At 46.6% G+C, this 144,179-nt stretch overlaps 2 protein-coding genes across 3 annotated transcripts; one reads left to right on the top strand and one right to left on the bottom strand.

Moving 5' to 3' along the window:
* Window positions 1–67,094: 67,094 nt before the first annotated feature.
* On the bottom strand, window positions 67,095–82,587 carry ACYP1 (acylphosphatase 1). The gene is made up of 3 exons (XM_088447455.1): window positions 82,436–82,587; window positions 70,704–70,815; window positions 67,095–69,742 (listed from the first exon to the last, which is right to left on the bottom strand). Exons 2-3 carry the CDS (start codon window positions 70,785–70,787, stop codon window positions 69,527–69,529), a joined length of 300 nt encoding a protein of 99 aa, XP_088303581.1. The 5' UTR covers window positions 70,788–70,815; window positions 82,436–82,587; the 3' UTR covers window positions 67,095–69,526.
* Window positions 82,464–142,043, top strand: ZC2HC1C (zinc finger C2HC-type containing 1C). 2 transcript variants are annotated; one of them, XM_088447453.1, is made up of 3 exons: window positions 82,464–82,617; window positions 85,383–86,618; window positions 141,680–142,043. In XM_088447453.1, the coding sequence occupies exons 2-3, from the start codon at window positions 85,392–85,394 to the stop codon at window positions 141,932–141,934; spliced, it is 1,482 nt and encodes a 493-aa protein (XP_088303579.1). In that variant the 5' UTR covers window positions 82,464–82,617; window positions 85,383–85,391; the 3' UTR covers window positions 141,935–142,043. The 2 variants fall into 2 exon arrangements, with proteins under 2 accessions (XP_088303579.1, XP_088303580.1); XM_088447454.1 differs by lacking the exon at window positions 82,464–82,617 and adding an exon at window positions 82,629–82,740.
* Window positions 142,044–144,179: the final 2,136 nt, after the last annotated feature.

Raw genomic sequence — 144,179 nt, 5'->3', positions numbered from 1 at the left:
CCCCCTTCCCTGTGTCACACTGTATCAGTACATCCCCCTTCCCTGTGTCACACTTTATCAGTACATCCCCCTTCCCTGTGTCACACTGTATCAGTATATCCCCCTTCCCTGTATCAGTATATCCCCTTCCCTGTATCACACTGTATCAGTACATCCCCCTTCCCTGTGTCACACTGTATCAGTATATCCCCTTCCCTGTATCACACTGTATCAGTATATCCCCTTCCCTGTGTCACACTGTATCAGTATATCCCCTTCCCTGTGTCACACTGTATCAGTATATCCCCTTCCCTGTGTCACACTGTATCAGTATATCCCCTTCCCTGTATCACACTGTATCAGTATATCCCCTTCCCTGTATCACACTGTATCAGTATATCCCCCTTCTCTGTATCACACTGTATCAGTATATCCCCTTCCCTGTATCACACTGTATCAATATACTCCCCTTCCCTGTATCACACTGTATCAGTATATCCCCTTCCCTGTATCACACTGTATCAGTATATCCCCTTCCCTGTATCACACTGTATCAGTACATCCCCCTTCCCTGTATCACACTGTATCAGTACATCCCCCTTCTCTGTATCACACTGTATCAGTACATCCCCCTTCTCTGTATCACACTGTATCAGTACATCCCCCTTCCCTGTATCACACTGTATCAGTATATCCCCCTTCCCTGTATCACACTGTATCAATATATCCCCCTTCCCTGTATCACACTGTATCAATATATTCCCCTTCCCTCTATCACACTGTACCAGTACATCCCCCTTCCCTGTATCACACTGCATCAGTACATCCCCCTTCTCTGTATCACACTGTATCAGTACATCCCCCTTCTCTGTATCACACTGTATCAGTATATCCCCCTTCTCTATATCACACTGTATCAGTACATCCCCCTTCCCTGTATCACACTGTATCAGTACACCCCCCTTCTCTGTATCAGTACATCCCCCTTCCCTGTATCACACTGTATCAGTATATCCCCCTTCCCTATAGCACACTGTATCAGTATATCCCCCTTCCCTATAGCACACTGTATCAGTATATCCCCCATCTCTATATCACACTGTATCAGTATATCCCCCTTCCCTGTATCACACTGTATCAATATATTCCCCTTCCCTGTATCACACTGTATCAGTACATCCCCCTTCCCTGTATCACACTGTATCGGTACATCTCCCTTCTCTATATCACACTGTATCGGTACATCCCCCTTCTCTGTATCACACTGTATCGGTACATCCCCCTTCCCTGTATCACACTGTATCGGTACATCCCCCTTCTCTGTATCACACTGTATCGGTACATCCCCCTTCTCTGTATCACACTGTATCGGTACATCCCCCTTCCCTGTATCACACTGTATCGGTACATCCCCCTTCCCTGTGTCACACTGTATCAGTACATCCCCCTTCCCTGTGTCACACTGTATCAGTACATCCCCCTTCCCTGTATCACACTGTATCAGTACACCCCCCTGCTCTGTATCAGTACATCCCCCTTCCCTGTATCACACTGTATCAATATATTCCCCTTCACTATATCACACTGTATCAGTATATCCCCCTTCCCTGTATCACACTGTATCAGTACACCCCCCTGCTCTGTATCAGTACATCCCCCTTCCCTGTATCACACTGTATCAATATATTCCCCTTCCCTGTATCACACTGTATCAATATATTCCCCTTCACTATATCACACTGTATCAGTACATCCCCCTTCCCTGTATCACACTGTATCAGTACACCCCCCTGCTCTGTATAAGTATATCCCCCTTCCATATATCACACTGTATCAATATATTCCCCTTCACTATATCACACTGTATCAGTATATCCCCCTTCCCTGTATCACACTGTATCAGTACACCCCCCTGCTCTGTATCAGTACATCCCCCTTCCCTGTATCACACTGTATCAATATATTCCCCTTCCCTGTATCACACTGTATCAATATATTCCCCTTCACTATATCACACTGTATCAGTACATCCCCCTTCCCTGTATCACACTGTATCAATATATTCCCCTTCCCTGTATCACACTGTATCAATATATTCCCCTTCACTATATCACACTGTATCAGTATATCCCCCTTCCCTGTATCACACTGTATCAGTACATCCCCCTTCTCTATATCACACTGTGGGCCTGATTCAGAGCCGGACGCTATTTGCGAATGGTCGTTCAGAAAAAAGGGCTGGATATTTAAATGAAGTGCTCGCTCTTTGCGGTCTGTTGACGCCTCTAAGTCTGAATGAGTGAACAAAACCTGCGGCCGCTATTTTGATAAAAACGCCCCCTTGCCGCTCGCATCCTACATCATCTCCGCTATTTATTTGATTAATCGAGTACATCGAAAGGCGTCTGAACTGCTCGCAGTGCTTGTGGTTGGATTTTCCTACCGCAATCATGCGAGCAGTTCAGGCTAAGAAACAACCAAGTGACGTGGGCGATGACGCTGCTTTGTTAATTATGCACACCCTTAAAACGCCCGTTTTGACCTTTTGGCACGCCTGCGTTCAGATCTCCATTCCCTGTTTTCAAGCACCTTCCCGTTACCACCCACAAACGCCTCATTCTGTCACTCAAATTATCAGGCATTCGCTATTTTGCGAGCACATGAATTTCGACCGCACTGATTGGTTCGCGCATGCTTATTACGAGCCGTACGCATGCGCAGTTGTGCGAACATCGCTCGGAACGAACGAGCGGCCGCTTATGAGCGGCTCTGAATCAGGCCCTGTATCAGTACATCCCCCTTCTCTATATCACACTGTATCAGTATATCCCCTTCCCTATATCACACTGTATCAGTATATCCTCCTTCCCTGTATCACACTGTATCGGTATTCCCCCTTCCCTGTATCACACTGTATCAGTACATCCCCCTTCCCTGTATCACACTGTATCAGTACATCCCCCTTCTCTATATTACACTGTATCAGTACATCCCCCTTCCCTGTATCACACTGTATCAGTACATCCCCCTTCCCTGTATCACACTGTATCAGTACATCCCTTCCCTGTATCACACTGTATCAGTACATCCCCCTTCTCTGTATCACACTGTATCAGTACATCCCCCTTCCCTGTATCACACTGTATCAATATATTCCCCTTCCCTCTATCACACTGTACCAGTACATCCCCCTTCCCTGTATCACACTGCATCAGTACATCCCCCTTCTATGTATCACACTGTATCAGTATATCCCCCTTCTCTGTATCACACTGTATCAGTACATCCCCCTTCTCTGTATCACACTGTATCAGTACATCCCCCTTCCCTGTATCACACTGTATCAGTACACCCCCCTTCTCTGTATCAGTACATCCCCCTTCCCTGTATCACACTGTATCAGTATATCCCCCTTCCCTATAGCACACTGTATCAGTATATCCCCCTTCCCTATAGCACACTGTATCAGTATATCCCCCATCTCTATATCACACTGTATCAGTATATCCCCCTTCCCTGTATCACACTGTATCAGTACACCCCCCTGCTCTGTATCAGTACATCCCCCTTCCCTGTATCACACTGTATCAATATATTCCCCTTCCCTGTATCACACTGTATCAATATATTCCCCTTCACTATATCACACTGTATCAGTACATCCCCCTTCCCTGTATCACACTGTATCAATATATTCCCCTTCCCTGTATCACACTGTATCAATATATTCCCCTTCACTATATCACACTGTATCAGTATATCCCCCTTCCCTGTATCACACTGTATCAGTACATCCCCCTTCTCTATATCACACTGTGGGCCTGATTCAGAGCCGGACGCTATTTGCGAATGGTCGTTCAGAAAAAAGGGCTGGATATTTAAATGAAGTGCTCGCTCTTTGCGGTCTGTTGACGCCTCTAAGTCTGAATGAGTGAACAAAACCTGCGGCCGCTATTTTGATAAAAACGCCCCCTTGCCGCTCGCATCCTACATCATCTCCGCTATTTATTTGATTAATCGAGTACATCGAAAGGCGTCTGAACTGCTCGCAGTGCTTGTGGTTGGATTTTCCTACCGCAATCATGCGAGCAGTTCAGGCTAAGAAACAACCAAGTGACGTGGGCGATGACGCTGCTTTGTTAATTATGCACACCCTTAAAACGCCCGTTTTGACCTTTTGGCACGCCTGCGTTCAGATCTCCATTCCCTGTTTTCAAGCACCTTCCCGTTACCACCCACAAACGCCTCATTCTGTCACTCAAATTATCAGGCATTCGCTATTTTGCGAGCACATGAATTTCGACCGCACTGATTGGTTCGCGCATGCTTATTACGAGCCGTACGCATGCGCAGTTGTGCGAACATCGCTCGGAACGAACGAGCGGCCGCTTATGAGCGGCTCTGAATCAGGCCCTGTATCAGTACATCCCCCTTCTCTATATCACACTGTATCAGTATATCCCCTTCCCTATATCACACTGTATCAGTATATCCTCCTTCCCTGTATCACACTGTATCGGTATTCCCCCTTCCCTGTATCACACTGTATCAGTACATCCCCCTTCCCTGTATCACACTGTATCAGTACATCTCCCTTCTCTATATTACACTGTATCAGTACATCCCCCTTCCCTGTATCACACTGTATCAGTACATCCCCCTTCCCTGTATCACACTGTATCAGTACATCCCCCCTTCCCTGTATCACACCGTATCAGTACATCCCCTTCCCTGTATCACACCGTATCAGTACATCCCCTTCCCTGTATCACACCGTATCAGTATATCCCCCTTCCCTGTATCACACCGTATCAGTATATTCCCCTTCCCTGTATCACACCGTATCAGTACATCCCCCTTCCCTGTATCACACTGTATCAGTACATCCCTTCCCTTTATCACACTGTATCAGTACATCCCCCTTCTCTGTATCACACTGTATCAGTACATCCCCCTTCCCTGTATCACACTGTATCAGTACATCCCCCTTCCCTGTATCACACTGTATCAGTACATCCCCCTTCTCTGTATCAACTGTATCAGTACATCCCCCTTCCCTGTATCACACTGTATCAGTATATCCCCCTTCCCTCTATCACACTGTATCAATATATTCCCCTTCCCTCTATCACACTGTACCAGTACATCCCCCTTCCCTCTATCACACTGCATCAGTACATCCCCCTTCTCTATATCACACTGTATCAGTATATCCCCCTTCTCTATATCACACTCTATCAGTATATCCCCCTTCCCTGTATCACACTGTATCAGTACACCCCCCTTCTCTGTATCAGTACATCCCCCTTCCCTGTATCACACTGTATCAGTATATCCCCCTTCCCTATAGCACACTGTATCAGTATATCCCCCATCTCTATATCACACTGTATCAGTATATCCCCCTTCCCTGTATCACACTGTATCAATATATTCCCCTTCCCTGTATCACACTGTATCAGTACATCCCCCTTCCCTGTATCACACTGTATCAGTACATCTCCCTTCTCTATATCACACTGTATCAGTACATCCCCCTTCCCTGTATCACACTGTATCAGTACATCCCCCTTCCCTGTATCACACTGTATCAGTACATCCCTTCCCTGTATCACACTGTATCAGTAAATCCCCCTTCTCTGTATCACACTGTATCAGTACATCCCCCTTCTCTGTATCACACTGTATCAGTACATCCCCCTTCTCTGTATCACACTGTATCAGTACATCCCCTTCCCTGTATCACACTGTATCAGTACATCCCCTTCCCTGTATCACACTGTATCAGTACATCCCCCTTCCCTGTGTCACACTGTATCAGTACATCCCCCTTCCCTGTGTCACACTGTATCAGTACATCCCCCTTCCCTGTGTCACACTTTATCAGTACATCCCCCTTCCCTGTGTCACACTGTATCAGTACATCCCCCTTCCCTGTGTCACACTGTATCAGTATATCCCCCTTCCCTGTGTCACACTGTATCAGTGCATCCCCTTCCCTGTGTCACACTGTATCAGTACATCCCCTTCCCTGTATCACACTGTATCAGTACATCCCCCTTCTCTGTATCACACTGTATCAGTACATCCCCCTTCCCTGTATCACACTGTATCAGTATATCCCCCTTCCCTGTATCACACTGTATCAGTATATCCCCCTTCCCTGTATCACACTGTACCAGTACATCCCCCTTCCCTGTATCACACTGCATCAGTACATCCCCCTTCTCTGTATCACACTGTATCAGTATATCCCCTTCCCTGTGTCACACTGTATCAGTATATCCCCTTCCCTGTGTCACACTGTATCAGTATATCCCCTTCCCTGTATCACACTGTATCAGTACACCCCCCTTCTCTGTATCAGTACATCCCCCTTCCCTGTATCACACTGTATCAGTATATCCCCCTTCCCTATAGCACACTGTATCAGTATATCCCCCATCTCTATATCACACTGTATCAGTATATCCCCCTTCCCTGTATCACACTGTATCAATACATTCCCCTTCCCTGTATCACACTGTATCAGTACATCCCCCTTCCCTGTATCACACTGTATCGGTACATCTCCCTTCTCTGTATCACACTGTATCGGTACATCCCCCTTCCCTGTATCACACTGTATCGGTACATCCCCCTTCCCTGTATCACACTGTATCGGTACATCCCCCTTCTCTGTATCACACTGTATCGGTACATCCCCCTTCCCTGTATCACACTGTATCGGTACATCCCCCTTCCCTGTATCACACTGTATCGGTACATCCCCCTTCCCTGTATCACACTTTATCGGTACATCCCCCTTCCCTGTATCACACTGTATCGGTACATCCCCCTTCCCTGTATCACACTGTATCGGTACATCCCCCTTCCCTGTGTCACACTGTATCGGTACATCCCCCTTCCCTGTGTCACACTGTATCGGTACATCCCCCTTCCCTGTGTCACACTTTATCGGTACATCCCCCTTCCCTCTGTCACACTGTATCGGTATATCCCCTTCCCTGTGTCACACTGTATCAGTACATCCCCCTTCCCTGTGTCACACTGTATCAGTATATCCCCTTCCCTGTGTCACACTGTATCAGTATATCCCCTTCCCTGTGTCACACTGTATCAGTATATCCCCTTCCCTGTGTCACACTGTATCAGTATATCCCCTTCCCTGTGTCACACTGTATCAGTATATCCCCTTCCCTGTGTCACACTGTATCAGTATATCCCCCTTCCCTGTATCACACTGTATCAGTATTTCTACTTCAGGGTCCATAGGGTATCCACAGGATACCTTGGGGTATAGGTGTGACGTCAGTCGCAGGGCACCAAAGAGTTAAGCTTTCAGCCTCCCAGGATGCACTAGGTCCCCCTCCTATACCCCGCCCCCAGGCCAAGGCACCTCAGTTTAGTTTGGTGCCCGGCCGGAGTCGGGTGCACCTGTTGGAGTGGGGGCTAGAAGAGCCCCTGAAGCTTATTCTTCATGCAGCTGTGGCTGCACAACTGGATGAACAGCATGGACAGTCAGTCCTGACGTCCATGCTGTCTTCCCTACACCCCGCCGGTACCAGAACGCCGGTACTGATCCGGAGATGCTGGTGGGCGTCTGGGGTCACAGCTAGCGGTGACCCCAGATGCTCCGGACCATGGCCGGATTCAAGGGGGACAGAGGTAAGCAGCGGGGTCCCGCGGTGGGTCCCCGCTGATCACATGGTCCTAAGTCCCCAGGCAGGGGGCTCCCTGGGGACTGGCTGCAGCGTGGAGCCAGGCGACCAACCTGCGCTTCCACTACCCCCTGGGACAGCGGACCGCAGCAGAGCGGTAGCGCTGCGGCGTCCCAGGGGTTAAATGCATGCCAGGGGAGCGCGCCTTCCCTGTCTCACAGCCGGCGCCTCCCCCGCTGCACACAGCCCTCTCTGCACTGTGCTGACTGGTCCTGTGTCAGCGCTCCTCCCCCAGGCCAGCTTCTCTCTGCTCCTCGGCGGCCATCTTCTCTGCAACGCATGGTGAACGCTGCTGGAAGTCTGGAAGGAAGCATCGTGGTCTGGGTCCCCCCGCATACCTCTCCTCCGCTGTGGCTCAGGTCTGTGTATGCAGCGCTGTGTCCTACCAGGCCCTGTGTCTGTGTAGTTGAGTGATCAGCGCTGTTAGTGCAGGAATTGTTATTTCTCTGCATTGTATGTGACTGTGCTAGCGCTGCCTGTAACTATTCTTCACTAAACTGTCAGCTTTATTACTGTCCCTGTTCTTTCTGCTAAAGCCCTTGCGGTGCGGTGCTGCAGGGTGGTCTCTCGCCTATTTAATACTTAATTGGTGAGAGAGGTCACATACGTGGTGCCATCATGTCTGAAAGTGATTTTCCCCTCCGGCTACAGTGTACCACGTGCAAAGTACCGTTAGCGGAGGGGGAGGGTAGCGCGGAGGGCCTTTGCCGGCAGTGTTGTCCATGGCGCGGCCTATTACGGTTACAGCACCGGTACAGGAGCCGCCCTGGGCTTGTTTCGCTCAGGCGTTAACAGCTTTAGTGGGCCAGTTAGCTCCGCAGCCCACGTTTACTCCGATGGGTTTGTCCCAGCAGTCTGTGGTGTCGTCACCCATGCAGGGGTTCCCACGACAATTGGTGGTACCCCACAGTCTCCCTATTTCCCCGCTCCCGGGTTCTCAGGAGCCAGCGTGGGTTAACTCCCTGACGAGTTCTGTACAGCACTTGTCGGATGTGTTGCAAGGGGAGTCTGTGATGCGGTCTCATAAAAGGCCGGTGGCGTCTCTGTCCGCTCCTTATGAGGATGACGAAGGGACGTCTGATGATGGGGAGATTCTAGATCCTTACGATCAGGAACCTCTCCATACTAAGGACGCTGATGCTAAGTCCAAAGTATATATTCCTGGACTTATTCGGGCGGTCCGCACAGCCTTGGTGATTGAGGACGAAGTTCCCCCAGCGGCTAAATCTAAGTATGCCTTTTTCAAAGATGTGAAGGGCGATGCCACAGTCTTTCCTCTTTCGGGTCAGTTGGTGGACCATTTAGAGGAGGCGTGGAAACAACCTGGCAAAAGATACCAGCCGCAGAGACGCCTGGCGGTGGCTTATCCGTTCGCGGATAATTATTTTGCTAAGTGTGAATCCCCTCCACAGGTGGATTCTCACGTGACCCGTCTTGTCCGTAGTGCCACATTGCCGATGCCATCCATGTCCTCCCTTAAGGATGCTACGGACCGCAAGGTAGAAATCTGCCTGAAGTCCGCTTATTCCCTTGCAGGGGGGGCAGCACGGCCGGCTATGGCCATTTGCTGGGTTGCCAGAGCGATGGAGCGCTGGGCGGATTCATTAGAGGCTTCTTTTGAATCCGACTGTCCGGCCGAACAAGCGGAGTTGATTGGCAATCTCCGTGATTCGGCCACCTACATCAACGAGGCGGCTCTAGACATTAGTACTCTGGTGTCTAGAATTTCTTCAGCAGCGGTAGCTGCTCGTCGCACCTTGTGGCTGCGATCCTGGAAGGCGGACGCAGATCCAAGAAAGGTCTGGAAGCGTTGCCGTTTACCGGAGAAGTTCTCTTCGGTCCGGATCTGGATAAGATTGTGGCCACGCTGGCGGCAGCCAAATCTGCTTGTCTCCCGTCGGCCGCTGCTCCTTCTGGTTCTGGACCATCGTCCTTTCGGTCATCTAGGGCCCAGGGCAGGCCCAAACCACAGTCATTTCCTCGACAGGCTGGCCCTAAGAAATCGGGCAAGCCCCGGAAACAGGCATGGAGTACCAGACGTCCGGCCCCCAAGCCAGATGACAAGCCTGCGGCCTGACGGTCCGGGTCTCCCCTTGGGGGATCCCAGGGTGGGAGGCCGCCTGCTGCAGTTCTCCCGGTGTTGGTCGTTCACTACGACAGACACTTGGGTTCTGGAGGTGGTCTCTCACGGGTACGCCCTCTCCTTCCGGCACAGACCCCCGGCTCGATTCTTCACCACGGGTCTACCATCAGACCGGAACAAGGCTACGGAGCTGCGGAAGGTATTGCACACTATGCTCCAGGCTGGAGTTATAGTGCCTGTTCCATTCTCCCAGAGGGGCCAGGGTTTCTATTCAAATCTATTTTTGGTACAGAAACCCAATGGGTCATATCGTCCGATTCTCAACCTCAAAGCACTCAACAAGTCTTTGCGGGTCCCGAAGTTTCGGATGGAGACCCTACGGTCCATCATTCTGGCGCTGGAACCTGGGGACTACATGGTGTCATTGGACATACAGGACGCTATGGCGGTCATGGCGGCTTCTCTGCGGCTGCAAGGAGTCCGCATGTTGCCGTACTTGGACGACCTGTTATTGGTGGCAGGATCTCCAGAGCTCCTGTTACACCACTTGGACCTGACCATTGCACTGCTGCAACGGCACGGCTGGCTAATTAACTGGCAGAAGTCCACTCTAATCCCGTCTCGGAGGATTCTGCATCTTGGAGCCTTATTGGACTCGGGACAGCAAAGGATCTTCGTGACGGAGGACAAGATCTCTGCTTTACAGTCAAGGGTGCGCAGTTGTCTGCACAGCCGCCGGGTGTCCTTACACTCGGCGATGAGGTTACTGGGCTCCATGGTGTCGGTGTTCGACATGGTGGAATACGCCCAGTTTCACTCTAGACCTCTGCAGCACCTGATCCTGTCCAAGTGGAACGGGCTGCCTCAGTCTCTGAAGTTCCAGACGATTGTGCTCACCCCGGAGGTTCGCCTGTCCCTTGCGTGGTGGTTAAAGATGACCCACCTCAACAAGGGACGTCCGTTCTGGGTTCCAAATTGGGTCCTGTTGACAACGGACGCCAGTCTTCGGGGCTGGGGAGCAGTTTCGGGTCCACACTTGTTCCAGGGCAGGTGGACACCGACAGAAGCGGAGCTTCCAATAAATATCTTGGAACTCCGTGCGGTCTTCAATGCTCTCCTGCAGGCACAGCGGTTTCTCCAGGGTCACCCGGTGCAGGTCCAGTCGGACAATGCTACCACCGTGGCCTACATAAACAGGCAAGGAGGAACTCGCAGTCGGGCGGCTCTCGTAGAGGTCTCTCGGATCCTGGTTTGGGCGGAGCGCAATCTTCCGGCCATATCAGCGGTCTTCATCCCGGGAGTGCTAAATTGGGAGGCGGACTTTCTAAGTCGCCAGGACGTTCATCCAGGGGAATGGTCCCTGCACCCGGACGTTTTTCAACTACTGGTGGACAGGTGGGGTCTTCCAGAAATCGACCTCATGGCGTCCCGGCACAACAACAAGTTGCCGGTGTACGGGTCTCGCACAAGAGACGAAGGGGCGTCTCTGGTGGATGCTCTGTCCGTCCGGTGGACGTTCAGGTTCGCATACCTGTTCCCTCCGGTCTCCCTTCTTCCACGGGTAATCCGGAAATTCAAACAGGAAGGAGGGACGCTCCTGTTGATAGCTCCCGCGTGGCCCAGACGGCACTGGTTCTCAGACCTTCAGGGTCTGTCCGTGGACAGTCCTCTGCGGTTGCCGCTACGACCGGACCTTCTGTCTCAGGGTCCTTGTCTTCACCCGGACCTGACTCGGCTGTCTTTGGCGGCGTGGCTGTTGAGACGGCCATGCTGAGGTCCTGGGGGTTTGCCAGCTCTATGCTGTGTACCATGTTACGAGCTCGGAAACCGTCTTCCGCGAGGATATACCATCGCGTGTGGCATACGTTCTTCCAGTGGTGTCGACCGAGAGGATATGCACCGCGGGAGTTTCGTCTGTCTCGGATTCTCGCCTTCCTGCAAGCGGGACTAGATCATGGGCTTCGCCTTGCTTCTTTGAAGGTACAGGTTTCGGCCCTATCTGTCTGGTTTCACCGTAGGATTGCTACAATCCCGGATGTGCGCACCTTTATGCAAGGTGTTCTCCGTATTCAGCCGCCCTTTGTTCCACCTGTGGCGCCTTGGGATTTGGCTGTGGTCCTGAGGACTCTCCAAGGACCGCCGTTTGAACCACTGGGCTCAGTGGATATTAAATGGCTAACAGCTAAGACTGTTTTCCTTCTGGCCGTTGCTTCAGCCAGACGTGTTTCTGAGTTAGGGGCTCTTTCTTGTAGACCCCCTTTCTTGTTTTTTTTCATGGGAACAGGGCAGTGCTCCGCACTCGGCCCGAGTTTCTCCCCAAAGTTGTTTCCCAGTTTCAGGTTAACGAGGAAATAGTTGTTCCGGCCTTTAACTCACCGGGTCTTTCCGTGGGTGAGGCCTCTTTGGATGTTGTGCGGGCCTTAAGGACTTATGTGGACCGCACTTCTTTGTTTAGGAAGTCGGACGCTTTGTTGTCCTCTATGGCTTCTGTAAAAAGGGTTGGCCTGCTTCAAAGCAAACTTTGGCAGCCTGGATCCGTATGGCTATTTCTGAAGCTTATCTTCATGAAGGCCTACCGGTCCCTCCTTCTCTGAAGGCTCATTCCACTAGGTCTGTGGGTCCTTCGTGGGCAGCTTGACGTGGTGCCTCGGCAGTTCAGATCTGCAAGGCTGCTACGTGGTCTTCTGTCCATACCTTCGTGAGGTATTACAGGTTTGACACCTTCGCCTCTCAGGATGCTTCCTTCGGGCGGCGGATTCTCCTTTCTGCACAGGAGCGTCCCCACCCTTAAAGGATACTGCTTTGGGACATCCCCAAGGTATCCTGTGGATACCCTATGGACCCTGAAGTAGAAAATATGAGATATGGTAAGAACTTACCCTTGTTATCTCTATTTCTACGAAGTCCATAGGGTTCCACAGGACTCCCGCCCTGTCGCACCTGTGCTGCAGATGGGCTTTGCTCTGGTCACCGGTTTTCCGTCTCCCTCTGGTGAGAATGTGATTCTTGTATGTGTCCAGATCTTTGTTCTCTCTCTTCCTTCTCCTCCTCCGGCCTATGGCTTGGTAACTAACTGAGGTGCCTTGGCCTGGGGGCGGGGTATAGGAGGGGGACCTAGTGCATCCTGGGAGGCTGAAAGCTTAACTCTTTGGTGCCCTGCGACTGACGTCACACCTATACCCCAAGGTATCCTGTGGAACCCTATGGACTTCGTAGAAATAGAGATAACAAGGGTAAGTTCTTACCATATCTCATATTATCCCCCTTCTCTGTATCACACTGTATCAGTATATCCCCTTCCCTGTATCACACTGTATCAATATACTCCCCTTCCCTGTATCACACTGTATCAGTACATCCCCTTCCCTGTATCACACTGTATCAGTACATCCCCTTCCCTGTATCACACTGTATCAGTACATCCCCCTTCCCTGTATCACACTGTATCAGTACATCCCCCTTCTCTGTATCACTGTATCAGTACATCCCCCTTCCCTGTATCACACTGTATCAGTATATCCCCCTTCCCTGTATCACACTGTATCAGTATATCCCCCTTCCCTGTATCACACTGTATCAGTATATTCCCCTTCCCTCTATCACACTGTACCAGTACATCCCCCTTCCCTGTATCACACTGCATCAGTACATCCCCCTTCTCTGTATCACACTGTATCAGTATATCCCCCTTCTCTGTATCACACTGTATCAGTATATTCCCCTTCTCTATATCACACTGTATCAGTACACCCCCCTTCCCTGTATCACACTGTATCAGTACACCCCCCTTCTCTGTATCAGTACATCCCCCTTCCCTGTATCACACTGTATCAGTATATCCCCCTTCCCTATAGCACACTGTATCAGTATATCCCCCTTCCCTATAGCACACTGTATCAGTATATCCCCCATCTCTATATCACACTGTATCAGTATATCCCCCTTCCCTGTATCACACTGTATCAATATATTCCCCTTCCCTGTATCAGTACATCCCCATTCCCTGTATCACACTGTATCGGTACATCTCCCTTCCCTATATCACACTGTATCGGTACATCCCCCTTCCCTGTATCACACTGTATCGGTACATCCCTTCCCTGTATCACACTGTATCGGTACATCCCCCTTCTCTGTATCACACTGTATCGGTACATCCCCCTTCTCTGTATCACACTGTATCGGTACATCCCCCTTCTCTGTATCACACTGTATCGGTACATCCCCCTTCTCTGTATCACACTGTATCAGTACATCCCTTCTCTGTATCACACTGTATCAGTACATCCCCCTTCCCTGTATCACACTGTATCAGTACATCCCCCTTCCCTGTGTCACACTGTATCAGTACATCCCCCTTCCCTGTGTCACACTGCATCAGTACATCCCCCTTCTCTGTATCACACTGTATCAGTATATACCCCTTCTCTGTATCACACTGTATCAGTATATCCCCCTTCTCTGTATCACACTGTATCAGTACATCCCCCTTCCCTGTATCACACTGTATCAGTACACCCCCCTTCTCTGTATCAGTACATCCCCCTTCCCTGTATCACACTGTATCAGTATATCCCCCTTCCCTATAGCACACTGTATCAGTATATCCCCCTTCCCTATAGCACACTGTATCAGTATATCCCCCATCTCTATATCACACTGTATCAGTATATCCCCCTTCCCTGTATCACACTGTATCAATATATTCCCCTTCCCTGTATCACACTGTATCGGTACATCCCCCTTCCCTGTATCACACTGTATCGGTACATCTCCCTTCCCTGTATCACACTGTATCGGTACATCCCCCTTCCCTGTATCACACTGTATCGGTACATCCCTTCCCTGTATCACACTGTATCGGTACATCCCCCTTCTCTGTATCACACTGTATCGGTACATCCCCCTTCTCTGTATCACACTGTATCGGTACATCCCCCTTCTCTGTATCACACTGTATCGGTACATCCCCTTCCCTGTATCACACTGTATCAGTACATCCCCTTCCCTGTATCACACTGTATCAGTACATCCCCCTTCCCTGTGTCACACTGTATCAGTACATCCCCCTTCCCTGTGTCACACTGTATCAGTACATCCCCCTTTCCTGTGTCACACTTTATCAGTACATCCCCCTTCCCTGTGTCACACTGTATCAGTACATCCCCCTTCCCTGTGTCACACTGTATCAGTACATCCCACTTCCCTGTGTCACACTGTATCAGTACATCCCCTTCCCTGTGTCACACTGTATCAGTACATCCCCTTCCCTGTGTCACACTGTATCAGTACATCCCCTTCCCTTTATCACACTGTATCAGTACATCCCCCTTCTCTGTATCACACTGTATCAGTACATCCCCCTTCCCTGTATCACACTGTATCAGTATATCCCCCTTCCCTGTATCACACTGTATCAGTATATCCCCCTTCCCTGTATCACACTGTATCAGTATATCCCCCTTCCCTATAGCACACTGTATCAGTATATCCCCCATCTCTATATCACACTGTATCAGTATATCCCCCTTCCCTGTATCACACTGTATCAATATATTCCCTTTCCCTGTATCACACTGTATCAGTACATCCCCCTTCCCTGTATCACACTGTATCGGTACATCTCCCTTCTCTATATCACACTGTATCGGTACATCCCTTCCCTGTATCACACTGTATCGGTACATCCCCCTTCCCTGTATCACACTGTATCGGTACATCCCTTCCCTGTATCACACTGTATCGGTACATCCCCCTTCTCTGTATCACACTGTATCGGTACATCCCCCTTCCCTGTATCACACTGTATCGGTACATCCCCCTTCCCTTTATCACACTGTATCGGTACATCCCCCTTCCCTGTATCACACTGTATCGGTACATCCCCCTTCCCTGTGTCACACTGTATCGGTACATCCCCCTTCCCTGTGTCACACTGTATCGGTACATCCCCCTTCCCTGTGTCACACTGTATCGGTACATCCCCCTTCCCTGTGTCACACTTTATCGGTACATCCCCCTTCCCTGTGTCACACTGTTTCGGTACATCCCCCTTCCCTGTGTCACACTGTATCGGTACATCCCCTTCCCTGTGTCACACTGTATCGGTACATCCCCCTTCCCTGTGTCACACTGTATCGGTATATCCCCTTCCCTGTGTCACACTGTATCAGTATATCCCCTTCCCTGTATCACACTGTATCAGTATATCCCCCTTCCCTGTATCACACTGTATCAGTATATCCCCCTTCCCTGTATCACACTGTATCAGTATATCCCCCTTCTCTGTATCACACTGTATCAGTATATCCCCTTCCCTGTATCACACTGTATCAATATACTCCCCTTCCCTGTATCACACTGTATCAGTACATCCCCTTCCCTGTATCACACTGTATCAGTACATCCCCTTCCCTGTATCACACTGTATCAGTACATCCCCCTTCCCTGTATCACACTGTATCAGTACATCCCCCTTCTCTGTATCACTGTATCAGTACATCCCCCTTCCCTGTATCACACTGTATCAGTATATCCCCCTTCCCTGTATCACACTGTATCAGTATATCCCCCTTCCCTGTATCACACTGTATCAATATATTCCCCTTCCCTCTATCACACTGTACCAGTACATCCCCCTTCCCTGTATCACACTGCATCAGTACATCCCCCTTCTCTGTATCACACTGTATCAGTATATCCCCCTTCTCTGTATCACACTGTATCAGTATATCCCCCTTCTCTATATCACACTGTATCAGTACACCCCCCTTCCCTGTATCACACTGTATCAGTACACCCCCCTTCTCTGTATCAGTACATCCCCCTTCCCTGTATCACACTGTATCAGTATATCCCCCTTCCCTATAGCACACTGTATCAGTATATCCCCCTTCCCTATAGCACACTGTATCAGTATATCCCCCATCTCTATATCACACTGTATCAGTATATCCCCCTTCCCTGTATCACACTGTATCAGTATATTCCCCTTCCCTGTATCACACTGTATCAGTACATCCCCCTTCCCTGTATCACACTGTATCGGTACATCTCCCTTCCCTATATCACACTGTATCGGTACATCCCCCTTCCCTGTATCACACTGTATCGGTACATCCCTTCCCTGTATCACACTGTATCGGTACATCCCCCTTCTCTGTATCACACTGTATCGGTACATCCCCCTTCTCTGTATCACACTGTATCGGTACATCCCCCTTCTCTGTATCACACTGTATCGGTACATCCCCCTTCTCTGTATCACACTGTATCGGTACATCCCTTCTCTGTATCACACTGTATCGGTACATCCCCCTTCCCTGTATCACACTGTATCGGTACATCCCCCTTCCCTGTGTCACACTGTATCGGTACATCCCCCTTCCCTGTGTCACACTGTATCGGTACATCCCCCTTCCCTGTGTCACACTGCATCAGTACATCCCCCTTCTCTGTATCACACTGTATCAGTATATCCCCCTTCTCTGTATCACACTGTATCAGTATATCCCCCTTCTCTATATCACACTGTATCAGTACATCCCCCTTCCCTGTATCACACTGTATCAGTACACCCCCCTTCTCTGTATCAGTACATCCCCCTTCCCTGTATCACACTGTATCAGTATATCCCCCTTCCCTATAGCACACTGTATCAGTATATCCCCCTTCCCTATAGCACACTGTATCAGTATATCCCCCATCTCTATATCACACTGTATCAGTATATCCCCCTTCCCTGTATCACACTGTATCAGTATATTCCCCTTCCCTGTATCACACTGTATCAGTACATCCCCCTTCCCTGTATCACACTGTATCGGTACATCTCCCTTCTCTGTATCACACTGTATCGGTACATCTCCCTTCCCTGTATCACACTGTATCGGTACATCCCCCTTCCCTGTATCACACTGTATCGGTACATCCCCCTTCCCTGTATCACACTGTATCGGTACACCCCCCTTCTCTGTATCAGTACATCCCCCTTCCCCTTATCACACTGTATCAGTATATCCCCCTTCCCTATAGCACACTGTATCAGTATATCCCCCTTCCCTATAGCACACTGTATCAGTATATCCCCCATCTCTATAGCACACTGTATCAGTATATCCCCCTTCCCTGTATCACACTGTATCAATATATTCCCCTTCCCTGTATCACACTGTATCAGTACATCCCCCTTCCCTGTATCACACTGTATCGGTACATCTCCCTTCCCTGTATCACACTGTATCGGTACATCCCCCTTCCCTGTATCACACTGTATCGGTACATCCCTTCCCTGTATCACACTGTATCGGTACATCCCCCTTCTCTGTATCACACTGTATCGGTACATCCCCCTTCTCTGTATCACACTGTATCGGTACATCCCCCTTCTCTGTATCACACTGTATCGGTACATCCCCTTCCCTGTATCACACTGTATCAGTACATCCCCTTCCCTGTATCACACTGTATCAGTACATCCCCCTTCCCTGTGTCACACTGTATCAGTACATCCCCCTTCCCTGTGTCACACTGTATCAGTACATCACCCTTTCCTGTGTCACACTTTATCAGTACATCCCCCTTCCCTGTGTCACACTGTATCAGTACATCCCCCTTCCCTGTGTCACACTGTATCAGTACATCCCCCTTCCCTGTGTCACACTGTATCAGTACATCCCCTTCCCTGTGTCACACTGTATCAGTACATCCCCTTCCCTGTATCACACTGTATCAGTACATCCCCCTTCTCTGTATCACACTGTATCAGTACATCCCCCTTCCCTGTATCACACTGTATCAGTATATCCCCCTTCCCTGTATCACACTGTATCAGTATATCCCCCTTCCCTGTATCACACTGTATCAGTATATCCCCCTTCCCTATAGCACACTGTATCAGTATATCCCCCATCTCTATATCACACTGTATCAGTATATCCCCCATCTCTATATCACACTGTATCAGTATATCCCCCTTCCCTGTATCACACTGTATCAATATATTCCCTTTCCCTGTATCACACTGTATCAGTACATCCCCCTTCCCTGTATCACACTGTATCGGTACATCTCCCTTCTCTATATCACACTGTATCGGTACATCCCCCTTCCCTGTCTCACACTGTATCGGTACATCCCTTCCCTGTATCACACTGTATCGGTACATCCCCCTTCTCTGTATCACACTGTATCGGTACATCCCCCTTCTCTGTATCACACTGTATCGGTACATCCCCCTTCTCTGTATCACACTGTATCGGTACATCACCCTTCTCTGTATCACACTGTATCGGTACATCCCTTCTCTGTATCACACTGTATCGGTACATCCCCCTTCCCTGTATCACACTGTATCGGTACATCCCCCTTCCCTGTGTCACACTGCATCGGTACATCCCCCTTCCCTGTATCACACTGCATCAGTACATCCCCCTTCCCTGTATCACACTGCATCAGTACATCCCCCTTCTCTGTATCACACTGTATCAGTATATCCCCCTTCTCTGTATCACACTGTATCAGTATATCCCCCTTCTCTATATCACACTGTATCAGTACATCCCCCTTCCCTGTATCACACTGTATCAGTACACCCCCCTTCTCTGTATCAGTACATCCCCCTTCCCTGTATCACACTGTATCAGTATATCCCCCTTCCCTATAGCACACTGTATCAGTATATCCCCCTTCCCTATAGCACACTGTATCAGTATATCCCCCATCTCTATAGCACACTGTATCAGTATATCCCCCTTCCCTGTATCACACTGTATCAATATATTCCCCTTCCCTGTATCACACTGTATCAGTACATCCCCCTTCCTTGTATCACACTGTATCGGTACATCTCCCTTCTCTGTATCACACTGTATCGGTACATCCCCCTTCCCTGTATCACACTGTATCGGTACATCCCCCTTCCCTGTATCACACTGTATCGGTACATCCCTTCCCTGTATCACACTGTATCGGTACATCCCCCTTCTCTGTATCACACTGTATCGGTACATCCCCCTTCCCTGTATCACACTGTATCGGTACATCCCCCTTCCCTTTATCACACTGTATCGGTACATCCCCCTTCCCTGTATCACACTGTATCGGTACATCCCCCTTCCCTGTGTCACACTGTATCGGTACATCCCCCTTCCCTGTGTCACACTGTATCGGTACATCCCCCTTCCCTGTGTCACACTGTATCGGTACATCCCCCTTCCCTGTGTCACACTGTATTGGTACATCCCCCTTCCCTGTGTCACACTTTATCGGTACATCCCCCTTCCCTGTGTCACACTGTTTCGGTACATCCCCCTTCCCTGTGTCACACTGTATCGGTACATCCCCTTCCCTGTGTCACACTGTATCGGTACATCCCCCTTCCCTGTGTCACACTGTATCGGTATATCCCCTTCCCTGTGTCACACTGTATCGGTATATCCCCTTCCCTGTGTCACACTGTATCAGTATATCCCCCTTCCCTGTATCACACTGTATCAGTATATCCCCCTTCCCTGTATCACACTGTATCAGTATATCCCCCTTCTCTGTATCACACTGTATCAGTATATCCCCTTCCCTGTATCACACTGTATCAATATACTCCCCTTCCCTGTATCACACTGTATCAGTACATCCCCTTCCCTGTATCACACTGTATCAGTACATCCCCTTCCCTGTATCACACTGTATCAGTACATCCCCCTTCCCTGTATCACACTGTATCAGTACATCCCCCTTCTCTGTATCACTGTATCAGTACATCCCCCTTCCCTGTATCACACTGTATCAGTATATCCCCCTTCCCTGTATCACACTGTATCAGTATATCCCCCTTCCCTGTATCACACTGTATCAATATATTCCCCTTCCCTCTATCACACTGTACCAGTACATCCCCCTTCCCTGTATCACACTGCATCAGTACATCCCCCTTCTCTGTATCACACTGTATCAGTATATCCCCCTTCTCTGTATCACACTGTATCAGTATATCCCCCTTCTCTATATCACACTGTATCAGTACACCCCCCTTCCCTGTATCACACTGTATCAGTACACCCCCCTTCTCTGTATCAGTACATCCCCCTTCCCTGTATCACACTGTATCAGTATATCCCCCTTCCCTATAGCACACTGTATCAGTATATCCCCCTTCCCTATAGCACACTGTATCAGTATATCCCCCATCTCTATATCACACTGTATCAGTATATCCCCCTTCCCTGTATCACACTGTATCAGTATATTCCCCTTCCCTGTATCACACTGTATCAGTACATCCCCCTTCCCTGTATCACACTGTATCGGTACATCTCCCTTCCCTATATCACACTGTATCGGTACATCCCCCTTCCCTGTATCACACTGTATCGGTACATCCCTTCCCTGTATCACACTGTATCGGTACATCCCCCTTCTCTGTATCACACTGTATCGGTACATCCCCCTTCTCTGTATCACACTGTATCGGTACATCCCCCTTCTCTGTATCACACTGTATCGGTACATCCCCCTTCTCTGTATCACACTGTATCGGTACATCCCTTCTCTGTATCACACTGTATCGGTACATCCCCCTTCCCTGTATCACACTGTATCGGTACATCCCCCTTCCCTGTGTCACACTGTATCGGTACATCCCCCTTCCCTGTGTCACACTGTATCGGTACATCCCCCTTCCCTGTGTCACACTGCATCAGTACATCCCCCTTCTCTGTATCACACTGTATCAGTATATCCCCCTTCTCTGTATCACACTGTATCAGTATATCCCCCTTCTCTATATCACACTGTATCAGTACATCCCCCTTCCCTGTATCACACTGTATCAGTACACCCCCCTTCTCTGTATCAGTACATCCCCCTTCCCTGTATCACACTGTATCAGTATATCCCCCTTCCCTATAGCACACTGTATCAGTATATCCCCCATCTCTATATCACACTGTATCAGTATATCCCCCTTCCCTGTATCACACTGTATCAGTATATTCCCCTTCCCTGTATCACACTGTATCAGTACATCCCCCTTCCCTGTATCACACTGTATCGGTACATCTCCCTTCTCTGTATCACACTGTATCGGTACATCCCCCTTCCCTGTATCACACTGTATCGGTACATCCCCCTTCCCTGTATCACACTTTATCGGTACATCCCCCTTCCCTGTATCACACTGTATCGGTACATCCCTCTTCCCTGTATCACACTGTATCGGTACATCCCCCTTCCCTGTGTCACACTGTATCGGTACATCCCCCTTCCCTGTGTCACACTGTATCGGTACATCCCCCTTCCCTGTGTCACACTTTATCGGTACATCCCCCTTCCCTCTGTCACACTGTATCGGTATATCCCCTTCCCTGTGTCACACTGTATCAGTACATCCCCCTTCCCTGTGTCACACTGTATCAGTATATCCCCTTCCCTGTGTCACACTGTATCAGTATATCCCCTTCCCTGTGTCACACTGTATCAGTATATCCCCTTCCCTGTGTCACACTGTATCAGTATATCCCCTTCCCTGTGTCACACTGTATCAGTATATCCCCTTCCCTGTGTCACACTGTATCAGTATATCCCCCTTCCCTGTATCACACTGTATCAGTATTTCTACTTCAGGGTCCATAGGGTATCCACAGGATACCTTGGGGTATAGGTGTGACGTCAGGCGCAGGGCACCAAAGAGTTAAGCTTTCAGCCTCCCAGGATGCACTAGGTCCCCCTCCTATACCCCGCCCCCAGGCCAAGGCACCTCAGTTTAGTTTGGTGCCCGGCCGGAGTCGGGTGCACCTGTTGGAGTGGGGGCTAGAAGAGCCCCTGAAGCTTATTCTTCATGCAGCTGTGGCTGCACAACTGGATGAACAGCATGGACAGTCAGTCCTGACGTCCATGCTGTCTTCCCTACACCCCGCCGGTACCAGAACGCCGGTACTGATCCGGGGATGCTGGTGGGCGTCTGGGGTCACAGCTAGCGGTGACCCCAGATGCTCCGGACCATGGCCGGATTCAAGGGGGACAGAGGTAAGCAGCGGGGTCCCGCGGTGGGTCCCCGCTGATCACATGGTCCTAAGTCCCCAGGCAGGGGGCTCCCTGGGGACTGGCTGCAGCGTGGAGCCAGGCGACCAACCTGCGCTTCCACTACCCCCTGGGACAGCGGACCGCAGCAGAGCGGTAGCGCTGCGGCGTCCCAGGGGTTAAATGCATGCCAGGGGAGCGCGCCTTCCCTGTCTCACAGCCGGCGCCTCCCCCGCTGCACACAGCCCTCTCTGCACTGTGCTGACTGGTCCTGTGTCAGCGCTCCTCCCCCAGGCCAGCTTCTCTCTGCTCCTCGGCGGCCATCTTCTCTGCAACGCATGGTGAACGCTGCTGGAAGTCTGGAAGGAAGCATCGTGGTCTGGGTCCCCCCGCATACCTCTCCTCCGCTGTGGCTCAGGTCTGTGTATGCAGCGCTGTGTCCTACCAGGCCCTGTGTCTGTGTAGTTGAGTGATCAGCGCTGTTAGTGCAGGAATTGTTATTTCTCTGCATTGTATGTGACTGTGCTAGCGCTGCCTGTAACTATTCTTCACTAAACTGTCAGCTTTATTACTGTCCCTGTTCTTTCTGCTAAAGCCCTTGCGGTGCGGTGCTGCAGGGTGGTCTCTCGCCTATTTAATACTTAATTGGTGAGAGAGGTCACATACGTGGTGCCATCATGTCTGAAAGTGATTTTCCCCTCCGGCTACAGTGTACCACGTGCAAAGTACCGTTAGCGGAGGGGGAGGGTAGCGCGGAGGGCCTTTGCCGGCAGTGTTGTCCATGGCGCGGCCTATTACGGTTACAGCACCGGTACAGGAGCCGCCCTGGGCTTGTTTCGCTCAGGCGTTAACAGCTTTAGTGGGCCAGTTAGCTCCGCAGCCCACGTTTACTCCGATGGGTTTGTCCCAGCAGTCTGTGGTGTCGTCACCCATGCAGGGGTTCCCACGACAATTGGTGGTACCCCACAGTCTCCCTATTTCCCCGCTCCCGGGTTCTCAGGAGCCAGCGTGGGTTAACTCCCTGACGAGTTCTGTACAGCACTTGTCGGATGTGTTGCAAGGGGAGTCTGTGATGCGGTCTCATAAAAGGCCGGTGGCGTCTCTGTCCGCTCCTTATGAGGATGACGAAGGGACGTCTGATGATGGGGAGATTCTAGATCCTTACGATCAGGAACCTCTCCATACTAAGGACGCTGATGCTAAGTCCAAAGTATATATTCCTGGACTTATTCGGGCAGTCCGCACAGCCTTGGTGATTGAGGACGAAGTTCCCCCAGCGGCTAAATCTAAGTATGCCTTTTTCAAAGATGTGAAGGGCGATGCCACAGTCTTTCCTCTTTCGGGTCAGTTGGTGGACCATTTAGAGGAGGCGTGGAAACAACCTGGCAAAAGATACCAGCCGCAGAGACGCCTGGCGGTGGCTTATCCGTTCGCGGATAATTATTTTGCTAAGTGTGAATCCCCTCCACAGGTGGATTCTCACGTGACCCGTCTTGTCCGTAGTGCCACATTGCCGATGCCATCCATGTCCTCCCTTAAGGATGCTACGGACCGCAAGGTAGAAATCTGCCTGAAGTCCGCTTATTCCCTTGCAGGGGGGGCAGCACGGCCGGCTATGGCCATTTGCTGGGTTGCCAGAGCGATGGAGCGCTGGGCGGATTCATTAGAGGCTTCTTTTGAATCCGACTGTCCGGCCGAACAAGCGGAGTTGATTGGCAATCTCCGTGATTCGGCCACCTACATCAACGAGGCGGCTCTAGACATTAGTACTCTGGTGTCTAGAATTTCTTCAGCAGCGGTAGCTGCTCGTCGCACCTTGTGGCTGCGATCCTGGAAGGCGGACGCAGATCCAAGAAAGGTCTGGAAGCGTTGCCGTTTACCGGAGAAGTTCTCTTCGGTCCGGATCTGGATAAGATTGTGGCCACGCTGGCGGCAGCCAAATCTGCTTGTCTCCCGTCGGCCGCTGCTCCTTCTGGTTCTGGACCATCGTCCTTTCGGTCATCTAGGGCCCAGGGCAGGCCCAAACCACAGTCATTTCCTCGACAGGCTGGCCCTAAGAAATCGGGCAAGCCCCGGAAACAGGCATGGAGTACCAGACGTCCGGCCCCCAAGCCAGATGACAAGCCTGCGGCCTGACGGTCCGGGTCTCCCCTTGGGGGATCCCAGGGTGGGAGGCCGCCTGCTGCAGTTCTCCCGGTGTTGGTCGTTCACTACGACAGACACTTGGGTTCTGGAGGTGGTCTCTCACGGGTACGCCCTCTCCTTCCGGCACAGACCCCCGGCTCGATTCTTCACCACGGGTCTACCATCAGACCGGAACAAGGCTACGGAGCTGCGGAAGGTATTGCACACTATGCTCCAGGCTGGAGTTATAGTGCCTGTTCCATTCTCCCAGAGGGGCCAGGGTTTCTATTCAAATCTATTTTTGGTACAGAAACCCAATGGGTCATATCGTCCGATTCTCAACCTCAAAGCACTCAACAAGTCTTTGCGGGTCCCGAAGTTTCGGATGGAGACCCTACGGTCCATCATTCTGGCGCTGGAACCTGGGGACTACATGGTGTCATTGGACATACAGGACGCTATGGCGGTCATGGCGGCTTCTCTGCGGCTGCAAGGAGTCCGCATGTTGCCGTACTTGGACGACCTGTTATTGGTGGCAGGATCTCCAGAGCTCCTGTTACACCACTTGGACCTGACCATTGCACTGCTGCAACGGCACGGCTGGCTAATTAACTGGCAGAAGTCCACTCTAATCCCGTCTCGGAGGATTCTGCATCTTGGAGCCTTATTGGACTCGGGACAGCAAAGGATCTTCGTGACGGAGGACAAGATCTCTGCTTTACAGTCAAGGGTGCGCAGTTGTCTGCACAGCCGCCGGGTGTCCTTACACTCGGCGATGAGGTTACTGGGCTCCATGGTGTCGGTGTTCGACATGGTGGAATACGCCCAGTTTCACTCTAGACCTCTGCAGCACCTGATCCTGTCCAAGTGGAACGGGCTGCCTCAGTCTCTGAAGTTCCAGACGATTGTGCTCACCCCGGAGGTTCGCCTGTCCCTTGCGTGGTGGTTAAAGATGACCCACCTCAACAAGGGACGTCCGTTCTGGGTTCCAAATTGGGTCCTGTTGACAACGGACGCCAGTCTTCGGGGCTGGGGAGCAGTTTCGGGTCCACACTTGTTCCAGGGCAGGTGGACACCGACAGAAGCGGAGCTTCCAATAAATATCTTGGAACTCCGTGCGGTCTTCAATGCTCTCCTGCAGGCACAGCGGTTTCTCCAGGGTCACCCGGTGCAGGTCCAGTCGGACAATGCTACCACCGTGGCCTACATAAACAGGCAAGGAGGAACTCGCAGTCGGGCGGCTCTCGTAGAGGTCTCTCGGATCCTGGTTTGGGCGGAGCGCAATCTTCCGGCCATATCAGCGGTCTTCATCCCGGGAGTGCTAAATTGGGAGGCGGACTTTCTAAGTCGCCAGGACGTTCATCCAGGGGAATGGTCCCTGCACCCGGACGTTTTTCAACTACTGGTGGACAGGTGGGGTCTTCCAGAAATCGACCTCATGGCGTCCCGGCACAACAACAAGTTGCCGGTGTACGGGTCTCGCACAAGAGACGAAGGGGCGTCTCTGGTGGATGCTCTGTCCGTCCGGTGGACGTTCAGGTTCGCATACCTGTTCCCTCCGGTCTCCCTTCTTCCACGGGTAATCCGGAAATTCAAACAGGAAGGAGGGACGCTCCTGTTGATAGCTCCCGCGTGGCCCAGACGGCACTGGTTCTCAGACCTTCAGGGTCTGTCCGTGGACAGTCCTCTGCGGTTGCCGCTACGACCGGACCTTCTGTCTCAGGGTCCTTGTCTTCACCCGGACCTGACTCGGCTGTCTTTGGCGGCGTGGCTGTTGAGACGGCCATGCTGAGGTCCTGGGGGTTTGCCAGCTCTATGCTGTGTACCATGTTACGAGCTCGGAAACCGTCTTCCGCGAGGATATACCATCGCGTGTGGCATACGTTCTTCCAGTGGTGTCGACCGAGAGGATATGCACCGCGGGAGTTTCGTCTGTCTCGGATTCTCGCCTTCCTGCAAGCGGGACTAGATCATGGGCTTCGCCTTGCTTCTTTGAAGGTACAGGTTTCGGCCCTATCTGTCTGGTTTCACCGTAGGATTGCTACAATCCCGGATGTGCGCACCTTTATGCAAGGTGTTCTCCGTATTCAGCCGCCCTTTGTTCCACCTGTGGCGCCTTGGGATTTGGCTGTGGTCCTGAGGACTCTCCAAGGACCGCCGTTTGAACCACTGGGCTCAGTGGATATTAAATGGCTAACAGCTAAGACTGTTTTCCTTCTGGCCGTTGCTTCAGCCAGACGTGTTTCTGAGTTAGGGGCTCTTTCTTGTAGACCCCCTTTCTTGGTTTTTTTTCATGGGAACAGGGCAGTGCTCCGCACTCGGCCCGAGTTTCTCCCCAAAGTTGTTTCCCAGTTTCAGGTTAACGAGGAAATAGTTGTTCCGGCCTTTAACTCACCGGGTCTTTCCGTGGGTGAGGCCTCTTTGGATGTTGTGCGGGCCTTAAGGACTTATGTGGACCGCACTTCTTTGTTTAGGAAGTCGGATGCTTTGTTGTCCTCTATGGCTTCTGTAAAAAGGGTTGGCCTGCTTCAAAGCAAACTTTGGCAGCCTGGATCCGTATGGCTATTTCTGAAGCTTATCTTCATGAAGGCCTACCGGTCCCTCCTTCTCTGAAGGCTCATTCCACTAGGTCTGTGGGTCCTTCGTGGGCAGCTTGACGTGGTGCCTCGGCAGTTCAGATCTGCAAGGCTGCTACGTGGTCTTCTGTCCATACCTTCGTGAGGTATTACAGGTTTGACACCTTCGCCTCTCAGGATGCTTCCTTCGGGCGGCGGATTCTCCTTTCTGCACAGGAGCGTCCCCACCCTTAAAGGATACTGCTTTGGGACATCCCCAAGGTATCCTGTGGATACCCTATGGACCCTGAAGTAGAAAATATGAGATATGGTAAGAACTTACCCTTGTTATCTCTATTTCTACGAAGTCCATAGGGTTCCACAGGACTCCCGCCCTGTCGCACCTGTGCTGCAGATGGGCTTTGCTCTGGTCACCGGTTTTCCGTCTCCCTCTGGTGAGAATGTGATTCTTGTATGTGTCCAGATCTTTGTTCTCTCTCTTCCTTCTCCTCCTCCGGCCTATGGCTTGGTAACTAACTGAGGTGCCTTGGCCTGGGGGCGGGGTATAGGAGGGGGACCTAGTGCATCCTGGGAGGCTGAAAGCTTAACTCTTTGGTGCCCTGCGACTGACGTCACACCTATACCCCAAGGTATCCTGTGGAACCCTATGGACTTCGTAGAAATAGAGATAACAAGGGTAAGTTCTTACCATATCTCATATTATCCCCCTTCTCTGTATCACACTGTATCAGTATATCCCCTTCCCTGTATCACACTGTATCAATATACTCCCCTTCCCTGTATCACACTGTATCAGTACATCCCCTTCCCTGTATCACACTGTATCAGTACATCCCCTTCCCTGTATCACACTGTATCAGTACATCCCCCTTCCCTGTATCACACTGTATCAGTACATCCCCCTTCTCTGTATCACTGTATCAGTACATCCCCCTTCCCTGTATCACACTGTATCAGTATATCCCCCTTCCCTGTATCACACTGTATCAGTATATCCCCCTTCCCTGTATCACACTGTATCAGTATATTCCCCTTCCCTCTATCACACTGTACCAGTACATCCCCCTTCCCTGTATCACACTGCATCAGTACATCCCCCTTCTCTGTATCACACTGTATCAGTATATCCCCCTTCTCTGTATCACACTGTATCAGTATATCCCCCTTCTCTATATCACACTGTATCAGTACACCCCCCTTCCCTGTATCACACTGTATCAGTACACCCCCCTTCTCTGTATCAGTACATCCCCCTTCCCTGTATCACACTGTATCAGTATATCCCCCTTCCCTATAGCACACTGTATCAGTATATCCCCCTTCCCTATAGCACACTGTATCAGTATATCCCCCATCTCTATATCACACTGTATCAGTATATCCCCCTTCCCTGTATCACACTGTATCAATATATTCCCCTTCCCTGTATCAGTACATCCCCATTCCCTGTATCACACTGTATCGGTACATCTCCCTTCCCTATATCACACTGTATCGGTACATCCCCCTTCCCTGTATCACACTGTATCGGTACATCCCTTCCCTGTATCACACTGTATCGGTACATCCCCCTTCTCTGTATCACACTGTATCGGTACATCCCCCTTCTCTGTATCACACTGTATCGGTACATCCCCCTTCTCTGTATCACACTGTATCGGTACATCCCCCTTCTCTGTATCACACTGTATCAGTACATCCCTTCTCTGTATCACACTGTATCAGTACATCCCCCTTCCCTGTATCACACTGTATCAGTACATCCCCCTTCCCTGTGTCACACTGTATCAGTACATCCCCCTTCCCTGTGTCACACTGCATCAGTACATCCCCCTTCTCTGTATCACACTGTATCAGTATATACCCCTTCTCTGTATCACACTGTATCAGTATATCCCCCTTCTCTGTATCACACTGTATCAGTACATCCCCCTTCCCTGTATCACACTGTATCAGTACACCCCCCTTCTCTGTATCAGTACATCCCCCTTCCCTGTATCACACTGTATCAGTATATCCCCCTTCCCTATAGCACACTGTATCAGTATATCCCCCTTCCCTATAGCACACTGTATCAGTATATCCCCCATCTCTATATCACACTGTATCAGTATATCCCCCTTCCCTGTATCACACTGCATCAATATATTCCCCTTCCCTGTATCACACTGTATCAGTACATCCCCCTTCCCTGTATCACACTGTATCGGTACATCTCCCTTCCCTGTATCACACTGTATCGGTACATCCCCCTTCCCTGTATCACACTGTATCGGTACATCCCTTCCCTGTATCAAACTGTATCGGTACATCCCCCTTCTCTGTATCACACTGTATCGGTACATCCCCCTTCTCTGTATCACACTGTATCGGTACATCCCCCTTCTCTGTATCACACTGTATCAGTACATCCCCTTCCCTGTATCACACTGTATCAGTACATCCCCTTCCCTGTATCACACTGTATCAGTACATCCCCCTTCCCTGTGTCACACTGTATCAGTACATCCCCCTTCCCTGTGTCACACTGTATCAGTACATCCCCCTTTCCTGTGTCACACTTTATCAGTACATCCCCCTTCCCTGTGTCACACTGTATCAGTACATCCCCCTTCCCTGTGTCACACTGTATCAGTACATCCCCCTTCCCTGTGTCACACTGTATCAGTACATCCCCTTCCCTGTGTCACACTGTATCAGTACATCCCCTTCCCTGTATCACACTGTATCAGTACATCCCCCTTCTCTGTATCACACTGTATCAGTACATCCCCCTTCCCTGTATCACACTGTATCAGTATATCCCCCTTCCCTGTATCACACTGTATCAGTATATCCCCCTTCCCTGTATCACACTGTATCAGTATATCCCCCTTCCCTATAGCACACTGTATCAGTATATCCCCCATCTCTATATCACACTGTATCAGTATATCCCCCTTCCCTGTATCACACTGTATCAATATATTCCCTTTCCCTGTATCACACTGTATCAGTACATCCCCCTTCCCTGTATCACACTGTATCGGTACATCTCCCTTCTCTATATCACACTGTATCGGTACATCCCCCTTCCCTGTCTCACACTGTATCGGTACATCCCTTCCCTGTATCACACTGTATCGGTACATCCCCCTTCTCTGTATCACACTGTATCGGTACATCCCCCTTCTCTGTATCACACTGTATCGGTACATCCCCCTTCTCTGTATCACACTGTATCTGTACATCCCCCTTCTCTGTATCACACTGTATCGGTACATCCCTTCTCTGTATCACACTGTATCGGTACATCCCCCTTCCCTGTATCACACTGTATCGGTACATCCCCCTTCCCTGTGTCACACTGCATCGGTACATCCCCCTTCCCTGTATCACACTGCATCGGTACATCCCCCTTCCCTGTATCACACTGCATCAGTACATCCCCCTTCTCTGTATCACACTGTATCAGTATATCCCCCTTCTCTGTATCACACTGTATCAGTACATCCCCCTTCTCTATATCACACTGTATCAGTACATCCCCCTTCCCTGTATCACACTGTATCAGTACACCCCCCTTCTCTGTATCAGTACATCCCCCTTCCCTGTATCACACTGTATCAGTATATCCCCCTTCCCTATAGCACACTGTATCAGTATATCCCCCTTCCCTATAGCACACTGTATCAGTATATCCCCCATCTCTATATCACACTGTATCAGTATATCCCCCTTCCCTGTATCACACTGTATCAATATATTCCCCTTCCCTGTATCACACTGTATCAGTACATCCCCCTTCCTTGTATCACACTGTATCGGTACATCTCCCTTCTCTGTATCACACTGTATCGGTACATCCCCCTTCCCTGTATCACACTGTATCGGTACATCCCCCTTCCCTGTATCACACTGTATCGGTACATCCCTTCCCTGTATCACACTGTATCGGTACATCCCCCTTCTCTGTATCACACTGTATCGGTACATCCCCCTTCCCTGTATCACACTGTATCGGTACATCCCCCTTCCCTTTATCACACTGTATCGGTACATCCCCCTTCCCTGTATCACACTGTATCGGTACATCCCCCTTCCCTGTGTCACACTGTATCGGTACATCCCCCTTCCCTGTGTCACACTGTATCGGTACATCCCCCTTCCCTGTGTCACACTGTATCGGTACATCCCCCTTCCCTGTGTCACACTTTATCGGTACATCCCCCTTCCCTGTGTCACACTGTTTCGGTACATCCCCCTTCCCTGTGTCACACTGTATCGGTACATCCCCTTCCCTGTGTCACACTGTATCGGTACATCCCCCTTCCCTGTGTCACACTGTATCAGTATATCCCCTTCCCTGTGTCACACTGTATCAGTATATCCCCTTCCCTGTATCACACTGTATCAGTATATCCCCCTTCCCTGTATCACACTGTATCAGTATATCCCCCTTCCCTGTATCACACTGTATCAGTATATCCCCCTTCTCTGTATCACACTGTATCAGTATATCCCCTTCCCTGTATCACACTGTATCAATATACTCCCCTTCCCTGTATCACACTGTATCAGTACATCCCCTTCCCTGTATCACACTGTATCAGTACATCCCCTTCCCTGTATCACACTGTATCAGTACATCCCCCTTCCCTGTATCACACTGTATCAGTACATCCCCCTTCTCTGTATCACTGTATCAGTACATCCCCCTTCCCTGTATCACACTGTATCAGTATATCCCCCTTCCCTGTATCACACTGTATCAGTATATCCCCCTTCCCTGTATCACACTGTATCAATATATTCCCCTTCCCTCTATCACACTGTACCAGTACATCCCCCTTCCCTGTATCACACTGCATCAGTACATCCCCCTTCTCTGTATCACACTGTATCAGTATATCCCCCTTCTCTGTATCACACTGTATCAGTATATCCCCCTTCTCTATATCACACTGTATCAGTACACCCCCCTTCCCTGTATCACACTGTATCAGTACACCCCCCTTCTCTGTATCAGTACATCCCCCTTCCCTGTATCACACTGTATCAGTATATCCCCCTTCCCTATAGCACACTGTATCAGTATATCCCCCTTCCCTATAGCACACTGTATCAGTATATCCCCCATCTCTATATCACACTGTATCAGTATATCCCCCTTCCCTGTATCACACTGTATCAGTATATTCCCCTTCCCTGTATCACACTGTATCAGTACATCCCCCTTCCCTGTATCACACTGTATCGGTACATCTCCCTTCCCTATATCACACTGTATCGGTACATCCCCCTTCCCTGTATCACACTGTATCGGTACATCCCTTCCCTGTATCACACTGTATCGGTACATCCCCCTTCTCTGTATCACACTGTATCGGTACATCCCCCTTCTCTGTATCACACTGTATCGGTACATCCCCCTTCTCTGTATCACACTGTATCGGTACATCCCCCTTCCCTGTATCACACTGTATCGGTACATCCCCCTTCCCTGTATCACACTGTATCGGTACATCCCCCTTCCCTGTATCACACTGTATCGGTACATCCCTTCCCTGTATCACACTGTATCGGTACATCCCCCTTCTCTGTATCACACTGTATCGGTACATCCCCCTTCCCTGTATCACACTGTATCGGTACATCCCCCTTCCCTTTATCACACTGTATCGGTACATCCCCCTTCCCTGTATCACACTGTATCGGTACATCCCCCTTCCCTGTGTCACACTGTATCGGTACATCCCCCTTCCCTGTGTCACACTGTATCGGTACATCCCCCTTCCCTGTGTCACACTGTATCGGTACATCCCCCTTCCCTGTGTCACACTTTATCGGTACATCCCCCTTCCCTGTGTCACACTGTTTCGGTACATCCCCCTTCCCTGTGTCACACTGTATCGGTACATCCCCTTCCCTGTGTCACACTGTATCGGTACATCCCCCTTCCCTGTGTCACACTGTATCAGTATATCCCCTTCCCTGTGTCACACTGTATCAGTATATCCCCTTCCCTGTGTCACACTGTATCAGTATATCCCCCTTCCCTGTATCACACTGTATCAGTATATCCCCCTTCCCTGTATCACACTGTATCAGTATATCCCCCTTCTCTGTATCACACTGTATCAGTATATCCCCTTCCCTGTATCACACTGTATCAATATACTCCCCTTCCCTGTATCACACTGTATCAGTACATCCCCTTCCCTGTATCACACTGTATCAGTACATCCCCTTCCCTGTATCACACTGTATCAGTACATCCCCCTTCCCTGTATCACACTGTATCAGTACATCCCCCTTCTCTGTATCACTGTATCAGTACATCCCCCTTCCCTGTATCACACTGTATCAGTATATCCCCCTTCCCTGTATCACACTGTATCAGTATATCCCCCTTCCCTGTATCACACTGTATCAATATATTCCCCTTCCCTCTATCACACTGTACCAGTACATCCCCCTTCCCTGTATCACACTGCATCAGTACATCCCCCTTCTCTGTATCACACTGTATCAGTATATCCCCCTTCTCTGTATCACACTGTATCAGTATATCCCCCTTCTCTATATCACACTGTATCAGTACACCCCCCTTCCCTGTATCACACTGTATCAGTACAACCCCCTTCTCTGTATCAGTACATCCCCCTTCCCTGTATCACACTGTATCAGTATATCCCCCTTCCCTATAGCACACTGTATCAGTATATCCCCCTTCCCTATAGCACACTGTATCAGTATATCCCCCATCTCTATATCACACTGTATCAGTATATCCCCCTTCCCTGTATCACACTGTATCAGTATATTCCCCTTCCCTGTATCACACTGTATCAGTACATCCCCCTTCCCTGTATCACACTGTATCGGTACATCTCCCTTCCCTATATCACACTGTATCGGTACATCCCCCTTCCCTGTATCACACTGTATCGGTACATCCCTTCCCTGTATCACACTGTATCGGTACATCCCCCTTCTCTGTATCACACTGTATCGGTACATCCCCCTTCTCTGTATCACACTGTATCGGTACATCCCCCTTCTCTGTATCACACTGTATCGGTACATCCCCCTTCTCTGTATCACACTGTATCGGTACATCCCTTCTCTGTATCACACTGTATCGGTACATCCCCCTTCCCTGTATCACACTGTATCGGTACATCCCCCTTCCCTGTGTCACACTGTATCGGTACATCCCCCTTCCCTGTGTCACACTGTATCGGTACATCCCCCTTCCCTGTGTCACACTGCATCAGTACATCCCCCTTCTCTGTATCACACTGTATCAGTATATCCCCCTTCTCTGTATCACACTGTATCAGTATATCCCCCTTCTCTATATCACACTGTATCAGTACATCCCCCTTCCCTGTATCACACTGTATCAGTACACCCCCCTTCTCTGTATCAGTACATCCCCCTTCCCTGTATCACACTGTATCAGTATATCCCCCTTCCCTATAGCACACTGTATCAGTATATCCCCCTTCCCTATAGCACACTGTATCAGTATATCCCCCATCTCTATATCACACTGTATCAGTATATCCCCCTTCCCTGTATCACACTGTATCAGTATATTCCCCTTCCCTGTATCACACTGTATCAGTACATCCCCCTTCCCTGTATCACACTGTATCGGTACATCTCCCTTCTCTGTATCACACTGTATCGGTACATCCCCCTTCCCTGTATCACACTGTATCGGTACATCCCCCTTCCCTGTATCACACTGTATCGGTACATCCCCCTTCCCTGTATCACACTGTATCGGTACACCCCCCTTCTCTGTATCAGTACATCCCCCTTCCCCTTATCACACTGTATCAGTATATCCCCCTTCCCTATAGCACACTGTATCAGTATATCCCCCTTCCCTATAGCACACTGTATCAGTATATCCCCCATCTCTATAGCACACTGTATCAGTATATCCCCCTTCCCTGTATCACACTGTATCAATATATTCCCCTTCCCTGTATCACACTGTATCAGTACATCCCCCTTCCCTGTATCACACTGTATCGGTACATCTCCCTTCCCTGTATCACACTGTATCGGTACATCCCCCTTCCCTGTATCACACTGTATCGGTACATCCCTTCCCTGTATCACACTGTATCGGTACATCCCCCTTCTCTGTATCACACTGTATCGGTACATCCCCCTTCTCTGTATCACACTGTATCAGTACATCCCCCTTCTCTGTATCACACTGTATCAGTACATCCCCTTCCCTGTATCACACTGTATCAGTACATCCCCTTCCCTGTATCACACTGTATCAGTACATCCCCCTTCCCTGTGTCACACTGTATCAGTACATCCCCCTTCCCTGTGTCACACTGTATCAGTACATCACCCTTTCCTGTGTCACACTTTATCAGTACATCCCCCTTCCCTGTGTCACACTGTATCAGTACATCCCCCTTCCCTGTGTCACACTGTATCAGTACATCCCCCTTCCCTGTGTCACACTGTATCAGTACATCCCCTTCCCTGTGTCACACTGTATCAGTACATCCCCTTCCCTGTATCACACTGTATCAGTACATCCCCCTTCTCTGTATCACACTGTATCAGTACATCCCCCTTCCCTGTATCACACTGTATCAGTATATCCCCCTTCCCTGTATCACACTGTATCAGTATATCCCCCTTCCCTGTATCACACTGTATCAGTATATCCCCCTTCCCTATAGCACACTGTATCAGTATATCCCCCATCTCTATATCACACTGTATCAGTATATCCCCCTTCCCTGTATCACACTGTATCAATATATTCCCTTTCCCTGTATCACACTGTATCAGTACATCCCCCTTCCCTGTATCACACTGTATCGGTACATCTCCCTTCTCTATATCACACTGTATCGGTACATCCCCCTTCCCTGTCTCACACTGTATCGGTACATCCCTTCCCTGTATCACACTGTATCGGTACATCCCCCTTCTCTGTATCACACTGTATCGGTACATCCCCCTTCTCTGTATCACACTGTATCGGTACATCCCCCTTCTCTGTATCACACTGTATCTGTACATCCCCCTTCTCTGTATCACACTGTATCGGTACATCCCTTCTCTGTATCACACTGTATCGGTACATCCCCCTTCCCTGTATCACACTGTATCGGTACATCCCCCTTCCCTGTGTCACACTGCATCGGTACATCCCCCTTCCCTGTATCACACTGCATCAGTACATCCCCCTTCCCTGTATCACACTGCATCAGTACATCCCCCTTCTCTGTATCACACTGTATCAGTATATCCCCCTTCTCTGTATCACACTGTATCAGTATATCCCCCTTCTCTATATCACACTGTATCAGTACATCCCCCTTCCCTGTATCACACTGTATCAGTACACCCCCCTTCTCTGTATCAGTACATCCCCCTTCCCTGTATCACACTGTATCAGTATATCCCCCTTCCCTATAGCACACTGTATCAGTATATCCCCCTTCCCTATAGCACACTGTATCAGTATATCCCCCATCTCTATATCACACTGTATCAGTATATCCCCCTTCCCTGTATCACACTGTATCAATATATTCCCCTTCCCTGTATCACACTGTATCAGTACATCCCCCTTCCTTGTATCACACTGTATCGGTACATCTCCCTTCTCTGTATCACACTGTATCGGTACATCCCCCTTCCCTGTATCACACTGTATCGGTACATCCCCCTTCCCTGTATCACACTGTATCGGTACATCCCTTCCCTGTATCACACTGTATCGGTACATCCCCCTTCTCTGTATCACACTGTATCGGTACATCCCCCTTCCCTGTATCACACTGTATCGGTACATCCCCCTTCCCTTTATCACACTGTATCGGTACATCCCCCTTCCCTGTATCACACTGTATCGGTACATCCCCCTTCCCTGTGTCACACTGTATCGGTACATCCCCCTTCCCTGTGTCACACTGTATCGGTACATCCCCCTTCCCTGTGTCACACTGTATCGGTACATCCCCCTTCCCTGTGTCACACTGTATCGGTACATCCCCCTTCCCTGTGTCACACTTTATCGGTACATCCCCCTTCCCTGTGTCACACTGTTTCGGTACATCCCCCTTCCCTGTGTCACACTGTATCGGTACATCCCCTTCCCTGTGTCACACTGTATCGGTACATCCCCCTTCCCTGTGTCACACTGTATCAGTATATCCCCTTCCCTGTGTCACACTGTATCAGTATATCCCCTTCCCTGTGTCACACTGTATCAGTATATCCCCCTTCCCTGTATCACACTGTATCAGTATATCCCCCTTCCCTGTATCACACTGTATCAGTATATCCCCCTTCTCTGTATCACACTGTATCAGTATATCCCCTTCCCTGTATCACACTGTATCAATATACTCCCCTTCCCTGTATCACACTGTATCAGTACATCCCCTTCCCTGTATCACACTGTATCAGTACATCCCCTTCCCTGTATCACACTGTATCAGTACATCCCCCTTCCCTGTATCACACTGTATCAGTACATCCCCCTTCTCTGTATCACTGTATCAGTACATCCCCCTTCCCTGTATCACACTGTATCAGTATATCCCCCTTCCCTGTATCACACTGTATCAGTATATCCCCCTTCCCTGTATCACACTGTATCAATATATTCCCCTTCCCTCTATCACACTGTACCAGTACATCCCCCTTCCCTGTATCACACTGCATCAGTACATCCCCCTTCTCTGTATCAGTACATCCCCCTTCCCTGTATCACACTGTATCAGTATATCCCCCTTCCCTATAGCACACTGTATCAGTATATCCCCCATCTCTATATCACACTGTATCAGTACACCCCCCTTCCCTGTATCACACTGTATCAGTACACCCCCCTTCTCTGTATCAGTACATCCCCCTTCCCTGTATCACACTGTATCAGTATATCCCCCTTCCCTATAGCACACTGTATCAGTATATCCCCCTTCCCTATAGCACACTGTATCAGTATATCCCCCATCTCTATATCACACTGTATCAGTATATCCCCCTTCCCTGTATCACACTGTATCAGTATATTCCCCTTCCCTGTATCACACTGTATCAGTACATCCCCCTTCCCTGTATCACACTGTATCGGTACATCTCCCTTCCCTATATCACACTGTATCGGTACATCCCCCTTCCCTGTATCACACTGTATCGGTACATCCCTTCCCTGTATCACACTGTATCGGTACATCCCCCTTCTCTGTATCACACTGTATCGGTACATCCCCCTTCTCTGTATCACACTGTATCGGTACATCCCCCTTCTCTGTATCACACTGTATCGGTACATCCCCCTTCTCTGTATCACACTGTATCGGTACATCCCTTCTCTGTATCACACTGTATCGGTACATCCCCCTTCCCTGTATCACACTGTATCGGTACATCCCCCTTCCCTGTGTCACACTGTATCGGTACATCCCCCTTCCCTGTGTCACACTGTATCGGTACATCCCCCTTCCCTGTGTCACACTGCATCGGTACATCCCCCTTCTCTGTATCACACTGTATCAGTATATCCCCCTTCTCTGTATCACACTGTATCAGTATATCCCCCTTCTCTATATCACACTGTATCAGTACATCCCCCTTCCCTGTATCACACTGTATCAGTACACCCCCCTTCTCTGTATCAGTACATCCCCCTTCCCTGTATCACACTGTATCAGTATATCCCCCTTCCCTATAGCACACTGTATCAGTATATCCCCCTTCCCTATAGCACACTGTATCAGTATATCCCCCATCTCTATATCACACTGTATCAGTATATCCCCCTTCCCTGTATCACACTGTATCAGTATATTCCCCTTCCCTGTATCACACTGTATCAGTACATCCCCCTTCCCTGTATCACACTGTATCGGTACATCTCCCTTCTCTGTATCACACTGTATCGGTACATCCCCCTTCCCTGTATCACACTGTATCGGTACATCCCCCTTCCCTGTATCACACTGTATCGGTACATCCCCCTTCCCTGTATCACACTGTATCGGTACACCCCCCTTCTCTGTATCAGTACATCCCCCTTCCCTGTATCACACTGTATCAGTATATCCCCCTTCCCTATAGCACACTGTATCAGTATATCCCCCTTCCCTATAGCACACTGTATCAGTATATCCCCCATCTCTATATCACACTGTATCAGTATATCCCCCTTCCCTGTATCACACTGTATCAATATATTCCCCTTCCCTGTATCACACTGTATCAGTACATCCCCCTTCCCTGTATCACACTGTATCGGTACATCTCCCTTCTCTATATCACACTGTATCGGTACATCCCCCTTCCCTGTATCACACTGTATCGGTACATCCCCCTTCCCTGTATCACACTGTATCGGTACATCCCCCTTCTCTGTATCACACTGTATCGGTACATCCCCCTTCTCTGTATCACACTGTATCGGTACATCCCCCTTCTCTGTATCACACTGTATCGGTACATCCCCCTTCTCTGTATCACACTGTATCGGTACATCCCCTTCCCTGTATCACACTGTATCGGTACATCCCCCTCCCTGTGTCACACTGTATCGGTACATCCCCCTTCCCTGTGTCACACTGTATCAGTACATCCCCCTTCCCTGTGTCACACTGTATCAGTACATCCCCCTTCCCTGTGTCACACTGTATCAGTACATCCCCCTTCCCTGTGTCACACTGTATCAGTACATCCCCCTTCCCTGTGTCACACTGTATCAGTACATCCCCTTCCCTCTATATCACACTGTATCAGTATATCCCCCTTCTCTGTATCACACTGTATCAGTATATCCCCCTTCTCTGTATCACACTGTATCAGTACATCCCCCTTCCCTGTATCACACTGTATCAGTACACCCCCCTTCTCTGTATCAGTACATCCCCCTTCCCTGTATCACACTGTATCAGTATATCCCCCTTCCCTATAGCACACTGTATCAGTATATCCCCCTTCCCTATAGCACACTGTATCAGTACATCCCCCTTCCCTGTATCACACTGTATCGGTACATCTCCCTTCTCTATATCACACTGTATCGGTACATCCCCCTTCCCTGTATCACACTGTATCGGTACATCCCCCTTCCCTGTATCACACTGTATCGGTACATCCCCCTTCCCTGTATCACACTGTATCGGTACACCCCCCTTCTCTGTATCAGTACATCCCCCTTCCCTGTATCACACTGTATCAGTATATCCCCCTTCCCTATAGCACACTGTATCAGTATATCCCCCTTCCCTATAGCACACTGTATCAGTATATCCCCCATCTCTATATCACACTGTATCAGTATATCCCCCTTCCCTGTATCACACTGTATCAATATATTCCCCTTCCCTGTATCACACTGTATCAGTACATCCCCCTTCCCTGTATCACACTGTATCGGTACATCTCCCTTCTCTATATCACACTGTATCGGTACATCCCCCTTCCCTGTATCACACTGTATCGGTACATCCCCCTTCCCTGTATCACACTGTATCGGTACATCCTTTCCCTGTATCACACTGTATCGGTACATCCCCCTTCTCTGTATCACACTGTATCGGTACATCCCCCTTCTCTGTATCACACTGTATCGGTACATCCCCTTCCCTGTATCACACTGTATCAGTACATCCCCTTCCCTGTGTCACACTGTATCAGTACATCCCCCTTCTCTGTATCACACTGTATCAGTACATCCCCCTTCCCTGTATCACACTGTATCAGTATATCCCCCTTCCCTGTATCACACTGTATCAGTATATCCCCCTTCCCTGTATCACACTGTATCAATATATTCCCCTTCCCTCTATCACACTGCATCAGTACATCCCCCTTCTCTGTATCACACTGTATCAGTATATCCCCTTCCCTGTGTCACACTGTATCAGTATATCCCCTTCCCTGTGTCACACTGTATCAGTACACCCCCCTTCTCTGTATCAGTACATCCCCCTTCCCTGTATCACACTGTATCAGTATATCCCCCTTCCCTATAGCACACTGTATCAGTATATCCCCCATCTCTATATCACACTGTATCAGTATATCCCCCTTCCCTGTATCACACTGTATCAATACATTCCCCTTCCCTGTATCACACTGTATCAGTACATCCCCCTTCCCTGTATCACACTGTATCGGTACATCTCCCTTCTCTGTATCACACTGTATCGGTACATCCCCCTTCCCTGTATCACACTGTATCGGTACATCCCCCTTCCCTGTATCACACTGTATCGGTACATCCCTTCCCTATATCACACTGTATCGGTACATCCCCCTTCTCTGTATCACACTGTATCGGTACATCCCCCTTCTCTGTATCACACTGTATCGGTACATCCCCCTTCCCTGTATCACACTGTATCGGTACATCCCCCTTCCCTGTATCACACTGTATCGGTACATCCCCCTTCCCTGTGTCACACTGTATCGGTACATCCCCCTTCCCTGTGTCACACTGTATCGGTACATCCCCCTTCCCTGTGTCACACTGTATCGGTACATCCCCCTTCCCTGTGTCACACTGTATCGGTACATCCCCCTTCCCTGTGTCACACTGTATCGGTACATCCCCCTTCCCTGTGTCACACTTTATCGGTACATCCCCCTTCCCTGTGTCACACTGTTTCAGTATATCCCCCTTCCCTGTGTCACACTGTATCAGTATATCCCCTTCCCTGTGTCACACTGTATCAGTACATCCCCCTTCCCTGTGTCACACTGTATCAGTATATCCCCTTCCCTGTGTCACACTGTATCAGTATATCCCCTTCCCTGTGTCACACTGTATCAGTATATCCCCTTCCCTGTATCACACTGTATCAGTATATCCCCCTTCCCTGTATCACACTGTATCAGTATATCCCCCTTCTCTGTATCACACTGTATCAGTATATCCCCTTCCCTGTATCACACTGTATCAGTATACTCCCCTTCCCTGTATCACACTGTATCAGTACATCCCCCTTCCCTGTATCACACTGTATCAGTACATCCCCCTTCTCTGTATCACACTGTATCAGTACATCCCCCTTCCCTGTATCACACTGTATCAGTATATCCCCCTTCCCTGTATCACACTGTATCAGTATATCCCCCTTCCCTGTATCACACTGTATCAGTATATTCCCCTTCCCTCTATCACACTGTACCAGTACATCCCCCTTCCCTGTATCACACTGCATCAGTACATCCCCCTTCTCTGTATCACACTGTATCAGTATATCCCCCTTCTCTGTATCACACTGTATCAGTATATCCCCCTTCTCTATATCACACTGTATCAGTACACCCCCCTTCCCTGTATCACACTGTATCAGTACACCCCCCTTCTCTGTATCAGTACATCCCCCTTCCCTGTATCACACTGTATCAGTATATCCCCCTTCCCTATAGCACACTGTATCAGTATATCCCCCTTCCCTATAGCACACTGTATCAGTATATCCCCCATCTCTATATCACACTGTATCAGTATATCCCCCTTCCTTGTATCACACTGTATCAATATATTCCCCTTCCCTGTATCACACTGTATCAGTACATCCCCCTTCCCTGTATCACACTGTATCGGTACATCTCCCTTCTCTATATCACACTGTATCGGTACATCCCCCTTCCCTGTATCACACTGTATCGGTACATCCCTTCCCTGTATCACACTGTATCGGTACATCCCCCTTCTCTGTATCACACTGTATCGGTACATCCCCCTTCTCTGTATCACACTGTATCGGTACATCCCCCTTCTCTGTATCACACTGTATCGGTACATCCCCCTTCTCTGTATCACACTGTATCGGTACATCCCTTCTCTGTATCACACTGTATCAGTACATCCCCCTTCCCTGTATCACACTGTATCAGTACATCCCCCTTCCCTGTGTCACACTGTATCAGTACATCACCCTTCCCTGTATCACACTGCATCAGTACATCCCCCTTCCCTGTATCACACTGCATCAGTACACCCCCCTTCTCTGTATCAGTACATCCCCCTTCCCTGTATCACACTGTATCAGTATATCCCCCTTCCCTATAGCACACTGTATCAGTATATCCCCCTTCCCTATAGCACACTGTATCAGTATATCCCCCATCTCTATATCACACTGTATCAGTATATCCCCCTTCCCTGTATCACACTGTATCAATATATTCCCCTTCCCTGTATCACACTGTATCAGTACATCCCCCTTCCCTGTATCACACTGTATCGGTACATCTCCCTTCTCTATATCACACTGTATCGGTACATCCCCCTTCCCTGTATCACACTGTATCGGTACATCCCCCTTCCCTGTATCACACTGTATCGGTACATCCTTTCCCTGTATCACACTGTATCGGTACATCCCCCTTCTCTGTATCACACTGTATCGGTACATCCCCCTTCTCTGTATCACACTGTATCGGTACATCCCCTTCCCTGTATCACACTGTATCGGTACATCCCCCTCCCTGTGTCACACTGTATCGGTACATCCCCCTTCCCTGTGTCACACTGTATCGGTACATCCCCCTTCCCTGTGTCACACTGTATCGGTACATCCCCCTTCCCTGTGTCACACTGTATCGGTACATCCCCCTTCCCTGTGTCACACTGTATCGGTACATCCCCCTTCCCTGTGTCACACTGTATCGGTACATCCCCTTCCCTGTGTCACACTGTATCGGTACATCCCCCTTCTCTGTATCACACTGTATCAGTACATCCCCCTTCTCTGTATCACACTGTATCAGTACATCCCCCTTCCCTGTATCACACTGTATCAGTATATCCCCCTTCCCTGTATCACACTGTATCAGTATATCCCCCTTCCCTGTATCACACTGTATCAATATATTCCCCTTCCCTCTATCACACTGCATCAGTACATCCCCCTTCTCTGTATCACACTGTATCAGTATATCCCCTTCCCTGTCACACTGTATCAGTATATCCCCTTCCCTGTGTCACACTGTATCAGTACACCCCCCTTCTCTGTATCAGTACATCCCCCTTCCCTGTATCACACTGTATCAGTATATCCCCCTTCCCTATAGCACACTGTATCAGTATATCCCCCATCTCTATATCACACTGTATCAGTATATCCCCCTTCCCTGTATCACACTGTATCAATACATTCCCCTTCCCTGTATCACACTGTATCAGTACATCCCCCTTCCCTGTATCACACTGTATCGGTACATCTCCCTTCTCTGTATCACACTGTATCGGTACATCCCCCTTCCCTGTATCACACTGTATCGGTACATCCCCCTTCCCTGTATCACACTGTATCGGTACATCCCTTCCCTATATCACACTGTATCGGTACATCCCCCTTCTCTGTATCACACTGTATCGGTACATCCCCCTTCTCTGTATCACACTGTATCGGTACATCCCCCTTCCCTGTATCACACTGTATCGGTACATCCCCCTTCCCTGTATCACACTGTATCGGTACATCCCCCTTCCCTGTATCACACTGTATCGGTACATCCCCCTTCCCTGTGTCACACTGTATCGGTACATCCCCCTTCCCTGTGTCACACTGTATCGGTACATCCCCCTTCCCTGTGTCACACTGTATCGGTACATCCCCCTTCCCTGTGTCACACTGTATCGGTACATCCCCCTTCCCTGTGTCACACTTTATCGGTACATCCCCCTTCCCTGTGTCACACTGTTTCAGTATATCCCCCTTCCCTGTGTCACACTGTATCAGTATATCCCCTTCCCTGTGTCACACTGTATCAGTACATCCCCCTTCCCTGTGTCACACTGTATCAGTATATCCCCTTCCCTGTGTCACACTGTATCAGTATATCCCCTTCCCTGTGTCACACTGTATCAGTATATCCCCTTCCCTGTATCACACTGTATCAGTATATCCCCCTTCCCTGTATCACACTGTATCAGTATATCCCCCTTCTCTGTATCACACTGTATCAGTATATCCCCTTCCCTGTATCACACTGTATCAGTATACTCCCCTTCCCTGTATCACACTGTATCAGTACATCCCCTTTCCCTGTATCACACTGTATCAGTACATCCCCCTTCCCTGTATCACACTGCATCAGTACATCCCCCTTCCCTGTATCACACTGTATCAGTACATCCCCCTTCTCTGTATCACTGTATCAGTACATCCCCCTTCCCTGTATCACACTGTATCAGTATATCCCCCTTCCCTGTATCACACTGTATCAGTATATCCCCCTTCCCTGTATCACACTGTATCAATATATTCCTCTTCCCTCTATCACACTGTACCAGTACATCCCCCTTCCCTGTATCACACTGCATCAGTACATCCCCCTTCTCTGTATCACACTGTATCAGTATATCCCCCTTCTCTGTATCACACTGTATCAGTATATCCCCCTTCTCTATATCACACTGTATCAGTACACCCCCCTTCCCTGTATCACACTGTATCAGTACACCCCCCTTCTCTGTATCAGTACATCCCCCTTCCCTGTATCACACTGTATCAGTATATCCCCCTTCCCTATAGCACACTGTATCAGTATATCCCCCTTCCCTATAGCACACTGTATCAGTATATCCCCCATCTCTATATCACACTGTATCAGTATATCCCCCTTCCTTGTATCACACTGTATCAATATATTCCCCTTCCCTGTATCACACTGTATCAGTACATCCCCCTTCCCTGTATCACACTGTATCGGTACATCTCCCTTCTCTATATCACACTGTATCGGTACATCCCCCTTCCCTGTATCACACTGTATCGGTACATCCCCCTTCCCTGTATCACACTGTATCGGTACATCCTTTCCCTGTATCACACTGTATCGGTACATCCCCCTTCTCTGTATCACACTGTATCGGTACATCCCCCTTCTCTGTATCACACTGTATCGGTACATCCCCTTCCCTGTATCACACTGTATCGGTACATCCCCCTCCCTGTGTCACACTGTATCGGTACATCCCCCTTCCCTGTGTCACACTGTATCGGTACATCCCCCTTCCCTGTGTCACACTGTATCGGTACATCCCCCTTCCCTGTGTCACACTGTATCGGTACATCCCCCTTCCCTGTGTCACACTGTATCGGTACATCCCCCTTCCCTGTGTCACACTGTATCGGTACATCCCCCTTCCCTGTGTCACACTGTATCGGTACATCCCCCTTCCCTGTGTCACACTGTATCGGTACATCCCCTTCCCTGTGTCACACTGTATCGGTACATCCCCTTCCCTGTGTCACACTGTATCAGTACATCCCCCTTCTCTGTATCACACTGTATCAGTACATCCCCCTTCCCTGTATCACACTGTATCAGTATATCCCCCTTCCCTGTATCACACTGTATCAGTATATCCCCCTTCCCTGTATCACACTGTATCAATATATTCCCCTTCCCTCTATCACACTGCATCAGTACATCCCCCTTCTCTGTATCACACTGTATCAGTATATCCCCTTCCCTGTGTCACACTGTATCAGTATATCCCCTTCCCTGTGTCACACTGTATCAGTACACCCCCCTTCTCTGTATCAGTACATCCCCCTTCCCTGTATCACACTGTATCAGTATATCCCCCTTCCCTATAGCACACTGTATCAGTATATCCCCCATCTCTATATCACACTGTATCAGTATATCCCCCTTCCCTGTATCACACTGTATCAATACATTCCCCTTCCCTGTATCACACTGTATCAGTACATCCCCCTTCCCTGTATCACACTGTATCGGTACATCTCCCTTCTCTGTATCACACTGTATCGGTACATCCCCCTTCCCTGTATCACACTGTATCGGTACATCCCCCTTCCCTGTATCACACTGTATCGGTACATCCCCCTTCCCTGTATCACACTGTATCGGTACATCCCTTCCCTATATCACACTGTATCGGTACATCCCCCTTCTCTGTATCACACTGTATCGGTACATCCCCCTTCTCTGTATCACACTGTATCGGTACATCCCCCTTCCCTGTATCACACTGTATCGGTACATCCCCCTTCCCTGTATCACACTGTATCGGTACATCCCCCTTCCCTGTGTCACACTGTATCGGTACATCCCCCTTCCCTGTGTCACACTGTATCGGTACATCCCCCTTCCCTGTGTCACACTGTATCGGTACATCCCCCTTCCCTGTGTCACACTGTATCGGTACATCCCCCTTCCCTGTGTCACACTGTATCGGTACATCCCCCTTCCCTGTATCACACTTTATCGGTACATCCCCCTTCCCTGTGTCACACTGTTTCAGTATATCCCCCTTCCCTGTGTCACACTGTATCAGTATATCCCCTTCCCTGTGTCACACTGTATCAGTACATCCCGCTTCCCTGTGTCACACTGTATCAGTATATCCCCTTCCCTGTGTCACACTGTATCAGTATATCCCCTTCCCTGTGTCACACTGTATCAGTATATCCCCTTCCCTGTATCACACTGTATCAGTATATCCCCCTTCCCTGTATCACACTGTATCAGTATATCCCCCTTCTCTGTATCACACTGTATCAGTATATCCCCTTCCCTGTATCACACTGTATCAGTATACTCCCCTTCCCTGTATCACACTGTATCAGTACATCCCCCTTCCCTGTATCACACTGTATCAGTACATCCCCCTTCCCTGTATCACACTGTATCAGTACATCCCCCTTCTCTGTATCACTGAATCAGTACATCCCCCTTCCCTGTATCACACTGTATCAGTATATCCCCCTTCCCTGTATCACACTGTATCAGTATATCCCCCTTCCCTGTATCACACTGTATCAATATATTCCCCTTCCCTCTATCACACTGTACCAGTACATCCCCCTTCCCTGTATCACACTGCATCAGTACATCCCCCTTCTCTGTATCACACTGTATCAGTATATCCCCCTTCTCTGTATCACACTGTATCAGTATATCCCCCTTCTCTATATCACACTGTATCAGTACACCCCCCTTCCCTGTATCACACTGTATCAGTACACCCCCCTTCTCTGTATCAGTACATCCCCCTTCCCTGTATCACACTGTATCAGTATATCCCCCTTCCCTATAGCACACTGTATCAGTATATCCCCCTTCCCTATAGCACACTGTATCAGTATATCCCCCATCTCTATATCACACTGTATCAGTATATCCCCCTTCCTTGTATCACACTGTATCAATATATTCCCCTTCCCTGTATCACACTGTATCAGTACATCCCCCTTCCCTGTATCACACTGTATCGGTACATCTCCCTTCTCTATATCACACTGTATCGGTACATCCCCCTTCCCTGTATCACACTGTATCGGTACATCCCTTCCCTGTATCACACTGTATCGGTACATCCCCCTTCTCTGTATCACACTGTATCGGTACATCCCCCTTCTCTGTATCACACTGTATCAGTACATCCCCCTTCTCTGTATCACACTGTATCGGTACATCCCCCTTCTCTGTATCACACTGTATCGGTACATCCCTTCTCTGTATCACACTGTATCAGTACATCCCCCTTCCCTGTATCACACTGTATCAGTACATCCCCCTTCCCTGTGTCACACTGTATCAGTACATCACCCTTCCCTGTATCACACTGCATCAGTACATCCCCCTTCCCTGTATCACACTGCATCAGTACACCCCCCTTCTCTGTATCAGTACATCCCCCTTCCCTGTATCACACTGTATCAGTATATCCCCCTTCCCTATAGCACACTGTATCAGTATATCCCCCTTCCCTATAGCACACTGTATCAGTATATCCCCCATCTCTATATCACACTGTATCAGTATATCCCCCTTCCCTGTATCACACTGTATCAATATATTCCCCTTCCCTGTATCACACTGTATCAGTACATCCCCCTTCCCTGTATCACACTGTATCGGTACATCTCCCTTCTCTATATCACACTGTATCGGTACATCCCCCTTCCCTGTATCACACTGTATCGGTACATCCCCCTTCCCTGTATCACACTGTATCGGTACATCCTTTCCCTGTATCACACTGTATCGGTACATCCCCCTTCTCTGTATCACACTGTATCGGTACATCCCCCTTCTCTGTATCACACTGTATCGGTACATCCCCTTCCCTGTATCACACTGTATCGGTACATCCCCCTCCCTGTGTCACACTGTATCGGTACATCCCCCTTCCCTGTGTCACACTGTATCGGTACATCCCCCTTCCCTGTGTCACACTGTATCGGTACATCCCCCTTCCCTGTGTCACACTGTATCGGTACATCCCCCTTCCCTGTGTCACACTGTATCGGTACATCCCCCTTCCCTGTGTCACACTGTATCGGTACATCCCCTTCCCTGTGTCACACTGTATCAGTACATCCCCCTTCTCTGTATCACACTGTATCAGTACATCCCCCTTCTCTGTATCACACTGTATCAGTACATCCCCCTTCCCTGTATCACACTGTATCAGTATATCCCCCTTCCCTGTATCACACTGTATCAGTATATCCCCCTTCCCTGTATCACACTGTATCAATATATTCCCCTTCCCTCTATCACACTGCATCAGTACATCCCCCTTCTCTGTATCACACTGTATCAGTATATCCCCTTCCCTGTCACACTGTATCAGTATATCCCCTTCCCTGTGTCACACTGTATCAGTACACCCCCCTTCTCTGTATCAGTACATCCCCCTTCCCTGTATCACACTGTATCAGTATATCCCCCTTCCCTATAGCACACTGTATCAGTATATCCCCCATCTCTATATCACACTGTATCAGTATATCCCCCTTCCCTGTATCACACTGTATCAATACATTCCCCTTCCCTGTATCACACTGTATCAGTACATCCCCCTTCCCTGTATCACACTGTATCGGTACATCTCCCTTCTCTGTATCACACTGTATCGGTACATCCCCCTTCCCTGTATCACACTGTATCGGTACATCCCCCTTCCCTGTATCACACTGTATCGGTACATCCCTTCCCTATATCACACTGTATCGGTACATCCCCCTTCTCTGTATCACACTGTATCGGTACATCCCCCTTCTCTGTATCACACTGTATCGGTACATCCCCCTTCCCTGTATCACACTGTATCGGTACATCCCCCTTCCCTGTATCACACTGTATCGGTACATCCCCCTTCCCTGTGTCACACTGTATCGGTACATCCCCCTTCCCTGTGTCACACTGTATCGGTACATCCCCCTTCCCTGTGTCACACTGTATCGGTACATCCCCCTTCCCTGTGTCACACTGTATCGGTACATCCCCCTTCCCTGTGTCACACTTTATCGGTACATCCCCCTTCCCTGTGTCACACTGTTTCAGTATATCCCCCTTCCCTGTGTCACACTGTATCAGTATATCCCCTTCCCTGTGTCACACTGTATCAGTACATCCCCCTTCCCTGTGTCACACTGTATCAGTATATCCCCTTCCCTGTGTCACACTGTATCAGTATATCCCCTTCCCTGTGTCACACTGTATCAGTATATCCCCTTCCCTGTATCACACTGTATCAGTATATCCCCCTTCCCTGTATCACACTGTATCAGTATATCCCCCTTCTCTGTATCACACTGTATCAGTATATCCCCTTCCCTGTATCACACTGTATCAGTATACTCCCCTTCCCTGTATCACACTGTATCAGTACATCCCCCTTCCCTGTATCACACTGTATCAGTACATCCCCCTTCCCTGTATCACACTGCATCAGTACATCCCCCTTCCCTGTATCACACTGTATCAGTACATCCCCCTTCTCTGTATCACTGTATCAGTACATCCCCCTTCCCTGTATCACACTGTATCAGTATATCCCCCTTCCCTGTATCACACTGTATCAGTATATCCCCCTTCCCTGTATCACACTGTATCAATATATTCCTCTTCCCTCTATCACACTGTACCAGTACATCCCCCTTCCCTGTATCACACTGCATCAGTACATCCCCCTTCTCTGTATCACACTGTATCAGTATATCCCCCTTCTCTGTATCACACTGTATCAGTATATCCCCTTCCCTGTATCACACTGTATCAGTATACTCCCCTTCCCTGTATCACACTGTATCAGTACATCCCCCTTCCCTGTATCACACTGTATCAGTACATCCCCCTTCCCTGTATCACACTGTATCAGTACATCCCCCTTCTCTGTATCACTGAATCAGTACATCCCCCTTCCCTGTATCACACTGTATCAGTATATCCCCCTTCCCTGTATCACACTGTATCAGTATATCCCCCTTCCCTGTATCACACTGTATCAATATATTCCCCTTCCCTCTATCACACTGTACCAGTACATCCCCCTTCCCTGTATCACACTGCATCAGTACATCCCCCTTCTCTGTATCACACTGTATCAGTATATCCCCCTTCTCTGTATCACACTGTATCAGTATATCCCCCTTCTCTATATCACACTGTATCAGTACACCCCCCTTCCCTGTATCACACTGTATCAGTACACCCCCCTTCTCTGTATCAGTACATCCCCCTTCCCTGTATCACACTGTATCAGTATATCCCCCTTCCCTATAGCACACTGTATCAGTATATCCCCCTTCCCTATAGCACACTGTATCAGTATATCCCCCATCTCTATATCACACTGTATCAGTATATCCCCCTTCCTTGTATCACACTGTATCAATATATTCCCCTTCCCTGTATCACACTGTATCAGTACATCCCCCTTCCCTGTATCACACTGTATCGGTACATCTCCCTTCTCTATATCACACTGTATCGGTACATCCCCCTTCCCTGTATCACACTGTATCGGTACATCCCTTCCCTGTATCACACTGTATCGGTACATCCCCCTTCTCTGTATCACACTGTATCGGTACATCCCCCTTCTCTGTATCACACTGTATCAGTACATCCCCCTTCTCTGTATCACACTGTATCGGTACATCCCCCTTCTCTGTATCACACTGTATCGGTACATCCCTTCTCTGTATCACACTGTATCAGTACATCCCCCTTCCCTGTATCACACTGTATCAGTACATCCCCCTTCCCTGTGTCACACTGTATCAGTACATCACCCTTCCCTGTATCACACTGCATCAGTACATCCCCCTTCCCTGTATCACACTGCATCAGTACACCCCCCTTCTCTGTATCAGTACATCCCCCTTCCCTGTATCACACTGTATCAGTATATCCCCCTTCCCTATAGCACACTGTATCAGTATATCCCCCTTCCCTATAGCACACTGTATCAGTATATCCCCCATCTCTATATCACACTGTATCAGTATATCCCCCTTCCCTGTATCACACTGTATCAATATATTCCCCTTCCCTGTATCACACTGTATCAGTACATCCCCCTTCCCTGTATCACACTGTATCGGTACATCTCCCTTCTCTATATCACACTGTATCGGTACATCCCCCTTCCCTGTATCACACTGTATCGGTACATCCCCCTTCCCTGTATCACACTGTATCGGTACATCCTTTCCCTGTATCACACTGTATCGGTACATCCCCCTTCTCTGTATCACACTGTATCGGTACATCCCCCTTCTCTGTATCACACTGTATCGGTACATCCCCTTCCCTGTATCACACTGTATCGGTACATCCCCCTCCCTGTGTCACACTGTATCGGTACATCCCCCTTCCCTGTGTCACACTGTATCGGTACATCCCCCTTCCCTGTGTCACACTGTATCGGTACATCCCCCTTCCCTGTGTCACACTGTATCGGTACATCCCCCTTCCCTGTGTCACACTGTATCGGTACATCCCCCTTCCCTGTGTCACACTGTATCGGTACATCCCCTTCCCTGTGTCACACTGTATCAGTACATCCCCCTTCTCTGTATCACACTGTATCAGTACATCCCCCTTCTCTGTATCACACTGTATCAGTACATCCCCCTTCCCTGTATCACACTGTATCAGTATATCCCCCTTCCCTGTATCACACTGTATCAGTATATCCCCCTTCCCTGTATCACACTGTATCAATATATTCCCCTTCCCTCTATCACACTGCATCAGTACATCCCCCTTCTCTGTATCACACTGTATCAGTATATCCCCTTCCCTGTCACACTGTATCAGTATATCCCCTTCCCTGTGTCACACTGTATCAGTACACCCCCCTTCTCTGTATCAGTACATCCCCCTTCCCTGTATCACACTGTATCAGTATATCCCCCTTCCCTATAGCACACTGTATCAGTATATCCCCCATCTCTATATCACACTGTATCAGTATATCCCCCTTCCCTGTATCACACTGTATCAATACATTCCCCTTCCCTGTATCACACTGTATCAGTACATCCCCCTTCCCTGTATCACACTGTATCGGTACATCTCCCTTCTCTGTATCACACTGTATCGGTACATCCCCCTTCCCTGTATCACACTGTATCGGTACATCCCCCTTCCCTGTATCACACTGTATCGGTACATCCCTTCCCTATATCACACTGTATCGGTACATCCCCCTTCTCTGTATCACACTGTATCAGTACATCCCCCTTCTCTGTATCACACTGTATCGGTACATCCCCCTTCCCTGTATCACACTGTATCGGTACATCCCCCTTCCCTGTATCACACTGTATCGGTACATCCCCCTTCCCTGTGTCACACTGTATCGGTACATCCCCCTTCCCTGTGTCACACTGTATCGGTACATCCCCCTTCCCTGTGTCACACTGTATCGGTACATCCCCCTTCCCTGTGTCACACTGTATCGGTACATCCCCCTTCCCTGTGTCACACTTTATCGGTACATCCCCCTTCCCTGTGTCACACTGTTTCAGTATATCCCCCTTCCCTGTGTCACACTGTATCAGTATATCCCCTTCCCTGTGTCACACTGTATCAGTACATCCCCCTTCCCTGTGTCACACTGTATCAGTATATCCCCTTCCCTGTGTCACACTGTATCAGTATATCCCCTTCCCTGTGTCACACTGTATCAGTATATCCCCTTCCCTGTATCACACTGTATCAGTATATCCCCCTTCCCTGTATCACACTGTATCAGTATATCCCCCTTCTCTGTATCACACTGTATCAGTATATCCCCTTCCCTGTATCACACTGTATCAGTATACTCCCCTTCCCTGTATCACACTGTATCAGTACATCCCCCTTCCCTGTATCACACTGTATCAGTACATCCCCCTTCCCTGTATCACACTGCATCAGTACATCCCCCTTCCCTGTATCACACTGTATCAGTACATCCCCCTTCTCTGTATCACTGTATCAGTACATCCCCCTTCCCTGTATCACACTGTATCAGTATATCCCCCTTCCCTGTATCACACTGTATCAGTATATCCCCCTTCCCTGTATCACACTGTATCAATATATTCCTCTTCCCTCTATCACACTGTACCAGTACATCCCCCTTCCCTGTATCACACTGCATCAGTACATCCCCCTTCTCTGTATCACACTGTATCAGTATATCCCCCTTCTCTGTATCACACTGTATCAGTATATCCCCCTTCTCTATATCACACTGTATCAGTACACCCCCCTTCCCTGTATCACACTGTATCAGTACACCCCCCTTCTCTGTATCAGTACATCCCCCTTCCCTGTATCACACTGTATCAGTATATCCCCCTTCCCTATAGCACACTGTATCAGTATATCCCCCTTCCCTATAGCACACTGTATCAGTATATCCCCCATCTCTATATCACACTGTATCAGTATATCCCCCTTCCTTGTATCACACTGTATCAATATATTCCCCTTCCCTGTATCACACTGTATCAGTACATCCCCCTTCCCTGTATCACACTGTATCGGTACATCTCCCTTCTCTATATCACACTGTATCGGTACATCCCCCTTCCCTGTATCACACTGTATCGGTACATCCCTTCCCTGTATCACACTGTATCGGTACATCCCCCTTCTCTGTATCACACTGTATCGGTACATCCCCCTTCTCTGTATCACACTGTATCGGTACATCCCCCTTCTCTGTATCACACTGTATCGGTACATCCCCCTTCTCTGTATCACACTGTATCGGTACATCCCTTCTCTGTATCACACTGTATCAGTACATCCCCCTTCCCTGTATCACACTGTATCAGTACATCCCCCTTCCCTGTGTCACACTGTATCAGTACATCACCCTTCCCTGTATCACACTGCATCAGTACATCCCCCTTCCCTGTATCACACTGCATCAGTACATCCCCCTTCTCTGTATCACACTGTTTCAGTATATCCCCCTTCTCTGTATCACACTGTATCAGTATATCCCCCTTCTCTGTATCACACTGTATCAGTACATCCCCCTTCCCTGTATCACACTGTATCAGTACACCCCCCTTCTCTGTATCAGTACATCCCCCTTCCCTGTATCACACTGTATCAGTATATCCCCCTTCCCTATAGCACACTGTATCAGTATATCCCCCTTCCCTGTATCACACTGTATCAATATATTCCCCTTCCCTGTATCACACTGTATCAGTACATCCCCCTTCCCTGTATCACACTGTATCGGTACATCTCCCTTCTCTATATCACACTGTATCGGTACATCCCCCTTCCCTGTATCACACTGTATCGGTACATCCCTTCCCTGTATCACACTGTATCGGTACATCCCCCTTCTCTGTATCACACTGTATCAGTACATCCCCCTTCTCTGTATCACACTGTATCAGTACATCCCCCTTCTCTGTATCACACTGTATCAGTACATCCCCCTTCTCTGTATCACACTGTATCAGTACATCCCCCTTCTCTGTATCACACTGTATCAGTACATCCCCCTTCTCTGTATCACACTGTATCAGTACATCCCCCTTCCCTGTGTCACACTGTATCAGTACATCCCCCTTCCCTGTGTCACACTGTATCAGTACATCCCCCTTCCCTGTATCACATTGTATCAGTACATCCCCCTTCACTGTGTCACACTTTATCAGTACATCCCCCTTCCCTGTGTCACACTGTATCAGTATATCCCCCTTCCCTGTGTCACACTGTATCAGTATATCCCCTTCCCTGTATCACACTGTATCAGTATATCCCCTTCCCTGTATCACACTGTATCAGTATATCCCCTTCCCTGTATCACACTGTATCAGTATATCCCCTTCCCTGTATCACACTGTATCAGTATATCCCCTTCCCTGTATCACACTGTATCAGTATATCCCCCTTCTCTGTATCACACTGTATCAGTATATCCCCTTCCCTGTATCACACTGTATCAATATACTCCCCTTCCCTGTATCACACTGTATCAGTATATCCCCCTTCTCTATATCACACTGTATCGGTATATCCCCCTTCTCTGTATCACACTGTATCAATATACTCCCCTTCTCTATATCACCACCAAAGACTCTATAATGAGAGCACTCAAGTTTTCCTTTTTTCTAGATGAATATAACTCTGAGAAGCACCACCACTACCTTACATTATAATAACTTATAGAGAATAATTACTTTCATTATTAGTGGTTATAGCATTCCACATCTTTCCCTTTCCAAAGACGCATACCCTGACCTTGGCACTCCAAGAAAACTGGGGGGGGGGGGGGGGGCGACATGCCTCCGTTTCTGGGAACTCAGGCTGGCCCATCCACTCTCCACCTCCAAATGGTCGCAGCCTGTCAATTAGGCTTTGGGGAACTGAGATAGAACTTGCAGTAGAAGACCGGCACATGCGCATGCTCCGATCCTCTAACAATGGCGTCAAACCAGCATATCCCCCTCCCCTATAGCACTATGTACCAGTATGCCTTCTTTCCCTATAGCACTAACAGTTTATCCCCCTCCCCTATATCACTATACCCATTTCCCCTATAGCACTATGTACCAGCATGTCCCCCTCCCTTATAGCACTATGTACCAGTATACCTTCTTTCCCTATAGCACTAAGTTTATCCCCCTCCCCTATATCACTATACCCCTTTTTCCTAGAGCACGGAGTACCAGCATGTCCCCCTCCCCAGTATACCTTCTTTCCCTATGTCATACACCTCCTGCTGCATTTGCATTATTGCAAGGACGCAATTGCAAAGCTGCCTCAGGGCCACTTATTTGATGTATGTAGAGGAGGTAACTTGTCCTTGAGCAACCTAACTGAGCTTTACTTCACCACTCCTACCAACTCCTTTCACTGCGTCGTAGGTGGGTAACTCGCTGCTTGTCCCAGGCTCCAACACCAGCACCTGGAACAGCTTCTCCCAGGTTCCTACACCAGCACCTGGAACTGCTTCTCCCAGGCTCCTACACCAGCACCTGGAACTGCTTCTCCCAGGCTCCTACACCAGCACCTGGAACTGCTTCTCCCAGGCTCCTACACCAGCACCTGGAACTGCTTCTCCCAGGCTCCTACACCAGCACCTGGAACTGCTTCTCCCAGGCTCCTACACCAGAACCTGGAACTGCTTCTCCCAGGCTCCTACACCAGAACCTGGAACTGCTTCTCCCAGGCTCCTACACCAGAACCTGGTACTGCTTCTCCCAGGCTCCTACACCAGAACCTGGAACTGCTTCTCCCAAGCTCCTACACCAGAACCTGGTACTGCTTCTCCCAGGCTCCTAAACCAGCACCTGGAACAGCTTCTCCCAGGCTCCTACACCAGCACCTGGAACAGCTTCTCCCAGGCTCCTACACCAGCACCTGGAACAGCTTCTCCCAGGCTCCTACACCAGCACCTGGAACAGCTTCTCCCAGGCTCCTACACCAGCACCTGGAACAGCTTCTCCCAGGCTCCTACACCAGAACCTGCAACTGCTTCTACCAGGCTCCTACACCAGCACCTGGAACTGCTTCTCCCAAGTTCCTACACCAGCAACTGCTTCTCCCAGGGTCCTACACCAGCACCTGTAACAGCTTCTCCCAGGCTCCTACACCAGCACCTGGAACAGCTTCTCCCAGGCTCCTACACCAGCACCTGGAACAGCTTCTCCCAGGCTCCTACACCAGCACCTGGAACAGATTCTCCCAGGCTCCTACACCAGCACCTGGAACAGATTCTCCCAGGCTCCTACACCAGCACCTGGAACAGCTTCTCCCAGGCTCCTACACCAGCACCTGGAACAGCTTCTCCCAGGCTCCTACACCAGAACCTGCAACTGCTTCTCCCAGGCTCCTACACCAGCACCTGGAACAGCTTCTCCCAGGCTCCTACACCAGAACCTGGAGCAGCTTCTCCCAGGCTCATAGACCAGCACCTGGAACTGCTTCTCCCAGGCTCCTACACCAGCACCTGCAACTGCTTCTCCCAGGCTCCTTCACCAGCACCTGGAACAGCTTCTCCCAAGTTCCTACACCAGCACCTGCTTCTCCCAGGGTCCTACACCAGCACCTGGAACTGCTTCTCCCAGGCTCCTACACCAGCACCTGGAACAGCTTCTCCCAGGCTCCTACACCAGCACCTGGAGCAGCTTCTCCCAGGCTCCTACACCAGAACCTGGAGCAGCTTCTCCCAGGCTCCTACACCAGCACCTGCTTCTCCCAGGCTCCTACACCAGCATCTGGAACAGCTTCTCCCAGGCTCCTACACCAGCACCTGGAACAGCTTCTCCCAGGCTCCTACACCAGCACCTGGAACAGCTTCTCCCAGGCTCCTACACCAGCACCTGGAACAGCTTCTCCCAGGCTCCTACACCAGCACCTGGAACAGCTTCTCCCAGGCTCCTACACCAGCACCTGGAACAGCTTCTCCCAGGCTCCTACACCAGCACCTGGAACAGCTTCTCCCAGGCTCCTACACCAGCACCTGGAACAGCTTCTCCCAGGCTCCTACACCAGCACCTGGAACTGCTTCTCCCAGGGTCCTACACCAGCACCTGCAACTGCTTCTCCCAGGGTCCTACACCAGCACCTGGAACTGCTTCTCCCAGGCTCCTACACCAGCACCTGGAACTGCTTCTCCCAGGCTCCTACACCAGAACCTGCAACTGCTTCTCCCAGGCTCCTACACCAGCACCTGGAACTGCTTCTCCCAAGTTCCTACACCAGCACCTGCTTCTCCCAGGCTCCTACACCAGCACCTGGAACTGCTTCTCCCAGGCTCCTACACCAGCACCTGGAACTGCTTCTCCCAGGCTCCTACACCAGCACCTGGAACAGCTTCTCCCAGGCTCCTACACCAGAACCTGGAGCAGCTTCTCCCAGGCTCCTACACCAGCACCTGGAACAGCTTCTCCCAGGCTCCTACACCAGCACCTGCTTCTCCCAGGCTCCTTCACCAGCACCTGGAACTGATTCTCCCAAGTTCCTACACCAGCACCTGCGTCTCCCAGGGTCCTACACCAGCACCTGGAACTGCTTCTCCCAGGCTCCTACACCAGCACCTGGAACTGCTTCTCCCAGGCTCCTACACCAGCACCTGGAACAGCTTCTCCCAGGCTCCTACACCAGCAACTGGAACTGCTTCTCCCAGGCTCCTACACCAGAACCTGGAGCAGCTTCTCCCAGGCTCCTAGACCAGCACCTGGAACTGCTTCTCCCGGGCTCCTACACCAGCACCTGCTTCTCCCAGGCTCCTTCACCAGGACCTGGAACAGCTTCTCCCAAGTTCCTACACCAGCACCTGCTTCTCCCAGGGTCCTACACCAGCACCTGGAACTGCTTCTCCCAGGCTCCTACACCAGCACCTGGAACAGCTTCTCCCAGGCTCCTACACCAGCACCTGGAGCAGCTTCTCCCAGGCTCCTACACCAGCACCTGGAGCAGCTTCTCCCAGGCTCCTACACCAGAACCTGGAGCAGCTTCTCCCAGGCTCCTACACCAGCACCTGCTTCTCCCAGGCTCCTACACCAGCACCTGGAACAGCTTCTCCCAGGCTCCTACACCAGCACCTGGAACAGCTTCTCCCAGGCTCCTACACCAGCACCTGGAACTGCTTCTCCCAGGCTCCTACACCAGCACCTGGAACTGCTTCTCCCAAGTTCCTACACCAGCACCTGCTTCTCCCAGGGTCCTACACCAGCACCTGGAACAGCTTCTCCCAGGCTCCTACACCAGCACCTGGAACTGCTTCTCCCAGGCTCCTACACCAGCACCTGGAACTGCTTCTCCCAGGCTCCTACACCAGCACCTGGAACTGCTTCTCCCAGGCTCCTACACCAGCACCTGGAACTGCTTCTCCCAGGCTCCTACAACAGCATCAGGAACTGCTTCTCTCAGGCTCCTACACCAGAACCTGGAACTGCTTCTCCCAGGCTCCTACACCAGCAACTGGAACAGCTTCACCCAGACTCCTACACTAGCACCTGGAACTGCTTCTCCCAGGCTCCTACACTAGCACCTGGAACTGCTTCTACAACCAGCACCTGGAACCGCCTACTTCTGGGTATGTGTGGTCACGATGTGACACCTACTCGTTGGTGTTGGCTAATACCCATTAGTCCCTCACTATGGACTAGTCTGCGCTGGGTAGCTGGCAATGAGCTTGAGGAGACTAGGCTCAACCCAGAATAGCCGGAGAACTGAAGATCGTTCAGTGCTATACTGGTGGTCACAGGTTGCAAGCAGATGCAGGCGTCTTGAAGCAAGTAAACATTTATTGCTCAAATAATATTTATTTACAAAACCAGTTGCTCAACAGCATACAAGATGATTCCTCAGTGAAAAAACAAGAGATATGGTAAGAACTTACCTTTGTTATCTCTGTTTCTACGAGTCCATAGGGTCCACAGGGTTGACCTTGGGGGTATAGCTTGGATCTGGATCCACGGGCACCATACAGTTAAAGCTTTAGCTCCCAGGATGCACTTGGGTCCTCCTCTATACCCCGCCCCCGAGCCACAGGCACCTCAGTTGGTAAGTAGCCTAGGCCGAAGGAGGAGACTAAACAGAGAGAAGGAAGACTGGAACACACAAGAAACCATACTCACAGAAATGGGAGACGGAAACACCGGTGACCAGTACCACAGCCCATTTGAAGCCAGGTGCGTCAGGGCGGGTGCCCTGTGGACCCTATGGACTTCGTAGAAACAGAGATAAAAGGTAAGTTCTTACCATATCTCTTGTTTTCTACTTCAGGGTCCATAGGGGGTCCACAGGGTTGACCTTGGGGATGTCCCAAAGCAGTTCAACTAAGGGCGGGGACGCTCCTGAGCAGAAAGGAGAATCCTGCGCCCGAAGGATGCATCCTGTCAAACGCATAAAAACCTCAAAAATGTCTGAATTGAAGACCAAGTGGCTGCCTTGCACAGCTGAACAGCGGAGGCACCACGTCTAGCAGCCCAAGAAGGGCCTACAGACCGAGTGGAATGAGCCTTAACCGAGGCTGGAACAGGCAAACGTTCCTGTATATAAGCCTCCCTAATAACAGAACAAAGCCAACAGGCTAAAGTTTGTTTGTTGGCAGGCCAACTCCTCTTATGGAAACCAAAGAGGATGAACAACAAATCGGACTTCCTAACAGAGGCCGTCTGTTCAACATAAATTCTGAGAGCCCGGACCACGTCCGGCGAAGCCTCGCCAGCCGGAAGACCCGGAGCCTGAAAAGCTGGTACCACAAGTTCCTGATTTATGTGGAACTTAGAAACCACTTTAGGCAAAAACTCAGGACGGGTGCGAAGCACAGCCCTGTCCTGATGAAAAATCAGGAAGGGGGGGCTACAGGAAAGTGCCCCCAACTCTGATACCCTCCTGGCCGAAGCCAGAGCCAGGAGAAACACAGTCTTAAGTGTTAACCACTTGAGGTCAACCGACTCAAGAGGCTCAAAAGGAGGTCCCTGCAGGACCCGAAGAATCACCGCCAAGTCCCACGGAGCCACTGGAGGCACAAAGGGAGACTGGATCCTCAGCACACCTTGGAACAAGGTGTGAACGTGAGGCAGTGAGGTAATCTTTCTTTGGAACCACACTGACAGGGCCGATACATGAACTTTTAGGGAAGCAAGCCGTAAGCCCAGGTCAAGACCTGACTGCAGAAATGCCAAGATCCTAGAAACACTGAACACCTGAGGGTCATTGCTTCTAGACTCGCACCATTGAAAGTAAGTGTGCCACACTCTGTGGTAAATCCGTGCAGAGGCAGGTCTACATGCCCTAAGCATGGTACTGTTGACAGAGCCTGAAAAGCCCCGGGACCTTAAGACGGCTGTCTCAAGAGCCATGCCGTCAAAGACAGTCGACGCAGATCCGGGTAAAGGCAGGGACCCTGAGACAGCAGATCCCGACGTTGAAGCAGAAGGTACGGAGCGTCTACAGACAGGCCCCTGAGATCGGAGTACCAAGGACATCCGGGCCACGCTGGAGCCACCAGCAGAAACGTGCCTTCGTCCCGTTTGATCTTTCTGAGTACCCGAGGGAGCAGGGAGATTGGAGGAAACAGATACGCTAGGTGAAACGACCATTTCACTGACAACGCATCCACTAGGCTTGCGCCCGCGTCCCTTGTCCTTGAGCCGTATATGGGCAACTTGTAATTGTGATGAGAGGCCATCAGGTCCAATTCCGGCAGTCCCCACTTGTCCACGAGAAGTTGAAACACCTCTGGTTGAAGCAACCATTCCCCGGGATGCACGTCGTGACGGCTGAGGAAGTCTGCCTCCCAATTGAGGACTCCCGGGATGAAGACAGCCGATATTGCTGGAAGGTGGCACTCCGCCCAAGTCAGGATTTGGGACACTTCCGACATCGCAGCTCAACTGCGAGTTCCTCCCTGGTGATTTATGTATGCCACCATGGTGGCGTTTTCTGATCGCACCTGAACTGCTCTTCCGAGAACGGTGCCTGACGCCAGAAGAGCACAGTACACTGCCCGTAGCTCTAGAATATGGGAAGTACGGCCTCCTCCGCCGACCAACGGCCCTGAAGAGACAACGAGCCGGTCACTGCCCCTCAACCCCGGAGACTGGCATCTGTTGTGAGCAGAACCCAGTCCGGAATCCAAAAGGGGCGACCCTGGCTGAGATGAGCTGACTGCAGCCACCACGCCAAGGACCGGCGCACATCCGGGGACAATATCAGCATCTGGGATCGGATCCGGCGGGACAACCCGTTCCATTCCACAAGAATCTGCCCCTGCAGGGGTCTGGAATGGAACTGGGCAAACTCCACCATGTCGAATGCCGACACCATGGACCCCAGGACTCATTGCCGAATGTATTGACACCCTGCCACTGCTTAGGCAACCGTGTATCCTCAGTTGTAGGGAGGATACCTTTTCCAGAGTCAAGAAAATCCTTTGTTGACTGGAGTCCAGAAGTGCTCCCAGATGGACCATCCGTTGAGATGGGATCAGAGACGACTTCTTCCAATTAATTAACCACCCATGTGCTTGAAGACAAGCAATTGTCAGGTGTAGATGATGAAGAAGCACCTCTGGGGAACTTGCCAGCAGCAGTAGATCATCCAGGTACGGCAGCAGCCGTATACCCTGACCCCGAAGGTGGGCAGCCATGACTGCCCTCACCTTGGTGAAAACCCTCGGAGCCGTGGAAAGAACGAAAGGCAACGCCCAAAATTGGTAGTGATGGTTTAGGATAGCAAACCTCAGGTACCGCTGATGTGCCGGTGCCACGGGCACATGGAGATAGGCGTCCTGGATAACGAGGGAGACCATGAAGTCCCCTGGTTCCATCGCCAGGATGATGGACCGCCATGTTTCCATCCTGAACCTGGGAACTCTGAGGTACTTGTTCAGAGACCTGAAATTCAGAATAGGGCGATGAGACCCATTGGGTCTCTGCACCAGGAACAGAGATGCAAAGCTTTGGACTCGTCCAGCGAAGGACTCGTGCAAAAAAATTGGTGGGGCGGCCTGCACCGAAACGACAGGGCGTACCCCTGAGAGACTACTTCTCGAACCCAAGCATCCGTGGTGGTACTGAACCAACCCTGGGCGAATCTGAGAAGTCGGCCTCCCACTCTGGGGTCCCCCGGGAGAGGCCCGTCCCGTCAGGCAGCAGGTTTATCCTCCTGTTTGGAAGAGGGTCGCCAAGCATTCCACATGCTTCTTGGGTTTGGATGAGGCTTTGGTCGCTGAATGTCTCGGGAAGGACTGGCCCTTGGCCTTACCCTGAACCCGAAAGGACCGAACGGCAGTGCTCCTCACCCTAGCCGGCGCAGAAGCCGAAGGGAGGAAAGCCGACTTGGACTTAGCCAAGGTATCCACTATTTTGTCCAAATCCGGACCAAATTGCAAATCTCCATTAAAGGGGAGAGCCTCCAGACCCTTTTTAGAGTCCGCATCAGCCCTCCAGGACCGCAGCCACAAGGATCTCCGAGCAGACACAGCCGCAGCCGAAACTCTAGAGGTTAACATGCTTGCGTCCAATGACGCTTCCCCAATATAGGAAGCGGCATCCCTCATTTGTGCCACTAATGCTCTCTGAACATCGTCCGTAAGAGAATCCTCCAAGGCATTGGCCCAGTTCTCAATGGCTTTAGCCACCCAGGAAATGGCCACGCCACCGCTCCGGAGAGCGAGTAAATGGACTTAAAAGAAATCTCCACTTTCCTGTCCGTTGGATCCTTTAAAGAGGAAATAGACGGCAATGGTAGCGTAGCGGTTTTAACCAAGCGAGTGACATGTGAATCCACCGCCGGTGGAGTCTCCCATTTCCTGCAATGATCCTCAGGAAAGGGATAATGAGAAGCCAACCCTTTCTGCGGTTGGAATCTCTTGCTGGGTAATTGCCAGACCGCCGCCATATGATCCGCCAACTGATCGGACAGAGGGAACACATTAGAAGTAACCTTTGCTTTCCTGAAGTCAGGAAACTTCGACTTAGGGACCGGTGCCTCCTCTTCTATATTGAGAATAGTCTGCACCGCCCTAACTAATGCTGGAACATTAATGGAGGACCTAGGCTCAACCTCCTGTCCCACAGCACCCAAATCAGAATCCCCATGGACCTCTCCATCATCTGAAGAGGGATCCGATTCTGATACCTGCGCAGTGAGTAAACTCACAACAGGCCGCTAGGTCGCCTTCTGTGGCACACCACCCTGCAAAAATGACTGAAAAGCCGAGGATGAGGCCGCCAAACTCTGTACCGAGTTGGAGAGAACATCCACCCAAGGCGGAGGAGCCGACTGAGGGAAGCTCTGAAAAGGCACTACAGACTGTTGTGATACAGGGGGAGACTGGACATACATAGGCAGCCCCAAATACTGTCTCACAGTCTGGGCCCCGGAGGGAGACCGCAATACCTGCGGAATATCCGGGGAATGGGAGATAGAGTGCTGGGACAATGCCCCAGAAGGGGTCACTGTAGGGATCGACATCTGCAATAGATGTCAGCACTTGTGAAAACATACGCCCAAGGGGGGTCCTGCTGCATAGGGGGTATAGAGGGGCCTGGTGCCAGCTGGCACTGTGATATAAATCCCCCCCATTAACACCAGCAGAACAGCGTCTGCAGGAAAGCAACACACGAGCCCCGGAGTGTTCAGTCTCCTCATCAGACACGATACAGTAATTATGCAATAAATACTTATCAGCAGAGGACATACGGTGTTAACACCCCCGCACTCACCAGCATGCAACACAAACAGGCCCAAAAATATGGTAGTGTAGCACACCACAGTATGTGACTGACCTCACAAATACATGATTTATAAAAGTGAGGTTAATAGAAAACGCCCCTCCCCCACACACCTTCGGGCTGTAGGAGAAGCAAAGGGATAGATATAAGCTGACAGCAATTAGAGAATAAGTACAGACAGCAGCACTAGCAAAGTCACATACAATGCAGGAAGATTGTTCTTACTGCACCAATCGCTACCCTGAACCACCCAGATTCAGTGTCTGGGGGGAGTTAAAGCGCCGTGTACACTGTCCTTTTGGTGGGGAGAGGTACACAGGGGGACCTGACCATGCACCTGCCTGGGAGCCTGCGTTAGTCGGAGAGCTCTGAGGAGGAGTGGCCAGCAGGGGAGCAGCTCAGCGACTCCAGTACACATAAGAAAAGGCGCGCTGAGCTGAGGGGAGGAGCCGCTAAACCAGGGAAGGCTGCCTCCCCTGGCTAGTATTTAACCCCAGGGATGCCGGTTCCCCTCCGGAACTTATACCTTGGTGGTCCAGCGGAGCATGCCTGCATGAGGGGGAGCCCGCCGCCGCTACTAGCGCCGCCGGTCTGTCCCCAGAGACCGGCGGCAACTGACTGCATTTATCTCCGCGAGCGGCACTAAGAGCGCTGCTCGCGGCTTACCTGTTCCCCGTAGAGTCCGGCAGCAGTCAGAGGGAGGTCCCGGAGCCATGCTAGGAATAACTCCGGGGTCCCGCTGCGATCCCCAGAGCAGTACTAGCGTCGCAGCGCCAGCGGGGTGTTGAAGCGGCAGCATGGACGTCCAGAAGGACAGTCCTATGCTGCCGCATTAAGTGTAAAGCCATAGAGAAAAAAATAAAAAACTTTTCTTCTATAAAAATAAAGCTTAGGGGCTGCTCCTGCAGCCCCACTGCACAGTGCAACCGACTTCGGCCGGCACCAAACTGAAACTGAGGTGCCTGTGGCTCGGGGGCGGGGTATAGAGGAGGACCCAAGTGCATCCTGGGAGCTAAAGCTTTAACTGTATGGTGCCCGTGGATCCAGATCCAAGCTATACCCCCAAGGTCAACCCTGTGGACCCTATGGACCTTGAAGTAGAAAGGCTCAATAGAGATGAAATGCGTTGGGCACATCTACAGACACCACCCTGCCTCTGCACACGTTAGATGATCAACTGTTTTAACAGACCCAGCACTGAACCATAAGGTAACTTAACACACCACTACTGTAGCTGCAGGAGAACTCCACGGGCCAGTGGATTCCTGGTCCCTGCACACACCAGGACCACCAAGTCACAAGTGAGGATGCCCAAAAGGGAGACTCCACTTCCAGTTATCCAGAGCTACATAGAAGCAGTCAGCCATCGGAAAGCTACATCCGCTGGCTGCCAACCATCATGTAACGCAATTCTTTGGAAAAAGTACTTAAATCGAATCTGGAACATCGATGGTTGCAAAACATTGGCTTCTGTGTTCCATCCCTAACTCAGAGAGTTGGTGGCAAAGCAAAATAGAGCAAGTAACGTTGCACTTTGGTAGAACCATGTTGAACGGCAGGTGTAACGTGCAGATAAGATTTAGCTTTGGGAGGGGTGTGTCTGAGCTCAAATTTAAATTGCAGTGTAATAATAAAGCTGTCCAGGATTTGTGGGCTACATGCAAAACCAGCCAGAGTTTACCCTACATATAATAGACTTATTTGCCTCCCTTGCAGTGCAACATAGTTTGTCCAGATGAAAAGTTCTTTGCTCCCAACTCAGAATCAAGGCCTCAGTCACTAGAGACGACTTTGCTTATAATTCTATTTACAAACACCATAGTTTATATCCTGAAGCAGTGGTTCTCACATCCAGGGTGATGAGGATTTCTGTCTGTAGTAGCAGGTGAGATAAATAAGGACCCAGCAAAATATATGAACTCACCTGCGCCTGATTAAAGCAATCCACAAAACATGACCTGTTGGTGGTACTGGAGAACCACTGCCCTAAGGAATCACATATAAAATGCAAGGAGATATACTATACCAGATGAAGGGCCATATTTATCAATCAATATTTGTGAGATATTCCCCGTAAACACCCGTTTTCAGGGGGGTATCTGCAAATATTAAGCTTCCCCCTGAATGCATGTACGGGGGGCAGAAGCAGCTATCAGGAGACTCTCTCCATTTTCAATCGCAAAAGCAGTAGTCAGTATTCTATGGGGTTTGCTTTATTGCAGAATTTACCAAGCATTCTTTTGATACTGATACTTGCGGTTCAATCATCAGATCCTGCTAGCCTGCACTGCTCTGTTCCAGTCTGAAGTTTCATTCCTAGTCTACTCCCCTCCCCCCCGTATGATAAATACCTAATATTCTGTGCTAGGCCTGGAGACCAGAGAGCAGCAGCGAGCGTACAAAGCTGAGCGTAGTGCATGCGTAGCCAGGTGTCAGTGTTAATGGGAAGAATAAGGAATTTCCAGGCATCACAGTTGTCTCCTCGCCCCATTGCCTTGCTCTAGACTGGATGACAGGCCACGTGCATTTATCTTCTCTCCTAGTTACCATACTTTGATCTGTGCTATGTATTTCTTCCTGCTACGCCCACATCTGGCAGCTGCGCAGTCACTGCGTGGACCGTGTTCATATAACTGTGCAGCAGAAGACTTTATAGGCTGCAGCAGACAAGGGGCCTGATTCCAAGTCGCGAACATCTGCGGACGCTTTTCCGTACTGCTGCATCACACCACTTACTTCCTTATGCTAATGCCAGTATCCACATGTGTGTGCCAAATATCCGTGCGTCTGCATGTGGAGGCCTATCCTGCCCATTGTTGTTGTGTTCGAAGCCGTAACCATCACCATCAATATCGAGATTTGCACCCACCATATGCTGGCTGCAAAAGATCCATCTGAACCAGGCGTCCCACCTCCGCCAGTACACTATGATTGAGCACAGAAGTTTGCCGACCCTCCCACGAGACGCAACTATTCTGTGCGTCTGCCTGGTGGCCACCCTTTAAGCACCCATAAACCGCATTTCACCGAGAGAGTGCCCTGTGGATGAAGAAATCAGTCCGTCTGCACTTGTCCAGTTTCTGATTTCTTTCTGCAGCAAACTCTCAGTATGCACATGTCCGCGAGATCCGCACTTGCGCCCGACTTTGAATCAGGCCCAATGTGTGGACGGTGAGGAGACTTCTTTCCTAGGTTCGGGGACTGTCTCATTTATGGTGTCTTCTTCAGATAGTAAAAGCAGCAAGATCAGAACATTCATTTAATTCAGTAACATTGCAGTGTCCACGAACTCCACGTACTGTAACATGCTAAGAGTGACACGATGGATATAAAACAAGAAATAATGGTGCTATATAAATAATAACAAGCCCTATTGTTACTGTTTAACAAATCAGGGTGATATGTTCCTGTGACATTAGCATTAGGCTGCAGGTTTCCATGCCTCGGCTGAAGTGACCAGTGACGGATGAAGCTATATAGTCTTTTTTCTTTATGTGAGTCTTAGTAGGTAACCCCTGCAGCGCTGCTGTACCATGGCACTTCTCACTTGCGGATCTGCAAGCTGCTGTAATCCAGCCGTTGGATCTCTTTTTCATTATGGAATTGTGCCTCTTTGATCCTGGACTTCGGGCTTCCCGTGTTCTGCAGCCATCCCTGCATCTCTCGTATTCTGGCTATAGGACCTTGGAGCTGTCCCTGGACTGTTCCCTCCTCTGTATTACGCACCCAACCAACGAGACCCAGACGAGCCCCCTCTTTCTGCAACAGGAGAAGAACAAAGAGTCACAGCTACAGCCACACAAGACAATGATACACAGCTTCTAATCGGCTTCAATCTCATAAAATTTGTCCCTTAAATCTCACACTTTACTGGGACAGAAATCCTGAAGTCATTTCAGAGATCTGGCCTCATCCAGCCATTATTCAAAAGATTTGTCCCAAAAACAAATGCAACTTCCATTAAGGTGCGCAGCTCCCAAATAAAGATCCTCACGCTGAGCACTCTCTGCAGACAGAACAGGGAGTGTCACCACGATACAAGGATAATCCTGGTGTTCAATGGTCCATATGACCATGGGTGCTACTCCAGGCTACTCAGTCCTGAATGACTCCTGAATATTGATAGAGTGACACAGAGAATAACAAATGATGACTAGTAATTACTGGAACTGGGGGGGAAGGGGAGGCAGTATTGGGGATGTAATCTGTATAGTACATGCTTGAAGAGTGGGTTTGCAGACAATTTGGATATTTCTCTGCAATATATGGTTGGAATGATTTACCTCTGTCACAATGATGTCCTGTTTGCCGGATAACAGAATATATAAACAAAAAGAACAAAAAAAGTTCCAGTCTTGGATGTGGGAGAGTACATGCCTGAATAGTGGGTGTTCCTCCTGCTTGTACAATAGTGGTTTTGGTAAATCCCTACATTTGAGAACCAAATACATGTCCTCCTACAGATATAATTGTCAGGGCCGTTGAGAGCGCCGCCGGACCCCGGTAAGGGGTCACAGCTTGACCAAAGGAGCAACCGTCACGATCATCGAAGTGCCGAGATCGCAAATGCAGCAAGGGGGTGTCTGACACCTCCTTCTGCACTAGCATCTGAGGTGGACGGATTTGCACAGCCGCTTGTGTGCGGCCGAATCCGTCCCTCAGTGCAGGAAGCTACACAATAATCTCATACAGATCACCCACACATACAGGTGTACTTTACCTGGGTATACTTGCGAAAGAAAACGCCTTGCACTTTCCCGAAAACCTCGTAATCCAGGGTGATGAGTGTGTCCCCTTCAGCCATGTCCGGAAGGCAATCGACAAATGCAAACCTGTAAATAGGATACAGGGGTATTAATAGAGGGGGTCTCACATGGAGGGTTATAATAAGTAGCTGATATCCTCAGTAACCACCCCAGGTCCCCCTTCCCAGAGCAGCCTCAATTCTTTGATGCATGGATTACACAAAGTGCTGGTAACATTCCACAAGGACCCTGACCCATGGTGACATGATAGCAGCACGCAGTTGCTGCAGATTTCCCGGCTGCACGTCCACGCTGCGTATCTCCCATTCCCCCACATCCCAAAGCTGCTATTTTATACTGTGACTGTGGCGCAGCCATTGGAGAACACTGAGCTCATTGTCATGTACATGGAATTATTGGGAGAAGAACGTGTGCTGTGTGGAATGACGCGTTATCCTGTTGGAAGCAGCCATTAGAGGATGGGCAGGCAGTGTGGCCACAAAGGGAGGCACAGGGTCACCAGCAATACTCAGGCAGCTGTGCCAGTTAAATGATGTTCACTTGGTATTAAAGTGCCTAAGGTGCGCCAAGACAGCATTCCTCAGACCATTTCATCACCCATCACCAGCCTGAACCGCTGGCACGAGGCAGGATGATCGGCATGGCACAGAACAGGGCTGTGTCTCACCTGCTGCAATGGCGGGACCCCCATCCTTGCCACGCAGACATCCTGCGGGTGATCCAAGTAAAGTGTCCTATTTGCGGCTGATGCTATGGCTGAGTGCTGGTTCTTTAACTGTCGGAATCTCTGTGTCCTATACCGGTGGATCTGGTACTGCATGCTGTTATAATCCCTCTGCTCAGATTACTTTGTGATGTCAGTTTGGCGCCAAATCTGAATTGCCCAGTCTATATAAATTCAGTCTGTGCACCATCCCGTAACCAGAATATTAGGTCACCTGATTGTGCTCCATAGAGTTTCCTGTATACCGACCCCAGCTAGTTATCTTGTTATCTACGGCTTGTATCCTCGTTCTGCACTGCTGCATGTGACCCCGACTGCGGCTTGTATCCTCGTTCTGCACCGCTGCATGTGACCCCGACTGCGGCTTGTATCCTCGTTCTGCACCGCTGCATGTGACCCCGACTGCGGCTTGTATCCTCGTTCTGCACCGCTGCATGTGACCCCGACTACGGCTTGTAACCTCGTTCTGCACAGCTGCATGTGACCCCGACTACGGCTTGTATCCTCGTTCTGCACCGCTGCATGTGTCCCCGACTACGGCTTGTAACCTCGTTCTGCAACGCTGCATGTGACCCCGACTGTGGCTTGTATCCTCGTTCTGCACAGCTGCATGTGACCCCGACCTCAGCTTGTATCCTCGTTCTGCACAGCTGCATGTGACCCTGACTACGGCTTGTAACCTCATTCTGCACAGCTGCATGTGACCCCGGCTACGGCTTGTATCCTCGTTCTGCACAGCTGCATGTGACCCTGACTACGGCTTGTATCCTCGTTCTGCACAGCTGCATGTGACCCCGACTACGGCTTGTATCCTCGTTCTGCACAGCTGCATGTGACCCCGAGTGCGGCTTGTAACCTCATTCTGCACAGCTGCATGTGACTCCGACTACGACTTGTATCCTCGTTCTGCACCGCTGCATGTGTCCCCGACTACGGCTTGTAACCTCGTTCTGCACAGCTGCATGTGACCCCGACTACGGCTTGTATCCTCGTTCTGCACAGCTGCATGTGACTCCGACTGCGGCTTGTATCCTCATTCTGCACAGCTGCATGTGACCCCGACTGCGGCTTGTATCCTCGTTCTGTACAGCTGCATGTTACCCCGACTGCGGCTTGTATCCTCGTTCTGCACAGCTGCATGTGTCCCCGACTGCGGCTTGTAACCTCGTTCTGCACAGCTGCATGTGACCCCGACTACGGCTTGTAACCTCGTTCTGCACAGCTGCATGTGACCCCGACTACGGCTTGTATCCTCGTTCTGCACAGCTGCATGTGACCCCGACTACGGCTTGTATCCTCGTTCTGCACAGCTGCATGTGACCCCGACTGCGGCTTGTATCCTCGTTCTGCACAGCTGCATGTGACCCCGACTACGGCTTGTATCCTCGTTCTGCACAGCTGCATGTGACCCCGACTATGGCTTGTATCCTCGTTCTGCACCGCTGCATGTGACCCTGACTACAGCTTGTATCCTTGTTCTGCACAGCTGCCTGTGTCCCCGACTACGGCTTGTATCCTCGTCCTGCATCGCTGCATGTGACCCTGACTACGGCTTGTATCCTCGTTCTGCACAGCTGCATGTGACCCTGACTACGGTTTGTATCCTCGTCCTGCACAGCTGCATGTGACCCTGACTACGGCTTGTATCCTCGTTCTGCACAGCTGCATGTGACCCTGACTACGGCTTGTATCCTCGTTCTGCACAGCTGCATGTGACACTGACTACGGCTTGTATCCTCGTTCTGCACAGCTGCATGTGACCCTGACTACGGCTTGTATCCTCGTTCTGCACAGCTGCATGTGACCCCGACTACAGCTTGTATCCTCGTTCTGCACAGCTGCATGTGTCCCTGACTACGGCTTGTATCCTCGTTCTGCACAGCTGCATGTGTCCCTGACTACGGTTTGTATCCTCGTCCTGCACAGCTGCATGTGACCCTGACTACGGCTTGTATCCTCGTTCTGCACAGCTGCATGTGACCCTGACTACGGCTTGTATCCTCGTTCTGCACAGCTGCATGTGACACTGACTACGGCTTGTATCCTCGTTCTGCACAGCTGCATGTGACCCTGACTATGGCTTGTATCCTCGTCCTGCACAGCTGCATGTGACCCCGACTACAGCTTGTATCCTCGTTCTGCACAGCTGCATGTGACCCCAACTACGGCTTGTATCCTCGTTCTGCACAGCTGCATGTGACCCCAACTACGGCTTGTATCCTCGTTCTGCACAGCTGCATGTGACCCCGACTACGGCTTGTATCCTCGTTCTGCACAGCTGCATGTGACTCCGACTACGACTTGTATCCTCGTTCTGCACAGCTGCATGTGACCCTGACTACGGCTTGTATCCTCGTTCTGCAACGCTGCATGTGACCTCAACTTCATTGAGTTTCTGCCATATGATTGGCTGATTAGATATTTGTATTAAAGAGCAGGTGTACTTAATACAGTGGTAACTGAGTGTATATTTCACCCTGACTAGGACTGACATATCTGCTGAATTTTTACTATATTCAGTATACTAAACCTTATTATAACACACAGCTGGCTGTGTATAAATAATCATACAGGACAGTGTGACTGGTGTATTATAAGGTGATATTACATGGAGTCTATATACACCTATAGATAATCACCCAGGGGGGGGGCAGCGTGGTGTACTTTATAGGGGAATGTATTATTATTACATAGCTGTATATGCACCTATAGATAATCACCCAGGGGAGGGACAGCATGGTGTACTATAAAGTGATATATTATTATTACATAACTGTATATAAACACTATAGACAATCACCCAGGGGAGGGGCAGAGTGGTGTACTATAAGGTGATGTATTATTTTTAGATAGCAGTATATACACACCAATAGGTAATCACCGTGGGGAGGGGCTGCATGGTGTACTATAAGGTGATATATTATTATTACAGCTGTATATACACACACCTATAGGTAATCACCCAGGGGAGGGGCCGTATGGTGTACTATAAGGTGAAATATTATTATTACAGCTGTATATACACCTATAGGTAATCACCCAGGGGAGGGGCAGCATGGTGTACTATATGGTGATATATTATTATTACATCTGTATATACACACCTATAGGTAATCTCCCAGGTGAGGGGCAGTGTGGTGTACTATAAGGTGATAAATTATTATTACAGCTGTATATACACACCTATAGATAATCACCCAGGGGAGGGACAGCATGGTGTACTATAAGGTGATATATTATTATTACATCTGTATATACACACCTATAGGTAATCTCCCAGGTGAGGGGCAGTGTGGTGTACTATAAGGTGATAAATTATTATTACAGCTGTATATACACACCTATAGATAATCACCCAGGGGAGGGACAGCATGGTGTACTATAAGGTGATATATTATTATTACAGCTGTATATACACACCTATAGATAATCACCCAGGGGAGGGCCCGCATGGTGTACTATATGGTGATCTATTATTACATAGCTGTATATACACACCTATAGGTGATAACCCAGGGGAGGGGCCGCATGGTGTACTATATGGTGATATATTATTACATAGCTGTATATACACACCTATAGGTAATCTCCCAGGCGAGGGACAGCATGGTGTACTATACGGTGATATATTATTATTACATAGCTGAATATACACACCTATAGGTAATCATCCAGGGGAGGGGCAGCGTGGTGTACTATATGGTGATATATTATTATTACAGCTGTAGATACACACATATAGATAATCACCCAGGGGAGGGGCCGCATGGTGTACTATAAGGTGATATATTATTATTACAGCTGTATATACACACCTAGAGGTAATCACCCAGGGGAGGGGCCGCATGGTGTACTATATGGTGGTATATTATTACATAGCTGTATATACACACCTATTGGTAATCTCCGAGGGGAGGGACAGCATGGTGTACTATAAGGTGATATATTATTATTACAGCTGTATAACAAGAGATATGGTAAGAACTTACCTTTGTTATCTCTGTTTCTACGAAGTCCATAGGGTCCACAGGGTTGACCTTGGGGTATAGGTTGGGAACCAAATCCAGGCACCACGCAGTTAAAGCTTTTAGCTCCCAGGATGCACTTGGGTCCACTCTCCCTATAACCCCACCCCCAAGCCAGAGGCACCTCAGTTTGTAAGTAGCCAAAGGCCGGAGGAGGAGAAAAAAAGAGAGAGAAAACTGGAACACTCGATAACCATACTCACAGAAATGGGGGACGGAAAACCGGTGATCAGCCACACAGCCCATTTGAAGCCAGGTGCGTCAGGGCGGGCGCCCTGTGGACCATATGGACTTCGTAGAAACAGAGATAACAAAGGTAAGTTCTTACCATATCTCTTGTTTTCTACTTCAGGGTCCATAGGGGGTCCACAGGGTTGACCTTGGGGATGTCCCAAAGCAGTTCAACCAAGGGAGGGGACGCTCCTGTGCTGAGAGGAGAATCCGCCGCCAAAAAGGAAGCATCCGGAGAGGCAAAGGAAACCAATGCCTAGAACCTTAAAAAGGTGTGGGCAGAAGACCACGTGGCCATCTAGCAAGGCAAAACAGCCAAGGCGCCACAGCGAGCCACCCACGAGGGTTACATGGCCCGAGAAAAAACAAGCATCAACAACAGAAAGGCCTACCCATGGGTAGGCCCCTGAAGAAGACATACGAGGCCGTCCAGCCAACATTTGGCCATAGGCCGGCCATCCTTTCCTGTTAAAACCAGAAATCTTAGACCACCAATAAGGAGTCCGATTTCCGTCAGGAACTTGAACGGATCACATAAATCCACAGAGGCCGGACCACAGTCAATGAGGCCACACCAGCCGATAAGACCGGGGACTGAATGGCCTCACCATAAGTTCCAGAATAATATGGAACCTAAAAATCACTAAGAAGAAACACAGGGTGAGAGCAACTCACACCCTGACAAGATGCCCTCCAGAAGAGGGAGCCACATGAGAACGCTCCCAATTCCGACACTCACCTGGGTGATATAAACTCACTGAGAGAAAGCCAAAGCAATAGACCATGTAATGGCAATCAAAACCAGCGGTTCCATTAACTTTCCCCGGAGTCAACGAAGAACCACTACTAACTCCCAAGGAGTCCCTAGGGAGGACAAATGGAGGTATAATCCAGAAAACACTCCAAAGGATGAACTGGATACCAGAGCGGAGCAATTCCATATCTTAATCATACTGACAGTGTAGAGATCCGCACTGTCAGGAAGGCCAGGCCGAGGGTGAAACCCAAGCCAGCCGGAAGGAATGCCAGAATATCTGGAAATCCTGGACACCAGAGGATCATATCGACAGGTATAATACCATAAGAATTATGGCTGCCACAGTTTGTGGTAGGTCCCAGCAAAAACTGATCCATGTGCTCTAATCATTCCAACGATGACAAAGCCAGGGAAGCCGTAAGACCACTGTAGGGACGCAGTCAAAGACAAACGACCCAGGTCCAAGACAAACCCCAGGACCCTGAGACAACAGGTCTGGGCAGTGAAGCATCAGGAATGGAGTATCGATGGAGAGACTCCAAAAAACCAAGTACCCCTGACATCTGGGGCAATCAGGAGCCACCAGCAGGAAAGCATCTCCGTCTCGATTGAAACACTTCCCTCGAGGAAGAATGGAGACCGGAGAACACAGGTACGCAAATTGGAAGAACTACTTCACCGACAAAGAGTCACTGAAGGTTGCTTCAGAATCCCCAGAGTTGGACTGTAACACCATAGTGTGATAGAGTCAGAAGGCCATGAGGGTCACCTCAGGAGGACCCCCCCCCCCTGCTCACCAGGAGATGAAACCTCTCTTGGGGAAGAGACTAGTCCCCTGGATGCACGTCGTGACGGCTGAGGACTCCCGCTTACCAATGGAGAGCACCTGAAATGAACACTGTCGAGATGGTCGGGAGGAGACCCTCAGACAATGTCCGAATGTATGACATACCTGACATTGCCACCCAACGAACAGTATTGCTAAAAAGGAAGCCACTGTTCTGACCCTGTCGGACTGAACTTTTTCAGGTTCACCGGGAAACAAGGGTTATGCCAGAGTGAAGGCCCAAGACAGGCTAAAGTTCCAACCAGTTAATTGACAGGGTGGAATCGACAGACATCCAACTGCACTGAAATGGATGCGAACCAGACACTGTCCTTAGCAAAGAATACCCTGGACGAGATGGCCATAGTCACCCGAAAAGGGACCGACTTGCCTCCGGGGAGAGCATCATCGTTTGAACAGTGATCAGACAGAAATAACTTGTTCCATCTGGAGATAAGCCAATTATGGAAAGGCCTGGAATGGAACTAAGCCCATTCCACCCTTCCAAAGGCAGACACTGAATAGTGGACCATGCATCCCAGAGTGTAAAGACATATGTCGACTGCGCAGACATCCATGTACTCCTAATGGAAGAGTGGAGATGCCGTCTTATGCCAGAAGAATTCTCAGATTCTGAGAATCCAGCAGGGCTCCTAGGTGAAGAATACCCAGAGAGGGATGCAGGGAGGACTTTTTCCCCATTGATTAAACGTCTGCAGTCAACCCCCCTGTCAGTCAGTCAGACCCGGCTGTAAAGTACCCCGGTGATCCTGCTAAGAGCAGGAGGCCATCCAGGTACAGGAGCATTGGGATATACTGAACAGAACTGTCAGAAAATCCAAAACGCTGGTAAACCCCTGTGGGGCTGAGAGCAGTCCCAACAGGCAGAGCCCGAAAAATCGTAAGTGCTGTGATACAGCAAACCTCAGTCCATGCTGAGGTAAGGTCTCTGTAAGTACCCGTAGGCACGCGTCCTGTATATCCAGTGATACCATAAAGTCCCCAGGTTCCAAACATAGTATGATGGAGCATAGGGATTGCTTCCTGAGCCCAGGTAGCTTTAGGAACTGGTTCGGGGAATTGAGACAGAGAATAGGCCAAAGAGGACCATTCAGCCACCGCACCAGAAAGAAAGCAGAACAACCAGTCCCTCGCTGAGAAAGTGGGGATGGCCCAATTAGCTCCGCTTACCGCAACAACTGTATAGCTTTCTGGATTTGTAAGGCCCTGTTCCGAATAAGGGCCTGCGTACCATCACATGGAAATAGGCCGCCTGAGCAAAGAGAGTGCGTACCCTCCTACCCATGTAGCCGCGGCAACTAGACACTAGTACCGGGCAAACTGAGAAATCGCCATCTCCCAGTGGTAGGCCTGTCTCGTCAGGCTGACGATATATCCGTAGGTTCAGAAGCAGGATCGGCTGGCAGTCCAGGTCTGCTCGGAACTGGATATGTCGGCCCTTGTAAAGGCCGACAGTCTATGAAGAAACAGACCTTTAGGCTGACCCAGAGGACAAAAAGACTTAATAGTCTGAGGCCCCGTAGTGAGCATAGCTGACGGCGGGAAATTTGTACTGCCACTGTCAAGGTCAGGACCCAACAAGATATACCCTATAGATGGTATCTGCACCTCTGCATTCCCAGAGCGCAGCCATAGGGTATTACGGAGGATACCGTCGCAGCCGGAACTCTGAAAATTAGGAGCTGGTATCCAATATAGGCATGTCCACCTATGACAACTGCATATATTACGTGAGCAACCAAATACATTTGAACCCCAGACGTGTTGGAGGGGAAAAAACATTACAAATGCATCAGCTCAGTATGCAATAGTATTAACCAACCATGCTATCGCCATGGTAGGATGGGTAACAACCCCTGAAAGCGAGTATACTGATTTCAGGCAGAGTTACCACCTACGGATCAGAAGAATCCGACCACGCAGGAATGGGATGCGTAGTAACGTCTGTAATCCGACGAGTAACACGCCCATCCACCCCAGGAGGGGCTCATGATGACCCTCAGGGAATTTGGGACAGGAGACCAAACACTGTTGTAATACCTCATATCTGGCAACAGCCAGAGTCCCGCCATGCGATCCACCCGCTAGTCAGCAACAGGCACCCAAAAGGCACGTAATACTGAGGGTGTATGATACAGGTGCAGAATGGACCTGCTACCAGCCCTAAAACAGGGATAATAATACTTGAGATAGGCTTCCCCCCGTGTAAGAGGGAAAGAGCCCAAAACAGTATCCAGTTCACGGTAGAGCCAAGTGGGAAGTAAGCACAGGGCGTCAACCACGCCAATTTGCGTTTCATAGAAAAACGACATCCACCCAGGGTGGCTGTTGTGGTAATCCCTGCAAGGGGCATGACAGACTATTGTGGCACCAGGGGGAATTCATATACTCGAAAAACCCCTGTAGGGAGCGGTAGTCTGTGTCACAGGCGAAGAGTGCAAGAAACTGCGAGATACCCTGAGATGAAAAAGGGCAGTATGGTGAAGTAACCCCAAGTGAGGTACAACAATGGGGCCCGCCCGGCGATCCGCAATTAAGAGGATCCCGAGAAAACAAACCGCCCAAGGGGGTCGTGAAAGGGGCCGGCACCCGATGACGCCACATACAGAACCCTTTAAGAGTTAAATCCTCCGCACTAACACCTGCAGCACATGGCTTGCAGGATAGTAAAAATGGGTGCAGTATAACGCTCTATCTCCTGGTCAGACATATCTGACCAAGCCTTGTGATCAAGCAGCGCTATACTGGTCCTGACTGAAACTAAAAATTAGCTGCAGGGACCCATTTTCAGCGTATGCAACACACAGTTCCACTCAAAATATGGCAACGTGCAGAACGCAACAGTATGTGACAAACCTCACAAATATTAACAAGTATATAAATGTGAGGTCTCAGAACCACCCCAAGTACAGCTGTATTAGGGCAGATAAGGAAAGGGATAGATATACACTGACAGGTGAGAGAATAAAGTACAGTCAGCACTAGCATAAGTCACATACAATGCAGATAAATACATATATACATAAACATGTCATATAATATACTGCACTATTACACTGCATGCAACTTACCCAGATTCAGTGTCTGGGAAGGCTACAGCGCTGTGTACACTGACCTGATGGTGAGGTACGCAGGGGGACTGGACCAACTGCCATCTCCAGAGATTTCTGCTGCACCACAGAGAAAATGGCCGCTGGAGAACTCAGAAGAAGCGTGGCCCGCGGAGGAAGCAGCTCAGCGACGCCAGACTATAGATACTGAAAGGCGCGCTGAGCTGAGGGGAGGAGCCTCTGTAACAGGGAAGGCTGTCTCCCCTGGCCGGCTATTAACCCCCGGGACGCCGGCTCCCTGCACCGAACACTAAGTCCCTGGTGGTCTAGTGGACACACGGGGTATGGGGGGCCCGCCGCCACTGCCGGCGCCTCCGGTCTGTCCCCAGAGACCGGAGGCACAGGACTGCATTTCAAATGCGCGGATCACCGCAAGCGGTGACCCGCGCCTTACCTGCTCCCCGTGGATCCGGCAGCAGTCCTGGGCGCCCGCAGAGTCCGGCTAGTACAGACTCTGGGGTCCCGCTGAGATCCCCAGATCTGTACTGGCGTCTCAGCGCCAGCGGGGTGACGGAGCGGCAGCTTAGACGTCCTATGGACAGTCTGACGCTGCCGCTCTGAAGAATCCAAAGGAAAAATAAAAAACTTTGTCCTTTAGAAAAAATAAAGCTTAGGGGCTGCTAATCAGCTCCCCACTGCACTAAACGGTGACCCGATTCCGGCCGGGCACCAACTTAAACTGAGGTGCCTCTGGCTTGGGGGTGGGGTTATAGGGAGAGTGGACCCAAGTGCATCCTGGGAGCTAAAAGCTTTAACTGCGTGGTGCCCGGATTTGGTTCCCAACCTATACCCCAAGGTCAACCCTGTGGACCCCCTATGGACCCTGAAGTAGAAATACACCTATAGATAATCACCCAGGGGAGGACCCGCATGGTGTACTATATAGTGATATATTATTACATAGCTGTATATACACACCTATTGGTAATCTCCGAGGGGAGGGACAGCATGGTGTACTATAAGGTGATACATTATTATTACATAGCTGTATATACACACCTATTGGTAATCTCCGAGGGGAGGGACAGCATGGTGTACTATAAGGTGATACATTATTATTACATAGCTGTATATACACACCTATAAGTAATCACCCAGGGGGGGGCCGCATGGTGTACTATAAGGTGATATATTATTATTACAGCTGTATATACACACCTATAGGTAATCACCCAGGGGAGGGGCAGCATGGTGTACTATATGGTGATATATTATTATCACAGCTGTATATACACACATATAGGTAATCACCCAGGGGAGGAGCAGCGTGGTGTACTATATGGTGATATATTATTATCACAGCTGTCTATACACACATATAGGTAATCACCCAGGGGAGGAGCAGCGTGGTGTACTATATGGTGATATATTATTATCACAGCTGTATATACACCTATAGGTAATCACCCAGGGGAGGGGCAGCGTGGTGTACTATATGGTGATATATTATTATCACAGCTGTCTATACACACATATAGGTAATCACCCAGGGGAGGAGCAGCGTGGTGTACTATATGGTGATATATTATTATCACAGCTGTATATACACACATATAGGTAATCACCCAGGGGAGGAGCAGCGTGGTGTACTATATGGTGATATATTATTATCACAGCTGTATATACACCTATAGGTAATCACCCAGGGGAGGGGCAGCGTGGTGTACTATATGGTGATATATTATTATCACAGCTGTATATACACACATATAGGTAATCACCCAGGGGAGGAGCAGCGTGGTGTACTATATGGTGATATATTATTATCACAGCTGTATATACACACATATAGGTAATCACCCAGGGGAGGAGCAGCGTGGTGTACTATATGGTGATATATTATTATCACAGCTGTATATACACCTATAGGTAATCACCCAGGGGAGGGGCAGCGTGGTGTACTATATGGTGATATATTATTATCACAGCTGTATATACACACATATAGGTAATCACCCAGGGGAGGGGTAGAGCTGTATACTGATCCCTCACCTTAGTAGCGGACACAATGTAATGAATGTATATTAGGGGCTCCGGACGTTCTGTTCCTATGACAACTGTATCTCCCGGCGAGCAGGGCGCATGTTGATGACGTAGTATGATGCGCAGTAACCCCCATCTGCGGCGTATCCTAGCAACCGCCGGCACAACAAGCCTGGGGCAAGCACGGGCAGGTGAGACATGCATGGGGCCGGGTCCTCCTCCGCCTATAGATCATGTATCCATGGTGACCCCCCCTACCTATCATTATATCACCCCGACCCCATGTACTCTCCCCTGGCAGACCTCTTCATTAGGTAAGTGGGCGGCCGGCTCCGGGAGACATGCCCTACAGTCGGCAAGTAATAATATCATCCCGACCCCATATACCACCCCACCCACCTATAATTTTATCACCCCAATATACTCCCCCCGCCACAGTAATCATCCCCCCACTCATCCTCCAATAATTATATCACCCCAACAGTTTATACTCCCTCCCCCGCCACAGTAATCATCAGTGATTCAACACCCTGACCCCATATACCACCCCACCTCTAATATCATCCCGACCACATATACCACCACACCCCTATCATCCCCACCCCATATACCACCCCACTACTCGCCCACCACAGTAATCTTCAGTGATTCATCACCCTTACCCCATATACCACCACACCGCTAATATCATCCCGACCCCATATACCACCCCACTCACCCACTATTATATCACCCCAACAATTTATACCCCCTGCCACAGTAATCATCACTGATTCATCACCCTGACCCCATATATATCATCCCACCTCTAATATCATCACAACCTCATATACCACCACCCCACTCACCCACCAATAATTATATCACCCCAACAGAACAGCTTATACTCCGTCCCCCACCAAAGAAATCTTCACTGATTCATCGCCCTGACCCCTTATACCACCCACCTAGTAATAATTATTCCGACCCTATATACCACATCCCCATCTCTAATATAGCCTCGGCCCTATATACAACCCACCACCATTAATATCATTGCGACCCCATATACAACCACCGGTAATATCACCCTACACCAGGGGTGGGGAACCTTTTTTCTTCCAAGGGCCATTTTGATATATATATCATTATTTGCGGGCCCGGTGCAGGCTACGCCCCCTCCGTGTGTTGTCACACGTGGCGGGACCACAATCGCCGATGAGCGCCGCACTGCTGCATAGATTCTGGCTGAATGACACCGTGGTAGCTAGATGAGGCTAGCAGAAAAAAAGCTCAGAGGGCCAAACCAAATGATTCCAAGGGCCTTATACGGCCCCCGGGCCTGAGGTTCCCCATCCCTGCCCTACACAATAAACTACCCCGACTAATACTAACATCACGCCCCCATATACGACCCCCCCCACACCGATATCATCCCGACTCTTTATAACATCCCCCTCCAGTAGTATCAACTGACCCCTTATACACACCAATATTAATAATAATACTCAGACGCGTTATAGCCACCACACCAAAAGTGTCACCCCAAATTTTAATAGTATAATCTCAGCACCTTTAATACCATCAGAGCGTCACAACTTTCCAAATATATCACCCCTCTGTCCCTTTTGAGTAATATTATCCATTCCCCATTACCAATAATCTCACCCCTCTGCCCCCATCAGTAATATTATCCATTCCCCGTTACCAATAATCTCACCCCACTGCCCCATCAGTAATATTATCCATTCCCCGTTACCAATAATCTCACCCCTCTGCCCCCATCAGTAATATTATCCATTCCCCGTTACCAATAATATCACCCCTCTGCCCCATCAGTAATATTATCCATTCCCCGTTACAATAATATCACCCCTCTGCCCCTTATCAGTAATATTATCCATTCCCCGTTACCAATAATATCACCCCTCTGCCCCTTATCAGTAATATTATCCATTCCCCGTTACCAATAATATCACCCCTCTGCCCCTTATCAGTAATATTATCCATTCCCCGTTACCAATAATCTCACCCTCTGCCCCTTATCAGTAATATTATCCATTCCCCGTTACCAATAATATCACCCCTCTGCCCCTTATCAGTAATATTACCCATTCCCCGTTACCAATAATATCACTCCTCTGCCCCATCAGTAATATTATCCATTCCCCGTTACCAATAATGTCAACCATAGCTCTTTTTCCACCTAAACACCCCTACTATTATCACCCCTTATCAATAAAATAACGCCATCTGCATCTTTAATAATCCCTTCCAATGAGCTTTTATCAAAAATAACACATCCTCACTTTTATCAGAATTACCGCCCTTTCCCCAATAGAACAACCTCATCCTAATTATAAGAACTCATTACATTTACCATTACCACCTATCACTCCCTTGTCAATATTACCACCCATTCCGATTAGCATTAATAACACCACCCACCCCCTTAGTAATAATGCTACCCAGCTTGGTTATTAATATTATCACATCCCTCTTATTATCCAAATAATCAATAATAACAGCCAACTATTTCATAATATTATAGCACTTCCCTAATTTCTATTACTACCACCCACCTCCCTTATAAATAATCATACATCTATCCCCCATAAAAAGGGGTGCAACTATTACTAAGGACAGGATAAGGGAGTGTTATTATTGATAAATAATTAAGAAAATCGGGTGATATTATAGGTAAGAGGCATAGAGTGTTACTGTTAATAAATGCCCCCACTCTTTTCCAGCACTCCTCATTGGTTTGTGTATTGCAGTGATGTGGATCAGAGGGACATCAGTGGCCATTAATTGACAAGCCTTACCTATATCAAGTAGAAGAGGGGTTGGGGTTGGAGGTTTTGTTGTCTTACATTCTCTGGGCTGCTGGTTAGTGCCTGAAATTAGCTAGGGGGAACCTGTCACATAGGTTTGATGGCGAATCCTTTCTTATCTGACTTCATTTATTCCCTCTCAGGGCACCATCATGTCACGCCTTAAGATGAGCCCATTCATGCACACTGAGGACTTGTCTGATGCAAAGCTACTGAGGAGAGAATTTCCAGCTCTCAAAGGTCTCTCTAGATTGGAGATGTTACGTAATGAATACCAAGAGAGGACAATTCGAGAGAAGGAGGAGAAGATGTTCAATCTGCTAACACAGCAACAAGAGCGTATCTCCCAGAGGGTCAATGGGCCTTCACTGCACACTACGCATCCTGGTCCTAAACAGAATCCAGTCCATGCACTCAACCAACCACCCCAATGGGCCCAGGAAGAGAGGATGTGGGCTTCCAATTGGACAGTATCCAAGAGGACAGTAGGTGTGGACAGGGCGCACCCTCTGAAACCAGTGGTTCACCGTAAAGCTGCACGGAATGAATCAGAGGTAAGGAAAGTCCTACGTGCTCCATCAGCTAATTTTCCAGGCTTCAAAGAATCACTGCCCACCCAAGAACATGTCAGGTCCAAATCAGGACCCAATCGGAGAGACTTGTGGCAACAGCTAGAAAATACAGAGTCTGACCTGGGAGCCGAGATCCGCAAGAAAGAGGCTCTGCTGAGGGAAAAGCTGTGGAGAACTGAGGAAGAGCTGCGACGAATCCAGAAAGAAAGGGAGGAGGCTGAACTAGAGGATAGAAGAGTAAGGAAGATTGAGGATGTGAGTAGGATGAGATCAGAAAGGACTCAGAAACGGACAAGTAATCACTACCATCACCCAAGCACTAAAGTGGAGAAAGAAGAAGTAGGAGAGGATGATAGCTGCCAGGACAAAGGCTATGTGAAGGATTTCTGGGATAAACCCCATCGAAAGGTAGAGACTAAGCCCCTGCCACAAGTGCAACATCGGCCGAATAGGGAAGCTCTGGAAAGTAGGCTTTCTCCACCACAGAATGGACCTCTTAGGCAGGTAGCTGGCTTGTCAGGTGCTCGTACCAATAGACCTCCACAGTCCATACCTGACCACAAGAATGCAGATGAAAAAGGATTCCTTGCAGATGATAACCCTGAATATTTGGGAGAGGGGTTGGTTACCTGCCATTTGTGTGACAGACGGTTCATGGAGCATCGTCTCGAGAAACATTCTCAGATCTGTAAGAAGATGCAATCTACCAAGAGGAAAGTGTTTGACTCTTCTAAAGCCCGGGCCAAGGGAACGGACCTTGAACAGTATCTGCAGACAAACGGAAAAGCTCCAACCCCTGTTCCCCAGGTCAGATTCACATTATTATCTTTCCATATCGCCGGGAATATTTTCATTTTTATTGAAAATATCCCCGCTATGTACAAAGGGGAACTCGCAGGGACAGTGGTTGTGGTAACCGCTGTCCCTGCGAGTTATATCCCCAGAAAATTGTAGAAGTCTTAAACAGAAGTGAAACACTTCTCCGTGGGGAAGATGACACTACGCATGCGCACAGCATCACCTGGGGCTGCGGGTAGAGACCGAAAGATCTCTCTCCTGCACCTGGAGCCCCCATAGAATTACAGCAGTTTACACCATCTAAAGATGGTGTATACTTCAAGGGGCTAAACTCCGAAAAGTTTCGCTTTTTGCAGTTTAGTACATAGGGTTCAGATTGTAGTCCCCATTGATAATAATGGGGACTGTAATCTGAAGTGCTAATTAGCGCTTTGCCAGAGCTTTCTGTGGAATCTCCTGCATTGTGCTTTGAGTACATAGCAACAATACATATAATTATGCAGAAACTGCATCATTTATGTTAAAAGCAGCTTGATACATAGGCCCCATAATTTGTAATTTCTCTCTACTCCTTATTGTATATTCCATTACGCCTTATTATAGTTTCATCAGTACTGTGCCCTTATTACTATCAACACTTCCTGTCTCTAAATCTTTCCTCACTGCATGTTTATTCAGGGCTCATAATATATATTCTATTTTCTCTCCATTCTCCTGCCTGGAGCATTATCATATGTTCTCATTCCTCGCCATTCTACCTGGCTCATTATGATATATTCTCGTTCCTTGCCATTCTCCTGCTTTGCTTGTTATGATATATTCTCATTCCTCTCTATTCTCTTGCCTGGTTCCCATCATATTATCTCCTCTCAATTTACCTTCCTGGATCCTATTGTATATTCTCTCTCCACTCCATTCTCCTTCCTGACTCCTATCATCTATTCTCTTTCCTCTCCAGTCTCCTATCATCTATTCTCTCTCCTCTCCAGTCTCCTATCATCTATTCTCTCTCCTCTTCATTCTCCTATCATCTATTGCCTCTCCTCTTCATTCTCCTATCATCTATTCTCTCTCCTCTCCAGTCTCCTATCATCTATTCTCTCTCCTCTCCAGTCTCCTGTCATCTATTCTCTCTCCTCTTCATTCTCCTATCATCTATTCTCTCTCCTCTTCATTCTCCTATCATCTATTCTCTCTCCTCTCCAGTCTCCTATCATCTATTCTCTCTCCTCTCCAGTCTCCTATCATCTATTCTCTCTCCTCTCCAGTCCGCTATCATCTATTCTCTCTCCTCTTCACTCTCCTGCCTGGCTCCTATCATCTATTCTCTCTCCTCTCCAGTCTCCTGCCTAGCTCCTATCATCTATTCTCTCTCCTCTTCACTCTCCTGCCTGGCTCCTATCATCTATTCTCTCTCCTCTCCAGTCCCCTATCATCTATTCTCTCTCCTCTCCAGTCCCCTGCCTGGCTTCTATCATCTATTCTTTCTCCTCTTCATTCTCCTATCATCTATTCTCTCTCCTCTCCAGTCTCCTGCCTGGCTTCTATCATCTATTCTTTCTCCTCTTCATTCTCCTATCATCTATTCTCTCTCCTCTTCATTCTCCTATCATCTATTCTCTCTCCTCTTCATTCTCCTATCATCTATTCTCTCTCCTCTTCATTCTCCTATCATCTATTCTCTCTCCTCTCCAGTCTCCTATCATCTATTCTCTCTCCTCTCCAGTCTCCTATCATCTATTCTCTCTCTTCTCCAGTCTCCTATCATCTATTCTCTCTCCTCCTCATTCTCCTATCATCTATTCTCTCTCCTCTCCAGTCTCCTATCATCTATTCTCTCTCCTCTCCAGTCTCCTATCATCTATTCTCTCTCCTCTCCAGTCTCCTATCATCTATTCTCTTTCCTCTCCATTCTACTATCATCTATTCTCTCTCCTCTCCATTCTCCTATCATCTATTCTCTCTCCTCTCCAGTCTCCTATCATCTATTCTCTCTCCTCTCCAGTCCCCTATCATCTATTCTCTCTCCTCTCCAGTCCCCTATCATCTATTCTCTCTCCTCTTCATTCTTCTATCATCTATTCTCTCTCCTCTCCAGTCTCCTGTCTGGCTCCTATCATCTATTCTTTCTCCTCTTCATTCTCCTATCATCTATTCTCTCTCCTCTTCATTCTCCTATCATCTATTCTCTCTCCTCTTCATTCTCCTATCATCTATTCTCTCTCCTCTTCATTCTCCTATCATCTATTCTCTCTCCTCTTCATTCTCCTATGATCTATTCTCTCTCCTCTTCATTCTTCTATCATCTATTCTCTCTCCTCTCCAGTCTCCTGTCTGGCTCCTATCATCTATTCTCTCTCCTCTTCATTCTCCTATCGTCTATTCTCTCTCCTCTTCATTCTCCTATCGTCTATTCTCTCTCCTCTTCATTCTCCTATCGTCTATTCTCTCTCCTCTTCATTCTCCTATCGTCTATTCTCTCTCCTCTTCATTCTCCTATCATCTATTCTCTCTCATCTTCATTCTATCATCTATTCTCTCTCCTCTTCAGTCTCCTATCATCTATTCTCTCTCCTCTTCATTCTCCTATCATCTATTCTCTCTCCTCTTCATTCTCCTATCATCTATTCTCTCTCCTCCTCATTCTCCTATCATCTATTCTCTCTCCTCTCCATTCTCCTATCATCTATTCTCTCTCCTCTTCATTCTCCTATCATCTATTCTCTCTCCTCTCCAGTCTCCTATCATCTATTCTCTCTCCTCCTCATTCTCCTATCATCTATTCTCTCTCCTCTCCAGTCTCCTATCATCTATTCTCTCTCCTCTCCAGTCCCCTATCATCTATTCTCTCTCCTCTTCATTCTCCTATCATCTATTCTCTCTCCTCTTCATTCTTCTATCATCTATTCTCTCTCCTCTCCAGTCTCCTGTCTGGCTCCTATCATCTATTCTCTCTCCTCTTCATTCTCCTATCGTCTATTCTCTCTCCTCTTCATTCTCCTATCGTCTATTCTCTCTCCTCTTCATTCTCCTATCGTCTATTCTCTCTCCTCTTCATTCTCCTATCGTCTATTCTCTCTCCTCTTCATTCTCCTATCATCTATTCTCTCTCATCTTCATTCTATCATCTATTCTCTCTCCTCTTCATTCTCCTGTCATTTATTCTCTCTCCTCTTCAGTCTCCTATCATCTATTCTCTCTCCTCTTCAGTCTCCTATCATCTATTCTCTCTCCTCTTCATTCTCCTATCATCTATTCTCTCTCCTCTTCATTCTCCTATCATCTATTCTCTCTCCTCTTCATTCTCCTATCATCTATTCTCTCTCCTCTCCAGTCTCCTATCATCTATTCTCTCTCCTCTCCAGTCCCCTATCATCTATTCTCTCTCCTCTTCACTGTACTGCCTGGCTCCTATCATCTATTCTCTCTCCTCTCCAGTCTCCTATCATCTATTCTCTCTCCTCTTCATTCTCCTATCATCTATTCTCTCTCCTCTTCATTCTCCTATCATCTATTCTCTCTCCTCTTCATTCTCCTATCATCTACTCTCTCTCCTCTTCATTCTCCTATCATCTATTCTCTCTCCTCTTCATTCTCCTATCATCTATTCTCTCTCCTCTTCATTCTCCTATCATCTATTCTCTCTCCTCTTCATTCTCCTATCATCTATTCTCTCTCCTCTTCATTCTCCTATCATCTATTCTCTCTCCTCTTCATTCTCCTATCATCTATTCTCTCTCCTCTCCAGTCTCCTATCATCTATTCTCTCTCCTCCTCATTCTCCTATCATCTATTCTCTCTCCTCTCCAGTCTCCTATCATCTATTCTCTCTCCTCTCCAGTCCCCTATCATCTATTCTCTCTCCTCTTCATTCTTCTATCATCTATTCTCTCTCCTCTCCAGTCTCCTGTCTGGCTCCTATCATCTATTCTCTCTCCTCTCCAGTCTCCTGCCTGGCTCCTATCATCTATTCTCTCTCCTCTTCATTCTCCTATCATCTATTCTCTCTCCTCTTCATTCTCCTATCATCTATTCTCTCTCCTCTTCATTCTTCTATCATCTATTCTCTCTCCTCTCCAGTCTCCTGTCTGGCTCCTATCATCTATTCTCTCTCCTCTTCATTCTCCTATCGTCTATTCTCTCTCCTCTTCATTCTCCTATCATCTATTCTCTCTCCTTTCCATTCTCCTATCATCTATTATCTCTCCTCTTCATTCTCCTATCATCTATTCTCTCTCCTCTTCATTCTTCTATCATCTATTCTCTCTCCTCTCCAGTCTCCTGTCTGGCTCCTATCATCTATTCTCTCTCCTCTCCAGTCTCCTGCCTGGCTCCTATCATCTATTCTTTCTCCTCTTCATTCTCCTATCATCTATTCTCTCTCCTCTCCAGTGTCCTGTCTGGCTCCTATCATCTATTCTCTCTCCTCTTCATTCTCCTATCATCTATTCTCTCTCCTCTTCATTCTCCTATCATCTATTCTCTCTCCTCTTCATTCTCCTATCATCTATTCTCTCTGCTCTTCATTCTTCTATCATCTATTCTCTCTCCTCTCCCGTCTCCTGTCTGGCTCCTATCATCTATTCTCTCTCCTCTTCATTCTCCTATCATCTATTCTCTCTCCTCTTCATTCTCCTATCGTCTATTCTCTCTCCTCTTCATTCTCCTATCGTCTATTCTCTCTCCTCTTCATTCTCCTATCGTCTATTCTCTCTCCTCTTCATTCTCCTATCATCTATTCTCTCTCATCTTCATTCTATCATCTATTCTCTCTCCTCTTCAGTCTCCTGTCATTTATTCTCTCTCCTCTTCAGTCTCCTATCATCTATTCTCTCTCCTCTTCATTCTCCTATCATCTATTCTCTCTCCTCTTCATTCTCCTATCGTCTATTCTCTCTCCTCCTCATTCTCCTATCATCTATTCTCTCTCCTCTCCATTCTCCTATCATCTATTCTCTCTCCTCTTCATTCTCCTATCATCTATTCTCTCTCCTCTCCAGTCTCCTATCATCTATTCTCTCTCCTCCTCATTCTCCTATCATCTATTCTCTCTCCTCTCCAGTCTCCTATCATCTATTCTCTCTCCTCTCCAGTCCCCTATCATCTATTCTCTCTCCTCTTCACTGTACTGCCTGGCTCCTATCATCTATTCTCTCTCCTCTCCAGTCTCCTATCATCTATTCTCTCTCCTCTCCAGTCTCCTATCATCTATTCTCTCTCCTCTTCATTCTCCTATCATCTATTCTCTCTCCTCTTCATTCTCCTATCATCTATTCTCTCTCCTCTTCATTCTCCTATCATCTATTCTCTCTCCTCTTCATTCTCCTATCATCTATTCTTTCTCCTCTTCATTCTCCTATCATCTATTCTCTCTCCTCTTCATTCTCCTATCATCTATTCTCTCTCCTCTTCATTCTCCTATCATCTATTCTCTCTCCTCTCCAGTCTCCTGTCATCTATTCTCTCTCCTCCTCATTCTCCTATCATCTATTCTCTCTCCTCTCCAGTCTCCTATCATCTATTCTCTCTCCTCTCCAGTCCCCTATCATCTATTCTCTCTCCTCTTCATTCTCCTATCATCTATTCTCTCTCCTCTTCATTCTTCTATCATCTATTCTCTCTCCTCTCCAGTCTCCTGTCTGGCTCCTATCATCTATTCTCTCTCCTCTTCATTCTCCTATCGTCTATTCTCTCTCCTCTTCATTCTCCTATCATCTATTCTCTCTCCTCTTCATTCTCCTATCGTCTATTCTCTCTCCTCTTCATTCTCCTATCATCTATTCTCTCTCATCTTCATTCTATCATCTATTCTCTCTCCTCTTCATTCTCCTGTCATTTATTCTCTCTCCTCTTCAGTCTCCTATCATCTATTCTCTCTCCTCTTCATTCTCCTATCATCTATTCTCTCTCCTCTTCATTCTCCTATCATCTATTCTCTCTCCTCTCCAGTCTCCTATCATCTATTCTCTCTCCTCCTCATTCTCCTATCATCTATTCTCTCTCCTCTCCAGTCTCCTATCATCTATTCTCTCTCCTCTCCAGTCCCCTATCATCTATTCTCTCTCCTCTTCACTGTACTGCCTGGCTCCTATCATCTATTCTCTCTCCTCTCCAGTCTCCTATCATCTATTCTCTCTCCTCTTCATTCTCCTATCATCTATTCTCTCTCCTCTTCATTCTCCTATCATCTATTCTCTCTCCTCTTCATTCTCCTATCATCTATTCTCTCTCCTCTTCATTCTCCTATCATCTATTCTCTCTCCTCTCCATTCTCCTATCATCTATTCTCTCTCCTCTTCATTCTCCTATCATCTATTCTCTCTCCTCTTCATTCTCCTATCATCTATTCTCTCTCCTCTTCATTCTCCTATCATCTATTCTCTCTCATCTTCATTCTATCATCTATTCTCTCTCCTCTTCAGTCTCCTGTCATTTATTCTCTCTCCTCTTCAGTCTCCTATCATCTATTCTCTCTCCTCTTCATTCTCCTATCATCTATTCTCTCTCCTCTTCATTCTCCTATCGTCTATTCTCTCTCCTCCTCATTCTCCTATCATCTATTCTCTCTCCTCTCCATTCTCCTATCATCTATTCTCTCTCCTCTTCATTCTCCTATCATCTATTCTCTCTCCTCTCCAGTCTCCTATCATCTATTCTCTCTCCTCCTCATTCTCCTATCATCTATTCTCTCTCCTCTCCAGTCTCCTATCATCTATTCTCTCTCCTCTCCAGTCCCCTATCATCTATTCTCTCTCCTCTTCACTGTACTGCCTGGCTCCTATCATCTATTCTCTCTCCTCTCCAGTCTCCTATCATCTATTCTCTCTCCTCTTCATTCTCCTATCGTCTATTCTCTCTCCTCTTCATTCTCCTATCATCTATTCTCTCTCATCTTCATTCTATCATCTATTCTCTCTCCTCTTCATTCTCCTGTCATTTATTCTCTCTCCTCTTCAGTCTCCTATCATCTATTCTCTCTCCTCTTCATTCTCCTATCATCTATTCTCTCTCCTCTTCATTCTCCTATCATCTATTCTCTCTCCTCTCCAGTCTCCTATCATCTATTCTCTCTCCTCTCCAGTCCCCTATCATCTATTCTCTCTCCTCTTCACTGTACTACCTGGCTCCTATCATCTATTCTCTCTCCTCTCCAGTCTCCTATCATCTATTCTCTCTCCTCTTCATTCTCCTATCATCTATTCTCTCTCCTCTTCATTCTCCTATCATCTATTCTCTCTCCTCTTCATTCTCCTATCATCTATTCTCTCTCCTCTTCATTCTCCTATCATCTACTCTCTCTCCTCTTCATTCTCCTATCATCTATTCTCTCTCCTCTTCATTCTCCTATCATCTATTCTCTCTCCTCTTCATTCTCCTATCATCTATTCTCTCTCCTCTTCATTCTCCTATCATCTATTCTCTCTCCTCTTCATTCTCCTATCATCTATTCTCTCTCCTCTCCAGTCTCCTATCATCTATTCTCTCTCCTCCTCATTCTCCTATCATCTATTCTCTCTCCTCTCCAGTCTCCTATCATCTATTCTCTCTCCTCTTCATTCTCCTATCATCTATTCTCTCTCCTCTCCAGTCTCCTATCATCTATTCTCTCTCCTCCTCATTCTCCTATCATCTATTCTCTCTCCTCTCCAGTCTCCTATCATCTATTCTCTCTCCTCTCCAGTCCCCTATCATCTATTCTCTCTCCTCTTCACTGTACTGCCTGGCTCCTATCATCTATTCTCTCTCCTCTCCAGTCTCCTATCATCTATTCTCTCTCCTCTCCAGTCTCCTATCATCTATTCTCTCTCCTCTTCATTCTCCTATCATCTATTCTCTCTCCTCTTCATTCTCCTATCATCTATTCTCTCTCCTCTTCATTCTCCTATCATCTATTCTCTCTCCTCTTCATTCTCCTATCATCTATTCTTTCTCCTCTTCATTCTCCTATCATCTATTCTCTCTCCTCTTCATTCTCCTATCATCTATTCTCTCTCCTCTTCATTCTCCTATCATCTATTCTCTCTCCTCTCCAGTCTCCTGTCATCTATTCTCTCTCCTCCTCATTCTCCTATCATCTATTCTCTCTCCTCTCCAGTCTCCTATCATCTATTCTCTCTCCTCTCCAGTCCCCTATCATCTATTCTCTCTCCTCTTCATTCTCCTATCATCTATTCTCTCTCCTCTTCATTCTTCTATCATCTATTCTCTCTCCTCTCCAGTCTCCTGTCTGGCTCCTATCATCTATTCTCTCTCCTCTTCATTCTCCTATCGTCTATTCTCTCTCCTCTTCATTCTCCTATCATCTATTCTCTCTCCTCTTCATTCTCCTATCGTCTATTCTCTCTCCTCTTCATTCTCCTATCATCTATTCTCTCTCATCTTCATTCTATCATCTATTCTCTCTCCTCTTCATTCTCCTGTCATTTATTCTCTCTCCTCTTCAGTCTCCTATCATCTATTCTCTCTCCTCTTCATTCTCCTATCATCTATTCTCTCTCCTCTTCATTCTCCTATCATCTATTCTCTCTCCTCTCCAGTCTCCTATCATCTATTCTCTCTCCTCCTCATTCTCCTATCATCTATTCTCTCTCCTCTCCAGTCTCCTATCATCTATTCTCTCTCCTCTCCAGTCCCCTATCATCTATTCTCTCTCCTCTTCACTGTACTGCCTGGCTCCTATCATCTATTCTCTCTCCTCTCCAGTCTCCTATCATCTATTCTCTCTCCTCTTCATTCTCCTATCATCTATTCTCTCTCCTCTTCATTCTCCTATCATCTATTCTCTCTCCTCTTCATTCTCCTATCATCTATTCTCTCTCCTCTTCATTCTCCTATCATCTATTCTCTCTCCTCTCCATTCTCCTATCATCTATTCTCTCTCCTCTTCATTCTCCTATCATCTATTCTCTCTCCTCTTCATTCTCCTATCATCTATTCTCTCTCCTCTTCATTCTCCTATCATCTATTCTCTCTCATCTTCATTCTATCATCTATTCTCTCTCCTCTTCAGTCTCCTGTCATTTATTCTCTCTCCTCTTCAGTCTCCTATCATCTATTCTCTCTCCTCTTCATTCTCCTATCATCTATTCTCTCTCCTCTTCATTCTCCTATCGTCTATTCTCTCTCCTCCTCATTCTCCTATCATCTATTCTCTCTCCTCTCCATTCTCCTATCATCTATTCTCTCTCCTCTTCATTCTCCTATCATCTATTCTCTCTCCTCTCCAGTCTCCTATCATCTATTCTCTCTCCTCCTCATTCTCCTATCATCTATTCTCTCTCCTCTCCAGTCTCCTATCATCTATTCTCTCTCCTCTCCAGTCCCCTATCATCTATTCTCTCTCCTCTTCACTGTACTGCCTGGCTCCTATCATCTATTCTCTCTCCTCTCCAGTCTCCTATCATCTATTCTCTCTCCTCTTCATTCTCCTATCGTCTATTCTCTCTCCTCTTCATTCTCCTATCATCTATTCTCTCTCATCTTCATTCTATCATCTATTCTCTCTCCTCTTCATTCTCCTGTCATTTATTCTCTCTCCTCTTCAGTCTCCTATCATCTATTCTCTCTCCTCTTCATTCTCCTATCATCTATTCTCTCTCCTCTTCATTCTCCTATCATCTATTCTCTCTCCTCTCCAGTCTCCTATCATCTATTCTCTCTCCTCTCCAGTCCCCTATCATCTATTCTCTCTCATCTTCACTGTACTACCTGGCTCCTATCATCTATTCTCTCTCCTCTCCAGTCTCCTATCATCTATTCTCTCTCCTCTTCATTCTCCTATCATCTATTCTCTCTCCTCTTCATTCTCCTATCATCTATTCTCTCTCCTCTTCATTCTCCTATCATCTATTCTCTCTCCTCTTCATTCTCCTATCATCTACTCTCTCTCCTCTTCATTCTCCTATCATCTATTCTCTCTCCTCTTCATTCTCCTATCATCTATTCTCTCTCCTCTTCATTCTCCTATCATCTATTCTCTCTCCTCTTCATTCTCCTATCATCTATTCTCTCTCCTCTTCATTCTCCTATCATCTATTCTCTCTCCTCTCCAGTCTCCTATCATCTATTCTCTCTCCTCCTCATTCTCCTATCATCTATTCTCTCTCCTCTCCAGTCTCCTATCATCTATTCTCTCTCCTCTCCAGTCCCCTATCATCTATTCTCTCTCCTCTTCATTCTTCTATCATCTATTCTCTCTCCTTTCCAGTCTCCTGTCTGGCTCCTATCATCTATTCTCTCTCCTCTCCAGTCTCCTGCCTGGCTCCTATCATCTATTCTCTCTCCTCTTCATTCTCCTATCATCTATTCTCTCTCCTCTTCATTCTCCTATCATCTATTCTCTCTCCTCTTCATTCTCCTATCATCTATTCTCTCTCCTCTTCATTCTTCTATCATCTATTCTCTCTCCTCTCCAGTCTCCTGTCTGGCTCCTATCATCTATTCTCTCTCCTCTTCATTCTCCTATCGTCTATTCTCTCTCCTCTTCATTCTCCTATCATCTATTCTCTCTCCTTTCCATTCTCCTATCATCTATTATCTCTCCTCTTCATTCTCCTATCATCTATTCTCTCTCCTCTTCATTCTTCTATCATCTATTCTCTCTCCTCTCCAGTCTCCTGTCTGGCTCCTATCATCTATTCTCTCTCCTCTCCAGTCTCCTGCCTGGCTCCTATCATCTATTCTTTCTCCTCTTCATTCTCCTATCATCTATTCTCTCTCCTCTTCATTCTCCTATCATCTATTCTCTCTCCTCTTCATTCTCCTATCATCTATTCTCTCTCCTCTTCATTCTCCTATCATCTATTCTCTCTCCTCTTCATTCTTCTATCATCTATTCTCTCTCCTCTCCCGTCTCCTGTCTGGCTCCTATCATCTATTCTCTCTCCTCTTCATTCTCCTATCATCTATTCTCTCTCCTCTTCATTCTCCTATCGTCTATTCTCTCTCCTCTTCATTCTCCTATCGTCTATTCTCTCTCCTCTTCATTCTCCTATCGTCTATTCTCTCTCCTCTTCATTCTCCTATCATCTATTCTCTCTCATCTTCATTCTATCATCTATTCTCTCTCCTCTTCAGTCTCCTGTCATTTATTCTCTCTCCTCTTCAGTCTCCTATCATCTATTCTCTCTCCTCTTCATTCTCCTATCATCTATTCTCTCTCCTCTTCATTCTCCTATCGTCTATTCTCTCTCCTCCTCATTCTCCTATCATCTATTCTCTCTCCTCTCCATTCTCCTATCATCTATTCTCTCTCCTCTTCATTCTCCTATCATCTATTCTCTCTCCTCTCCAGTCTCCTATCATCTATTCTCTCTCCTCCTCATTCTCCTATCATCTATTCTCTCTCCTCTCCAGTCTCCTATCATCTATTCTCTCTCCTCTCCAGTCCCCTATCATCTATTCTCTCTCCTCTTCACTGTACTGCCTGGCTCCTATCATCTATTCTCTCTCCTCTCCAGTCTCCTATCATCTATTCTCTCTCCTCTCCAGTCTCCTATCATCTATTCTCTCTCCTCTTCATTCTCCTATCATCTATTCTCTCTCCTCTTCATTCTCCTATCATCTATTCTCTCTCCTCTTCATTCTCCTATCATCTATTCTCTCTCCTCTTCATTCTCCTATCATCTATTCTCTCTCCTCTTCATTCTCCTATCATCTATTCTCTCTCCTCTTCATTCTCCTATCATCTATTCTCTCTCCTCTCCAGTCTCCTGTCATCTATTCTCTCTCCTCCTCATTCTCCTATCATCTATTCTCTCTCCTCTCCAGTCTCCTATCATCTATTCTCTCTCCTCTCCAGTCCCCTATCATCTATTCCCTCTCCTCTTCATTCTCCTATCATCTATTCTCTCTCCTCTTCATTCTTCTATCATCTATTCTCTCTCCTCTCCAGTCTCCTGTCTGGCTCCTATCATCTATTCTCTCTCCTCTTCATTCTCCTATCGTCTATTCTCTCTCCTCTTCATTCTCCTATCGTCTATTCTCTCTCCTCTTCATTCTCCTATCGTCTATTCTCTCTCCTCTTCATTCTCCTATCATCTATTCTCTCTCATCTTATTTCTATCATCTATTCTCTCTCCTCTTCATTCTCCTGTCATTTATTCTCTCTCCTCTTCAGTCTCCTATCATCTATTCTCTCTCCTCTTCATTCTCCTATCATCTATTCTCTCTCCTCTTCATTCTCCTATCATCTATTCTCTCTCCTCTCCAGTCTCCTATCATCTATTCTCTCTCCTCCTCATTCTCCTATCATCTATTCTCTCTCCTCTCCAGTCTCCTATCATCTATTCTCTCTCCTCTCCAGTCCCCTATCATCTATTCTCTCTCCTCTTCACTGTACTGCCTGGCTCCTATCATCTATTCTCTCTCCTCTCCAGTCTCCTATCATCTATTCTCTCTCCTCTTCATTCTCCTATCATCTATTCTCTCTCCTCTTCATTCTCCTATCATCTATTCTCTCTCCTCTTCATTCTCCTATCATCTATTCTCTCTCCTCTTCATTCTCCTATCATCTATTCTCTCTCCTCTTCATTCTCCTATCATCTATTCTCTCTCCTCTTCATTCTCCTATCATCTATTCTCTCTCCTCTTCATTCTCCTATCATCTATTCTCTCTCCTCTTCATTCTCCTATCATCTATTCTCTCTCCTCTTCATTCTCCTATCATCTATTCTCTCTCCTCTCCAGTCTCCTATCATCTATTCTCTCTCCTCCTCATTCTCCTATCATCTATTCTCTCTCCTCTCCAGTCTCCTATCATCTATTCTCTCTCCTCTCCAGTCCCCTATCATCTATTCTCTCTCCTCTTCATTCTTCTATCATCTATTCTCTCTCCTCTCCAGTCTCCTGTCTGGCTCCTATCATCTATTCTCTCTCCTCTCCAGTCTCCTGCCTGGCTCCTATCATCTATTCTCTCTCCTCTTCATTCTCCTATCATCTATTCTCTCTCCTCTTCATTCTCCTATCATCTATTCTCTCTCCTCTTCATTCTCCTATCATCTATTCTCTCTCCTCTTCATTCTCCTATCATCTATTCTCTCTCCTCTTCATTCTCCTATCATCTATTCTCTCTCCTCTTCATTCTTCTATCATCTATTCTCTCTCCTCTCCAGTCTCCTGTCTGGCTCCTATCATCTATTCTCTCTCCTCTTCATTCTCCTATCGTCTATTCTCTCTCCTCTTCATTCTCCTATCATCTATTCTCTCTCCTCTCCATTCTCCTATCATCTATTATCTCTCCTCTTCATTCTCCTATCATCTATTCTCTCTCCTCTTCATTCTTCTATCATCTATTCTCTCTCCTCTCCAGTCTCCTGTCTGGCTCCTATCATCTATTCTCTCTCCTCTCCAGTCTCCTGCCTGGCTCCTATCATCTATTCTTTCTCCTCTTCATTCTCCTATCATCTATTCTCTCTCCTCTTCATTCTCCTATCGTCTATTCTCTCTCCTCTTCATTCTCCTATCGTCTATTCTCTCTCCTCTTCATTCTCCTATCGTCTATTCTCTCTCCTCTTCATTCTCCTATCATCTATTCTCTCTCATCTTCATTCTATCATCTATTCTCTCTCCTCTTCAGTCTCCTGTCATTTATTCTCTCTCCTCTTCAGTCTCCTATCATCTATTCTCTCTCCTCTTCATTCTCCTATCATCTATTCTCTCTCCTCTTCATTCTCCTATCGTCTATTCTCTCTCCTCCTCATTCTCCTATCATCTATTCTCTCTCCTCTCCATTCTCCTATCATCTATTCTCTCTCCTCTTCATTCTCCTATCATCTATTCTCTCTCCTCTCCAGTCTCCTATCATCTATTCTCTCTCCTCCTCATTCTCCTATCATCTATTCTCTCTCCTCTCCAGTCTCCTATCATCTATTCTCTCTCCTCTCCAGTCCCCTATCATCTATTCTCTCTCCTCTTCACTGTACTGCCTGGCTCCTATCATCTATTCTCTCTCCTCTCCAGTCTCCTATCATCTATTCTCTCTCCTCTTCATTCTCCTATCATCTATTCTCTCTCCTCTTCATTCTCCTATCATCTATTCTCTCTCCTCTTCATTCTCCTATCATCTATTCTCTCTCCTCTTCATTCTCCTATCATCTATTCTCTCTCCTCTTCATTCTCCTATCATCTATTCTCTCTCCTCTTCATTCTCCTATCATCTATTCTCTCTCCTCTTCATTCTCCTATCATCTATTCTCTCTCCTCTTCATTCTCCTATCATCTATTCTCTCTCCTCTTCATTCTCCTATCATCTATTCTCTCTCCTCTCCAGTCTCCTATCATCTATTCTCTCTCCTCCTCATTCTCCTATCATCTATTCTCTCTCCTCTCCAGTCCCCTATCATCTATTCTCTCTCCTCTCCAGTCCCCTATCATCTATTCTCTCTCCTCTTCATTCTCCTAACATCTATTCTCTCTCCTCTTCATTCTTCTATCATCTATTCTCTCTCCTCTCCAGTCTCCTGTCTGGCTCCTATCATCTATTCTCTCTCCTCTCCAGTCTCCTGCCTGGCTCCTATCATCTATTCTCTCTCCTCTTCATTCTCCTATCATCTATTCTCTCTCCTCTTCATTCTCCTATCATCTATTCTCTCTCCTCTTCATTCTTCTATCATCTATTCTCTCTCCTCTCCAGTCTCCTGTCTGGCTCCTATCATCTATTCTCTCTCCTCTTCATTCTCCTATCGTCTATTCTCTCTCTTCTTCATTCTATCATCTATTCTCTCTCCTCCTCATTCTCCTATCATCTATTCTCTCTCCTCTTCATTCTTCTATCATCTATTCTCTCTCCTCTCCAGTCTCCTGTCTGGCTGCTATCATCTATTCTCTCTCCTCTCCAGTCTCCTGCCTGGCTCCTATCATCTATTCTCTCTCCTCTTCATTCTCCTATCATCTATTCTCTCTCCTCTTCATTCTCCTATCATCTATTCTCTCTCCTCTTCATTCTCCTATCATCTATTCTCTCTCCTCTTCATTCTCCTATCATCTATTCTCTCTCCTCTTCATTCTCCTATCGTCTATTCTCTCTCATCTTCATTCTATCATCTATTCTCTCTCCTCTTCATTCTCCTATCATCTATTCTCTCTCCTCTTCATTCTCCTATCATCTATTCTCTCTCCTCTCCAGTCTCCTGCCTGGCTCCTATCATCTCTTCTCTCTCCTCTTCATTCTCCTATCATCTATTCTCTCTCCTCTTCATTCTCCTATCATCTATTCTCTCTCCTCTTCATTCTCCTATCATCTATTCTCTCTCCTCTCCAGTCTCCTATCATCTATTCTCTCTCCTCTCCAGTCTCCTATCATCTATTCTCTCTCCTCTCCAGTCTCCTATCATCTATTCTCTTTCCTCTCCATTCTACTATCATCTATTCTCTCTCCTCTCCATTCTCCTATCATCTATTCTCTCTCCTCTCCAGTCTCCTATCATCTATTCTCTCTCCTCTCCAGTCCCCTATCATCTATTCTCTCTCCTCTCCATTCTCCTATCATCTATTCTCTCTCCTCTCCATTCTCCTATCATCTATTCTCTCTCCTCTCCAGTCTCCTATCATCTATTCTCTCTCCTCTCCAGTCCCCTATCATCTATTCTCTCTCCTCTCCAGTCCCCTATCATCTATTCTCTCTCCTCTCCAGTCTCCTGTCTGGCTCCTATCATCTATTCTTTCTCCTCTTCATTCTCCTATCATCTATTCTCTCTCCTCTTCATTCTCCTATCATCTATTCTCTCTCCTCTTCATTCTCCTATCATCTATTCTCTCTCCTCTTCATTCTCCTATGATCTATTCTCTCTCCTCTTCATTCTTCTATCATCTATTCTCTCTCCTCTCCAGTCTCCTGTCTGGCTCCTATCATCTATTCTCTCTCCTCTTCATTCTCCTATCGTCTATTCTCTCTCCTCTTCATTCTCCTATCGTCTATTCTCTCTCCTCTTCATTCTCCTATCGTCTATTCTCTCTCCTCTTCATTCTCCTATCGTCTATTCTCTCTCCTCTTCATTCTCCTATCATCTATTCTCTCTCATCTTCATTCTATCATCTATTCTCTCTCCTCTTCAGTCTCCTATCATCTATTCTCTCTCCTCTTCATTCTCCTATCATCTATTCTCTCTCCTCTTCATTCTCCTATCATCTATTCTCTCTCCTCCTCATTCTCCTATCATCTATTCTCTCTCCTCTCCATTCTCCTATCATCTATTCTCTCTCCTCTTCATTCTCCTATCATCTATTCTCTCTCCTCTCCAGTCTCCTATCATCTATTCTCTCTCCTCCTCATTCTCCTATCATCTATTCTCTCTCCTCTCCAGTCTCCTATCATCTATTCTCTCTCCTCTCCAGTCCCCTATCATCTATTCTCTCTCCTCTTCATTCTCCTATCATCTATTCTCTCTCCTCTTCATTCTTCTATCATCTATTCTCTCTCCTCTCCAGTCTCCTGTCTGGCTCCTATCATCTATTCTCTCTCCTCTTCATTCTCCTATCGTCTATTCTCTCTCCTCTTCATTCTCCTATCGTCTATTCTCTCTCCTCTTCATTCTCCTATCGTCTATTCTCTCTCCTCTTCATTCTCCTATCGTCTATTCTCTCTCCTCTTCATTCTCCTATCATCTATTCTCTCTCATCTTCATTCTATCATCTATTCTCTCTCCTCTTCATTCTCCTGTCATTTATTCTCTCTCCTCTTCAGTCTCCTATCATCTATTCTCTCTCCTCTTCAGTCTCCTATCATCTATTCTCTCTCCTCTTCATTCTCCTATCATCTATTCTCTCTCCTCTTCATTCTCCTATCATCTATTCTCTCTCCTCTTCATTCTCCTATCATCTATTCTCTCTCCTCTCCAGTCTCCTATCATCTATTCTCTCTCCTCTCCAGTCCCCTATCATCTATTCTCTCTCCTCTTCACTGTACTGCCTGGCTCCTATCATCTATTCTCTCTCCTCTCCAGTCTCCTATCATCTATTCTCTCTCCTCTTCATTCTCCTATCATCTATTCTCTCTCCTCTTCATTCTCCTATCATCTATTCTCTCTCCTCTTCATTCTCCTATCATCTACTCTCTCTCCTCTTCATTCTCCTATCATCTATTCTCTCTCCTCTTCATTCTCCTATCATCTATTCTCTCTCCTCTTCATTCTCCTATCATCTATTCTCTCTCCTCTTCATTCTCCTATCATCTATTCTCTCTCCTCTTCATTCTCCTATCATCTATTCTCTCTCCTCTTCATTCTCCTATCATCTATTCTCTCTCCTCTCCAGTCTCCTATCATCTATTCTCTCTCCTCCTCATTCTCCTATCATCTATTCTCTCTCCTCTCCAGTCTCCTATCATCTATTCTCTCTCCTCTCCAGTCCCCTATCATCTATTCTCTCTCCTCTTCATTCTTCTATCATCTATTCTCTCTCCTCTCCAGTCTCCTGTCTGGCTCCTATCATCTATTCTCTCTCCTCTCCAGTCTCCTGCCTGGCTCCTATCATCTATTCTCTCTCCTCTTCATTCTCCTATCATCTATTCTCTCTCCTCTTCATTCTCCTATCATCTATTCTCTCTCCTCTTCATTCTCCTATCATCTATTCTCTCTCCTCTTCATTCTTCTATCATCTATTCTCTCTCCTCTCCAGTCTCCTGTCTGGCTCCTATCATCTATTCTCTCTCCTCTTCATTCTCCTATCGTCTATTCTCTCTCCTCTTCATTCTCCTATCATCTATTCTCTCTCCTTTCCATTCTCCTATCATCTATTATCTCTCCTCTTCATTCTCCTATCATCTATTCTCTCTCCTCTTCCTTCTTCTATCATCTATTCTCTCTCCTCTCCAGTCTCCTGTCTGGCTCCTATCATCTATTCTCTCTCCTCTCCAGTCTCCTGCCTGGCTCCTATCATCTATTCTTTCTCCTCTTCATTCTCCTATCATCTATTCTCTCTCCTCTCCAGTGTCCTGTCTGGCTCCTATCATCTATTCTCTCTCCTCTTCATTCTCCTATCATCTATTCTCTCTCCTCTTCATTCTCCTATCATCTATTCTCTCTCCTCTTCATTCTCCTATCATCTATTCTCTCTGCTCTTCATTCTTCTATCATCTATTCTCTCTCCTCTCCCGTCTCCTGTCTGGCTCCTATCATCTATTCTCTCTCCTCTTCATTCTCCTATCATCTATTCTCTCTCCTCTTCATTCTCCTATCGTCTATTCTCTCTCCTCTTCATTCTCCTATCGTCTATTCTCTCTCCTCTTCATTCTCCTATCGTCTATTCTCTCTCCTCTTCATTCTCCTATCATCTATTCTCTCTCATCTTCATTCTATCATCTATTCTCTCTCCTCTTCAGTCTCCTGTCATTTATTCTCTCTCCTCTTCAGTCTCCTATCATCTATTCTCTCTCCTCTTCATTCTCCTATCATCTATTCTCTCTCCTCTTCATTCTCCTATCGTCTATTCTCTCTCCTCCTCATTCTCCTATCATCTATTCTCTCTCCTCTCCAGTCTCCTATCATCTATTCTCTCTCCTCCTCATTCTCCTATCATCTATTCTCTCTCCTCTCCAGTCTCCTATCATCTATTCTCTCTCCTCTCCAGTCCCCTATCATCTATTCTCTCTCCTCTTCACTGTACTGCCTGGCTCCTATCATCTATTCTCTCTCCTCTCCAGTCTCCTATCATCTATTCTCTCTCCTCTCCAGTCTCCTATCATCTATTCTCTCTCCTCTTCATTCTCCTATCATCTATTCTCTCTCCTCTTCATTCTCCTATCATCTATTCTCTCTCCTCTTCATTCTCCTATCATCTATTCTCTCTCCTCTTCATTCTCCTATCATCTATTCTTTCTCCTCTTCATTCTCCTATCATCTATTCTCTCTCCTCTTCATTCTCCTATCATCTATTCTCTCTCCTCTTCATTCTCCTATCATCTATTCTCTCTCCTCTCCAGTCTCCTGTCATCTATTCTCTCTCCTCCTCATTCTCCTATCATCTATTCTCTCTCCTCTCCAGTCTCCTATCATCTATTCTCTCTCCTCTCCAGTCCCCTATCATCTATTCTCTCTCCTCTTCATTCTCCTATCATCTATTCTCTCTCCTCTTCATTCTTCTATCATCTATTCTCTCTCCTCTCCAGTCTCCTGTCTGGCTCCTATCATCTATTCTCTCTCCTCTTCATTCTCCTATCGTCTATTCTCTCTCCTCTTCATTCTCCTATCATCTATTCTCTCTCCTCTTCATTCTCCTATCGTCTATTCTCTCTCCTCTTCATTCTCCTATCATCTATTCTCTCTCATCTTAATTCTATCATCTATTCTCTCTCCTCTTCATTCTCCTGTCATTTATTCTCTCTCCTCTTCAGTCTCCTATCATCTATTCTCTCTCCTCTTCATTCTCCTATCATCTATTCTCTCTCCTCTTCATTCTCCTATCATCTATTCTCTCTCCTCTCCAGTCTCCTATCATCTATTCTCTCTCCTCCTCATTCTCCTATCATCTATTCTCTCTCCTCTCCAGTCTCCTATCATCTATTCTCTCTCCTCTCCAGTCCCCTATCATCTATTCTCTCTCCTCTTCACTGTACTGCCTGGCTCCTATCATCTATTCTCTCTCCTCTCCAGTCTCCTATCATCTATTCTCTCTCCTCTTCATTCTCCTATCATCTATTCTCTCTCCTCTTCATTCTCCTATCATCTATTCTCTCTCCTCTTCATTCTCCTATCATCTATTCTCTCTCCTCTTCATTCTCCTATCATCTATTCTCTCTCCTCTTCATTCTCCTATCATCTATTCTCTCTCCTCTTCATTCTCCTATCATCTATTCTCTCTCCTCTTCATTCTCCTATCATCTATTCTCTCTCCTCTCCAGTCTCCTATCATCTATTCTCTCTCCTCCTCATTCTCCTATCATCTATTCTCTCTCCTCTCCAGTCTCCTATCATCTATTCTCTCTCCTCTCCAGTCCCCTATCATCTATTCTCTCTCCTCTTCATTCTTCTATCATCTATTCTCTCTCCTCTCCAGTCTCCTGTCTGGCTCCTATCATCTATTCTCTCTCCTCTCCAGTCTCCTGCCTGGCTCCTATCATCTATTCTCTCTCCTCTTCATTCTCCTATCATCTATTCTCTCTCCTCTTCATTCTCCTATCATCTATTCTCTCTCCTCTTCATTCTCCTATCATCTATTCTCTCTCCTCTTCATTCTCCTATCATCTATTCTCTCTCCTCTTCATTCTCCTATCATCTATTCTCTCTCCTCTTCATTCTCCTATCATCTATTCTCTCTCCTCTTCATTCTCCTATCATCTATTCTCTCTCCTCTTCATTCTTCTATCATCTATTCTCTCTCCTCTCCAGTCTCCTGTCTGGCTCCTATCATCTATTCTCTCTCCTCTTCATTCTCCTATCGTCTATTCTCTCTCCTCTTCATTCTCCTATCATCTATTCTCTCTCCTCTCCATTCTCCTATCATCTATTATCTCTCCTCTTCATTCTCCTATCATCTATTCTCTCTCCTCTTCATTCTTCTATCATCTATTCTCTCTCCTCTCCAGTCTCCTGTCTGGCTCCTATCATCTATTCTCTCTCCTCTCCAGTCTCCTGCCTGGCTCCTATCATCTATTCTCTCTCCTCTCCAGTCTCCTATCATCTATTCTCTCTCCTCCTCATTCTCCTATCATCTATTCTCTCTCCTCTCCAGTCTCCTATCATCTATTCTCTCTCCTCTCCAGTCCCCTATCATCTATTCTCTCTCCTCTTCACTGTACTGCCTGGCTCCTATCATCTATTCTCTCTCCTCTCCAGTCTCCTATCATCTATTCTCTCTCCTCTTCATTCTCCTATCATCTATTCTCTCTCCTCTTCATTCTCCTATCATCTATTCTCTCTCCTCTTCATTCTCCTATCATCTATTCTCTCTCCTCTTCATTCTCCTATCATCTATTCTCTCTCCTCTTCATTCTCCTATCATCTATTCTCTCTCCTCTTCATTCTCCTATCATCTATTCTCTCTCCTCTTCATTCTCCTATCATCTATTCTCTCTCCTCTTCATTCTCCTATCATCTATTCTCTCTCCTCTTCATTCTCCTATCATCTATTCTCTCTCCTCTCCAGTCTCCTATCATCTATTCTCTCTCCTCCTCATTCTCCTATCATCTATTCTCTCTCCTCTCCAGTCCCCTATCATCTATTCTCTCTCCTCTCCAGTCCCCTATCATCTATTCTCTCTCCTCTTCATTCTCCTAACATCTATTCTCTCTCCTCTTCATTCTTCTATCATCTATTCTCTCTCCTCTCCAGTCTCCTGTCTGGCTCCTATCATCTATTCTCTCTCCTCTCCAGTCTCCTGCCTGGCTCCTATCATCTATTCTCTCTCCTCTTCATTCTCCTATCATCTATTCTCTCTCCTCTTCATTCTCCTATCATCTATTCTCTCTCCTCTTCATTCTTCTATCATCTATTCTCTCTCCTCTCCAGTCTCCTGTCTGGCTCCTATCATCTATTCTCTCTCCTCTTCATTCTCCTATCGTCTATTCTCTCTCTTCTTCATTCTATCATCTATTCTCTCTCCTCCTCATTCTCCTATCATCTATTCTCTCTCCTCTTCATTCTTCTATCATCTATTCTCTCTCCTCTCCAGTCTCCTGTCTGGCTGCTATCATCTATTCTCTCTCCTCTCCAGTCTCCTGCCTGGCTCCTATCATCTATTCTCTCTCCTCTTCATTCTCCTATCATCTATTCTCTCTCCTCTTCATTCTCCTATCATCTATTCTCTCTCCTCTTCATTCTCCTATCATCTATTCTCTCTCCTCTTCATTCTCCTATCATCTATTCTCTCTCCTCTTCATTCTCCTATCGTCTATTCTCTCTCATCTTCATTCTATCATCTATTCTCTCTCCTCTTCATTCTCCTATCATCTATTCTCTCTCCTCTTCATTCTCCTATCATCTATTCTCTCTCCTCTCCAGTCTCCTGCCTGGCTCCTATCATCTCTTCTCTCTCCTCTTCATTCTCCTATCATCTATTCTCTCTCCTCTTCATTCTCCTATCATCTATTCTCTCTCCTCTTCATTCTCCTATCATCTATTCTCTCTCCTCTCCAGTCTCCTATCATCTATTCTCTCTCCTCTCCAGTCTCCTATCATCTATTCTCTCTCCTCTCCAGTCTCCTATCATCTATTCTCTTTCCTCTCCATTCTACTATCATCTATTCTCTCTCCTCTCCATTCTCCTATCATCTATTCTCTCTCCTCTCCAGTCTCCTATCATCTATTCTCTCTCCTCTCCAGTCCCCTATCATCTATTCTCTCTCCTCTCCATTCTCCTATCATCTATTCTCTCTCCTCTCCATTCTCCTATCATCTATTCTCTCTCCTCTCCAGTCTCCTATCATCTATTCTCTCTCCTCTCCAGTCCCCTATCATCTATTCTCTCTCCTCTCCAGTCCCCTATCATCTATTCTCTCTCCTCTCCAGTCTCCTGTCTGGCTCCTATCATCTATTCTTTCTCCTCTTCATTCTCCTATCATCTATTCTCTCTCCTCTTCATTCTCCTATCATCTATTCTCTCTCCTCTTCATTCTCCTATCATCTATTCTCTCTCCTCTTCATTCTCCTATGATCTATTCTCTCTCCTCTTCATTCTTCTATCATCTATTCTCTCTCCTCTCCAGTCTCCTGTCTGGCTCCTATCATCTATTCTCTCTCCTCTTCATTCTCCTATCGTCTATTCTCTCTCCTCTTCATTCTCCTATCGTCTATTCTCTCTCCTCTTCATTCTCCTATCGTCTATTCTCTCTCCTCTTCATTCTCCTATCGTCTATTCTCTCTCCTCTTCATTCTCCTATCATCTATTCTCTCTCATCTTCATTCTATCATCTATTCTCTCTCCTCTTCAGTCTCCTATCATCTATTCTCTCTCCTCTTCATTCTCCTATCATCTATTCTCTCTCCTCTTCATTCTCCTATCATCTATTCTCTCTCCTCCTCATTCTCCTATCATCTATTCTCTCTCCTCTCCATTCTCCTATCATCTATTCTCTCTCCTCTTCATTCTCCTATCATCTATTCTCTCTCCTCTCCAGTCTCCTATCATCTATTCTCTCTCCTCCTCATTCTCCTATCATCTATTCTCTCTCCTCTCCAGTCTCCTATCATCTATTCTCTCTCCTCTCCAGTCCCCTATCATCTATTCTCTCTCCTCTTCATTCTCCTATCATCTATTCTCTCTCCTCTTCATTCTTCTATCATCTATTCTCTCTCCTCTCCAGTCTCCTGTCTGGCTCCTATCATCTATTCTCTCTCCTCTTCATTCTCCTATCGTCTATTCTCTCTCCTCTTCATTCTCCTATCGTCTATTCTCTCTCCTCTTCATTCTCCTATCGTCTATTCTCTCTCCTCTTCATTCTCCTATCGTCTATTCTCTCTCCTCTTCATTCTCCTATCATCTATTCTCTCTCATCTTCATTCTATCATCTATTCTCTCTCCTCTTCATTCTCCTGTCATTTATTCTCTCTCCTCTTCAGTCTCCTATCATCTATTCTCTCTCCTCTTCAGTCTCCTATCATCTATTCTCTCTCCTCTTCATTCTCCTATCATCTATTCTCTCTCCTCTTCATTCTCCTATCATCTATTCTCTCTCCTCTTCATTCTCCTATCATCTATTCTCTCTCCTCTCCAGTCTCCTATCATCTATTCTCTCTCCTCTCCAGTCCCCTATCATCTATTCTCTCTCCTCTTCACTGTACTGCCTGGCTCCTATCATCTATTCTCTCTCCTCTCCAGTCTCCTATCATCTATTCTCTCTCCTCTTCATTCTCCTATCATCTATTCTCTCTCCTCTTCATTCTCCTATCATCTATTCTCTCTCCTCTTCATTCTCCTATCATCTACTCTCTCTCCTCTTCATTCTCCTATCATCTATTCTCTCTCCTCTTCATTCTCCTATCATCTATTCTCTCTCCTCTTCATTCTCCTATCATCTATTCTCTCTCCTCTTCATTCTCCTATCATCTATTCTCTCTCCTCTTCATTCTCCTATCATCTATTCTCTCTCCTCTTCATTCTCCTATCATCTATTCTCTCTCCTCTCCAGTCTCCTATCATCTATTCTCTCTCCTCCTCATTCTCCTATCATCTATTCTCTCTCCTCTCCAGTCTCCTATCATCTATTCTCTCTCCTCTCCAGTCCCCTATCATCTATTCTCTCTCCTCTTCATTCTTCTATCATCTATTCTCTCTCCTCTCCAGTCTCCTGTCTGGCTCCTATCATCTATTCTCTCTCCTCTCCAGTCTCCTGCCTGGCTCCTATCATCTATTCTCTCTCCTCTTCATTCTCCTATCATCTATTCTCTCTCCTCTTCATTCTCCTATCATCTATTCTCTCTCCTCTTCATTCTCCTATCATCTATTCTCTCTCCTCTTCATTCTTCTATCATCTATTCTCTCTCCTCTCCAGTCTCCTGTCTGGCTCCTATCATCTATTCTCTCTCCTCTTCATTCTCCTATCGTCTATTCTCTCTCCTCTTCATTCTCCTATCATCTATTCTCTCTCCTTTCCATTCTCCTATCATCTATTATCTCTCCTCTTCATTCTCCTATCATCTATTCTCTCTCCTCTTCCTTCTTCTATCATCTATTCTCTCTCCTCTCCAGTCTCCTGTCTGGCTCCTATCATCTATTCTCTCTCCTCTCCAGTCTCCTGCCTGGCTCCTATCATCTATTCTTTCTCCTCTTCATTCTCCTATCATCTATTCTCTCTCCTCTCCAGTGTCCTGTCTGGCTCCTATCATCTATTCTCTCTCCTCTTCATTCTCCTATCATCTATTCTCTCTCCTCTTCATTCTCCTATCATCTATTCTCTCTCCTCTTCATTCTCCTATCATCTATTCTCTCTGCTCTTCATTCTTCTATCATCTATTCTCTCTCCTCTCCCGTCTCCTGTCTGGCTCCTATCATCTATTCTCTCTCCTCTTCATTCTCCTATCATCTATTCTCTCTCCTCTTCATTCTCCTATCGTCTATTCTCTCTCCTCTTCATTCTCCTATCGTCTATTCTCTCTCCTCTTCATTCTCCTATCGTCTATTCTCTCTCCTCTTCATTCTCCTATCATCTATTCTCTCTCATCTTCATTCTATCATCTATTCTCTCTCCTCTTCAGTCTCCTGTCATTTATTCTCTCTCCTCTTCAGTCTCCTATCATCTATTCTCTCTCCTCTTCATTCTCCTATCATCTATTCTCTCTCCTCTTCATTCTCCTATCGTCTATTCTCTCTCCTCCTCATTCTCCTATCATCTATTCTCTCTCCTCTCCAGTCTCCTATCATCTATTCTCTCTCCTCCTCATTCTCCTATCATCTATTCTCTCTCCTCTCCAGTCTCCTATCATCTATTCTCTCTCCTCTCCAGTCCCCTATCATCTATTCTCTCTCCTCTTCACTGTACTGCCTGGCTCCTATCATCTATTCTCTCTCCTCTCCAGTCTCCTATCATCTATTCTCTCTCCTCTCCAGTCTCCTATCATCTATTCTCTCTCCTCTTCATTCTCCTATCATCTATTCTCTCTCCTCTTCATTCTCCTATCATCTATTCTCTCTCCTCTTCATTCTCCTATCATCTATTCTCTCTCCTCTTCATTCTCCTATCATCTATTCTTTCTCCTCTTCATTCTCCTATCATCTATTCTCTCTCCTCTTCATTCTCCTATCATCTATTCTCTCTCCTCTTCATTCTCCTATCATCTATTCTCTCTCCTCTCCAGTCTCCTGTCATCTATTCTCTCTCCTCCTCATTCTCCTATCATCTATTCTCTCTCCTCTCCAGTCTCCTATCATCTATTCTCTCTCCTCTCCAGTCCCCTATCATCTATTCTCTCTCCTCTTCATTCTCCTATCATCTATTCTCTCTCCTCTTCATTCTTCTATCATCTATTCTCTCTCCTCTCCAGTCTCCTGTCTGGCTCCTATCATCTATTCTCTCTCCTCTTCATTCTCCTATCGTCTATTCTCTCTCCTCTTCATTCTCCTATCATCTATTCTCTCTCCTCTTCATTCTCCTATCGTCTATTCTCTCTCCTCTTCATTCTCCTATCATCTATTCTCTCTCATCTTAATTCTATCATCTATTCTCTCTCCTCTTCATTCTCCTGTCATTTATTCTCTCTCCTCTTCAGTCTCCTATCATCTATTCTCTCTCCTCTTCATTCTCCTATCATCTATTCTCTCTCCTCTTCATTCTCCTATCATCTATTCTCTCTCCTCTCCAGTCTCCTATCATCTATTCTCTCTCCTCCTCATTCTCCTATCATCTATTCTCTCTCCTCTCCAGTCTCCTATCATCTATTCTCTCTCCTCTCCAGTCCCCTATCATCTATTCTCTCTCCTCTTCACTGTACTGCCTGGCTCCTATCATCTATTCTCTCTCCTCTCCAGTCTCCTATCATCTATTCTCTCTCCTCTTCATTCTCCTATCATCTATTCTCTCTCCTCTTCATTCTCCTATCATCTATTCTCTCTCCTCTTCATTCTCCTATCATCTATTCTCTCTCCTCTTCATTCTCCTATCATCTATTCTCTCTCCTCTTCATTCTCCTATCATCTATTCTCTCTCCTCTTCATTCTCCTATCATCTATTCTCTCTCCTCTTCATTCTCCTATCATCTATTCTCTCTCCTCTCCAGTCTCCTATCATCTATTCTCTCTCCTCCTCATTCTCCTATCATCTATTCTCTCTCCTCTCCAGTCTCCTATCATCTATTCTCTCTCCTCTCCAGTCCCCTATCATCTATTCTCTCTCCTCTTCATTCTTCTATCATCTATTCTCTCTCCTCTCCAGTCTCCTGTCTGGCTCCTATCATCTATTCTCTCTCCTCTCCAGTCTCCTGCCTGGCTCCTATCATCTATTCTCTCTCCTCTTCATTCTCCTATCATCTATTCTCTCTCCTCTTCATTCTCCTATCATCTATTCTCTCTCCTCTTCATTCTCCTATCATCTATTCTCTCTCCTCTTCATTCTCCTATCATCTATTCTCTCTCCTCTTCATTCTCCTATCATCTATTCTCTCTCCTCTTCATTCTCCTATCATCTATTCTCTCTCCTCTTCATTCTCCTATCATCTATTCTCTCTCCTCTTCATTCTTCTATCATCTATTCTCTCTCCTCTCCAGTCTCCTGTCTGGCTCCTATCATCTATTCTCTCTCCTCTTCATTCTCCTATCGTCTATTCTCTCTCCTCTTCATTCTCCTATCATCTATTCTCTCTCCTCTCCATTCTCCTATCATCTATTATCTCTCCTCTTCATTCTCCTATCATCTATTCTCTCTCCTCTTCATTCTTCTATCATCTATTCTCTCTCCTCTCCAGTCTCCTGTCTGGCTCCTATCATCTATTCTCTCTCCTCTCCAGTCTCCTGCCTGGCTCCTATCATCTATTCTTTCTCCTCTTCATTCTCCTATCATCTATTCTCTCTCCTCTTCATTCTCCTATCGTCTATTCTCTCTCCTCTTCATTCTCCTATCGTCTATTCTCTCTCCTCTTCATTCTCCTATCGTCTATTCTCTCTCCTCTTCATTCTCCTATCATCTATTCTCTCTCATCTTCATTCTATCATCTATTCTCTCTCCTCTTCAGTCTCCTGTCATTTATTCTCTCTCCTCTTCAGTCTCCTATCATCTATTCTCTCTCCTCTTCATTCTCCTATCATCTATTCTCTCTCCTCTTCATTCTCCTATCGTCTATTCTCTCTCCTCCTCATTCTCCTATCATCTATTCTCTCTCCTCTCCATTCTCCTATCATCTATTCTCTCTCCTCTTCATTCTCCTATCATCTATTCTCTCTCCTCTCCAGTCTCCTATCATCTATTCTCTCTCCTCCTCATTCTCCTATCATCTATTCTCTCTCCTCTCCAGTCTCCTATCATCTATTCTCTCTCCTCTCCAGTCCCCTATCATCTATTCTCTCTCCTCTTCACTGTACTGCCTGGCTCCTATCATCTATTCTCTCTCCTCTCCAGTCTCCTATCATCTATTCTCTCTCCTCTTCATTCTCCTATCATCTATTCTCTCTCCTCTTCATTCTCCTATCATCTATTCTCTCTCCTCTTCATTCTCCTATCATCTATTCTCTCTCCTCTTCATTCTCCTATCATCTATTCTCTCTCCTCTTCATTCTCCTATCATCTATTCTCTCTCCTCTTCATTCTCCTATCATCTATTCTCTCTCCTCTTCATTCTCCTATCATCTATTCTCTCTCCTCTTCATTCTCCTATCATCTATTCTCTCTCCTCTCCAGTCTCCTATCATCTATTCTCTCTCCTCCTCATTCTCCTATCATCTATTCTCTCTCCTCTCCAGTCCCCTATCATCTATTCTCTCTCCTCTCCAGTCCCCTATCATCTATTCTCTCTCCTCTTCATTCTCCTAACATCTATTCTCTCTCCTCTTCATTCTTCTATCATCTATTCTCTCTCCTCTCCAGTCTCCTGTCTGGCTCCTATCATCTATTCTCTCTCCTCTCCAGTCTCCTGCCTGGCTCCTATCATCTATTCTCTCTCCTCTTCATTCTCCTATCATCTATTCTCTCTCTCCTCTTCATTCTCCTATCATCTATTCTCTCTCCTCTTCATTCTCCTATCATCTATTCTCTCTCCTCTTCATTCTTCTATCATCTATTCTCTCTCCTCTCCAGTCTCCTGTCTGGCTCCTATCATCTATTCTCTCTCCTTTTCATTCTCCTATCGTCTATTCTCTCTCTTCTTCATTCTATCATCTATTCTCTCTCCTCCTCATTCTCCTATCATCTATTCTCTCTCCTCTTCATTCTTCTATCATCTATTCTCTCTCCTCTCCAGTCTCCTGTCTGGCTGCTATCATCTATTCTCTCTCCTCTCCAGTCTCCTGCCTGGCTCCTATCATCTATTCTCTCTCCTCTTCATTCTCCTATCATCTATTCTCTCTCCTCTTCATTCTCCTATCATCTATTCTCTCTCCTCTTCATTCTCCTATCATCTATTCTCTCTCCTCTTCATTCTCCTATCATCTATTCTCTCTCCTCTTCATTCTCCTATCGTCTATTCTCTCTCATCTTCATTCTATCATCTATTCTCTCTCCTCTTCATTCTCCTATCATCTATTCTCTCTCCTCTTCATTCTCCTATCATCTATTCTCTCTCCTCTCCAGTCTCCTGCCTGGCTCCTATCATCTCTTCTCTCTCCTCTTCATTCTCCTATCATCTATTCTCTCTCCTCTTCATTCTCCTATCATCTATTCTCTCTCCTCTTCATTCTCCTATCATCTATTCTCTCTCCTCTTCATTCTCCTATCATCTATTCTCTCTCCTCTTCATTCTCCTATCGTCTATTCTCTCTCATCTTCATTCTATCATCTATTCTCTCTCCTCTTCATTCTCCTATCGTCTATTCTCTCTCCTCTTCATTCTCCTATCATCTATTCTCTCTCATCTTCATTCTATCATCTATTCTCTCTCCTCTTCATTCTATCATCTATTCTCTCTCCTCTTCATTCTCCTATCATTTATTCTCTCTCCTCTTCATTCTCCTATCATCTATTCTCTCTCCTCTTCATTCTATCATCTATTCTCTCTCCTCTTCATTCTCCTATCATCTATTCTCTCTCCTCTTCATTCTCCTATCATCTATTCTCTCTCCTCCTCATTCTCCTATCATCTATTCTCTCTCCTCTCCAGTCTCCTATCATCTATTCTCTCTCCTCTCCAGTCCCCTATCATCTATTCTCTCTCCTCTCCAGTCCCCTATCATCTATTCTCTCTCCTCTTCATTCTCCTATCATCTATTCTCTCTCCTCTTCATTCTCCTATCATCTATTCTCTCTCCTCTTCATTCTCCTATCATCTATTCTCTCTCCTCTTCATTCTTCTATCATCTATTCTCTCTCCTCTCCAGTCTCCTGTCTGGCTCCTATCATCTATTCTCTCTCCTCTTCATTCTCCTATCGTCTATTCTCTCTCCTCTTCATTCTCCTATCATCTATTCTCTCTCCTTTCCATTCTCCTATCATCTATTATCTCTCCTCTTCATTCTCCTATCATCTATTCTCTCTCCTCTTCATTCTTCTATCATCTATTCTCTCTCCTCTCCAGTCTCCTGTCTGGCTCCTATCATCTATTCTCTCTCCTCTCCAGTCTCCTGCGTGGCTCCTATCATCTATTCTTTCTCCTCTTCATTCTCCTATCATCTATTCTCTCTCCTCTCCAGTGTCCTGTCTGGCTCCTATCATCTATTCTCTCTCCTCTTCATTCTCCTATCATCTATTCTCTCTCCTCTTCATTCTCCTATCATCTATTCTCTCTCCTCTTCATTCTCCTATCATCTATTCTCTCTGCTCTTCATTCTTCTATCATCTATTCTCTCTCCTCTCCCGTCTCCTGTCTGGCTCCTATCATCTATTCTCTCTCCTCTTCATTCTCCTATCATCTATTCTCTCTCCTCTTCATTCTCCTATCGTCTATTCTCTCTCCTCTTCATTCTCCTATCGTCTATTCTCTCTCCTCTTCATTCTCCTATCGTCTATTCTCTCTCCTCTTCATTCTCCTATCGTCTATTCTCTCTCCTCTTCATTCTCCTATCATCTATTCTCTCTCATCTTCATTCTATCATCTATTCTCTCTCCTCTTCAGTCTCCTGTCATTTATTCTCTCTCCTCTTCAGTCTCCTATCATCTATTCTCTCTCCTCTTCATTCTCCTATCATCTATTCTCTCTCCTCTTCATTCTCCTATCGTCTATTCTCTCTCCTCCTCATTCTCCTATCATCTATTCTCTCTCCTCTCCATTCTCCTATCATCTATTCTCTCTTCTCTTCATTCTCCTATCATCTATTCTCTCTCCTCTCCAGTCTCCTATCATCTATTCTCTCTCCTCCTCATTCTCCTATCATCTATTCTCTCTCCTCTCCAGTCTCCTATCATCTATTCTCTCTCCTCTCCAATCCCCTATCATCTATTCTCTCTCCTCTTCACTGTACTGCCTGGCTCCTATCATCTATTCTCTCTCCTCTCAAGTCTCCTATCATCTATTCTCTCTCCTCTCCAGTCTCCTATCATCTATTCTCTCTCCTCTTCATTCTCCTATCATCTATTCTCTCTCCTCTTCATTCTCCTATCATCTATTCTCTCTCCTCTTCATTCTCCTATCATCTATTCTCTCTCCTCTTCATTCTCCTATCATCTATTCTCTCTCCTCTTCATTCTCCTATCATCTATTCTCTCTCCTCTTCATTCTCCTATCATCTATTCTCTCTCCTCTTCATTCTCCTATCATCTATTCTCTCTCCTCTCCAGTCTCCTGTCATCTATTCTCTCTCCTCCTCATTCTCCTATCATCTATTCTCTCTCCTCTCCAGTCTCCTATCATCTATTCTCTCTCCTCTCCAGTCCCCTATCATCTATTCTCTCTCCTCTTCATTCTCCTATCATCTATTCTCTCTCCTCTTCATTCTTCTATCATCTATTCTCTCTCCTCTCCAGTCTCCTGTCTGGCTCCTATCATCTATTCTCTCTCCTCTTCATTCTCCTATCGTCTATTCTCTCTCCTCTTCATTCTCCTATCATCTATTCTCTCTCCTCTTCATTCTCCTATCGTCTATTCTCTCTCCTCTTCATTCTCCTATCATCTATTCTCTCTCATCTTCATTCTATCATCTATTCTCTCTCCTCTTCATTCTCCTGTCATTTATTCTCTCTCCTCTTCAGTCTCCTATCATCTATTCTCTCTCCTCTTCATTCTCCTATCATCTATTCTCTCTCCTCTTCATTCTCCTATCATCTATTCTCTCTCCTCTCCAGTCTCCTATCATCTATTCTCTCTCCTCCTCATTCTCCTATCATCTATTCTCTCTCCTCTCCAGTCTCCTATCATCTATTCTCTCTCCTCTCCAGTCCCCTATCATCTATTCTCTCTCCTCTTCACTGTACTGCCTGGCTCCTATCATCTATTCTCTCTCCTCTCCAGTCTCCTATCATCTATTCTCTCTCCTCTTCATTCTCCTATCATCTATTCTCTCTCCTCTTCATTCTCCTATCATCTATTCTCTCTCCTCTTCATTCTCCTATCATCTATTCTCTCTCCTCTTCATTCTCCTATCATCTATTCTCTCTCCTCTTCATTCTCCTATCATCTATTCTCTCTCCTCTTCATTCTCCTATCATCTATTCTCTCTCCTCTTCATTCTCCTATCATCTATTCTCTCTCCTCTTCATTCTCCTATCATCTATTCTCTCTCCTCTTCATTCTCCTATCATCTATTCTCTCTCCTCTCCAGTCTCCTATCATCTATTCTCTCTCCTCCTCATTCTCCTATCATCTATTCTCTCTCCTCTCCAGTCTCCTATCATCTATTCTCTCTCCTCTCCAGTCCCCTATCATCTATTCTCTCTCCTCTTCATTCTTCTATCATCTATTCTCTCTCCTCTCCAGTCTCCTGTCTGGCTCCTATCATCTATTCTCTCTCCTCTCCAGTCTCCTGCCTGGCTCCTATCATCTATTCTCTCTCCTCTTCATTCTCCTATCATCTATTCTCTCTCCTCTTCATTCTCCTATCATCTATTCTCTCTCCTCTTCATTCTCCTATCATCTATTCTCTCTCCTCTTCATTCTCCTATCATCTATTCTCTCTCCTCTTCATTCTCCTATCATCTATTCTCTCTCCTCTTCATTCTTCTATCATCTATTCTCTCTCCTCTCCAGTCTCCTGTCTGGCTCCTATCATCTATTCTCTCTCCTCTTCATTCTCCTATCGTCTATTCTCTCTCCTCTTCATTCTCCTATCGTCTATTCTCTCTCCTCTCCATTCTCCTATCATCTATTATCTGTCCTCTTCATTCTCCTATCATCTATTCTCTCTCCTCTTCATTCTTCTATCATCTATTCTCTCTCCTCTCCAGTCTCCTGTCTGGCTCCTATCATCTATTCTCTCTCCTCTCCAGTCTCCTGCCTGGCTCCTATCATCTATTCTTTCTCCTCTTCATTCTCCTATCATCTATTCTCTCTCCTCTTCATTCTCCTATCATCTATTCTCTCTCCTCTTCATTCTCCTATCATCTATTCTCTCTCCTTTTCATTCTTCTATCATCTATTCTCTCTCCTCTCCCGTCTCCTGTCTGGCTCCTATCATCTATTCTCTCTCCTCTTCATTCTCCTATCATCTATTCTCTCTCCTCTTCATTCTCCTATCGTCTATTCTCTCTCCTCTTCATTCTCCTATCGTCTATTCTCTCTCCTCTTCATTCTCCTATCGTCTATTCTCTCTCCTCTTCATTCTCCTATCATCTATTCTCTCTCATCTTCATTCTATCATCTATTCTCTCTCCTCTTCAGTCTCCTGTCATTTATTCTCTCTCCTCTTCAGTCTCCTATCATCTATTCTCTCTCCTCTTCATTCTCCTATCATCTATTCTCTCTCCTCTTCATTCTCCTATCGTCTATTCTCTCTCCTCCTCATTCTCCTATCATCTATTCTCTCTCCTCTCCATTCTCCTATCATCTATTCTCTCTCCTCTTCATTCTCCTATCATCTATTCTCTCTCCTCTCCAGTCTCCTATCATCTATTCTCTCTCCTCCTCATTCTCCTATCATCTATTCTCTCTCCTCTCCAGTCTCCTATCATCTATTCTCTCTCCTCTCCAGTCCCCTATCATCTATTCTCTCTCCTCTTCACTGTACTGCCTGGCTCCTATCATCTATTCTCTCTCCTCTCCAGTCTCCTATCATCTATTCTCTCTCCTCTTCATTCTCCTATCGTCTATTCTCTCTCCTCTTCATTCTCCTATCATCTATTCTCTCTCATCTTCATTCTATCATCTATTCTCTCTCCTCTTCATTCTCCTGTCATTTATTCTCTCTCCTCTTCAGTCTCCTATCATCTATTCTCTCTCCTCTTCATTCTCCTATCATCTATTCTCTCTCCTCTTCATTCTCCTATCATCTATTCTCTCTCCTCTCCAGTCTCCTATCATCTATTCTCTCTCCTCTCCAGTCCCCTATCATCTATTCTCTCTCCTCTTCACTGTACTACCTGGCTCCTATCATCTATTCTCTCTCCTCTCCAGTCTCCTATCATCTATTCTCTCTCCTCTTCATTCTCCTATCATCTATTCTCTCTCCTCTTCATTCTCCTATCATCTATTCTCTCTCCTCTTCATTCTCCTATCATCTATTCTCTCTCCTCTTCATTCTCCTATCATCTACTCTCTCTCCTCTTCATTCTCCTATCATCTATTCTCTCTCCTCTTCATTCTCCTATCATCTATTCTCTCTCCTCTTCATTCTCCTATCATCTATTCTCTCTCCTCTTCATTCTCCTATCATCTATTCTCTCTCCTCTTCATTCTCCTATCATCTATTCTCTCTCCTCTCCAGTCTCCTATCATCTATTCTCTCTCCTCCTCATTCTCCTATCATCTATTCTCTCTCCTCTCCAGTCTCCTATCATCTATTCTCTCTCCTCTCCAGTCCCCTATCATCTATTCTCTCTCCTCTTCATTCTTCTATCATCTATTCTCTCTCCTCTCCAGTCTCCTGTCTGGCTCCTATCATCTATTCTCTCTCCTCTCCAGTCTCCTGCCTGGCTCCTATCATCTATTCTCTCTCCTCTTCATTCTCCTATCATCTATTCTCTCTCCTCTTCATTCTCCTATCATCTATTCTCTCTCCTCTTCATTCTCCTATCATCTATTCTCTCTCCTCTTCATTCTTCTATCATCTATTCTCTCTCCTCTCCAGTCTCCTGTCTGGCTCCTATCATCTATTCTCTCTCCTCTTCATTCTCCTATCGTCTATTCTCTCTCCTCTTCATTCTCCTATCATCTATTCTCTCTCCTTTCCATTCTCCTATCATCTATTATCTCTCCTCTTCATTCTCCTATCATCTATTCTCTCTCCTCTTCATTCTTCTATCATCTATTCTCTCTCCTCTCCAGTCTCCTGTCTGGCTCCTATCATCTATTCTCTCTCCTCTCCAGTCTCCTGCCTGGCTCCTATCATCTATTCTTTCTCCTCTTCATTCTCCTATCATCTATTCTCTCTCCTCTTCATTCTCCTATCATCTATTCTCTCTCCTCTTCATTCTCCTATCATCTATTCTCTCTCCTCTTCATTCTCCTATCATCTATTCTCTCTCCTCTTCATTCTTCTATCATCTATTCTCTCTCCTCTCCCGTCTCCTGTCTGGCTCCTATCATCTATTCTCTCTCCTCTTCATTCTCCTATCATCTATTCTCTCTCCTCTTCATTCTCCTATCGTCTATTCTCTCTCCTCTTCATTCTCCTATCGTCTATTCTCTCTCCTCTTCATTCTCCTATCGTCTATTCTCTCTCCTCTTCATTCTCCTATCATCTATTCTCTCTCATCTTCATTCTATCATCTATTCTCTCTCCTCTTCAGTCTCCTGTCATTTATTCTCTCTCCTCTTCAGTCTCCTATCATCTATTCTCTCTCCTCTTCATTCTCCTATCATCTATTCTCTCTCCTCTTCATTCTCCTATCGTCTATTCTCTCTCCTCCTCATTCTCCTATCATCTATTCTCTCTCCTCTCCATTCTCCTATCATCTATTCTCTCTCCTCTTCATTCTGCTATCATCTATTCTCTCTCCTCTCCAGTCTCCTATCATCTATTCTCTCTCCTCCTCATTCTCCTATCATCTATTCTCTCTCCTTTTCATTCTTCTATCATCTATTCTCTCTCCTCTCCCGTCTCCTGTCTGGCTCCTATCATCTATTCTCTCTCCTCTTCATTCTCCTATCATCTATTCTCTCTCCTCTTCATTCTCCTATCGTCTATTCTCTCTCCTCTTCATTCTCCTATCGTCTATTCTCTCTCCTCTTCATTCTCCTATCGTCTATTCTCTCTCCTCTTCATTCTCCTATCATCTATTCTCTCTCATCTTCATTCTATCATCTATTCTCTCTCCTCTTCAGTCTCCTGTCATTTATTCTCTCTCCTCTTCAGTCTCCTATCATCTATTCTCTCTCCTCTTCATTCTCCTATCATCTATTCTCTCTCCTCTTCATTCTCCTATCGTCTATTCTCTCTCCTCCTCATTCTCCTATCATCTATTCTCTCTCCTCTCCATTCTCCTATCATCTATTCTCTCTCCTCTTCATTCTCCTATCATCTATTCTCTCTCCTCTCCAGTCTCCTATCATCTATTCTCTCTCCTCCTCATTCTCCTATCATCTATTCTCTCTCCTCTCCAGTCTCCTATCATCTATTCTCTCTCCTCTCCAGTCCCCTATCATCTATTCTCTCTCCTCTTCACTGTACTGCCTGGCTCCTATCATCTATTCTCTCTCCTCTCCAGTCTCCTATCATCTATTCTCTCTCCTCTTCATTCTCCTATCGTCTATTCTCTCTCCTCTTCATTCTCCTATCATCTATTCTCTCTCATCTTCATTCTATCATCTATTCTCTCTCCTCTTCATTCTCCTGTCATTTATTCTCTCTCCTCTTCAGTCTCCTATCATCTATTCTCTCTCCTCTTCATTCTCCTATCATCTATTCTCTCTCCTCTTCATTCTCCTATCATCTATTCTCTCTCCTCTCCAGTCTCCTATCATCTATTCTCTCTCCTCTCCAGTCCCCTATCATCTATTCTCTCTCCTCTTCACTGTACTACCTGGCTCCTATCATCTATTCTCTCTCCTCTCCAGTCTCCTATCATCTATTCTCTCTCCTCTTCATTCTCCTATCATCTATTCTCTCTCCTCTTCATTCTCCTATCATCTATTCTCTCTCCTCTTCATTCTCCTATCATCTATTCTCTCTCCTCTTCATTCTCCTATCATCTACTCTCTCTCCTCTTCATTCTCCTATCATCTATTCTCTCTCCTCTTCATTCTCCTATCATCTATTCTCTCTCCTCTTCATTCTCCTATCATCTATTCTCTCTCCTCTTCATTCTCCTATCATCTATTCTCTCTCCTCTTCATTCTCCTATCATCTATTCTCTCTCCTCTCCAGTCTCCTATCATCTATTCTCTCTCCTCCTCATTCTCCTATCATCTATTCTCTCTCCTCTCCAGTCTCCTATCATCTATTCTCTCTCCTCTCCAGTCCCCTATCATCTATTCTCTCTCCTCTTCATTCTTCTATCATCTATTCTCTCTCCTCTCCAGTCTCCTGTCTGGCTCCTATCATCTATTCTCTCTCCTCTCCAGTCTCCTGCCTGGCTCCTATCATCTATTCTCTCTCCTCTTCATTCTCCTATCATCTATTCTCTCTCCTCTTCATTCTCCTATCATCTATTCTCTCTCCTCTTCATTCTCCTATCATCTATTCTCTCTCCTCTTCATTCTTCTATCATCTATTCTCTCTCCTCTCCAGTCTCCTGTCTGGCTCCTATCATCTATTCTCTCTCCTCTTCATTCTCCTATCGTCTATTCTCTCTCCTCTTCATTCTCCTATCATCTATTCTCTCTCCTTTCCATTCTCCTATCATCTATTATCTCTCCTCTTCATTCTCCTATCATCTATTCTCTCTCCTCTTCATTCTTCTATCATCTATTCTCTCTCCTCTCCAGTCTCCTGTCTGGCTCCTATCATCTATTCTCTCTCCTCTCCAGTCTCCTGCCTGGCTCCTATCATCTATTCTTTCTCCTCTTCATTCTCCTATCATCTATTCTCTCTCCTCTTCATTCTCCTATCATCTATTCTCTCTCCTCTTCATTCTCCTATCATCTATTCTCTCTCCTCTTCATTCTCCTATCATCTATTCTCTCTCCTCTTCATTCTTCTATCATCTATTCTCTCTCCTCTCCCGTCTCCTGTCTGGCTCCTATCATCTATTCTCTCTCCTCTTCATTCTCCTATCATCTATTCTCTCTCCTCTTCATTCTCCTATCGTCTATTCTCTCTCCTCTTCATTCTCCTATCGTCTATTCTCTCTCCTCTTCATTCTCCTATCGTCTATTCTCTCTCCTCTTCATTCTCCTATCATCTATTCTCTCTCATCTTCATTCTATCATCTATTCTCTCTCCTCTTCAGTCTCCTGTCATTTATTCTCTCTCCTCTTCAGTCTCCTATCATCTATTCTCTCTCCTCTTCATTCTCCTATCATCTATTCTCTCTCCTCTTCATTCTCCTATCGTCTATTCTCTCTCCTCCTCATTCTCCTATCATCTATTCTCTCTCCTCTCCATTCTCCTATCATCTATTCTCTCTCCTCTTCATTCTGCTATCATCTATTCTCTCTCCTCTCCAGTCTCCTATCATCTATTCTCTCTCCTCCTCATTCTCCTATCATCTATTCTCTCTCCTCTCCAGTCTCCTATCATCTATTCTCTCTCCTCTCCAGTCCCCTATCATCTATTCTCTCTCCTCTTCACTGTACTGCCTGGCTCCTATCATCTATTCTCTCTCCTCTCCAGTCTCCTATCATCTATTCTCTCTCCTCTCCAGTCTCCTATCATCTATTCTCTCTCCTCTTCATTCTCCTATCATCTATTCTCTCTCCTCTTCATTCTCCTATCATCTATTCTCTCTCCTCTTCATTCTCCTATCATCTATTCTCTCTCCTCTTCATTCTCCTATCATCTATTCTCTCTCCTCTTCATTCTCCTATCATCTATTCTCTCTCCTCTTCATTCTCCTATCATCTATTCTCTCTCCTCTCCAGTCTCCTGTCATCTATTCTCTCTCCTCCTCATTCTCCTATCATCTATTCTCTCTCCTCTCCAGTCTCCTATCATCTATTCTCTCTCCTCTCCAGTCCCCTATCATCTATTCTCTCTCCTCTTCATTCTCCTATCATCTATTCTCTCTCCTCTTCATTCTTCTATCATCTATTCTCTCTCCTCTCCAGTCTCCTGTCTGGCTCCTATCATCTATTCTCTCTCCTCTTCATTCTCCTATCGTCTATTCTCTCTCCTCTTCATTCTCCTATCGTCTATTCTCTCTCCTCTTCATTCTCCTATCGTCTATTCTCTCTCCTCTTCATTCTCCTATCATCTATTCTCTCTCATCTTCATTCTATCATCTATTCTCTCTCCTCTTCATTCTCCTGTCATTTATTCTCTCTCCTCTTCAGTCTCCTATCATCTATTCTCTCTCCTCTTCATTCTCCTATCATCTATTCTCTCTCCTCTTCATTCTCCTATCATCTATTCTCTCTCCTCTCCAGTCTCCTATCATCTATTCTCTCTCCTCCTCATTCTCCTATCATCTATTCTCTCTCCTCTCCAGTCTCCTATCATCTATTCTCTCTCCTCTCCAGTCCCCTATCATCTATTCTCTCTCCTCTTCACTGTACTGCCTGGCTCCTATCATCTATTCTCTCTCCTCTCCAGTCTCCTATCATCTATTCTCTCTCCTCTTCATTCTCCTATCATCTATTCTCTCTCCTCTTCATTCTCCTATCATCTATTCTCTCTCCTCTTCATTCTCCTATCATCTATTCTCTCTCCTCTTCATTCTCCTATCATCTATTCTCTCTCCTCTTCATTCTCCTATCATCTATTCTCTCTCCTCTTCATTCTCCTATCATCTATTCTCTCTCCTCTTCATTCTCCTATCATCTATTCTCTCTCCTCTTCATTCTCCTATCATCTATTCTCTCTCCTCTTCATTCTCCTATCATCTATTCTCTCTCCTCTCCAGTCTCCTATCATCTATTCTCTCTCCTCCTCATTCTCCTATCATCTATTCTCTCTCCTCTCCAGTCTCCTATCATCTATTCTCTCTCCTCTCCAGTCCCCTATCATCTATTCTCTCTCCTCTTCATTCTTCTATCATCTATTCTCTCTCCTCTCCAGTCTCCTGTCTGGCTGCTATCATCTATTCTCTCTCCTCTCCAGTCTCCTGCCTGGCTCCTATCATCTATTCTCTCTCCTCTTCATTCTCCTATCATCTATTCTCTCTCCTCTTCATTCTCCTATCATCTATTCTCTCTCCTCTTCATTCTCCTATCGTCTATTCTCTCTCATCTTCATTCTATCATCTATTCTCTCTCCTCTTCATTCTCCTATCATCTATTCTCTCTCCTCTTCATTCTCCTATCATCTATTCTCTCTCCTCTCCAGTCTCCTGCCTGGCTCCTATCATCTATTCTCTCTCCTCTTCATTCTCCTATCATCTATTCTCTCTCCTCTTCATTCTCCTATCATCTATTCTCTCTCCTCTTCATTCTCCTATCATCTATTCTCTCTCCTCTTCATTCTCCTATCATCTATTCTCTCTCCTCTTCATTCTCCTATCGTCTATTCTCTCTCATCTTCATTCTATCATCTATTCTCTCTCCTCTTCATTCTCCTATCGTCTATTCTCTCTCCTCTTCATTCTCCTATCATCTATTCTCTCTCATCTTCATTCTATCATCTATTCTCTCTCCTCTTCATTCTATCATCTATTCTCTCTCCTCTTCATTCTCCTATCATTTATTCTCTCTCCTCTTCATTCTCCTATCATCTATTCTCTCTCCTCTTCATTCTATCATCTATTCTCTCTCCTCTTCATTCTCCTATCATCTATTCTCTCTCCTCTTCATTCTCCTATCATCTATTCTCTCTCCTCCTCATTCTCCTATCATCTATTCTCTCTCCTCTCCAGTCTCCTATCATCTATTCTCTCTCCTCTCCAGTCCCCTATCATCTATTCTCTCTCCTCTCCAGTCCCCTATCATCTATTCTCTATCCTCTTCACTCTCCTGCCTGGCTCCTATCATCTATTCTCTCTCCTCTCCAGTCTCCTGCCTGGCTCCTATCATCTATTCTTTCTCCTCTTCATTCTCCTATCATCTATTATCTCTCCTCTTCATTCTCCTATCATCTATTCTTTCTCCTCTTCATTCTACTATCATCTATTCTCTCTCCTCTTCATTCTTCTATCTACTGCCTCTCCTCTTCATTCTCCTATCATCTATTCTCTCTCCTCTCCAGTCTCCTATCATCTATTCTCTCTCCTCTCCAGTCTCCTGTCTGGCTCCTATCATCTATTCTCTCTCCTCTTCATTCTCCTATCATCTATTGTCTCTCCTCTTCATTCTCCTATCATCTATTCTTTCTCCTCTTCATTCTCCTATCATCTATTCTCTCTCCTCTTCATTCTCCTATCATCTATTCTCTCTCCTCTTCATTCTTCTATCATCTATTCTCTCTCCTCTCCAGTCTCCTGTCTGGCTGCTATCATCTATTCTCTCTCCTCTCCCGTCTCCTGTCTGGCTCCTATCATCTATTCTCTCTCCTCTTCATTCTCCTATCATCTATTCTCTCTCCTCTTCATTCTCCTATCGTCTATTCTCTCTCCTCTTCATTCTCCTATCGTCTATTCTCTCTCCTCTTCATTCTCCTATCGTCTATTCTCTCTCCTCTTCATTCTCCTATCGTCTATTCTCTCTCCTCTTCATTCTCCTATCATCTATTCTCTCTCATCTTCATTCTATCATCTATTCTCTCTCCTCTTCAGTCTCCTGTCATTTATTCTCTCTCCTCTTCAGTCTCCTATCATCTATTCTCTCTCCTCTTCATTCTCCTATCATCTATTCTCTCTCCTCTTCATTCTCCTATCGTCTATTCTCTCTCCTCCTCATTCTCCTATCATCTATTCTCTCTCCTCTCCATTCTCCTATCATCTATTCTCTCTTCTCTTCATTCTCCTATCATCTATTCTCTCTCCTCTCCAGTCTCCTATCATCTATTCTCTCTCCTCCTCATTCTCCTATCATCTATTCTCTCTCCTCTCCAGTCTCCTATCATCTATTCTCTCTCCTCTCCAATCCCCTATCATCTATTCTCTCTCCTCTTCACTGTACTGCCTGGCTCCTATCATCTATTCTCTCTCCTCTCAAGTCTCCTATCATCTATTCTCTCTCCTCTCCAGTCTCCTATCATCTATTCTCTCTCCTCTTCATTCTCCTATCATCTATTCTCTCTCCTCTTCATTCTCCTATCATCTATTCTCTCTCCTCTTCATTCTCCTATCATCTATTCTCTCTCCTCTTCATTCTCCTATCATCTATTCTCTCTCCTCTTCATTCTCCTATCATCTATTCTCTCTCCTCTTCATTCTCCTATCATCTATTCTCTCTCCTCTTCATTCTCCTATCATCTATTCTCTCTCCTCTCCAGTCTCCTGTCATCTATTCTCTCTCCTCCTCATTCTCCTATCATCTATTCTCTCTCCTCTCCAGTCTCCTATCATCTATTCTCTCTCCTCTCCAGTCCCCTATCATCTATTCTCTCTCCTCTTCATTCTCCTATCATCTATTCTCTCTCCTCTTCATTCTTCTATCATCTATTCTCTCTCCTCTCCAGTCTCCTGTCTGGCTCCTATCATCTATTCTCTCTCCTCTTCATTCTCCTATCGTCTATTCTCTCTCCTCTTCATTCTCCTATCATCTATTCTCTCTCCTCTTCATTCTCCTATCGTCTATTCTCTCTCCTCTTCATTCTCCTATCATCTATTCTCTCTCATCTTCATTCTATCATCTATTCTCTCTCCTCTTCATTCTCCTGTCATTTATTCTCTCTCCTCTTCAGTCTCCTATCATCTATTCTCTCTCCTCTTCATTCTCCTATCATCTATTCTCTCTCCTCTTCATTCTCCTATCATCTATTCTCTCTCCTCTCCAGTCTCCTATCATCTATTCTCTCTCCTCCTCATTCTCCTATCATCTATTCTCTCTCCTCTCCAGTCTCCTATCATCTATTCTCTCTCCTCTCCAGTCCCCTATCATCTATTCTCTCTCCTCTTCACTGTACTGCCTGGCTCCTATCATCTATTCTCTCTCCTCTCCAGTCTCCTATCATCTATTCTCTCTCCTCTTCATTCTCCTATCATCTATTCTCTCTCCTCTTCATTCTCCTATCATCTATTCTCTCTCCTCTTCATTCTCCTATCATCTATTCTCTCTCCTCTTCATTCTCCTATCATCTATTCTCTCTCCTCTTCATTCTCCTATCATCTATTCTCTCTCCTCTTCATTCTCCTATCATCTATTCTCTCTCCTCTTCATTCTCCTATCATCTATTCTCTCTCCTCTTCATTCTCCTATCATCTATTCTCTCTCCTCTTCATTCTCCTATCATCTATTCTCTCTCCTCTCCAGTCTCCTATCATCTATTCTCTCTCCTCCTCATTCTCCTATCATCTATTCTCTCTCCTCTCCAGTCTCCTATCATCTATTCTCTCTCCTCTCCAGTCCCCTATCATCTATTCTCTCTCCTCTTCATTCTTCTATCATCTATTCTCTCTCCTCTCCAGTCTCCTGTCTGGCTCCTATCATCTATTCTCTCTCCTCTCCAGTCTCCTGCCTGGCTCCTATCATCTATTCTCTCTCCTCTTCATTCTCCTATCATCTATTCTCTCTCCTCTTCATTCTCCTATCATCTATTCTCTCTCCTCTTCATTCTCCTATCATCTATTCTCTCTCCTCTTCATTCTCCTATCATCTATTCTCTCTCCTCTTCATTCTCCTATCATCTATTCTCTCTCCTCTTCATTCTTCTATCATCTATTCTCTCTCCTCTCCAGTCTCCTGTCTGGCTCCTATCATCTATTCTCTCTCCTCTTCATTCTCCTATCGTCTATTCTCTCTCCTCTTCATTCTCCTATCGTCTATTCTCTCTCCTCTCCATTCTCCTATCATCTATTATCTCTCCTCTTCATTCTCCTATCATCTATTCTCTCTCCTCTTCATTCTTCTATCATCTATTCTCTCTCCTCTCCAGTCTCCTGTCTGGCTCCTATCATCTATTCTCTCTCCTCTCCAGTCTCCTGCCTGGCTCCTATCATCTATTCTTTCTCCTCTTCATTCTCCTATCATCTATTCTCTCTCCTCTTCATTCTCCTATCATCTATTCTCTCTCCTCTTCATTCTCCTATCATCTATTCTCTCTCCTTTTCATTCTTCTATCATCTATTCTCTCTCCTCTCCCGTCTCCTGTCTGGCTCCTATCATCTATTCTCTCTCCTCTTCATTCTCCTATCATCTATTCTCTCTCCTCTTCATTCTCCTATCGTCTATTCTCTCTCCTCTTCATTCTCCTATCGTCTATTCTCTCTCCTCTTCATTCTCCTATCGTCTATTCTCTCTCCTCTTCATTCTCCTATCGTCTATTCTCTCTCCTCTTCATTCTCCTATCATCTATTCTCTCTCATCTTCATTCTATCATCTATTCTCTCTCCTCTTCAGTCTCCTGTCATTTATTCTCTCTCCTCTTCAGTCTCCTATCATCTATTCTCTCTCCTCTTCATTCTCCTATCATCTATTCTCTCTCCTCTTCATTCTCCTATCGTCTATTCTCTCTCCTCCTCATTCTCCTATCATCTATTCTCTCTCCTCTCCATTCTCCTATCATCTATTCTCTCTCCTCTTCATTCTCCTATCATCTATTCTCTCTCCTCTCCAGTCTCCTATCATCTATTCTCTCTCCTCCTCATTCTCCTATCATCTATTCTCTCTCCTCTCCAGTCTCCTATCATCTATTCTCTCTCCTCTCCAGTCCCCTATCATCTATTCTCTCTCCTCTTCACTGTACTGCCTGGCTCCTATCATCTATTCTCTCTCCTCTCCAGTCTCCTATCATCTATTCTCTCTCCTCTTCATTCTCCTATCGTCTATTCTCTCTCCTCTTCATTCTCCTATCATCTATTCTCTCTCATCTTCATTCTATCATCTATTCTCTCTCCTCTTCATTCTCCTGTCATTTATTCTCTCTCCTCTTCAGTCTCCTATCATCTATTCTCTCTCCTCTTCATTCTCCTATCATCTATTCTCTCTCCTCTTCATTCTCCTATCATCTATTCTCTCTCCTCTCCAGTCTCCTATCATCTATTCTCTCTCCTCTCCAGTCCCCTATCATCTATTCTCTCTCCTCTTCACTGTACTACCTGGCTCCTATCATCTATTCTCTCTCCTCTCCAGTCTCCTATCATCTATTCTCTCTCCTCTTCATTCTCCTATCATCTATTCTCTCTCCTCTTCATTCTCCTATCATCTATTCTCTCTCCTCTTCATTCTCCTATCATCTATTCTCTCTCCTCTTCATTCTCCTATCATCTACTCTCTCTCCTCTTCATTCTCCTATCATCTATTCTCTCTCCTCTTCATTCTCCTATCATCTATTCTCTCTCCTCTTCATTCTCCTATCATCTATTCTCTCTCCTCTTCATTCTCCTATCATCTATTCTCTCTCCTCTTCATTCTCCTATCATCTATTCTCTCTCCTCTCCAGTCTCCTATCATCTATTCTCTCTCCTCCTCATTCTCCTATCATCTATTCTCTCTCCTCTCCAGTCTCCTATCATCTATTCTCTCTCCTCTCCAGTCCCCTATCATCTATTCTCTCTCCTCTTCATTCTTCTATCATCTATTCTCTCTCCTCTCCAGTCTCCTGTCTGGCTCCTATCATCTATTCTCTCTCCTCTCCAGTCTCCTGCCTGGCTCCTATCATCTATTCTCTCTCCTCTTCATTCTCCTATCATCTATTCTCTCTCCTCTTCATTCTCCTATCATCTATTCTCTCTCCTCTTCATTCTCCTATCATCTATTCTCTCTCCTCTTCATTCTTCTATCATCTATTCTCTCTCCTCTCCAGTCTCCTGTCTGGCTCCTATCATCTATTCTCTCTCCTCTTCATTCTCCTATCGTCTATTCTCTCTCCTCTTCATTCTCCTATCATCTATTCTCTCTCCTTTCCATTCTCCTATCATCTATTATCTCTCCTCTTCATTCTCCTATCATCTATTCTCTCTCCTCTTCATTCTTCTATCATCTATTCTCTCTCCTCTCCAGTCTCCTGTCTGGCTCCTATCATCTATTCTCTCTCCTCTCCAGTCTCCTGCCTGGCTCCTATCATCTATTCTTTCTCCTCTTCATTCTCCTATCATCTATTCTCTCTCCTCTTCATTCTCCTATCATCTATTCTCTCTCCTCTTCATTCTCCTATCATCTATTCTCTCTCCTCTTCATTCTCCTATCATCTATTCTCTCTCCTCTTCATTCTTCTATCATCTATTCTCTCTCCTCTCCCGTCTCCTGTCTGGCTCCTATCATCTATTCTCTCTCCTCTTCATTCTCCTATCATCTATTCTCTCTCCTCTTCATTCTCCTATCGTCTATTCTCTCTCCTCTTCATTCTCCTATCGTCTATTCTCTCTCCTCTTCATTCTCCTATCGTCTATTCTCTCTCCTCTTCATTCTCCTATCATCTATTCTCTCTCATCTTCATTCTATCATCTATTCTCTCTCCTCTTCAGTCTCCTGTCATTTATTCTCTCTCCTCTTCAGTCTCCTATCATCTATTCTCTCTCCTCTTCATTCTCCTATCATCTATTCTCTCTCCTCTTCATTCTCCTATCGTCTATTCTCTCTCCTCCTCATTCTCCTATCATCTATTCTCTCTCCTCTCCATTCTCCTATCATCTATTCTCTCTCCTCTTCATTCTGCTATCATCTATTCTCTCTCCTCTCCAGTCTCCTATCATCTATTCTCTCTCCTCCTCATTCTCCTATCATCTATTCTCTCTCCTTTTCATTCTTCTATCATCTATTCTCTCTCCTCTCCCGTCTCCTGTCTGGCTCCTATCATCTATTCTCTCTCCTCTTCATTCTCCTATCATCTATTCTCTCTCCTCTTCATTCTCCTATCGTCTATTCTCTCTCCTCTTCATTCTCCTATCGTCTATTCTCTCTCCTCTTCATTCTCCTATCGTCTATTCTCTCTCCTCTTCATTCTCCTATCATCTATTCTCTCTCATCTTCATTCTATCATCTATTCTCTCTCCTCTTCAGTCTCCTGTCATTTATTCTCTCTCCTCTTCAGTCTCCTATCATCTATTCTCTCTCCTCTTCATTCTCCTATCATCTATTCTCTCTCCTCTTCATTCTCCTATCGTCTATTCTCTCTCCTCCTCATTCTCCTATCATCTATTCTCTCTCCTCTCCATTCTCCTATCATCTATTCTCTCTCCTCTTCATTCTCCTATCATCTATTCTCTCTCCTCTCCAGTCTCCTATCATCTATTCTCTCTCCTCCTCATTCTCCTATCATCTATTCTCTCTCCTCTCCAGTCTCCTATCATCTATTCTCTCTCCTCTCCAGTCCCCTATCATCTATTCTCTCTCCTCTTCACTGTACTGCCTGGCTCCTATCATCTATTCTCTCTCCTCTCCAGTCTCCTATCATCTATTCTCTCTCCTCTTCATTCTCCTATCGTCTATTCTCTCTCCTCTTCATTCTCCTATCATCTATTCTCTCTCATCTTCATTCTATCATCTATTCTCTCTCCTCTTCATTCTCCTGTCATTTATTCTCTCTCCTCTTCAGTCTCCTATCATCTATTCTCTCTCCTCTTCATTCTCCTATCATCTATTCTCTCTCCTCTTCATTCTCCTATCATCTATTCTCTCTCCTCTCCAGTCTCCTATCATCTATTCTCTCTCCTCTCCAGTCCCCTATCATCTATTCTCTCTCCTCTTCACTGTACTACCTGGCTCCTATCATCTATTCTCTCTCCTCTCCAGTCTCCTATCATCTATTCTCTCTCCTCTTCATTCTCCTATCATCTATTCTCTCTCCTCTTCATTCTCCTATCATCTATTCTCTCTCCTCTTCATTCTCCTATCATCTATTCTCTCTCCTCTTCATTCTCCTATCATCTACTCTCTCTCCTCTTCATTCTCCTATCATCTATTCTCTCTCCTCTTCATTCTCCTATCATCTATTCTCTCTCCTCTTCATTCTCCTATCATCTATTCTCTCTCCTCTTCATTCTCCTATCATCTATTCTCTCTCCTCTTCATTCTCCTATCATCTATTCTCTCTCCTCTCCAGTCTCCTATCATCTATTCTCTCTCCTCCTCATTCTCCTATCATCTATTCTCTCTCCTCTCCAGTCTCCTATCATCTATTCTCTCTCCTCTCCAGTCCCCTATCATCTATTCTCTCTCCTCTTCATTCTTCTATCATCTATTCTCTCTCCTCTCCAGTCTCCTGTCTGGCTCCTATCATCTATTCTCTCTCCTCTCCAGTCTCCTGCCTGGCTCCTATCATCTATTCTCTCTCCTCTTCATTCTCCTATCATCTATTCTCTCTCCTCTTCATTCTCCTATCATCTATTCTCTCTCCTCTTCATTCTCCTATCATCTATTCTCTCTCCTCTTCATTCTTCTATCATCTATTCTCTCTCCTCTCCAGTCTCCTGTCTGGCTCCTATCATCTATTCTCTCTCCTCTTCATTCTCCTATCGTCTATTCTCTCTCCTCTTCATTCTCCTATCATCTATTCTCTCTCCTTTCCATTCTCCTATCATCTATTATCTCTCCTCTTCATTCTCCTATCATCTATTCTCTCTCCTCTTCATTCTTCTATCATCTATTCTCTCTCCTCTCCAGTCTCCTGTCTGGCTCCTATCATCTATTCTCTCTCCTCTCCAGTCTCCTGCCTGGCTCCTATCATCTATTCTTTCTCCTCTTCATTCTCCTATCATCTATTCTCTCTCCTCTTCATTCTCCTATCATCTATTCTCTCTCCTCTTCATTCTCCTATCATCTATTCTCTCTCCTCTTCATTCTCCTATCATCTATTCTCTCTCCTCTTCATTCTTCTATCATCTATTCTCTCTCCTCTCCCGTCTCCTGTCTGGCTCCTATCATCTATTCTCTCTCCTCTTCATTCTCCTATCATCTATTCTCTCTCCTCTTCATTCTCCTATCGTCTATTCTCTCTCCTCTTCATTCTCCTATCGTCTATTCTCTCTCCTCTTCATTCTCCTATCGTCTATTCTCTCTCCTCTTCATTCTCCTATCATCTATTCTCTCTCATCTTCATTCTATCATCTATTCTCTCTCCTCTTCAGTCTCCTGTCATTTATTCTCTCTCCTCTTCAGTCTCCTATCATCTATTCTCTCTCCTCTTCATTCTCCTATCATCTATTCTCTCTCCTCTTCATTCTCCTATCGTCTATTCTCTCTCCTCCTCATTCTCCTATCATCTATTCTCTCTCCTCTCCATTCTCCTATCATCTATTCTCTCTCCTCTTCATTCTGCTATCATCTATTCTCTCTCCTCTCCAGTCTCCTATCATCTATTCTCTCTCCTCCTCATTCTCCTATCATCTATTCTCTCTCCTCTCCAGTCTCCTATCATCTATTCTCTCTCCTCTCCAGTCCCCTATCATCTATTCTCTCTCCTCTTCACTGTACTGCCTGGCTCCTATCATCTATTCTCTCTCCTCTCCAGTCTCCTATCATCTATTCTCTCTCCTCTCCAGTCTCCTATCATCTATTCTCTCTCCTCTTCATTCTCCTATCATCTATTCTCTCTCCTCTTCATTCTCCTATCATCTATTCTCTCTCCTCTTCATTCTCCTATCATCTATTCTCTCTCCTCTTCATTCTCCTATCATCTATTCTCTCTCCTCTTCATTCTCCTATCATCTATTCTCTCTCCTCTTCATTCTCCTATCATCTATTCTCTCTCCTCTCCAGTCTCCTGTCATCTATTCTCTCTCCTCCTCATTCTCCTATCATCTATTCTCTCTCCTCTCCAGTCTCCTATCATCTATTCTCTCTCCTCTCCAGTCCCCTATCATCTATTCTCTCTCCTCTTCATTCTCCTATCATCTATTCTCTCTCCTCTTCATTCTTCTATCATCTATTCTCTCTCCTCTCCAGTCTCCTGTCTGGCTCCTATCATCTATTCTCTCTCCTCTTCATTCTCCTATCGTCTATTCTCTCTCCTCTTCATTCTCCTATCGTCTATTCTCTCTCCTCTTCATTCTCCTATCGTCTATTCTCTCTCCTCTTCATTCTCCTATCATCTATTCTCTCTCATCTTCATTCTATCATCTATTCTCTCTCCTCTTCATTCTCCTGTCATTTATTCTCTCTCCTCTTCAGTCTCCTATCATCTATTCTCTCTCCTCTTCATTCTCCTATCATCTATTCTCTCTCCTCTTCATTCTCCTATCATCTATTCTCTCTCCTCTCCAGTCTCCTATCATCTATTCTCTCTCCTCCTCATTCTCCTATCATCTATTCTCTCTCCTCTCCAGTCTCCTATCATCTATTCTCTCTCCTCTCCAGTCCCCTATCATCTATTCTCTCTCCTCTTCACTGTACTGCCTGGCTCCTATCATCTATTCTCTCTCCTCTCCAGTCTCCTATCATCTATTCTCTCTCCTCTTCATTCTCCTATCATCTATTCTCTCTCCTCTTCATTCTCCTATCATCTATTCTCTCTCCTCTTCATTCTCCTATCATCTATTCTCTCTCCTCTTCATTCTCCTATCATCTATTCTCTCTCCTCTTCATTCTCCTATCATCTATTCTCTCTCCTCTTCATTCTCCTATCATCTATTCTCTCTCCTCTTCATTCTCCTATCATCTATTCTCTCTCCTCTTCATTCTCCTATCATCTATTCTCTCTCCTCTTCATTCTCCTATCATCTATTCTCTCTCCTCTCCAGTCTCCTATCATCTATTCTCTCTCCTCCTCATTCTCCTATCATCTATTCTCTCTCCTCTCCAGTCTCCTATCATCTATTCTCTCTCCTCTCCAGTCCCCTATCATCTATTCTCTCTCCTCTTCATTCTTCTATCATCTATTCTCTCTCCTCTCCAGTCTCCTGTCTGGCTGCTATCATCTATTCTCTCTCCTCTCCAGTCTCCTGCCTGGCTCCTATCATCTATTCTCTCTCCTCTTCATTCTCCTATCATCTATTCTCTCTCCTCTTCATTCTCCTATCATCTATTCTCTCTCCTCTTCATTCTCCTATCGTCTATTCTCTCTCATCTTCATTCTATCATCTATTCTCTCTCCTCTTCATTCTCCTATCATCTATTCTCTCTCCTCTTCATTCTCCTATCATCTATTCTCTCTCCTCTCCAGTCTCCTGCCTGGCTCCTATCATCTATTCTCTCTCCTCTTCATTCTCCTATCATCTATTCTCTCTCCTCTTCATTCTCCTATCATCTATTCTCTCTCCTCTTCATTCTCCTATCATCTATTCTCTCTCCTCTTCATTCTCCTATCATCTATTCTCTCTCCTCTTCATTCTCCTATCGTCTATTCTCTCTCATCTTCATTCTATCATCTATTCTCTCTCCTCTTCATTCTCCTATCGTCTATTCTCTCTCCTCTTCATTCTCCTATCATCTATTCTCTCTCATCTTCATTCTATCATCTATTCTCTCTCCTCTTCATTCTATCATCTATTCTCTCTCCTCTTCATTCTCCTATCATTTATTCTCTCTCCTCTTCATTCTCCTATCATCTATTCTCTCTCCTCTTCATTCTATCATCTATTCTCTCTCCTCTTCATTCTCCTATCATCTATTCTCTCTCCTCTTCATTCTCCTATCATCTATTCTCTCTCCTCCTCATTCTCCTATCATCTATTCTCTCTCCTCTCCAGTCTCCTATCATCTATTCTCTCTCCTCTCCAGTCCCCTATCATCTATTCTCTCTCCTCTCCAGTCCCCTATCATCTATTCTCTATCCTCTTCACTCTCCTGCCTGGCTCCTATCATCTATTCTCTCTCCTCTCCAGTCTCCTGCCTGGCTCCTATCATCTATTCTTTCTCCTCTTCATTCTCCTATCATCTATTATCTCTCCTCTTCATTCTCCTATCATCTATTCTTTCTCCTCTTCATTCTACTATCATCTATTCTCTCTCCTCTTCATTCTTCTATCTACTGCCTCTCCTCTTCATTCTCCTATCATCTATTCTCTCTCCTCTCCAGTCTCCTATCATCTATTCTCTCTCCTCTCCAGTCTCCTGTCTGGCTCCTATCATCTATTCTCTCTCCTCTTCATTCTCCTATCATCTATTGTCTCTCCTCTTCATTCTCCTATCATCTATTCTTTCTCCTCTTCATTCTCCTATCATCTATTCTCTCTCCTCTTCATTCTCCTATCATCTATTCTCTCTCCTCTTCATTCTCCTATCATCTATTCTCTCTCATCTTCATTCTATCATCTATTCTCTCTCCTCTTCATTCTATCATCTATTCTCTCTCCTCTCCATTCTCCTATCATCTATTCTCTCTCCTCTTCATTCTCCTATCATCTATTCTCTCTCCTCTCCAGTGTCCTGTCTGGCTCCTATCATCTATTCTCTCTCCTCTTCATTCTCCTATAATCTATTCTCTCTCCTCTTCATTCTCCTATCATCTATTCTCTCTCCTCTTCATTCTCCTATCATCTATTCTCTCTCCTCTTCATTCTTCTATCATCTATTCTCTCTCCTCTTCATTCTCCTATCATCTATTCTCTCTCCTCTTCATTCTCCTATCGTCTACTACCTCTCCTCCTCATTCTCCTATCATCTATTCTCTCTCCTCTTCATTCTCCTATCATCTATTCTCTCTCCTCTCCAGTCTCCTATCATCTATTCTCTCTCCTCTCCAGTCTCCTGTCTGGCTCCTATCATCTATTCTCTCTCCTCTTCATTCTCCTATCATCTATTCTCTCTCCTCTTCATTCTCCTATCATCTATTCTCTCTCCTCTTCATTCTCCTATCATCTATTCTCTCTCCTCTTCATTCTCCTATCATCTATTCTCTCTCCTCTTCATTCTCCTATCATCTATTCTCTCTCCTCTTCATTCTCCTATCATCTATCATCTATTCTCTCTCCTCTTCATTCTTCTATCATCTATTCTCTCTCCTCTCCAGTCTCCTGTCTGGCTCCTATCATCTATTCTCTCTCCTCTCCCCTCTCCAGTCTCCTGTCTGGCTCCTATCATCTATTCTCTCTCCTCTTCATTCTCCTATCATCTATTCTCTCTCCTCTCCAGTCTCCTATCATCTATTCTCTCTCCTCTTCATTCTTCTATCATCTATTCTCTCTCCTCTCCAGTCTCCTGTCTGGCTCCTATCATCTATTCTCTCTCCTCTTCATTCTCCTATCATCTATTCTCTCTCCTCTTCATTCTCCTATCATCTATTCTCTCTCCTCTTCATTCTCCTATCGTCTATTCTCTCTCCTCCTCATTCTCCTATCATCTATTCTCTCTCCTCTCCATTCTCCTATCATCTATTCTCTCTCCTCTTCATTCTCCTATCATCTATTCTCTCTCCTCTTCATTCTCCTATCATCTATTCTCTCTCCTCCTCATTCTCCTATCATCTATTCTCTCTCCTCTCCAGTCTCCTATCATCTATTCTCTCTCCTCTCCAGTCCCCTATCATCTATTCTCTCTCCTCTCCAGTCCCCTATCATCTATTCTCTATCCTCTTTACTCTCCTGCCTGGCTCCTATCATCTATTCTCTCTCCTCTCCAGTCTCCTGCCTGGCTCCTATCATCTATTCTTTCTCCTCTTCATTCTCCTATCATCTATTATCTCTCCTCTTCATTCTCCTATCATCTATTCTTTCTCCTCTTCATTCTACTATCATCTATTCTCTCTCCTCTTCATTCTTCTATCTACTGCCTCTCCTCTTCATTCTCCTATCATCTATTCTCTCTCCTCTCCAGTCTCCTATCATCTATTCTCTCTCCTCTCCAGTCTCCTGTCTGGCTCCTATCATCTATTCTCTCTCCTCTTCATTCTCCTATCATCTATTCTCTCTCCTCTTCATTCTCCTATCATCTATTCTCTCTCCTCTTCATTCTCCTATCATCTATTCTCTCTCCTCTTCATTCTTCTATCATCTATTCTCTCTCCTCTCCAGTCTCCTGTCTGGCTCCTATCATCTATTCTCTCTCCTCTTCATTCTCCTGTCTGGCTCCTATCATCTATTCTCTCTCCTCTTCATTCTCCTATCATCTATTCTCTCTCCTCTTCATTCTCCTATCATCTATTCTCTCTCCTCTTCATTCTCCTATCATCTATTCTCTCTCCTCTCCAGTCTCCTATCATCTATTCTCTCTCCTCTTCATTCTTCTATCTTCTATTCTCTCTCCTCTCCAGTCTCCTGTCTGGCTCCTATCATCTATTCTCTCTCCTCTTCATTCTCCTATCATCTATTCTCTCTCCTCTTCATTCTCCTATCATCTATTCTTTCTCCTCTTCATTCTCCTATCATCTATTCTCTCTCCTCTTCATTCTCCTATCATCTATTCTCTCTCATCTTCATTCTATCATCTATTCTCTCTCCTCTTCATTCTCCTATCATCTATTCTCTCTCCTCTTCATTCTCCTATCATCTATTCTCTCTCCTCTCCAGTGTCCTGTCTGGCTCCTATCATCTATTCTCTCTCCTCTTCATTCTCCTATAATCTATTCTCTCTCCTCTTCATTCTCCTATCATCTATTCTCTCTCCTCTTCATTCTCCTATCATCTATTCTCTCTCCTCTCCAGTCTCCTATCATCTATTCTCTCTCCTCTCCAGTCTCCTGTCTGGCTCCTATCATCTATTCTCTCTCCTCTTCATTCTCCTATCATCTATTCTCTCTCCTCTTCATTCTCCTATCATCTATTCTCTCTCCTCTTCATTCTCCTATCATCTATTCTCTCTCCTCTTCATTCTCCTATCATCTATTCTCTCTCCTCTTCATTCTCCTATCATCTATCATCTATTCTCTCTCCTCTTCATTCTTCTATCATCTATTCTCTCTCCTCTCCAGTCTCCTGTCTGGCTCCTATCATCTATTCTCTCTCCTCTCCCCTCTCCAGTCTCCTGTCTGGCTCCTATCATCTATTCTCTCTCCTCTTCATTCTCCTATCATCTATTCTCTCTCCTCTCCAGTCTCCTATCATCTATTCTCTCTCCTCTTCATTCTTCTATCATCTATTCTCTCTCCTCTCCAGTCTCCTGTCTGGCTCCTATCATCTATTCTCTCTCCTCTTCATTCTCCTATCATCTATTCTCTCTCCTCTTCATTCTCCTATCATCTATTCTCTCTCCTCTTCATTCTCCTATCATCTATTCTCTCTCCTCTTCATTCTCCTATCATCTATTCTCTCTCCTCTTCATTCTTCTATCATCTATTCTCTCTCCTCTCCAGTCTCCTATGATCTATTCTCTCTCCTCTCCAGTCTCCTATGATCTATTCTCTCTCCTCTCCAGTCTCCTGCCTGGCTCCTATCATGTATTCTTTCTCCTCTCCAGTCTCCTGCTTGTTTCATTATTATATATTCTGTGTGGGTTCTGCCACCTATTCTCACTCATCTGTTCTCTGCCAGGTGAAGGGCAGCTCTTGGCGCCAGAAGCACGAGTCTTTCATGAGAACAATTCATCAGGCGCGTGTCGTGCAAAATGTTATTGCCAGAGGGGGAAAGTTATCTGACCTGCCGCCTCCTACCCCAGAGGAGAATCCCGATTACGTGACCTGTCCTCACTGCCTCCGCCGCTTTGCTCCACGTGCAGCAGAAAGACATATTCCCAAGTGTGAGACTATTAAAAGCAAGCCTCGTCCCCTTGTAAGCCGACGCCGCTGACAGTGGTTTGTCACGTTACAGTTATATATATATATATATATATTTAATATGGTTTTTAGCATATTACATGTAATTGCATATTTTAACGTTATTAAAAAATCTCTAATTCCTTTCTTGCTCTGAGTAATGGATTAATATATAAGAAAATATCAATAGGGCCTATAAAAACAATTGGATATAAAATTATTTTTGCCATCATAAGAGATTCTGAAAATCGTAATATAATCCTAATTGGAAAACAGAAATGCAACTGTGGATGTTTGTAGGTACACTAATTCACATTCTGAATGTCGACATAAAACAAGAGAGATGGTAAGAACTTACCTTTTGTTATCTCTGTTTCTACAAGGTCCTTAGGGTCCACAGGGATACCTTGAGGTATAGGCTTGGCTTCGCCATGGGCACTACACAGTTAAACTCTTCATCCCAGGATGCATCGGGCCCCCTCCTATACCACACCCCCAGGCCAAGGCACCTCAGTTTTAGTATCAAGCCATAGGCCGGAGGAAGAGAAAAGGAAGAAGAAAGTCTAGAACACACAAGATTCACATTCTCACAGAGAAGAAGACAGAAACTGGCAACCAGAACAACACCCTACAGAAGCACAGGGCGTCAGGGCGGGTGCCCTGTGGACCCTATGGACTTCGTAGAAACAGAGATAACAAAGGTAAGTTCTTACCATATCTCTTGTTTTCTACTCCAGGGCCCTTAGGGATCCACAGGGATACCTTGGGGATGTCCCAAAGCAGTATCCTGCAAGAGAGGGGACGCTCCTGTGCAGAGAGGAGAACCCGCCGTCCGAAGGAAGCATCCTGAGAAGCAAAAGTGTCAAATGCGTATTGCCTGACAAAAGTATGAACAGAGGACCACATAGCCGCCTTGCAAAGGTGAACAGCCGAGGCACCACGGCGAGCTGCCCACGAAGGACCCACAGACCTCGTAGAATGAGCCTTCACAGAGGGTGGCACTGGAAGACCCTCATGAGCATAAGCCTCCAAATCCACCGTGCCAAAGTCTGCTTATTGGCAGGCCAACCCCTCTTATGAAAACCATACAGGACAAACAAAGAGTCCGATTTCATTAAAGAACTGGTTCGGTCCACATAAATCTGCAGAGCCCGTACCACATCCAAAGAGGCCTCACCAGCTGAGAGATCCAATGAAGTAAAGGCTGGGACCACAATTTCTTTGTTAATGTGGAAACTAGACACCACCTTAGGAAGGAAATCAGGGCGGGTACGAAGTACCGCCTTGTCCGAATGAAAAATCGGAAAGGGGGGACGACAGGAGAGAGCTCCCAAATCAGTTATCCTTCTAGCCGAAGCAATAGCCAGCAGGAACACTGGGCCTGATTCAGACCCGCTCGCAAGCGGGTTGATGTTGGGGCATTGCACTCGCACAGCGTGTGCAAGCCCCTTAGCGAGTGAGAAATCACTCGCTCCGGGGCTCGCTACAAACGGGGCGGCTGTCGATGTTGATCAACAGCTCGCCTCGTTTTGTAGGCGGGGAGGGGAGGCGCCTGCCGTTTGAGGGCGGCCCTACTGACATCACTAGTGATGTCAGTAGTTGAGCTTCTTGCTCTATTAGAGGAGGAAGCTCACTGGGGCTTACGGGAACGAGACCCTACCACAAGGGTCTCATCGCAATCCCGATGGTCGCGACCTTCACCTGGCCGCTCGCAAGAGCTGTGGGTGGTCACCCACAGCTATGCGAGCGGCCAGGAGGCCGTTTTTAAAAAAAAAAAACATCCGCCCTGATTCAGAGCGAGCGCTCGCTTTTTGCGAGTGGCTCTTTATCAGGCCCACTGTCTTTGTCATAAGCCATTTCAAATGCACGGAACCCAGAGGTTGGAAAGGAGGACCTTGGAGCGCCCTCATGACCACAGCCAAATCCCACGGAGCCACCAGAGGGACAAAGGGAGGCTGGATGCGAATGACATCCTGCAGAAAGGTGCGGATATCATACAGCGTAGCAATCCTATGCTGAAACCAAACCGACAGGGCAGAAACATGCACCTTCAGTGAAGCGAGGCGTAGACCTAGATCTAAGCCTGCATGTAGGAAAGCCAGCACTCTGGATATCCGAAACTCCTGAGGATCATACCCTCTAGGGCGACACCACTCAAAATAAGTATGCCACACCCTGTGGTAATTTTTAGCTGAAGCAGGTTTCTGCGCTCGTAGCATGGTATTCACCGCTCTGGAGAAACCCTTAGACCTCAAGAGGGAAGTCTCAAGTGCCACGCC

This window comes from Taudactylus pleione, unplaced genomic scaffold (genome assembly GCF_031769625.1).
Source record: "Taudactylus pleione unplaced genomic scaffold, aTauple2 ptg000433l, whole genome shotgun sequence".
Classification (NCBI taxonomy): Eukaryota; Metazoa; Chordata; class Amphibia; order Anura; family Myobatrachidae; genus Taudactylus; species Taudactylus pleione.
Note: the sequence above shows the minus strand (reverse complement) of the source record. Positions and strands in the feature narration are given on the sequence as shown.

What these genes read in the sequence shown, in the direction of transcription:
- ZC2HC1C (XM_088447453.1), top strand. Translation starts at nt 85,392, where the DNA reads ATGTCACGCCTTAAGATGAGCCCATTCATGCACACTGAGGACTTGTCT. An exon ending in CTCCAACCCCTGTTCCCCAG is followed by an intron (nt 86,619 to 141,679) that starts GTCAGATTCACA and finishes GTTCTCTGCCAG; the next exon opens with GTGAAGGGCAGCTCTTGGCG.
- ACYP1 (XM_088447455.1), bottom strand. Translation starts at nt 70,787, where the DNA reads ATGGCTGAAGGGGACACACTCATCACCCTGGATTACGAGGTTTTCGGG. An exon ending in TCTTTCGCAAGTATACCCAG is followed by an intron (nt 69,743 to 70,703) that starts GTAAAGTACACC and finishes CTCCTGTTGCAG; the next exon opens with AAAGAGGGGGCTCGTCTGGG.